This window comes from Lissotriton helveticus, chromosome 8 (genome assembly GCF_964261635.1).
Source record: "Lissotriton helveticus chromosome 8, aLisHel1.1, whole genome shotgun sequence".
In the NCBI taxonomy this organism is placed as follows: domain Eukaryota; kingdom Metazoa; phylum Chordata; class Amphibia; order Caudata; family Salamandridae; genus Lissotriton; species Lissotriton helveticus.
The window spans coordinates 1,352,467,115-1,352,611,293 of record NC_136069.1 but is presented as its reverse complement, the minus strand read 5'-3'; the positions used below and the strand labels follow the sequence as shown (position 1 = coordinate 1,352,611,293).

General features: G+C 42.8%; 1 protein-coding gene across 2 annotated transcripts; it reads right to left on the bottom strand.

Moving 5' to 3' along the window:
* Nucleotides 1-47,306: 47,306 nt before the first annotated feature.
* On the bottom strand, nucleotides 47,307-111,972 carry VGLL3 (vestigial like family member 3). Of its 2 annotated transcripts, none has more exons than XM_078656197.1 (4): nucleotides 111,624-111,972; nucleotides 77,814-78,072; nucleotides 72,764-73,267; nucleotides 47,307-48,064 (listed from the first exon to the last, which is right to left on the bottom strand). In XM_078656197.1, the coding sequence occupies exons 1-4, from the start codon at nucleotides 111,741-111,743 to the stop codon at nucleotides 48,021-48,023; spliced, it is 927 nt and encodes a 308-aa protein (XP_078512323.1). In that variant the 5' UTR covers nucleotides 111,744-111,972; the 3' UTR covers nucleotides 47,307-48,020. The 2 variants fall into 2 exon arrangements, with proteins under 2 accessions (XP_078512323.1, XP_078512324.1); XM_078656198.1 differs by lacking the exon at nucleotides 111,624-111,972 and adding an exon at nucleotides 93,910-94,144.
* Nucleotides 111,973-144,179: the final 32,207 nt, after the last annotated feature.

Genomic DNA, 144,179 nt, shown 5'->3' with positions numbered 1-144,179 from the left:
TCAGGAATGGTGGACACATAACTCTAGTCCTGCCTCTCTTTCACCGTCTCAGGAACCTTGGGAGACGGAGTCTTTCGGCTGGTGGGAGCAGCACGAGTCGCAAGGAGAAACCTACTCCTTTAACGGGGCCGGCTCTGAGACAGAGACACACCCCCCAGCAGCGTCACTGCTGTGCCTGCCAATACGAGGAGGAGGCGCGGACCTGCCCTTGGATGACGTGCACCCAATCAAGCCTCTAAGAGGGGTGGAAGACGGAAGAGCGGTGTGCATCGACACCGACGAGCAGAAGAGTGGAGAGCGAGCCGACGTGGAGGAGACCGGAGGAAGCAGACCGGACAGCGTAGCAGAGCCAGGAGGCAACGTTACCGCTCAGCGCCTAGCGACGCTCGCGGAGTAGTGTGGCTCTCCCAGGTGCGTGACCGGGTGGCAGGGTGGCTGGGGAGGCGGGACGCCTCCGTGTAGAAGCTCCATTCTCTTTCCCCATCGTCCGTTTTTCCCAACCAATCCCTTCGACCCCCCCCTCCTGTCTACCCGACCTGACCTGTCCTCACTGAATGTCCTCACTACTACATAGTAGAAAGTGTTAACTAGGCCCACTGGTGTCCTCACTCCCCGGGTCCCCATCTTGGGTTAAGACATTTTTGGAACGCCTGACTGAGAGTGTTATTTCTCTCCGCATGTGGTGCTGGACCACCGCGAGAGACGACGACCGTGCCGCCAGGGAACCGGAACGCCGGCGTGAGAGTCCAGGGCGAACCAACACCCTAGCTGACACCTTGGATCCGGCTGCCCTAGCCCGAGAAAGACTTACCCAGAGAAGAAAAAATACATTTATAAAAATAAAACCCTCTTTACCACGTTCCCGACTCAGTGTCCCTACTTCTGACCGCCACAACTGGTGTCAGAAGTGGGATCAGACCCTCCCATCCCGGTAACAGAGATGGATCAAGTCATTCAGCACATCATAAAAGGTCAGGAAAAACTAGAGTGGGCAGTGGAACGCCAGATGACGTCTGCACAGGCAGACAGGGAGGCGTTCAAGACCGCCATGGCCTCACAGTTGGAGGGACTACAAAAGGCAGTGAGAGAGACGGGAGCTGGGCCGTTTACGGAGAGAAGACCTCATGTACCCCATCCCTCCGGAGTGTCTCTGCAGAAGTATACTCAAGGGGAAGACCCGGACGCTTTCTTAACAAACTTCGAGAGGGCGGCCCGAGCTTGTGGTTGGCCAGAAGAAAAGTGGCAGTTTTTTCTCGCTCCTCTCCTGTCCGGAGAGGCCCAGGCAGCCTACCAAGTCGCCAACCCTACGGGAACCACCCCTTACCCACAAATACGGGCCCTTATACTCGATCATCTCGGAATGGACGCCGAAGCCTATAGAGTCTGTTTTCGAAAAGAGAAGGGCCTGCCGGGCGAGAACCCGAAGACACTGTAATTCCGCCTTAAGAATGCAGCTGACAAGTGGATCAAACCTGAGGGGAAGACCAAGGAAGAGATAATGGACTGCATTTATCTTGAACAGTTTATGGAGGCCCTACCATATGGGACACAAAGATGGCTGAGGCAACATGCAGGTCTTACCCCTACGCAAGCTATGGAAATGGCTTCCACTTATTCCAGGGCCCAACCCAAGACAGGCCCCTGGGAAAGCGATAAGGCCAGGCCCCAACCAACTGCGATGAAGTCCGTAAAATAAAGGAAAACCCATACCTGACCTTCCCAAGCCTCGTCCCTATAAAGTCGAGTACCCGGCACTGCGGGGTCCACAGTGTTTTGAGTGCGGGGAGTGGGGCCATATTGCCCGGTTGTGCCCCAGAAAGAAACAAGGAGAAGAACCCATGGAAGTGGGCTACGCCCCGAAAGCAGTCATGTATACGGCAGAGATGGGCCCCTCATTCTACGTAAGGGTTTTAGTCAATCATCGATGGGTCAAAGCCTTACTGGATTCAGGCTGCCGCCAGTCTGTTATTCAAAAGTCCTTGACTTTATCCCACCAACTTATTCCGGGGTCACGCGTCTTCATACGGTGTGTCCACGGAGACGTAAAACCCTATGCCTTAGCCCGAGTCACGGTACAACCCGAAGGAAAGAAACCTTGTGTAGTTCAGGTGGGGGCGGTTGAGGCCTTACCAGAAGACCTGATACTGGGGGTGGACAATCCTGATTTCTTAGCCTGTTTTATGGAGAAAGCAACCGCCCAAGGAGAGCGAACCTCTAACACCTATCCCAACCTAATAGCAGCTGAACCCTGGGTTCTAGATAGGAATTTCCGTTTTGCCCAAGCTAATGACTTCACGTTGTTTAATGCGTGGGAAGCGGCCCATGTAAACCAGGGAAACCCCCATGCCCCTTTTCCTAGGTTCATCATCGTGAACGATCTTCTATATAGGGAAGGGAAGGAAAGGGAGCCTAAACAGCTACTAGTCCCCAAAGACTTCCGAGAACAAATACTGTATTACGCTCATTCCCATTTAACAGCAGGACATACAGGAGCTGAAAAAACCTTACAGAACATTCTCAAATTGTTCTACTGGCCAGCGGTACACCAAGAAGCAACAGCTTATTGTAGAACGTGCGAGGTCTGCCAAAAAAAAAACATGCAAAGACCCCCAGCAGTCCCGCTATAGCCCATGCCCATCATAGGAAAGCCGTTTGAGCGGGTGGGTATGGACATCATTGGGCCCCTCCCACGCACATCGAAAGGGAATACATATGCGTTAGTATTAGTGGACTATGCCATCCGTTTCCCGGAGGCATTTGCCCTCAGAGCTCCCACAGCCAAGAACATAGCTGAAAGATTCCTGGAGCTCTTTTCCCAAGTGGGGTTCCCCAAAGAGGTCGTAACCGACCAAGGAACCCCCCTTGTGTCCAAATTAATGAAAGAGGTCACTCAGATGTTAAACATCCAACAAATCCGCACATCTGCCTACCATCCTCAGACAGATGGTCTGGTGGAGCGTTATAACCGCTCCCTTAAGACCACCCTTCGAAAAATGTTGTCACTAGAGAGTCAGGATTGGGACAGGCTGCTCCCGTTAGCACTGTACGTTCTGCGAGCCCAGGTCAAAAGCTCCACCGGCTACTAGGCTTTTGAGCTACTGTATGGCCGACAACCGCGTTCTTTACTGGAAATAACGCGTGATGCTTGGGAAAAAGAGGAGCAAGAGGACTCCAGGTCGCTGCTAGAATACACCCAGCAGCTGCGAAGTAAGATAGGGAAACTTAGAGACTTAGCCTACTCCAACCTAGAGCGTAGCCAACAACGTCAAAAGAAGACATACGACAAAGGTAAAAGGTGGAGATCCATGAAAGTAGGGGATTGGGCCCTAGTCCTTCTACCCACCTCGGCCCACAAATTCCAAAGGGAGTGGAAAGGCCCGTATCCGGTCATACAGGTGATAGGAAACACTACATACCGGCTCCAAATTTCCCCTGCCAGGAAACAGTGTTTCCACATCAATATGCTGAAGAAGTGGTTAGGGCCCCCACCCCGAACCACCCAGTTCGGACTCCCAACCCCCTCCGAAGCCACGACACTGGGGTCCCTACCGATAAACGCAGAGCTCAGTCCCCTCAGGAAGCAAGAACTGGAGTCCACCCTGAGGCCCTTCTCTGACATTTTTTCTGACCAACCGGGGTGTACTACCCTGATCGAACATAAGATAGAAACCGAGCCGGGAAAAACAGTCAGGTTACGGCCCTATAGGATTTTAGCAGCCAGACGGGAAGCCGTGAGAAAGGAAGTAGGGGATATGTTGAGACTAGGGGTTATCAGACCTTCCCGTAGCAGCTGGTCTTCTCCCATAGTAATGATCCCAAAACCTGATGGGTCCACCCAGTTTTGTATGGATTTCAGGGCCCTCAACTCCATCTCAACCTTTGATGCCTTCCCCATACCTCGGGTGGACGAGTTGATCGAGCGCATCGGGGAGGCTCAGTACATAACCACGCTGGACCTCACGAAGGGGTACTGGCAAGTACCCCTCCGGGAGGAAGACAGACACAAAACAGCGTTTTCCACCGATGAGGGCCTCTTTGAATTCAACGTCTTGCCTTTTGGGTTACATGGGGCTCCTGCAACATTCCAGCGTCTCATGCACCAAGTCCTCCTCCCTCATAGGGCGTTTTGTTCGGTGTACCTGGATGACATAGTCATATTCAGTAACTCCTAGGCAGAGCATCTGGGACACCTACAAACCATTTTTGGGGCCTTAAGGGAAGCGGGGTTACACATAAACGCCAAGAAGTCCCGAGCAGCTTACGGCAAGGTCAAATACCTGGGATACATGATGGGAGAAGGGGCCATAGCACCCCAGGAAGAGAAGGTAAAAGCGATCCGCAGCACTCCTTTCCCCTCCACCAAAAAGGATCTGCGGGCCTTTTTGGGCCTTATCGGGTACTACCGTAGGTTTATTCCCAATTTTCCTGAGAAAGCGGCTCCACTGACCACCTTGTTACAGAAAGGAGTAAGCCACAAAACCCTCCTACATCCCTCTGACGAAGCAAAACAAGCAGTCGAGGACTTAAAAAGGGCCATAACCACCAGTCCCGTCCTGATAGCACCCGACTTCGGGAAGACCTTTATGTTAGCCACTGACGCTTCTGATAGGGGTATAGGAGCTGTCCTTTCTCAACTGGGAAAAGACGACCTGGAGCATCCTATTCTGTATATCAGCAGGAAGCTACATGACAGGGAGAGGAAGTACCCCACAATAGAAAGAGAGTGTCTTGCCATAAGGTGGGTGGTGGAAAAGCTGAAATACTATCTGGAGGGAAAACCGTTCATTCTCTTCACTGACCATGCTCCACTACAGTGGATGTACCGTCAGAAGTCCCAGAACCAAAGGGTGTTAAGGTGGTTCCTCTTCTTGCAGCCCTTTTCCTTTTCGATACAGCATAAAAAGGGTAGAGACAGCAGTAATGCTGATTTCCTGTCCGGGTCCCACTCTCTCCCCGATCGGGAGAATCCAAGGGGGGAGGAGTGTAGCGGGGAGGCAGGGTGGGAATCAAATACTACACCGATTCAGGAATGGTGGACACATAACTCTAGTCCTGCCTCTCTTTCACCGTCTCAGGAACCTTGGGAGACGGAGTCTTTCGGCTGGTAGGAGCAGCACGAGTCGCAAGGAGAAACCTACACCTTTAACGGGGCCGGCTCTGAGACAGAGACACGCCCCCCAGCAGCGTCACTGCTGTGCCTGCCAATACGAGGAGGAGGCGCGGACCTGCCCTTGGATGACGTGCACCCAATCAAGCCTCTAAGAGGGGCGGAAGACGGAAGAGCGGTGTGCATCGACACCGACGAGCAGAAGAGTGGAGAGCGAGCCGACGTAGAGGAGACCGGAGGAAGCAGACCGGACAGCGTAGCAGAGCCAGGAGGCCAACGTTACAGCTCAGCGCCCAGCCACGCTCGCGGAGGAGTGTGGCTCTCCCAGGTGCGTGACCGGGTGGCAGGGTGGCTGGGGAGGCGGGACGCCTCCGTGTAGAAGCTCCATTCTCTTTCCCCATCGTCCGTTTTTCCCAACCAATCCCTTCGACCCCCCCCTCCTGTCTACCCGACCTGACCTGTCCTCACTGAATGTCCTCACTACTAAATAGTAGAAAGTGTTAACTAGGCGCACTGGTGTCCTCACTCCCCGGGTCCCCCTCTTGGGTTAAGACATTTTTGGAACGCCTGACTGAGAGTGTTATTTCTCTCCGCATGTGGTGCTGGAACACCGCGAGAGACGACGACCGTGCCGCCAGGGAACCGGAACGCCGGCGTGAGAGTCCAGGGCGAACCAACACCCTAGCTGACACCTTGGATCCGGCTGCCCTAGCCCGAGAAAGACTTACCCAGAGAAGAAAAAAGACATTTATAAAAATAAAACCCTCTTTACGACGTTCCCGACTCAGTGTCCCTCCTTCTGAAGCGCCACAATGATATTATCTTTTCTATTAGCTGCTTGCAGGGTTCTCCTTTTTGAGATTGAATTTTAGTTGTACATCTCTTAGTCTGCTCATTTGTCTTCTTTATCTGGTTCCTACTCTGTGGATCTTATCAATCCCATTTCCATCTGTTCCTTTCATTGGGTGGGTGTTAAGAGACCTATAACAAAATATTCTAGATCAGTTCTCTCTGCACCCTCAGTTAGACTCTTGATGCAGATATTGTCCCTTCTAGAACTGTTTTTAGGTCTTCCTATTTTACTATTTCTGCTTCCACTTGCGTTGTCAGGTCGACTATTTAGTTTTGCAGAGAAGATTGTTTGTTCTTTATGTTGTTAATCCTGGCTTCTGTGTCTAAAATCTTGCTCCTTATTGAATCAAGGTCTGCTAGCTAAATGCACAGATCTCCCTTCAGATCTGTCACCTTCTTGACCAAATATGTTTTTTTTCTTCCCTATGTTTGAATTCAAGCCCATGAAATGGAAGTAAGTCATGTTGTTGACAATCCTGTTAAACCTGGCATCCTTGGTGTGGTTTTCCCTTCAACATTTTGCCTTCAGACCTCCTATTTCTGATAACTTTGTTTTTACTGGCCTTAGGACTCTGCACACTTTACTTCTGCTAAAGTGTTTGTGCTCTTTCGTTAAAAAATGTTAGGTCGGCTTATTTAATTTACTTTTACATCCCTAGTAAAGTGGCACTACCAGTGCCCATCGTCTGTAGATTAAATGCTACTAGTGGATTAGCAGCACTGATTGTGCCACCCACTTAAGTAGCACTTTAAACATGTCTCAGGACTGACATTGCATTGTGTGGGTGTCTGTGTGTAGTTTTAAACTGCCATTTCAAACTGTCAAAGTAAACATTTTGCCAGGCTCAAACCTTCTTTGTTAATACCTATAAGTCACCCCTAGGTCAGGCCTTAGACAGCTTAGGGGCAGAGTACAATGTGTTTAAAAATTGGGACACTTACTTTTAAGTTTTACATATCCTGGTAGTTAAAAACTCTTCAATGTATTTTTTACTACTGTAAGGTCTACCTCTTGCATAGGACAACATTGGAGTTACCTTATTTGATTTTATAAATGTAATTTCCAAATGGGGACAGGTAATCAGCTTATGTTTGGTGTCTCTGAAATTATATTGAAAAATCCTAACTTCTGCTGAAGTCAGATTTTACATTACAATTTTGAAAATGCATCTATTCCTCCTAGACAGCCACACATGATGCGGAGCTTAGGTGTGACTGTATGGGCCATCACTACGAGGATGGGAGGGAGGAGCTGGGCCCAGCCCCACCTTCACCTGAATGGGATATGTCCTGTCTCCACACAAAGGGCTGCATACCCCTTGTAGCTAGTTGGGAGCCAGGGCCAGGAATCTCGGACACTAATGTCCTTCAGACGCATGCCTCTAGAAGCTTCTCCTCACTTCAACGGACCAACTGGATATACATTTTTTACTTCATCAGTGGCGGCTCCTACCCTATGGTGGAGGAGCATCGCTCCACTGCTTTTGAGCAGTGTAAGGGAAATGAAATATAAAATGATAATAACTTTTAGTTATTATCATTTTATGTTTCCTTTGCAGGTTTGCTGGTGGGCAAGGCTGCTCTGCACACGGAGTAGGGCAGGGGAGGAGTGGTTTGCCCACTCCTAAGTGTGCAATTACTGTTTGGTCAGTCCTCTCTGGCCGCCCAAATCAGCCAGGCATACTTTCCCCATACTCCAAGCTGGCTGCATTATAGCCTGCATGGAGAACAAACCCAAGCCCCCATTCCCTAGTTCAGCATCGAATTAGGATGCTTAAAACCAATCACAACGCTGCATTGCCGTGTTGTGATTGGTCTGGGGAGCCTGGGTGCTTACCAATCACAAAGCTGCATTGCAGCATAGTGATTGGTCATGGGAGCCTGGCTGTTTTTCCTGTCCCACACGGAGAGCAGGAGCAAAGAGCAGACCCAGCACCCCACGCTGGCGCCAAGATAAGTGTATAATAATATATATATTTTTTTTAATTGTTCAACCTCACCTTCCATGCCTCCCCTCACCCCTGCCCCCGCCACCTGCGAGTCATGCCGGCCGCCACTGGACTTTTGCCACTATTTCAGTACACTTATGGACCTGTGGATGATCTACCAAGAAGAAGGACGGCTGTGCTGTTGAAAGGGCTGCCACTATGCTGGACTGCTGCTCTGAAGGACTGCTGACCTGCTGTCTCTTGCCTGGGTGAGAAAGACTGGACCTGCATCTCTTGTACCCAGAACCCAGAGTGACTCCAAGGGCTTGCTGGCTGGTCTACTGATCTGAAGCTGCAGGGACTCAAAAGACATCCAACAAATGTTCACTAGGACTCTGCCATCTGTGAGTCTATCCTGCCAGGTGATGCCGCCCCCGTCCTGGACCCTTGGAAGTGGGCTTATGGTAGTCTGCCAGCCTCTGTGGATCCAGTGGAACTGACCTATCACCTCTGCTGTGTGGCGTAAGCCTGAGTAGAAATGAAGCATCCCCACTACGGCGTGAATTGGACTTGTTGCACAAACCTGCTTCACAGCCCATCTGAGCTGCTGCTGCATGACACATCATTGGTGCAGGCCCTCTCATCCCTGGTCGAATACACCCTCGATGACGACATCAGACTCTGCATTGCTGCCTCATAACTCTTTTGAAATGATGCATCGCCCGACTACATCTGCACCTCGATGCTGGACTTCTCATTGCAAGCCTCATCGATGGGATTCTCAACAATGAGGCAGGGTTTTGTCTTTCAGCCTCACCGCATCTTGGAATTGATGTATTGCTTCGATTGCATGAAGTATCTTTGATGCCGATCCTTGCAACACTCCTCAAACCAGAATTTATGGTAGTTTGTTCAGCGGGCCTAACTGGGTCCCTGTAGCCAGCCACACTCCATCATAGTCGGCCTGAATTTGTGATTTTCTCCTAGTCGTGCAAGACCAGATAATTGTCATTTTGGTCTTGTTTTATACTCTTCTAACTTGATGTGACTTCCTTTTGTGGGGTGTTTTCACTTTATTACTGTTTGAAGTGTTGCACAACTACACTGCCTCTATGTTAAGCCTTACTGCTCTGTGCCAAGCTAGAGTGTTGAGAACAGGTTAATTTAGGGTTGGCGTGTGCCTCACCCTGAAAAAGATTGTGGTTGCTGCTTCACCTGGGCTTACATCCCAATCAAACAACAACCCAATTTCTTACACATGTCATTTAAACTTTCGTTATATTTGGAAGGATACAGTCCTCCTTGCACAATTGCCACGTTTCAGAGAATTCAGTTTCAAGGATGGATCGACGTTAAAACACACACCACATTCTTGTTAGTTGTTCCATGAAAAGATTTCACTTGTCTCTCAGAAGAATAGCTTCAGTACTGCCAACTCAACTAAGCACAGACCTGCTGCTGCTGTTTGACTGTAGATTTCAGTCAAACAGCAGCTGCTCACATTCTGGTCATTCACTCTGTTCCTGTGTACTTGCACTATATTTGTGTCACGAGCAGCACAAGTATGTGGTGAAATAACGTAATTTTGAGTATTTTGCTTAACATTGGTAATTTGAAATTACTCAACATTATCCCTATGTATTGGAAATTTGGCCTAGACATAAACTTTAGTGCTAACTTAAAATTGAAATGAGGGCTTCCGCTGACAGCATCCTTTCATCTACATGTCATGTCAGTGGTTACATTTCATGTGATTTTACCAGTTACGTCATTGATGATACATTTTGTGAAGTGTGAGTTCAGTAGCAATGCATGGTGGAAGCTATTTTGTGTAGCTGAACATTGCTAGTGACTTTCTTTGATTTTCAGGTTTTGAATAATAAACTAAGAGGAATATTTACAAAGAAATGTCAGAGCGGGGAGCTGCGCTAAATTTGGCAGTGCAGTGCTCCGACATTTGTAAAATGCAGGGATGCCTATGTTGCAGGGAATTATTGTTTATGTGCATAACAATAATTCCCTGCAACATAGGCAGCCATGCATTATGGTGCAAGGGTGCCTGCGCTGACGCTAGGCAGCTAATTGTAGCACCAGCCCTAGGGAAAACACAGGGCTGCACCATATTGTTGTAAATCCGGTGCATCCCTGCATTTTGCAAATGGCGGAGCACTGCAATGCCAAATTTGGCGCGGCTCTGCACTCTGACATTTCTTTGTAAATATTCCTCTTGGTTTATAATTCAAACCTGAAAATTAATGAAAGTCACCAGGAATGTTCAGCTACTAAAAATAGCTTCCATCATGCATTGCTACTGAACTCACACATCACAAAACGTATTATCAATGACGTAACTGGTAAAATCACTTGAAATGTAACCACTAACATTGTTGGATCTGGCCCTTTTTGGCAGGTTCACCCCGAAACTTTTTTGCTTTTGCCTAGCCTGTTTTTGTAACCTGGTGTTGGTGATTTTAGGTCTCTGCGCACTTTTTCACTGTGGTACAGTGTAAAGTGCGTGAGCTCTCTGTGTATGTGTGGTGAGTGACCTGCCGTCCCATAGGAATGCATGGGGAATATGTGTGACCATGGTAGTTCCTGATGTGTGGGGAGTGCAGGGTCGAGTATGGTATGTGCGAACTCGTGAGATTGAATGCTGTGTAATGATGTATGCGGCATGAATGTGTCTAGTGTGGAAGTGCCACTTCTAGACATGGGTGTGCGTGTGTAGTGAGTCTGCTGGCACATTATTGGCTGAAGCCTGGCCCCAGGAGTGTGCCTGGGCCTGCTTGTGGATTGACTGTCTGGTTGAGGGTGACAGGGGCTGGGGAACCCCCAGGAGGTTGTCTGAGTCAGCCCTTGGTTGATTGACTGCATCTGCAACTAGAGAGGTGGGAGGAGATAGCACGTGGGAGTGAATGGGGCTGGGTTTTCCTCACACAATACGGGCTCCGCCCCCTGTGGTGCGACTGATGACCCTAGCCTGACAAGTGAATGGGAGGGGTGGCTGAGCTCATCAAGGGGGCTCCCAAATCAGCTGCGCCTGGTTTTTCCCCCACCCTGCACCTTTAGACAAAGGAATTCACTGTATAAAAAGGGGCTGTGTCCCCTTCCAAAAGGTTCTTGTTTCTGACTTGCCTCCCTGGGCCCTGCCCAGCCCCTGGATACCTGATGGGCTGCTGATATCCTGGACCTTGGAGACCTTGTCCTGGGATCCGCTGCTGGATGCTGGGACCCCTTTGCTATGGGAGTCTTGGCCCTGGGGGCTTGATGCACTCTGTCCCCTTAGCGCCTGGGAGCGCTTTATTTTTACTTGGACCTTGGTTTGTGCCTGAAGCGCTGGGGGAGCGCTTTATTGCCTATAGCGCTTGGGAGCGCTTTATGTGCTTTGGACGGGTGCCACCCCGTTTATATAATTATCTAGCGAGTGCCCACCTCGCCTCTACTTTTAGTTTTATTCTCGAGGGTGCCCACCCCACATTTTGCCCACTTTGTTTCACCGCCGCGGCCCGAGCCGTTTTTGATGATGGCCGCCGGAGAGAAGCTTTCCCGAGGCGCCGCGCTGTGATTGGGGGGCCGCAGGAGGCTCGTCCTGGAAAGCTGCGCGGTGATTGGCCCGCGGCAGGAGGCGCGACTGAAGGGCCGCGCTGCGATTGGCCAGCGCTCGGGGAGACCAGAGAAGAGGATGGCGCCTGCTGCTGTGGGGCTCCCGTGACCGAGGGGGAGCCCCGCACCCAGAGAAGAGCCCCAGAACCCGAGAGGAGCTCCGGCAGTCCAGAGAGGCAGCCAGCATCCCCCGCCAGCATTCCGGTGAGTGGAGCTGCCAGGCGGAAGGGAGGGCGCGAGAGCGAGGCACAGCGTAGGAGTCCCTTGCCATAGCGGGACTCCCACGCGCATAGGGGGCACTTGCTTCTTTAGAGCCATGAGGCTCTCGGGCACCATTTTGGTGTTAGAGCCTGCAAGGCTCACGGGTGCCGTTGGGTCATTAGAGCCTGTGAGGCTCAAAGTGTCATTGAGTGTTTCGGTGCACAGAGGGGGCAAGTCTATTTCTAGGGCCCCATGTGGCTCCCACGTTAGGGGCATTTGTTTACAGTGGGCCAGTAAGAGCCCAAGCCGCATTTTGGTGGACAGAGCCTGAGAGGTCCAACGTTTGGGGGCACCTATGATTGCTTAAGGGGCCAATGGGCTCCTGGGGTGCAGTGGATTGCCCAGAGCCTGTGTGGGCTCCAACATTTTGGCGCAGATGTCTTCTAAAGGGCCTGTGAGGGCCCTGTCGCAGTTTGACTGATTCCCAGCTGCCCAGCAATTAGTGGGCAGCTGCACCGTTTAGGCGCCAAGGAAGAGAGAGTCCCTGTGTAGGACAGAGATGGCACAGTGGTGCCAGGCCTGCTACAGCTGTGCAGCACTTAGTGCCAGCGGCAATGTTTAGGCCCTGTGATTGTTCCCAGGTGCTCAGCAAGTAGTGGGCACCTGCATTGTTTAGGTTTTGCACCGGTGGCGCACCCCTGACTGGCGCTGCGTGGCAGCGCGCCCTGACATTCTGGACACAGGGCTTTTTGAGTCCCCTTGTTGGGTGGCCAGTTGGCCAGGGGGCTGGTATGTGGGTTGGGCGCAAGGCCCTAATGTGATTTTGGGAGCAATGTGATTTTGCTATGCTTATGATAGTAATTGCCTAAGGTGATGTTTGCGCAATATGATTATGAGTTTATTTTACCTATGTGTGTTTAGACTAGTAAGAGATTGCCTACTGTAGTTTTTACTGGTTAGGCCCAAATGTGAGCTATGCGTAATATGCTGTGCAATTATGCCTGTGACACCTCTGAATGTGTTTATGCATTATGTGTTTTCCTTCCCTACACCTCTGAATGTTGTGATGCATCATGTGTAATGTGTTCTTACCTATAATTGTTCTTTTGTGCTACACTTATTCTAAGTTCTAGAAGTGCTATTTCTAAAAGTGTTTATTATGACAGTGGCCCATGTGGCCCTGTCCTGTAAATAATCCCTTATGAATATTTCCCATGCCAGTTGGCACAATGTATATTGTGCGATTACTATCTGATGTGTTTTGACAATACAAAAGTTATTTTTATATAACCTTGTGTGGAGTTCCTTTTGTGGTGTGCCTAGGATGTTGTTGCTGTTGTGTGCTTGCGCAAATGCTTTACACATTGCCTCCAGGATAAGCCTGTCTGCTCGTGCCAAGCTACCAAGGGGGTGAGCAGGGGTCTTGGCGTGTGACTCCCTTGCCCTGACTAGAATGGTGGTTTCTGCCTGGCTTTGGCGTCAGCCTTAGCCTACCAGAAATCCCAGTTCTAACAAACATGAATTGCTATTGAATGAACTATGAACATTTATGTGCAGGTAGGTGTCCCTTCCTGCACATAATTAATCCACAATGGTAATTTGTTACTTCTACGTGTGCTGCATTCTGCAGTGCACATAGAAGTAGCAAATCGTCCTTACTTAATGATTGTTTATGTGCAGGAAAGAACACCTTCATGCACATAAACAATCATTAATGGCATTTTGCTCTATCTATGTGTGCGCCAGAATGCCGCACACATAGAAAAAGCACAAATGATGAGAAATAAAAGTATTTCTCCTCGTTGCTGCATTTTAACGCCTGCTATTTCATGCATTTGGCGCCGCCTCAGATTTACACCTCCTTTTAAATCTGGGGCAGCGTCAAAAAGCAATGGGTGTTGCAGTGGAACACTCACAGCAACACCCATTGCATGCCCCTTTCATGCAGAAACTCGCGTGAAAGTCTAGCATAGTTATAAAGCGGCATTTAGCCACAAAAAGTGGTTTAACGCCACAATGTAAATATGGTGCAGGGCATGGCACTAAGGGCTTTTACAGATGCCCCCAATGTCTCTTTAATTTCATATGTTTCAGAGAATGTATTTTATTTCCTATGGTGTTTATATTTTACAAATTATAGTATCTTGCCATAATGTTCTCAAAAATATGTTTTTTTGATGCATTACCATATTTTTCTACATATCTGGTTTGAGGCTGGTTACAGGTTTGAAACATGTTGTTCAACTACTTGGTCCCAAAAGAGCATCTGATTCTAGCACACGGAGCCAGTTGGATAATTCAATCAATGTACAAGATAAAACACTTTTGAATGAATCAATGATTGGAGCCTTGTCTTAGTGTCGGGTGCTCTTTTGTGTCTATTGCGCGATAGGGATGGCATTCCTTAACACTGCAAGGGTTTTATACCTCTCGCGCCCTACTTTTGTTTCTGAATTTGGGTACTTGCCACAGAGTGTAGCCTTTCAGCCAGCCTTGATCCCAATACCCAGCCAACTGAACACACTGGGCATGGTAATTGGCTATGGCAAGCGTGTATAGCTCATATAGTGAACTCTTTTGACATACCCAGTGTGCACCTCCTTCCCAAGGACACTCTAGGAATGGATTTTGGATTTGTACTAACTGCACAAGGTGTGGACTTAAACCATGACCTACATCCAACTCTCTAACCCCAATGCCCACTGTATACAACCTTTGGCTGTGTTCTGCAGGTTGCAGCTGTAGGCATTGGCTGTAAGATTTAAACTATGCCACGTCATCTGTTAACAATTTCTACGGAGCACAATCTCCAGCTGTGTCAAATGAACACCTACTATAGGCCATGACATTTAGAATTTCCCAATTGAAAGGTAAAAAAAATAGCAAACCTGCTAGGGTGAAAGGCTGTGTAAGTATGGGTTCTTTCAGAAAATCTTTGATCCAGGGGAGATTTTTTATTTTAATCTAGTCATTGGATGTAAAATGTCCAATGCTTTAGAGTGTGTTCCTCAAAAAAAGTGGGTGTTGTTTTCTAAGTTAATGATGAATATCTTCATCATCCCTTGATTCTGATATGCAATCGAACTGGAAACTCATTAAGAATGTATTACCCATGTTGAAACAGTGAAGAATGGGAAAAAAGAGAATAAACTGAAACTTGTATTAATCATTGTATTCCATGTAGCCCAATTCATAAAGGTACAAATACCCATGTATATTTAATGCTGCAACAACTTGTAACTTTACACTTGGTTTGCTCTTCCCCATTTCTGAATATAGGGGCCGTTTACGATGGTGGGTGGACAAAGTCCGCCCGCCATCGCTGGTGGAAAAAGGACCGCCCGCCGTAGGTGCGGAGGTCCCGCAAAACGAATTAGGATGCTCCCGCCACACTGGCGGGAGCATCCTGTATGTTTACATTGTGGCGGGTGGCAGCACCCGCCACAATGTAAAAATACATGTGTTACATTTGCATGAACAACGTGGCAGGCACTGTGCAGTGCCAGCCACCTTGTACATGCAAATGTTGGTGCAGCACCCCACCCGCCACCCGCCCTGGGTGCCTGCAATGGGCCACCGAAGGCATTTTCCGCTTGTCTTGTTGCAGCGGGAACTCCGCCGCAAAAGACAGACATCATAATGCCCACAGCAGTGCCTGTACGGCACCGCCTCCATTGACCCATTGTACCTGGTCCTGCAAGGCGAACGGAAAAGGCCTGCCTTGCGGGACCACGGAGGACGGTCTTTCCCGTCCGCCGAGGTACCTTTCCCGTTCCCACCACCTTCCTAATTTGGCGGTGGGAATTCTATGGGTGATGGTGGGAATTCTGCCAACGCCGGCCCAGCGGTGGCGGAATTCCCACCATCATAATCGGCCCCTAAGATTTCCACCTATGTGAACAGTTGCATGTTTCAACCCCTTCAAATGTGGTGTGGAGCCTCCTACAACAATAATTTATTAGTGTGAAGGTACCACTAGTAACTTTTCATATGTTGGTGAAGTTCTCCTTCACCAGAGCGGATAACCCCTATGAGAAAGTATAGGTAAATGTAATACAAATATTTTAATGTGCAATATAAATGTAAAATTATTGAAAATATTGAACATTGACCTGGAAATACTACAATAAAAAATGACTGTACATTATCTCTGAAACGTGTATTAAATAGTACAATATGTAATTATAATACATGGGATTCTGTAATCCTTCTATAAACGCCTGTATCTATTTTCTTTATAAACAGCTATGTGTGATTCACCCAGTCGCAGATTATAAAGAAAAGATGCTAGAACTCTACTATTATATGGTATTACAGTTGAGTTCTGATGTTACAATGCCTGCTGCTAGCAGCTGAGGTGGAAGGCAGGCCAGGTCAGGTCATGGAGCATAATTGTGGTAGCTGTTCAAAGCAACATAAAACTGAATGCTGCTTTTCATTCTTCTTCTCTAATTTTTAGTTTACAATGACAAGCGGAGAGAACATATTTATTTTCTGCACTCCTTAGATAGTTGGAGAATAGCTAGAATCTTTCTGCACGTTTCTACACATTCTGAGTGAAGGCTGCGTCTGTTTAAAAAAGAAAAACTAACTTGTTTTGAACTGTTTCTAATATCTGTTTGCAATAACTAACTGATTTTTGATGTGTTTAACTTTGCACCAGAGGTTCTATTTTTGTTCTTCGTGTTTTCAAACATGTAGCTCTTTAATATGAAAGTGCTATGCTCCAATGTTTTAAGTGGTTTGTGGGAAAGATGATGGTACAACCATGAAATAAAGTACCCACTTCTGACATTATAAGGATATTGTAAGTCACCTTGGAGTTCCATAACCTTATAAAGGAACTCTGCCTTCAGTCTCGTTCTTCATATGGGTATGGAAATTCTTGGTGACTTCCAATATCATAATAATGTATGGCCGGGGGTACTTTATCCCTTATATATTAAGTTAATTTATAAATATTACATTTCAAATGATGATTTTTTAAAAAGATTACTCTCGCTAACGTTTTTATTTTTACTTAATATTTTTAAAAATTGTTTAAAAATTATATATTTACCAATTTTTTCCTATAAGATATTATTTTAATTCCCTGCCTCAATTGTTTTCTACGGGAGTGTTTCATACCCGGTGCTTTGCCATGACTTGTGCTTGATTTACTCCCACACTGGGCTGTGGTATATTTAAGCCTGTTTTACACATTTAAGGATGCAGTGTATTTTTAAAAATACAATTATCTTATTCTTTTTGTGTGTGTATTTGGTATTAGCAAGTCCCACCCAACCCCCACCATATATTTCCCTGAACCCCTCCCATTTAGTAGTAAAAATTCTCCATTATCCAACAACTCCTTTAGTCTCTCCATATTTATGACCAATTTGCATGCCTACATATGTGGAGAGATCATCACTACCATGGTGAAGATCTCTGCACAGAAAATATGGGTGAGGCGGAGGCAGTGGAATATGTTTGCAGTGCCCCTGACCTTACTCGGTCACTACTTTCCTGAATACATATATGTTTTTCCATGCATAGTAAGCTAGCTGAATCGGCTGCCACAAACTGGTGATTTTTTACCTTTTTAGTTCTGTCTCAATAGTTTTTTTCACAAATAGCCTATTAACACATACTTTACATTTTATCAGGTATCTCTGCCTCCCCTGTGGGGAACACTGTTCTTTGGAGCACAAGTCTGCTTGGCCTGACTGTTTCCCCATCCACTGCACACAGTGTTAGTGTTCTGGCACAGGAAGTAGAAGAGTGGGGACCTTTGTAATGTGTGCTTCTCACTCCAAACAGGGAGTGGTAGTGGCGTTCTGCAGCCGTAGCTCTTCCCAGGAGCTTTTCAAATATGTAATGTGGCAGCACTCCACAATACCCTTGGGGCAATTGAATGATTGGGGAATGGGGAGAGCTAAACAATTGGGTGTGTGTTTTACCCCTGGGGCCCAGGACCTCCCTGGGGATATCTAACCATCACAGGATGCACTTCCTAGGCCTGTCATCATGGGGAACACATCAGCAGGTACACAAATATGGGACACAAAAGCCAGTTTTGCCAGGCAATCGACCTATTTGGATGTGTGCTCCATCCACCACAAGTGTGTTATTCCAGCCTTTTATCCCACAACACGTTTCGGTATTCAGGTGGGGCTGAATTTGCCCTCCTGGTGAATAGGTAGAACTCAGGTCCTGCCCTCCTATCTTCGCACAGCCTGCTGGTCAAGTACCCTTTACAACATTCACTGCTTGCTCCTTAGTCTGGGCTCTTAATAATCTCCTTGGCCATAATTCGGTTATTTCACTGGGAAGAGTACGCACAGGCTTGTCAGGTAGTGTAATTGTATTTAGTCTATGCAGGTTCTCCGCCGTCTTCTTTCCAAGAAACAGGCAGAATCCTCCCTCAAGTGAAACAGCCTTTATTACGCAGGCTGAGCCACGCTGCCGTTTCCCCACAAGCTAAACCATTCTTGCCTTAACCACGCATATATGTGCGGTCTAGTTGTCGGGATGGGTGGGGAGACCGAGAGGACGGGTCAGAAGAGTAAGCATCGGAGCAGGTAGTTCCGGACGTGGGCAGGTAAGTAGGGCTGGGTCAGTTTTAAAGGGTAGGGGGTCAGTTGGAAAGGCTCAGGGTAATTTTTGGAAGGGTTTTAGAGCTCAGAGCGGGGGTGGGTCGAGGCAATTTTTGGAAGTGTTTCATGGCTTAGGGCTGAGGGGGTTGGGGTATTTTTTTATTAGTTTTAGGGCTCAGGGAGGGGGCAGAGGGGGTCAGGGCAATTTAAAGTGCTGGGGTGAGTTTCGGGGGGTTTGGAGGTGAGGTTAGTTTTAGATCTCAGGGTGTGGGGGGTCTGCTCATTCTTTTAAAGGGGGAAGGGCTTAAGGCCTCAGGGTGAGGTAGTAAGGTTTTAGACCTGAGGGGTGGAAGGATAGAACTTTTGGGCTTAGGGCGGGAGGGGGATTCCCAAACACTCATATTTATTTTTTAAATGTATACAGCGCATAGCTGCCCCAGTGACGAGGCGTCCCGGCTCTACCCATACAAATGGCACTGGACCACTCCAACCCAAGGAGGTAGCCTACGCGGGGAAAAGCCAGGTCTTTCGAAATGCCAAGTGGTTCTGGAGTCCTCTAATTGAGATCGGAAGGGAATTCCAGAGGTGCGCTGCCTGGACCTTACCAATCATGCATTTACCACTAAATTGCATGGTAAAGGCATGTGTGGTAAGGGAATGCGTGGTTAAGATGCATTCGTGGTTTGGGATACGTTGTAGAGGCATGCGTGGTTTAGCCATGCCTGCCTCTGTCATACAACCCTCCCTCAAATGGGCTTATTTTATGGAAGAAGGCTTTGATCTGCTTAATTAACTTAGCAGAGAAGGGTTGTTCAAAACCAGAATCTAATTTACTGCAAATGTATTGAAATATGATAAAAAATTAAAGGTATGAGAATGGCCAAATTAATATGATATTTCACTGGACCTTTATGAACCTAGGGAAGCATATGTTAAAGTGTAGCTAGGTTGAGGCATATGGAAGCATTACAAACTCATACCATAGTCAAAAAGAACAGATATTTTATTTTAGCATGCCAAATTAAATGTTAAGACCATAAGCTATTTATTAACAGCCATTTGTTAAAGGTCCCATCTGTAACCTCTGCACAGGTACTGTGAGCTGTGTTAGACACTAGTCGTATTCACTCCGTTTGCACAAACGGTGAAAACTTTATCATGTGTAATTTGTGCAGAGCTTCTATCCCAGTTGTTTTATCGTTCTTACGGAAGTTGAGGAGTGGAGTTGCAGTTCTGAAGTGTAGTTGGAGATCATTCCAGTTGTTGGCTGTGATGAACAAGAAAGCGTACCCTCTTGTTTTTCTTCTGTGGATGCGGGAGATATGTGCGAGGGAGAGAGAGGGCAGTCTCGAGGTTTTGAGTTGGAGTTGGGTTTTGAGATGAGCTGGTTCTGTGTTGTAGAGGGCTGTGTAGGTGTGGATGCGCAGCTTGACTTTGTAATGCTTCTGAATTAATAGCCAATGCAGTTCATTGAGGTAGGAATGATGTGGGAGCTTCTGTGGGTTGTCTAGGAGGAGTCTGGCAGCGGTGTTTTGGAGAATCTGGAGTCTTTGTGTCATCTTCTTGAAGATGCCAATGTGGATCACGTTGCTGCAGTTGAGTCTGCTGGTTATAAGGGCATGGGTGACCGTGCATCTTGTGTGTGTTGGAAGACATTTGACATTTTTGCAAAGCATTCTAAGGGTATGGCAGCATGTGATCACAGCATTGATATATTTGCTCATAGTGAGTTTGTTATCAAGGATTATGCTGAGGTTTAAGGTGAGGTTTGTGGGGGTGGGTGAGGGACCCAGGTTGGGTGGCCACCAGGAGGAGTCCCAGGGAAAAATCTTATTTCCCAAGATCAGGATCTCCATTTTGTCCATGTTGAGTTTAAGGCAGTTCTCATGCATCCAGTTGGCCATGCTGGACAAACAGGTGGTGAAATTGGTGTTGGTGGTGTTGTTCATGTCGGTGAGGGAGAGGATGAGCTGAGTGTCATCAGTGTATGAGGCAATGTTGATACTGTGATTTCTAATGATGCAGGTGAGAGGTGCCATGTGCACTTTGACCAGGGTTAGGCTGAGGGAGGAGCCCTCAGAGACTCCGCAGATAAGATTCTTGTGTTTGTAGGTGAAAGTGAATAGTCTGACGTATTGTGTCCTGTTGGAGAAGATGGAGCCGATCAGACTCAGGGCGGGCCTTTGGATACCTGAGTCCTGGAGTCTGGTGATGAGGATTCAATAGGAGACGGTATTGAACGCCGCAGAGGGGTTGAGCAGAATGAGAGCGGTGGTTTCATGATTGACTGGATGTCGTCTGTTGCTGCCAGTAAGGCAGCTTACATGCTGTGTTTCCTGCAGAACACTGACTGGGTGGAGTCCAGGAGGTGGTGCTGTGCAAGATAGGCAGAGAGCTACCTTTTGATCTCTTTCTCCAGGACTTTGGCCGGGTAGGTCAGAAGTGAGATGGGCTTGGGGTTGCTGAGATCTTTTGGGTTGGCTGAGGGTTTCTTCAGGAGAATTGTGACCTCTACGTGTTTCCAGCTGTCCAGGAAGATTTCACTGAGGATAGAAGAGTTGATGATGAAGGTGAATTTGGCACTGATCCCAAGTGTTACATGTGGTGTGGGCAAGTATCTGTGGGGGAACCTGATTGGATGGTCTTTGTGATCTTGGCAGCGTCTTCTGTGGTGAAGGGGCCCCAGTCTGTTAGGAGGTAGGTGCTCCTGGTGGTGGTGGAGGTTGTTTGATGATGTCCTCTACAGTGGGTTGCGGTACAACGTTAATCTAGACCTTGCGCATTTTTTTGTGGAGAAAGTCAGAAAGGTTGTTGCAGAGAGTCTTTGAGGGGATGTTGGTGTTGGATGTTGCTGTTAGGTGTATGCATTCTTTGATGATGTTAAAGACTTATTTGCCAGAGTTGGAGCAGGATATGATTCTGAACACAAGGGCCACTTTCCAGGCTACTTTGATCTGTCTGTGGTTCCTTTTAAGTGTGGATTTGTAGGAGTCTCTGGAAATGTTGTTGCAGCTGGTTCTCCATCTTCTTTCCAATTGTTTGTTATAGGGTTTGAAGTCTCTAAGGTCTTCTGTGCACAAGCATGCTTGTGCTTCAGTTCTTGTATGTCTGATCCTATTCAGGGCCAGTGGGTTGACACAATCTGCGATCCAATTGTTGAAGGTGGGTAGGTTGATCTGTGGATTGCCTGTTAGAATAGGCGGGTGGGCTCTGAGGTGGTGTGTCCAGACAGTTTCTATTTTGTTGTTCAAGTGATGGCTGAAGTTGATGGTAGGTGTTGGCATGCTGGGGTGGGGTTCGATGATGTAAAAGTGTACAATTGAGTGGTCTGTCCATGTGAACAGGGTGAGGTCACTAAAGGTAATCGTGTTGCTGGCTGTGAAGACTGGGTCAAGTCTCTGTCCAGGGAGTTCAGTTGAGCCGTGTATGAGTTGCTTAAGTCTGATGTTGTTGAGGCTCTATAGGAGGTTGGTGGGGGTGCAGTCTGTTTGGTTATCGAGATGACTGCTGAATTCATCTAGCAGGGGAAGTTGGATCTAATGACGATGGAAGTGATGAAGTTAGTGAGGAGGTTGCTGAAGGAGGTGCTGGGTTCTGGCGGTCGATAAGCAAGAGTGCCTGAGATGGTTGTGGAGTGGCTGAGACACAGTTGAAAGTGCAAGTGTTCCCTGAGCATGGTTGGTTCATCCGTTGAGGTAGTACAGGTGATGGTATCTTTGTGGATGATTGTGAGGTCTCCTCCGGGATTGTGGAGCCTGTCACAGCAGATGATCTTGTAGCCAGGGGGATGACCACTACAATGGTGTGGGTGGCGAATGGCCTGAGCCAGGTTTCAGGGGAGGAAGAGGATGTCCGGGGAGTGAGTCTTCATCAGGTCCCAAACCTCTGTGGTGTGTTTGCAGAGAGATCTTGTGTTGAAGAGCATGCAAACAATGTGGAGTGAGGTGTTTGTGGAGGGTGGCGTGGGGAGCGGTTGCAGGAAAGCGGCAGTGAGCGCATGTAATGGTTCCAGCCATGTGAGATGGCCTTTTGTGGGGACAGCAGTTGTGTTGTTGCCTGGTGTTGAAATCTAGCAAGTTAGCAGAGGTATAGTGTTGGCGGTCAGACAGACCGGGGTCTGTGGCACTGGGCGCGGTCCAGGCACATATGTGCTTGCCTTTGGCGCACCAGCGGCGTTGCTGTGCAGCGGCCACCATTAAGTTGGTCCTAGGAGGGGAGTAGCATAGTGGGCTAAGGCTAGGAAGGGGCAGGAAAACACAGCAGGAGAAGGCATGCAGGAGAAGCAGGTGAGGGGGAACCAGGAAAAGCCTGGGAGAGGGAGGTGGGGGAGCCTCCAGAAATGAGTCAAACGGACCGAATTATGGGCACAAAGAGACAAGAGAGGGCACAAAAATCAGGGACAGAGCACAGCAGACAAAATGGGCACAAAAGATTGAGCAGGGCAAACAAAATGGGCAACAGTGTACAAACAACAAACAAATACAGAAGCCAAAGCACAGAGACAAATGGACACAGAAGCCATGCACAAAAGACAGAGCACAGGTGAGTGCAGCGAGGCAGGGCCTCAAGGCAACGGCCAAGTCCAGAGGGGCCTTAGACTGGTCATAGGACCAGTCCAATTTAAGTGGAGTTGGGGCCTAGGCACCTGCTCAATGGGGTCACACAGCGACTGTCATTAAGTATGTTCTAGAAGAGGGGAGCACGAAGGGCAGGGCTAGGGAGAGACAGGAACTGCAGCATGAGAAGCAGCTAAGAAGAGGGGAAGGGTGTGGAGGGAGGTGGGAAAAGCATGAGGCAGGGAAGTCAGCAGAAATAAATCAAACAAGCACGATTATGGGCACAAAGAGAGAAAAAAGAACAGAAAAATTGGGCAAAAAGACAGGGCAGAGCATACAAAAAGGGCACAGAAAGACTGGACAGAACAAAACAAACAGGAACAAAAAGACTGAGCAGAGCAAAAAGTCAGGCACAAAATGACTGGGCAGAGCAAACAATCAAGCATAAAATTACCAGACAGAGCAAGTAAAAGAGGCAACAGAGTACAAAAGGCAAACAGATAGAGAAGCCAAAAGACAGGTTAAAACAGATAGGAGGACCACAGTCAGGCCTTGGGGCAGACGTTTGGGTCCAGAAGGGCCTTAGACTAGTCAGAGCACCAGTCCATGGTAAGTTGGAGCTGGGACCCAGGCACCTAATGTGCAGCAGTGAACCTTATTTTAATTCAAACACAAGGAGATGATGGACGTAGAGCTGAAACTTTTCAGACACTCACCTCCTTTCATAGATCTAGGTTGAATCCAGTCATCGCTGTTTAGATCACCCCAGTTCAGACAGAGCTATATGCAAATCAGTCTTGACCCTGTGCCTCGTGGTAACAGTCCAGCCCAAACCTCCAAGCCATGTCTTCCCTGGACCGGACACAAGCATCCTGGGACCGGTTTTTGGCTGACCACCCTCATCATCCAGGCTAACTTGAATCCAGTGGCAAAGTGAGCAAGGGACCCATGCCTGGGCATACCATGCCAACGTATGGCGAACAAAGCAAACACAAGGAGATGATGGACGCAGCGCTGATACTTTTCAGACACTCACCCCCAGTTACAGATATGGGTTGAATCCATCATCATTCTTTATCTGACTTCGCCCTAAGTAGGCAGGGTATAGCACTAAATTCAACAGAACATGAACAGCAGCATTCAACAGTGGCTTGCACTTGCTAAGTTTGTTGTTTCTGTGCTCCTGGTGTAAGTTTTTTGCCACAAATTACTCTTAATTACGCGAGCAGGTGTAGTCGCATACTTTTTTTAAATTTCACATCATGAGCAATGTGGAATTACTGAAATTATTTTGGCATAATTTAAATTTCACTCAGAGCTATTCAGGACCCCATTCACGACATATACAAATTCATTGATTTACTGCCCAGTGGCAGTGTGCAGAGGCCAGGCCCTCGCAGCCATAATCTAAAAAAGGCTGGGTTGGAAATAAAATGTCAGCTGAACATGGAGTGAGTGGGGAAGCGGGGGGTCCGTAGCAATACGCAGCTGCCAAGCACTCACAAAAAGTAAATTGAAAAAAAGAAAACAATGAAATAAGGGTGGAAATGTGAAAGATGTAGTAGCAACACCTGAGAGAAAGGTTGTGAGGAGAAGCATGGTAACTAGACAAAATATCGGAAAAAATATAGAATGGACAGAATATCGAATTCAAAATATAGAATGGACATAATATCGAATGGACATAATATAGTGGTTAATAATATCGAAATGCAGGTAAGTAATATCGACTGTCAAAATATCGAAGTACATAATATTGGCATTAAAATATATCGAATTTTTAATAATATTAATTTTTTTAAGTGTTTTGTATGTTAGTACATGTGTTAAAAGTGTATATTGACCATGAGGATGCAGGAGCAGCCATGCCCACTGGGGCAGGGACTTTATATTAATGAAGTGCTCACTGATGGCGTTTTGCTCAGCTGTTGAAGTCAGCCTTAGACGAAAGGCAGGAGCCCGAAACGAGTTGGCGTTTGACTTTCGAGATAAACTTTGTGCTTCTGGCAGTGCATTTGCTTTGCTGTAGTCTTCAATAAATATGCAGAAATACTCACTCGTGTGGGCTTCATCATTGGAGGCAACTCTCTTTGTGGATTATTAGTGGCAAGCTTGGCCGTGATGAGAGCCCCGCCGTTGGTGCGGACCCTGGTGATGCTGACAGTGTGGTCGCCATATTGGGAGGAGGTGCTTAGTTGAAGGCAGGTAATGGCAACAAAGCAGTTTTCATCGTACTAAAACCACCCACTAGGAAGTTTTATTTACTTTATGCACAGCGCATATGCCTACTCACATGAGGAACACTGAATTGAGTACTACGAAGACCATGAGACTGCAGGAGCAGCCACGCCCACTGGGGCAGGGACTTTATAATAATGAAGTGCTCACTGATGGCATTTTGCTCAGCTGTTGAAGTCAGCCTTAGATGAAGGGCGGGAGCCCGAAACGTGTCGGCAATTGACTTTCGAGATAAACTTTTTGCTGCTGGCGGTGCATCTACTTTGCTGCAGTCTTCAATAAATATCCAGAAATACTCACCCGTGTGGGCTTCATCATTGGAGGCAACTCTATGTGTGGATTATTAGCTGCAAGCCAAGCCACGATGAGAGCCCCGCCGTTGGTGGGGACCCTGGCGATAACGACAGTGTTGTCGCCGTTTTGGGACAAGGTGCTGCGTTGAAGGCTGGTAATGGCAACAAAGCAGTTTTCATCGTACTAAAGCCACCCACTAGGATGTTTTATTTACTTTATGCACAGCGTATACGCCTACTCACATGAGGAAAACTGAATTGAGCACCACGAAGACCATGAGGCTGCAGGAGCAGCCACGCCCACTGGGGTTAGGGACTATATAATAATTAAGTGCTCACTGATGGCGTTTTGCTCAGCTGTTGAAGTCAGCCTTAGACGAAGGGCGGGAGCTCGAAACGCATCGGCGTTCGACTTTCTAGATAAACTTTGTGCTGCTGGCGGTGCATCTACTTTGCTGCAGTCTTCAATAAATATGCAGAAATACTCACCCGTGTGGGCTTCGTCATTGGAGGCAACTCTGTGTGTGGATTATTTTTGTAATGTATGTTTAATATTTTTAAAGTAATGAATTGTATGTATTTTAATTTTTTTGTAATTTAATTCCGTAGCGGGTTGTGGGTAAATAGGGGAATAGGGTGGGAAGTAATTTACTTATAGTAAATTAAATATTAATTTTTAGGAATTATTAGTTATTTTTTATTTAATTTTGTTTTTTAGGGCTAGATGTAGGCAAACTAAAATTACCGATTCTAAAATACCGAATTTTACCGATTCGGTATTTTAGAATCGGTAAATGCTATGTAGGTAATTACTCGGTAAGTATTACCGAATCGGTGCGATTCGGTATTTACTGAATCAGTAAATACCGATTCGGTAATTACCATTCATTCCTATGGGCCTACAGGCCCATAGGAATGAATGGGAATTACCGAATCGGTATTTACCTATTCGTTAAAGGGGGGAAACATTCAAGGGTGGCATGGTGTCACTTTGACACCCTGTTGCACCCCTGAATTGTGCATGTGTGCACATGTAGCACACATACATGCCCTAAGGGCATTTATGTCTGCCACATGGCACTGTTATTAAATGCTAATTTTTAGGGTCTTTGTAATTTACCACCAACTTGTAGTTGGTGGTAAATAACGAATTCCTGCAGGTGAAAAGCACTCACTTGAGTGCTTCCTACATTTCATATTCTGTACTTTACCGAATCGGTATTTAAGAATTCGGTAATTTACCGAATTCTTAAATACTGATTCGGTAAATTACCGAATCTGAAATGTAGCCACCTACATCCCAAATGCCTAATACCGGTCGGTAACGGCCGAAATTCGGTAATTTCAGACGTTACCGACCGGTATTAGGGTTCCTACATCTGGCCCTTAGTTCTGTAGCGGGTTGTGGGTTTATAGGAGAATAGGGTGGGAAGTAATTTAATTGTAATTAAGTAATTATTTATTTAAATGTATTTGTATTGAATGCCAATTATTGATTAATTGCTAATTATTGATTAATTGGCAATTCATTTTTATTTATTGATGAATTAAAATTATGTTAATTGTATTAATTTATTATTTGGAGCGGGTTGTGGGTTTTTAGGGGAATAGCGTGGGAAGTAATTTAGTTGTAATGCATTAATTATTGAAATTATTTGTGTGTATTGATAATTAATTTATGGTTAATTAATTATTCATTGGTCATTTTATTATTACTTATTAACATTTTGGTATTGAAAATTAATTAGCTGTTCATTAATTATTATTAGGTAATTATTTCTTAATAAATAATATTTATTGATATTTATAATTAATTAATTATGAAATATTTTGTGATTGGTAATTAACTGTCATTAATTTTTTTATTGGTATTGATAAATAATGTATTCTTATTTAAATATTAAATCATTACTTTCCCTACTGTTGCACTCACTGGAGTGGGAATAGTAATTTTGAACAACGGTATGCTATCCAACGCTTTCCCTACTGTTGCACTCTCTGGAGTGGGAATAGTAATTTTTACACCTACGCTATCCAACGCTTTCCCTACTGTTGCACTCACTGGAGTGGGAATAGTAAATTGTTCCCCCTACGCTATCCAATGCTTTCCATACTGTTGCACTCTCAGGAGTGGGAATAGTAATTTTTACCCCTACGCTATCCATCGCTTTCCCTACTGTTACACTCTCTGGAGTAGGAATATTAATTTTTACCCTCCCGCTATCCAATGCTTTCCCTGCTGTTGCATTCTCTGGAGTAGGAATAGTAATTTTTACCCCTACGCTATCCATCGCTTTCCCTACTGTTACACTCTCTGGAGTAGGAATAGTAATTTTTAACCTTATCCTATCCAATGCTTTTCCTACTATTGCACTCACTGGAGTAGGAATAGTAATTTTTACCCTCCCGCTATCCAACACTTTCCCTACTGTTGCACTCACTGGAGTGGGAATAGTAATTTTTACCCTCTCGCTATCCAACACTTTCCATACTGTTTCACTCTTTGGAATGGGAATAGTAATTTTTACCTCAACACTATCCAACGCTTTCCCTACTGTTGCACTCACTGGAGTGGGAATAGTAAATTTTTACCCCTATACTATCCAACGTTTTCCGTACTGTTGCACTCACTGGAGTGGGAATAGTAAATTTTACCCTTTCGCTATCCTAAGCTAAAAATATTGAATACTTTTTATTAATATTAAGTTAATATATATATATGTATTCAAAAATAAAAATGCATGTTTATGTTTTTTTAACTTACATTAATTATTTACTCATTTTAAGGTTATTTAAGTATTTTTAAGCACGTTTTAATTAATTATATTTAGTATTTCATTAATTTTACATGACTTTTAAGACATTTAAAAAATTCGATATATTAACAAACTATATTATTTACAACAATATTTTGGATTCAATAGTTTTGTACTTACCTGTTTGTAGATAGGAATTCGATATTCTGGCTTTCTATATTTTGTCCACGATATTATGGCAGGTCGATATTTTGCTCCTCGATATTCTGTCAGTGATCCGAGCAGCATGAAGAGAGCAAACTAATACAGAGAACCAGGAAAGAAATGTTCTTTCATGGTGTGCTAAAACATTTAAAACATAGTTTGCCCATGACAGCTTTGGAAGGCTACAACTCCTTAAATTAAACATGGTAAAGAAGCTGTACTCCAGAGGCAGAGCGAAAACAAGTATAGGGAGGAAAAATATCAGATTCGATGCACTGATCTGTGATAGACAAGGAAGCGATGCAATCAAGAGCAAAGGGTTCATTCTACATATTGTATTATAGACCAAATAGCTAACACAGTCTAGAAGTAAAATCTAATTAAATTAAATGATGACTCTGGAAACTACATCTTTTGCCAGCCAGTGGCTCAGTAAATCCACCCACACCTTCCCTTGTTACATGTGTTTCATTTATATTCTTACATACTACATATTGTTTTAACTTCAAATATAAAAGGGGATCATTAGGCAGCATGATGCCATTAAACATCACACCTATTACGTAGAGGGGGTCTACAATACTTAACAGGGTGTAACTCAAACCCTTGGTTAATCAGTACTTCATTTGTACTGTTAATTGTGAGTGGGCACCATCGGCACCTATTTCTAGGTACGTGACTCTTTGCTACCTAGCCCAGGTCTGCAGCAACCTTCATTCACCGACCAGTGGGAGCCAGCAGAGTCATTCCTTCTTTTATTTTCATACGCATACATAGAAATAAAAGGACAGTCATACCATTCAGTGCATTGGCAATTCTTCTTCTTTTCTATACACCACTATAAAAATAAAAGGGCTATTGCTTACCCTCTAGGACGTGCGCATACTCCTGTTTGGCTAGGCTGGCGGTACAGCTGAGGAGCAGACAACTGTTGGAGAGGCCAGAGGATCAGGACTACAGTTGTCTGGTAATTGCTGTTGGAACCTAAGCTGGAAATCTGAAAAGTAAAGCCAGCCTCCCTGCCGATATACCCTTCTCGCTCAAAAACAGTCTGTTCTTCATAGAGCTGAGAGTCCTACAAGAGTATCAGCCCATTGGAGGAGTAGCATGCTGAGTGGGCTCTGGGTCTGCAGATAAAAAAATCTGGGTCCCTACCCTAATATTATTTACAAGTTTTCTACTGGGGTATTTGAGAATCCTGAGCAACTAAGATATTGGCCGAAGAATGCACCATCAAGAATTTTCCCAAAATGGAAAGATCCAGAGCAATGGCCTTTCACACTAACTTGGCTGAGTATCATCATCCTCTTTCATGACACAAAAAAGTGTCTTCCATCACAAAGAATATAGAATCTAAGGGCCTGATTTAGATATCGACAGATGAGTTACTCCGTCACAACGATGACGGATATCCCGTCTGCCTAAATACAAATCCCATTGGATTTAATGGGATTTATATTTCTGCGGACGGGATATCCATCACCGTTGTGATGGAGTAACCCATCCACCAAGATCGAAATCAGGCCCTAAGTTACTGATTCACAAATTAGACAGTGTAATTTGCTATTTAAAGTATCAGAACAACCGGGGTAATGAGCTTCCGAAACCCCAAGTCCATTATATCTGCCCCAAATAGTCTCCGGCTCTACCCTGCTGGTTCCAGATTAACTAAACATTAGGATGGATGATGATGCTACATAAAGGGTCACATGAGCACCTTTTGCACAAAGAGACACAAAGGACAGCGTTGATCAACTTTGATGCACATAGTTTATTTGTGCTGAATGGTGATGCAAGCACAGCACTGAAATAGCATTGGATTCTGTAATATAAAAGCCCTGATAATGTATTCAAATTGGATATAACAGGGTGGCAATCACTCAAACGCCCCTATAATTGCACGCAAGCCAGAAGTAGTGCGATCTGACTTTGTATGGAATCTAGGGACAAATTAAACCAGCCCCTTCTGAAAATAGTGTGATATCTTGACTTGGAACTCTTTCTTGTAAAGAAGTGCACTCTGATGCTAGCCAAGTGTTCCAGGCCTGGGGAGGCACCTCGTGTGGATCAGGGATTCACTCTACCAGAGGGCAGCAGGGCTCAGGCAGGTCAAATTGCAGGTCCTGTGCAGCAGGTCTGCTGGTCATTTGTAGGGAGTTCTCTGGAGCTTGTTGTGTCCCTGTAGCTCAGAACAGAAGGAGTCGCCCAGGTAATATGGGATAACCATCTCCAAAATTTGGGAAGGCCTCAAGCAGCAGGACAGTCCTTTGGGAAACAAGGCAGGCCTCAAGCAGCAGGGCAGGCCTCTGGGGAACAAGGTTAATTTTCAGATTCAGATTTTGTGTTTTTAATACTTGCAAAAATCCTGTCAGTCAGATCACTAGCTGTTCTAATTTTCTATCAAATTATAATTTTCTGACAATCAATACACTATACGGATCATTCACATAACTTAATCAAAATAGAGATGAGAAAACACGGGGTCATCTTTTTTAGAATTTTTTTTATTTTTTTGTATCATTATTTAATTCACAGGGTACATATCAACATTACTTGTTGATCACAATGCTTAACAAATGAACAAGGAGTTAGAAAAATCAACCTATATTTCATTTGCAAAAGAGTGTAATCCTGGATGAAAAAACAGGTGATATCTATTTGTATCTGGTGAAGGAAAAGGGTGCTCAGGCCAATGTGCATAAGGAGTTGGAACAGATAAGGCCACTCAAGAGAGTCAAATGCCTTGGTGGCATCCAAGAGGGTGGCCACTGCTGGGATCTGAGGGTGTAAATGGTGCATGACAGCAAATATGGTACAGAGGTTGTGGGATGTGGAGCGACCAATGATAAACATGGATTGGTCAGGCTTCACTATCTCGGGTAACAATGGGAGAAGACGGTTCGCTAAATTTTTAGCTACGATTTTATTGTCCATGTTGATCATGGACAGAGGGCGATAGGAGTTACAGAGGTATGCAGGCTTGTCTGGCTTTAGAAGCATCACTATGACCATACCTCTGAGAGATGGAGGGAGGGAGCCCTTGACAAAGAATTCCTCTAACAGGGATAAAATGTGAGGAGTCACGAGGGAAGCAAATTTGTTATAAAAAGCAGCAGTGAGGCCATCAAGACTGGGCACTTTATCACTTGGAAGACTGAGTATGACCTGTATGAGCTCCTCTGTCATATTGGACGAGTCAAGGTAAGCGCGATGGGTTCGCTCAGGCCACACAAATTGAAGGTCATCGAGATATTCATGAGTTGCAGCTTTCGGGGTGAACTATAGTGGGGGTGTATAATTTGGAATAAAAGGAGACCATCGTGCCCAGGAACTCTTTAGGTGCAGAGTAGAGGACCTGGTTGTCATCCAACAGTTCAACTACATATGTGGGGTGTCAGTCACCTTCACCATAGCAGAGAAGTTGTGCATCCCGAAGTAGGTAATTGACTTCCCAAGTGGCTTCTTTGGCGAATTCTGATTGTTTATCTCTGACTGTAGGCAGCGTGGCCGCACTCTTAGACGTGAAGTATTCCAATTCGAGGGTTTAGATGTCCTTCTCCAGACAAGCCAGTCTTCATCGTATGGCCTTCAGGACACTGGATTGTTTTGCAATACATGTGCCATGTATAACCACCTTAAAAGACTCCCAAACTATGGACGGGGATCTTACGGAGCCCTCATTATGAGTAAAATACTCCACCTGGCCAAACGCAGTCAACCCACTCCCACTGTGGTGGCCTGGATACAAGATGTCACAAACTGCCAGGAACAATTGTCCACTTTTTGTGAACAGATGCCAGTGCGCTCCCATCCCAAAGACATTTAGGTACCCCAATTACCCTTCATGTGCCAGGGGCACTCCTACGTATCCTCTCCAGACAGGATTGAGCCCGGCAGTGTTTCTGCGCCTGCTGGACCCCACTCGCCTTCATTCTTGCACTTGGAGGGACCACCAGATGTTTAAAACCCAAGCCTATGGATACACGCACTCATTCTCCTGTCATCACGATCTACCACAAAGTACGCTACATTTTACTATTATCTAGGGGCTGCACATACATGCTGACTTATCCAGTCTGGGCGCCCTGTGGCTGATATACGTCTAACTAATGTCATTCAGTCAGATGCAGTTCTTCACTCTCCCCCTCCCTATCCCTCCCAAAGACCCTTTGCTCCCTCCAGATACCCTCAGTTCCATCGAAAGATTTATTCCTGACAAAAAGGTTCCTTTTGCCATGTCCAAATTGCAGTTTAAAACTGCACTACAGGCTGTTGTGGTAAGCCCTAGACATGCTTTAAAAGGCTACTTTAGAGGGTGACACTAGGAGTGCAGCAGGCCCATTAGTAGCATTTAATTTACAAGATCTGGGTACATGTAGTACCATTTAATATGAACTTACAAGTAAATTAAATGTGCCAATTAAGTGTAAGCCAATTTGACCATGTTTTAAGGAGAGAGCACACACACTTTATCACTGGTTAGAAGTGATAAAGTGTACACAGTCCTAATGCTAATGCAACACAAGGCTAAACCCGGGGGTGACCCTACAAAAAGGGCCAGGTCGAACCTTCCTGAATTGAATTGTCCTGAATTGAAATGATAACTAAAATGTTAAGAAGATTTTAACCGTCAACGCGTTTCATCCCAAAATTAATCCTTCTGGTTCAAGTCACAAAATATGTATTGTTTCTTATGGTCCATTAACAAACTCTTTCAGAGATACAGTTTATAGAAAGTTCATCCTCCTGTATACCTTGTTTGGTATGCACTTCCATGGAAGTTTCAAGGCGGTATTGTAGCCAGTATGGAATTCCAAATGGTAAATTATGTTAGGTAGATTGCCCTCTAAAAGTAAATACGTTGTTCGAAATGACTCTACCACAGGACACTGCTTGCATTTGCACCATACTACAACGTTTTAGTGTCTCACCATAATAATTGTTTTCCTTGAGCATCACCCTCCAGATACCCTCAGTTCCATCGAAAGATTTATTCCTGACAAAAAGGTTCCTTTTGCCATGTCCAAATTGCAGTTTAAAACTGCACTACAGGCTGTTGTGGTAAGCCCTAGACATGCTTTAAAAGGCTACTTTAGAGGGTGACACTAGGAGTGCAGCAGGCCCATTAGTAGCATTTAATTTACAAGATCTGGGTACATGTAGTACCATTTAATATGAACTTACAAGTAAATTAAATGTGCCAATTAAGTGTAAGCCAATTTGACCATGTTTTAAGGAGAGAGCACACACACTTTATCACTGGTTAGAAGTGATAAAGTGTACACAGTCCTAATGCTAATGCAACACAAGGCTAAACCCGGGGGTGACCCTACAAAAAGGGCCAGGTCGAACCTTCCTGAATTGAATTGTCCTGAATTGAAATGATAACTAAAATGTTAAGAAGATTTTAACCGTCAACGCGTTTCATCCCAAAATTAATCCTTCTGGTTCAAGTCACAAAATATGTATTGTTTCTTATGGTCCATTAACAAACTCTTTCAGAGATACAGTTTATAGAAAGTTCATCCTCCTGTATACCTTGTTTGGTATGCACTTCCATGGAAGTTTCAAGGCGGTATTGTAGCCAGTATGGAATTCCAAATGGTAAATTATGTTAGGTAGATTGCCCTCTAAAAGTAAATACGTTGTTCGAAATGACTCTACCACAGGACACTGCTTGCATTTGCACCATACTACAACGTTTTAGTGTCTCACCATAATAATTGTTTTCCTTGAGCATCACCGATGACATCATCATCACATGACTCATAGTACATCTTATGCTGTGCAAACTTCTGTTAGGGCAATGCAGTGATATGCATTTTCACTCAGCATTTTGCTGCCCAATATTTACTAAGTCTGGGGCCCTGTTTGTTCTTTCTCCTCCACTTTTACATTAATTGCATTTTCAGAGTTAACATCTAGATCCTGACAACGTTCCTTTGCCTCAACACTGCACGCTGAAATACCTTACCGGCTGTGTGTGAGCAAAGGCATACCTGAAATAAGAAAAACACCACTCAAAAATGTTCCATTATTGGCCTTTTGATGGAAGAATTGAATATTTTCTACTAACATGAGAACTGATAAACTCGCGCTTCACTAGCTTGCGCTCCAGATAATAAAAACATATGAAATTATTCATAGGTTCCAAGGTCTCATTTAGTCGTAGAAATTGGAACTAAATCTGCAACGAGCTAAAGTTGATTGAACTATAGGTACCAAAGTAGATATTTGTTAATACTTGCATTCGATACGAAAAATCGCCTACAAGAAGCTGCGTCGCATTCTGCCCTAGCTCTTTCTGACAGTGCGACTGGATCATGGATGTGCTGACGTCACACAGCTGTCAGATAGAAACTAAATGCTTCCCAGATGATGTGGAAGCAGGTGTGGGGGATGTGCGCAGCCAGAAAACGTACACTGTGGGCTCCTGTTTCTCCCAACTCCCATTTCGTCCTGCATGTGTTGTGGGGAGCAGTATGGGTTCGACGGGGGCCGATTAATCGAGGTTTCCTCCGTGCATACATCAATGTGTCACTCGGCCCCGGGACAGGAAGGCGAGCCTTTCTCATACAGGAGGAAGTGAGGGGGCAGCTCGAGCTCGCAGGAAATGAAGCGCCCTCTTTTACAGTACATTAAAAACCTGGTGGGCGGGATCCGACCTGCTTTTACAGTTGCGCCCCCCATTGCTTGCAAAGCTGGAAAGGCAATCAATCACAGCGTGACGTCAGAGTTGCCTGCCATCAATAAACCTTTGTTGGGGCATTACTAAAGGGGGGGCTTCTTCCGATGGCTCGTGGAGAGACACGACGTCAACATCTGCTTTTAATATGAAGTCATTTTAAAGGATGTTACATCTAGCAACGCCAATGGCAAATACCTGGCCTGGGCAAGCACTGCTATTAATTTATTTATTTATTTATTTATGCGATTTTATATATCGCGAACTTTACCCGAAGGTGTCAGAGCGCTTTACATAAGAACCAGTTGAGAAACATAAGGACTTAGGATTACATGCGTTACATAAAGGATACAAACAGAAAAAATTGCAAATGTACAATATGTAAAGTCACACAATGAGGAGAAACAAATGGATATACTCTAAGAGTCACATAGGAATGGTAGAACAGGTTGGATTTCCATTTTTACTCACCACAACCACGGTCTGGCAGACAGATCATGACAGCTCGCGATCTTTATTTAAATACGATCCTAATCTATTGCACCAAGCCTAATTAGAAATCCTATCCTCACCATGAGTTAGGGGAAGGGGATCCCACCGAAAACGTTGGATTTAGTGAGCATTTGTAAAGCCGCTCTGGGGCATATTTACAAGCCCCTATCGCCACCACAATGTCACTTGCAGTGACGTTGTGTTAGCGATAGGGGCCTCTCCTTATTTACAAGGCAGAGTTAATGCTGCCTTGTAAATAAGGCACCATTTCACACTGTATTTTGCGTGAAAGGGGAGGTCAATGGGTGTTGTGGTGGCCGTTCCACCACAACACCCATTGATTTTAACGCTGCCCCCTAATTAGAAGGGCAGTGTAAATAGGAGGCAGTGCCAAAATCTAGACCAGTGAAAGCCAGATCTTAAACAGGCTAAACGAGGAGAAATTCTTTATTTCCCCTCAATTTTGCTGTTGCCATGTGTGCTGCCTTCTGCAGCACATATAGAAACAGCAAATTGCCTATGATTGTTTATGTGCAGGAAGGAGTCCCTTCCTGCACATAAATAATCAGTTTAAAAAAAATGCAGTTTTGCAACTTTTATGTGTGCTGCATTAATCAGTACACATAGAAATTACAAAATAGCATTTACAGAGTGTTTATGTGCAGGAAGGGGGGCCTTCCCACACATAAACAATCTTCCTCCCAAAACAAACACCTTTGCACTATGGTGCAAGGTTTCCGGCGTTGGCGCTAGGCAGCTGAACTCAGTGCCAGTGCCAGGGGAAACGCAGGGGTGTGCCACATTCTTGTGAATTCGGCACATCCCTGTGTTTTCAGAATGGAGTGGCGTGGCGTTAGCAATGTTTGCTTTACACCACGCTTCCCCATTCTGCTGTAAATACGCACCAATATTTTACTTTTGTAAATAGTTCTTGCATTCAGAAGCTCGGATATTTTTGGGAAAAAAAGCAGTGCACACAAACCAACACAACTGCAGAAATACTTTTACTCAACCCTTCTAATTAAGTGGGGCATATTTACAAGGGAAGGGCGGAGCTCCTCCATTCTGAAAACGCAGGGATAAGCCCTATGTACAAAGATACAACACATCCCTTGTAGGCAGTAAGCGTAACTGTACACTTAATGTTGGTCTTTAATAAAGGTCTTTGGAAAAAAAAGATACAACACATCCCTGCATTTTCCCTAGCGCTTGTGCTAAATTCAGCTGCCAACCCAGGCACCCTGGCACCATAGTGCAAGGGTGCCTTTGTTGAGGAAATGATTGTTTATGTGCAGAAAGGTATCCCTTCCTGCACATAAACAATCATTAAAAAAATGACCATTTGCACCACACATAGAAAAGCAAAAATGAGGAGTAATGCCAAGGTAAGACCAGGTTTTCCCTGGTCTTAATTTTGGCACGGCTCCTCTTCATGCCACCCTTGTAAATAGTGAGCAGCGTCAAAATCAATGGGTGTTGCGAAGGAAAGCCCACTGCACACCCATTACCCACCCCTTTCACGTTAAGTTTAGTGTGAAAGGGTGCCTCATTTACTAGGTGGCGTTAAGCCATGTTAAGTGGCTTAACGACTCCTTGTAAATAAGGCAAAGTCCCTATCGCCACAGGAACATCGTTAAAGTTACCTTACTGTGGCAATAGGGGCTTGTAAATATGTCCCAATGGTTCTTAACTTTTTGACTTCTGTGAATGCCCACTGATAACTGCTGAAAGCCGTGGAACCTCAAACCAATATACAAAAATACAGAAACAAGTACAAATCAAACAAACACAGAAAATATGAAATATTTAAATATATTCACTTACAATTATATGAAACTCAGATTTTTAATCTTAATGGTAAGGTTAAAGCTTTTCAAACTTTAATGTAATTTTTAAAATATGAAGTATTAAGCTGGATAAATTCTGCTCACTGTACCTGCGCTGCTCCCACAAATCAAGATAAGGGTATCAATTTTTAGCTCCAAATTTCAAATGCATTTACATTTACAGAGCGTTTTAACAGTTTCAACTTTCAATCTTGCTTTTTTAGTATGTATACTTTACTAATCTGTGAATAATATTTAACAGTCGCAGCCCTCCCCCCCAGGTATGCGTGGTGGACCCCTGTGATCCTCAGACCACAGGTGAAGAACTGCTGTTCTAACACACACACACACACCTGTGCATACAGACCAGCAACCACAGGCGCAGCAATGAACATAAACCAGGAGTTAAACATAATCGTGTGTTGCAGAAGAAATAGGTTGATATGCATCAGTCAGGCACAGTATGATGTGTATCAGCGGGTACCTTGTAATGTAATTAGCATGTGACAGGGTGATTTCTATCAGAGGAGTGCACTTTGGTTACATAAGGAGAGCACTAAGAGTGCACCTCTGAGGACTTTGTGGTTCCCCTCAGAGGAACACTGGCTGCAGTGCATCACAGTACAATTGTGTGATGTGCATCACAAAAACACTGAAGGCGATTTCCTAAAATCGTGTCATGCAACGCAAGTAGCAGCCCAAGTTGCTACATGCATTGCATGAGAGGTTGAGAACTCTACTAAAATATGGTGGTGGTGTTCTCTTCCTAATGTGCTGGTGTGCTTTCTGGCTGCCTTGCGCCAGGCACAGCCTTTTGCATCATAGTGTAAAGGTGTCTATGTGAGTTTAGCATAGAATGTTTGCTAGAAAGTTACCCTCCCAGTACAAAATACCACTCATAAACTTACTTTAAAACTTTTCCCACTTTTTGTGTGTGTAGTACACTGTTGCAAATATGCAGAGTAGAAACATTTGAAAAAAGAAGAAATCTTTTTCCCCTTCTTTGTGCCTGCTTCTAGGAGGTACATGTTTTTGGTGCGAAGTCCTGTCTACAAATGTTAATTAATGGGGCTTTGCATCAGAACAATGTGTGGTTGCAGGAAAATGACCACGTCCCACCCAGCCACCCCCAGGTGCAGAGTGCTGCTTTGTGTTACATTTAGGCATCTTTCCAGCGCAAAACAAGTCTTGAGCTATAAAGTTTATCCCAAATCAGCACATTGCACTTTCTATTACTTTGCACATGTGCAGATTGTTGATAAATCTACTTCTGTGTGTTGTGAATTAAGTGGTCATTAGGTGTTAAGCCCAAGGAGAACACTGAATAATACTCATTGTGGGAAAACATGGCTGTGTACATTGTGGAAGCACTGAATGAACTACATCAGGGACCACACGGTGAAATACCTTTGGGGCACATGGATATGTGCAACGGGGCACATCTTGTTGTGTAGTATGAGGACACAGGTTGATTTCAAAGAGATCTTAGCTTCTTCCATGAAAGGCTGAGCAGCTCTTCCAATCTTAGATCTAGTTTTCGTTTGTATTCTGGCACTTATGTTTCCGATTATAAATCTATAATTATATGTATGAGAATGCAAAGAGAATTAATGGAAAACAGAAAATGCTTCTCACATCTAACAATCTGGAGAAAATGGGCACTGTTAGCATGTTTTTAATGCTTTTGATTAATCTGTTTACTTTTGCTGGGAGCTACTTGTTATTGAAGCCTATACTTTAACCAGTGTTATCAATAGATCACCAGATAGAAAGATGTCACAAATGTACAAACGGGCCAACATGAATAACTCATAACCAAGTGCAGCTGCCTTGCTGCTATTGGGCACACATTCTATCAGTTCTGTGACTTTAAAAACTGGAAATTGTCATGCTGGATTTTTAGACTGTGTTCTTATATTTCTAAAAGCAAAATTACAACTTCCAGAGTCAAATTTATTTGGTTAAAAAGTTAGACCTGGGTAATTGTTTTACACTACATAGGCAACGTGGTAGCTTACCATATGGCTAGGTGAGTGGAAATTGTAAAAAAAAAAAAAGTCTCATCTTTATGAAGTATGACAATTGTATTGTTTTTTGATTTGCAGCCCTAAAGTCTCAGAGCCTTATTTATGAGGCCTTACACCGTCGTTGCATCACTTTCTTGTGATGCTGCTGTGGCGTAAACAATGCGCCGCACTGCGCTATATTTATAAAGTCACGCATCTAGGCAGATGCATCACTTTGCAAACCTCTGTGCTAAATTATACCTGCGTCTGGAATAATGTATGCAGGCAGTGTGGAAGTGGCGCACTTGCTTCACAGCAGGCCGTAGGGCTGACGCAGGTCCTTTTACATTGGACTAGCCCATGTGTAATGACAGATTGCTGGAGTTTCATCTGTTTTGTGACACACTCCAGCAATTCGTCACTACTGCGCCACCAGGTACATCAGGATTCCTGAAGTATCTGAACAATCCTTGCGACATGGAGCGCCGTACTGTAAATACGGGGCATCCAAAGTGTCGCAAGGAGGGCGCACTGAAAAGTGTTGCATCAATGTTTTCAACCAGCGATGCAACACTTTTCATAAATGAGGCCCTCTGTATTTTTCAGCATCAGCATGCTGGGCAATTAGTTTTATGTACACTGCCCCTCAAACATAATATTTTTCTTGCCAGTGTCTATTTTCAACCATCTCAATCCAATAAATCATTGCAGGGAAAGCCATGAAAGACCACCCATATGCAAACCTTAATTTTAACAATTTCTGTGGAGAAAAAACGTACTTTCCACTGGCGCAGGACCAGTGATGACAACCTATCTTATTGAAAGAACGTTGTAAAAAGCCATGCACTGTTTGTGTAATATGACGCTGGTACCTCAACCAATAGTAAGGCCAGCAGCTTTAGATTTTCGATTTTATATTGGAAAATTATTATTTTAAAGCAACAAAAGCTCTATATATCTTTTAAAGATCTTAGAGCTGCATTTTACCTTTCTCGCGTGTAAAGTTATGGCATGTTCTATTAAACTTAGGAGTTCCCTGTAATCTTGTACAACTCCTAAGTAAATTGCATGTGAATAACTTTGCACAGGTCCGCTGGGGACCGAATGGTGAACTAACGGAACGTATCCCGATCGAAAGATCAGGGGAGAGGAGTTGGCCTAAAGGCTAGGGCGGTCGACCTCAAATCTGGGGAACCGGGTTAGAGTCCCAGCAAAAACGCTGAACATCCTGTGATTCTGGGCAAATCACTTAATCTCCCCTGCCTAACAAAAATGAATGTGTCCACATGTAATGCAACTGGTGCTATGTAAAGCGCTCTGATACTCAATACCTTAGGGTCAAGTTCGCGCTATATAAAACTCCGTAAAAAAAAAGAAGTAAGTGGAGTTCGCCATGGCTGCGTTCTTGCACCCATGCTGTTCTACTTGTACATAAATGATGTTGTTGAAGTCCTAGAAAAATAGGTAAACGATTCCCCAACCCTAAACAATAGGAAGGTACCGATTTTACTATTTGCTGATGACTCCCTCCTCATCTCAAATACACTCATGGGCCTGCAGATCTTGGTTAATAGATTCTTGTTCTTCTGCAAGTCTAGGGGTCTTAAATTAAACGTCAACAAGACCAAATTTATAGTGCTGGGTAAGGGGTAAGGAAGTAAAAAGCCATCATGCGGGTGGAGAATGACGTACTTGATAGGGTAGACAGCTTTGACTATTTAGGGGTGCGATTCATAGAGAGCTTCAAGTGGTTGGGCCAGATTACCAAGAGCAGACTTTTAATCAAGCACAGGTCTAATGCCATCATTAGGACACAAAAGAGAATGGTGTCACATGTAGTATCGCCAGTTTTGGAAATATATTGTGCTAAGGCATCAGGGGCTGCACTTTATGGGGTCGAAATATGGGGCTATGTGGACGTCCAGCCCCTGGCAATCGCAGAATTTTATTTTGCTAGAAAACCAGTTTGTCTCCTATCCAGTTCACCCCTTATCCCGTTGCACATTGAATTGGGGTTAAAATAGAGTAACTGATGTGGTCATATTAAGAATATTAATCTATTGGGTCTGCCTCTGGAGTACACCGGAGGTAGCCGATTATAGGAATTCGCTCGATGAAGTACTAAAGTTGCCTGGTGCTAGGTCTCTACCCGGGGTTAAAATCGTGTACACTTGGATCGGGAAGTTAGGACTGCATAGTTTTTGGGCTGATCCCACCAGATTAACCAAAGCAGATAAAAATGTACTGAAAGCTCCTTACTGGGCATATATTAATGAAGAGCTTGTAAATAGAATCCCTGTGGGATCCTTTACTAATGTGTTTCTTGATTATACATTTTTACCATCCTTTGAACAATATCGGGATTTCATACCCTCCTCTTTACCCAAGAGCCTGTTCTTACGATTCCGCTTTGGGACACTTCTCTTGGGATAATTTACCCATAAATGGAGTAAAGAACAGGTATCCATGGTTTGCCTTATATGCAAGCAGGGTGATGAGAACAAATCACACATACTTTTTTTTGCTCAACGTATTTTACCTCTTGTCTCAAAAGGATTATTCCCATATGTCGTGAATTGGGGGTCTCTCAATACCAGGTAGCACTTAGAATTTTTAAAAACTGATACATCTTTTAAAATTGTTCTAGCTGTTAGTACATTTTTAGAGGCAGCTTGGTACAAACAAAAAGTAATTAAAAAATGTATGTGTAAATGAACTATGGACTTTCTCTTTTCTTACACCACCAATTAATTATAAGTATATCATTTTCAGTAGAATTTGATCCTAGTGTTAGGATTTTTATTGTGCTCTTGCTCTGTATAATTTTTTGTGGACGTCTATTGCTGCTCTTATCTTGCACTATGATTGAAGCACAGATCACTTTAGTTCTTGAAAAGATTCTACCAGCTGGGTTTTGCCTTACAGTTTTGGGGGTGCTTAATGTTGGAACCGTTGCTCTGTTTTTTTTCTTAACTCTATGACTCAATTATCTTGTTACTATGTAACCTACACTTTTTTAGATAATCGATCTGGGATACGATTTTAATACTTAATTGCCCTGTGCAGAAGGGCTCTCATCATCTGTATTGTATTAATCTGCCTGTACTGCAGTTCCTATCCGCTCTGTGGCTATGTTATGCTTTTTACACAAGTATCTTGATGTATGTTTTGTGTATTTACTGTTTTTAATCGATGTAGTTTTTATGCTGGGATGTACATTTTGATGGTTGTAATAATATAATAAAGTAAATACATATATAAAGCCAGCAGTTCCCTTTGTCACACACCCCATATTTTCTCCGTTCGGCTGAATGATGCTTTGCAATAATCGAAAGCCAAAACTGAAAAGGAAACCAAACAATTCCTTTCACAGCACAAGTTCATAAATATCACGAATAACATTTCAAACGTTTAACAGGCATTTATGAAGAGGAACTCCAAACATCTACCATTACTCGGGCACATTATTTCTCTGGAGCAGTACCTGCGCCTTTAAGAAACCAGTGTGCCTCGTTCTCATGGTTACTGTGATGGTGTAATGGTTCAAGGATACCTCAGCCTATCTGGTCCTGAAAACACCCTACCAAGGGTTTGCTATGTGTTCTGTATGGCTAGGCCAGCCCTGAACAGAAGATCCTGAATGTTAAATGCTTCACCACACCTTTGTTATTGTAAGAACTGAAAACAATCTCGAAATAATTCTAGATCAAATGGATATGCCTACTTCTCTGTACTTAAATATGCATTGCATCACATACCTCTAAGAATGCACACCTAAAAGAAGGGATCTTGACCATCCAATGACAGCATGTTAGCAAAAGCTGCATATCACTGTTAAAAACCTCTGCATAAAAAAATTGAAGAAAGGGAATAATACTCCTGAAAAACAACAACACATCGATTTGATTAAGGAGCTCTGGACATTTATAAAATAAAATCAAACTCTGCTCAGAGTGAAATTTAATAATTCCAGAAGCAAATATTCGTGACTAGAAACTTCCACGGGTATTTGCTTTAGTGCATGTTAAAGCAAATCTTTATTTTACATATGACAATTGTAAAACGTGTTATTTAGTGTGGTAGTATAAAGTGTCCTCCAAATTACACCTCCCACCCCGTCTACATAAGAGATCGCATTTTATCATGGCAGGTTGCCATAGGTACCAATATGCATGTTTTCACGTTTCTTTGATTATATATGTAGTATGTGCTCCCTACAGAAACGTCTCTTGACTCGATTTTGAGTGTAGGCATTTTATTCTGTATGTGGCTTTTACCCACACTTCCATCTCAACACCCACACCCAGGTGCAGCCACGCAAAATAGGATAACTTTCAAAACATGAAAATCATATTGGGAAAACTCACATAAAATCCGTAATTCAATCATCCTACAATCTGCCTGCCATTTTAGATTGCATCCCCTCAGCTGCCTGCCTCACTGTGGTGCTGTTTACAATTCCACTGGATTAATGCACTTATTGTCCTCAGTTTACATAGTAAATATGCCTGCATGACTTCTGTACACTTATCAGTACATATCCCAACTCGTTGACTAGACCTTGAGTGATCCATGCTCGGTCATGATGGGTGGCAAAATACCTTGGAAAGCAAACATTAGGTAAGCCAGTAGATCTGGCTAGCATTAGGATTCTTAATATTAAAATTAAAATTGCCTGTCATGAAAACCCCCCACAAAAAAATTCAATGATTGCTTTCTATATACAACTATGAGTTAAAGAATTTAATATGATTCAGTGTAATACCAGATGTAAAATAATCCCTCATGCAATGCAAGCACTCTATCGGCAGTGGTTGTATACAATAAGTGGCCAATAGCAAGGGGGGAGAGAGAAACCTCCAAGCTGGAGCTAAACTTCCCTGTACGTATATTTTGAAATACTTTATAGCAATAAATTGTGTAGACAACTGTGCTGTCAAGCCAGACCTGAAAATAAGATGACACAATATTTCTTGTGGTAACAACACAATATTTATTGTTGCAATATTGGACTCGAAGGCACCTTTAAGATTCATCAGAAAAATTTAAACAGACACATTTGAAATGAGCAAGGCCTGGAATTATGGGCATTTTAGCATTAAGAAAGGCAGCTAAAAGGTGCAAACAATCATCATGTCACCATATATTTGAGATTTCCCAGCAGCAAATATTACAAAAAACATAGAGAATGCAGCAATGACTGGAAATAGTCAAATAAACTTTAGAGACAGAGGGAAACAATAGCTAAAGTTCTCCTTTTGAACCTGCTCTTTTGTATAAATACTATGGGAAAATGTTTATTGAACCATTTCTATGAATCAGATGGGCTATTGGTCCAACTAGTGAAGGAATTGTAAAGAATCGTTCTATATTTGAAATGGTGATTGCACAAAAGTTATCAACCTCCACCAATGGGCATCCAATTTCCCGCTCGCCCCTGAGCATGCGTGCCTGTGATGACTTTGCAGTCAAGGAGCCTATCGTCCATCCCAATGCACTAAAGGGTGTACAATGCCCCCATTGTGACGACTGAGAATGTGAAGAGAACATATACTCTGTCCACAGTCAACGGATTGCATTGATGTTATTGCAGGACTGCTCAGATCTGTGAAACATGGCAACACCATCAGCCTTAAACTTCAGTAGAGACCATGTTCTCACAATGTGGAGAAGATGGTTATAAGAATAGGGATGTATGTACTTTTTGAAGACTCATATATTGCTTCATTTACCTCTTAAAACTGTCTGCTTCTTGATACTGAATGTTTTTTTATCAAATGTAATCCTTACTGTTTGCTGGGTGTAATTTCTACTCTCTTTGTTTAACAGCGCATGATGTTCTTATCATTGTTATAAGATCGGCGCTCATGACTTTTCTTTAAATTTGAACATAGTGGAACTACGTCCTCTCACCTTGCTAGTCTGATATTTAATCCCATGATAACAATCTAGTGCTGTGAGCCTCTCGTTATGGTGGAGACCAAGAACACCAAGAGAGGATCAGAAAACAAAACAATACAGGTTTCTGAATCAGGCAAAAAACAAGTGCATCAAGATGGCTGCCTCTCTTGGCTTGTGTGCATGGCACTAGGGAAAGGACTGAAGAAGCTGCCCCTGGAACACTTTTTTTGTAGTCGATGCAGCTCCTTCCTGAATGTATGGTTTTGCTAACAATAGGCAAAGGAACAGTAGAGACTATTGATTGAGAAGTGCTATGCATGTGTGTAATATTAGCAGTAAACAGACAATTCTGTAATTTTCATAGACGTGTAGTACTGCTTTGTTTAAATAAAAAAATAAACATGTTGTCACTACAGGAGTAGCCAAACTTTCCTACATGACTCGTATTGCATCCAAACAACAGCTTAGTGCAGGATTAGGACTCAGCTCTCAGCCCCCATCATTTGTAGGTGCTCCCTTCTATCTGACATGCTGTTCTAGGGCATGCAAAAATGTGAATTAATCGCAAAAAAGGAGTAAAAAAAACGCACTTAGATGATAGTTTCAAAGTATATTTATTTCAATGGGCTTCTCGAAAAGTTAATATACGACCAATATAATAGTGACCCATGCTTTGAGAGACACACTGCAAAAAATACACTTTGAATGCTTGACTCAGGGCTCCGCCAACCAATTTTTCAAATTCATATATGGCTGCTGTGTTTGCATAGGTGCTATTGCTACTCCTCAGTTATTAACGGACAATGTTCTCTATGGGAATTTGTATGGGCCTAGCGTATTCAACCAGTGGAAAAGTACCACTTGTCCGAAGCCCCGTTAAGTATGTAATGGCTGAGTGAAGCCCTCTCTCCCATAGATTTCGTACCTTTCATAGGCTGGATCTTGGATCTCCTTAAATTCCTGGCATCATTCACTTGTATAAAATGTAGGATCAGGTCAATTTTAAATTATGCTGTCATCATTGTCTAATTTTGGGAATTTTGCATTATGCTTGTTATAGGAAATTCCTGAAATTATGCAATTATGCCAGTCATGTAATTACACTGCTGTTTGATAGCACAAGAGTCCAGGAACAACGCACACAACCAGAACTCGAGAGGCTTTTTTTGCGGCGATTGTGTATTTTTCACTTTTGTTTAGTGCAAAATGTGCCCTCGTGTCAAAAATTGATGCTAGGATGCATTTCACACTAACATATAGTGCAAAATCACGGACTGTTATTTCACAAAATTCTCTGTCATTTTGAAAATTTTCCCAAAATTTTGCATAATGACACACAAAAATTATGCGAATTTTGCACAACCCTAGCTAAAGTGTGGCACTTCCATGCAGTGCAAGTACGAAATATATCGACAGAGGCAATACAATCTGCAAAACCATAGCTATTCTGATCCTGTAATTACAGGACATTCTCTATATTTCAAGCTGTCCTTCAGGTTGATACTTTCATGATTCATTTTACAAAGCAATAAAAATCACTCAGATTTTCAAATGAAATAACAACGGATAGAGAGACATTTTAAGGTGTATGCCAATGTGTTGTATCTGACCTTTGCTCTCGCACCAAAAGCCCAAACTGTAATACTTATAAGTGTTGGAATGGTGTCACACCAATTAATTATAAAACATATTTCACCAGCACGACATCTTTAACATGAATACTGTTTCTTTCGACTAAAGTAAATCCCATGTTTTTTAAAGACGTAATATAACAATAAGTGGGGGTTTCATGTGTATTTTGGCACACTAACTCAATATCAGGGTTCTAGAGATACTTTTTAAAAAAAACTCTGTCTTCAGGTTTTTTGTTTCATCATCATGTTTCCAAAGCCTTGCGCTGGGATTTAAATACACAGTCAACTCTTAGGTCTCCTTTGCATATTTTGCGTTCAGGGCCTTTATGCTGCCAACTTGTTCACTGCACAATGAAAAGATCCCTGAAATAAGTGTAGAGATGCCAATATTTTCCCACACAGATTCTGTGGGCCCTTCGATTTTCTTCAAAAGAAAAGATTATATAAAAACATCCACAGGTTGATTTATTAACAGAACACAAATATGCTGGCAGGCTGCAAAATTTGGTTTTAGCTTAAAAAAAAGTATAAAACCTTCATTTCTAGGCAAAATAAAAATAAAATGGAACATATTTTCACCCTTTAAAAACATTTACGCACTTGAGGTAACAGGAAAAAGTAAAAAAATACAGAAAACTTCACGTGACCGATAACTAAAAAAAAAGCACTTCTTCATTTTAAAAAAATCAATTTTTTTATAACCAGTGCTTGTCTGAGAGTAAGTTCTTTAAACAGAACTTTAGAATTTTACAAACGTTTAAACAAAAAAAAGTCCTTTTGAAAGAGCCCGCCACTCCTGAACTAAACTTTCTGCATTTCTACTGAAGAAAAGATGCACAAAGGGTGGCAATACTTCATTGCAATTCCTTTTATGAAAGAAACAGAATGGGGGCCTTGGAGCGCTCCAAAAGCAGCTGTCAAGCTGAGGATAGTCAGAATGCACTGGTAAGGCAGGCTCAGGTGAGAAAAGGTAAGTTCCCTTCCATGTTCCACTGACCACAAATGGCCTCTTGAAGAAAGCATACAACAGTTTCAAAGCCTGCTGATCCACCTCCATGCTATGGCACGGCCTTAACAGCAAGCGCAGATCACGATCACAGCAACATCTCCTGTCTCGCCATGTTTATGATGTGTCAGACCACTTTGTAGGACATTCCCATGCTTCAAAACCAAGGGGAATCCTTGCTCTTGTCTTGCTGTTGTAGACCTAATAAAACATTAGAAACTTTTTTTAGGGAACAATACAACACATACTGCATACACTATTCAACAAACCGCATCAAGAAACACAAACCATAGTTGATGTCTTATTATGGTTTTGCATTTCTACTCAATTGTGACTTCATCATATTTTCTGCCACTGTCCCTGATTAACGAAACACATTACCAGTTTAGTATCAAGTGATGTTGTTGCTCTTACATTATAGTTACAATGGAGTGGTGTGGAAAGGTTAAACTTCAAACACATCCCAGTGGTGGTAAATAGGGTGCAAGCTTCCTCAAGTCACTAAGTTGTATTTTCCTTTTCCACAGTCAGTAAATAGGTCAAACTCCTTAGTTTGTCTCTGTCTGAATGGCACTATACAAATAGAAGCATTGGACAAAGCCAATAGGTCTCGCTTATGCGAGACCTATTTGCCCTGTCAATGTTTTTAAGACATGTTGCACAGAGTGTGCTACTGTGCAACATGGCTTAGTCATGAAAAAAGTGCTGTAACGTGGCCAGTGCTGACCCCCTCATACATTTGTTTTTACAGCCGTCTCTGCTGTGCAATATGTTAAAAAAAAAGAGCAGGGGGGAGCAACATGAGGGAGAGGGAGCAGCAATAACTGACAGAGGGGGGGTATAGGGAAAACAAAATGAAGGAGGCGGAGGGAGTACCAGATGAGGGCAAGGGGAGTGGAGGGGAGAAGAAATAGTACCTCTATCATGTCAGGAGCAGTGGAGAGGCAGTGATCAAGTTGAATCAATCTGAACTTGGTCCCTGCTCCACAGAAAGGAACGGAAGTGATGCTTGGCCTGCACTTGCCAATTAGGAAGCTGCAAGGAAGAGAGACACTAAAGCCAACAATTGTAAGCAATTGGCAGGCTCATGGCCCTTTTTGTAAACATTAGTGTCTTGCAAGCGAGAGCACATGTAGCACATGTGCTGTCGCAGACCTGACCTAACTAGACAAATAAATGAAAAAAACTATGCAGTGCCTGACTGGCCATTAACCCATCCGGCTAATGCATTTCCCTGTTCATTCATGGCATCTTTTTTGCAGGTGCTCAAATTTCTGTTGGCATATCTGCAGGTGTGATGGTTGCTGCCCATTTATACACCGCAGAAGTCTAGGACATCATCGGAACTGCCAGTTTTTCACAAATCTGAGCTCAACACGTCTGTCTTCTCACATTGCCCTGGAAGAGGAGCAAAGGGTGAGATATGCTTTTCTCACTACTTGGCAGTGACACACGGCAGACTCCTGAAATGCAGGACAATCCTGCTAAAATCGAGAAAGTTATCCACCCTAGCAGCCTCCTCAGCAATAAAAGTCCTAGAGTTTGATATCACGCAGAGGGAAAATAATTTTACTAGGTACTCCCTGCCCAAATGGAAAAAAAAACATTTGCTCAGAGTGACAGGGGACGTGGGGGCCCTCATTCCCCTGGCCACATTAATCCCATAAATACTGCCCATAGAAATGATAATACTGCAGTATTTGTTCTTTTACAAGCACAATACTGGACCACATTCTGAGTTTTGCCGATTGGAATAGGGGACAACCTTCAATACCACATTCTTCCCCCATCTTGACGACCGAAACCTAGAAATTTAAAGAATTTGCCTGCCCAAATGTATTCAGAATTTACCTGGCAAAATTTGGCGAAGAAGAACTACAGGGTCTGTGCGATCAGTTTTTTCTATAACACATTTTGGAACTTTTTGTGCCAGACATACATAACAGTGTTACAACGGTAAAGTAGGAAAATACCAGTAGCCCAACATGCTCAGCGCATAGTAAAAAAATCACTTATTTTTTCATATTTTCTTAGGTGAGAAACTCCATGAACCTGCTTTGAGGAAGGCTTACTTGCTCACTTTGCTTGGGCGGCCTCCTAAGAAAGGCTTTGGGCGCCTTCACTTATGTTTCCTTTTTGTTTGTTTTTTTAATAAATTGAGCACTGAGAAGTACTGTCATTTGGTCTCTCTGCTGGTCCCATCCACATTTTCTTAACAAAATGTTAACTTGTTTTACAAGAGTGCGAGTATTTAAGGTTGATTTTACTCCGGCATAAATCCCCAGTCCATGTAGAGAACAAGAGTTTCTGGGAGCAAATGTTGCTTTTGTGAACCACTCCCTGTCTGTTTGCCCCACAAACTTTTTCTCCTGCACTATGCTCCATACAGACCCCTCTCTTTTCCACACCTCTAAGTTGACAGGTTGACATTTCAGTTTTGACCTCTCTGCGAGCCTCGTGGGTTTGAGGGTTGCAGAGCTGATTGACTGAACGGAACAGTTGGGGGCCCCCCCTTCATACAGGATTTCGAGCGCCGTGAAATGTCACAGCAAGGGCTGTGGGAGCTCAGGGCCCGGCTGCCGAGTTGTCCCAGAGAGCTGACATCTGCAACAGATGTTCTAGCTCCCTGAGCCAGTTGGAAGCGCCTGCGTCCCTCGCCCTTCCCCGTCTCACTTTCTTACACTTGTAATTGTGTCCGCAGTTACCACTGCGTTCCCCATTGTTTTCTAAAATATTTTGACACTCCTGAGGAAACCCATCATCGTGCCGTTCTCAACAGCTGTTTTTGCAATAATTAAGGAGCGAGCTGGAAGCTGCGTGGCTGTTCCGCAGAAACGCGAGGTTCAGCCGGAAGGACGTGGTGAACCACCGCGCACTAGTGAGACCTACGCACGTGTCTTGTCGGCCTCAACGTGCAACTTAAAACCTGGGAAAATTAGAAGGACCGTTGATACCCACGCCTGGGCCTACTTTACAGTTCTCACGACGATCACACCAAACTTTGAAACATGTGTTGTCACAAGTGAGGCAGAACGTACTGATTAGTATGCAGGTATTCATAGTAGTGGTACTAATGAACTTCCGTTCTACAAGCTTTGTCTCTGTCCCACAACAGCAAAGAAAAACTAAATCTATCTGAAAATAACACTTATTGGATAAAGGAAACCTTTCTGGCTACAGCTTTGGCAGAGTGAGTTTTGTTGCCGTATTTTGAAGAGGGGGCCGCATAATTGCATGACGTGCACTGTTGAGCTGTCCATTTCACAAAAACTGTGCCCGTAGTACATTTTGAGCGAGTCTTAGTCAAATTACCAGGCATGGGAAGCGAGCCTCTTTCACAGGTGCCTGGCATGGTGCACACAGCACACACTGAGATGAATTTGTAATGGAACATGTAGGAAGCACTGCTTTAATGCCTAGGATCGACTATTTTGCTAAAAAATCCAAGTCCCCTCCTATGTTCATAATATTTAGCAGTGTAAAATCGCGAGTCTTATGGGCCCACAATCCTACTCAAGTTCAAGGACAAGGTTATATCTGAATCAGGATTGTAACTTGTCAAAACTGACCACACAGCAGGGGGAGGGAAGTTTACAATCCTAGAAATTTCCAAGCATGCAAAGAGATGCATCCTGCTCTTATTACAGGAGATATTTTTTCTAGCACCCTCATAATATGGGTGTAAAAGCTGGGGCTCGAGTGATGCAACAGACAGGTAACAGGCCAAGTGCGCTGGCAGGCCATCAGCCCTGTAACAAGGATAGGTGGGTATTTGCCTAGGCCTTCTGACGGATCTTACTCTGAGGGCTCACTCTGCCCTGGTGTCAGTCTGCCAGGGGCAGTGCTTAATTTGAGATGTCAGTCTGCCAGGGACAGTGCTTAATTTGAGCGGGTGGTTTCCAGGGCTCAGTACCTGTGCTTAATTGTTAGCTCCAGCTCTAGTGACAGTGCACCACATGGTGGCACTGAATGTCTAATTTTTAGATGAGCACAAGTGAGTTTAATAAGTCAACATACATTAAAAAAGAATAATACCTGCTGCTCACGCCATTAATATACCTTTGAGTGGTCTGCAATAGTCTGAATTCTCATACTGTCGGAGTGCAATGGTTAGTAGTTGTGTTGATACTGTCATTGGCAACGCTGGCAGGGCAATGGGTGGTGCATGCTGCAGTGGCCATCCGAGAAGGGTCCTGGTACTTACATATTTTTTACAAATTTAGTACTGGGCAGGGACTATTATGGAGTCAGTCTAGAACCTCTGCCGCCTCGCCTGCCTTGAAGAAAAAAGCCTACTACACAGCAGGTTACAGTGGCATGTAGGTGACCATGACGTCACCACTAAGTGCCACCCCATACAACGTGCAAAGAAATGCCTGGACAAAACTCAAACCTGGTTACACGCAGCACAGACAGGCATTTGACCCTGTGGCTGCCCAGTATGTTTTCGATTGAGCTGAGTGGACTTTGGTGCTGAGCAGTGTAAATGCCACACGCAGAAGGGATGAAATAAGTCACCAAAATGATGGCACCCAAAAGCACAAATTTCGATTTGGCTGTAAACGCTTCTTTGCAGCTGAATAGCAGTGGCATAACAAACCTTGACGGTGCCCCCCTGCAAAGTACATGGACAGCCCCCCCCCCCCCTAGACTCACTCAGGAGCTCTCAGGCCAGGGTACTGTGCTGAGGCCCCTCCCCTGCACTGCGGGGCCAACAGGGAGCTTTGTTAAGCCACCGCAGAATGGATTCTGAGTTCTGCGTGAATATCTCAATTGAGAGTTCCTTTCACCGCACACAATTTGCCAGGACAAATATGGCTCAGTATGTATGAAAAACTCACAGCTGTGCGGGTGTAAACACCAGTTCCTGCTGTAGTTCCCCATTACTGATTGAAAAACTCAGATTGACACAGTAATTCTTCACCTCGGAAGTACTGTCCCCTGCAGTGTCAAGGGCTCAGGGTACAGGATTACTATGAGGGCTACAGTAGAACAGTCCATAGACACAACACATCGATAAATGTGTCCTTGACTTTCTTAGTAATAATATTGTACTACTGATTCACTCTGCTGTTCTTCAGTTTTAAATTGACACGTTGATGACATTTGACGATTTTTAAAAATGATTTTCCTTAAAGAGTAATCATTCTTCCACAAAAAAAACACGCTTTTTTGAGACTTCGGGAAAATATACTTTTTTTCATTCTCCACTTGGCCGCATTTGTGTAAGTTTGTAGGAAGTGCTTTCGACAGGGCATGTGGATTGAAAGTGTCTGTTTCTATAAGTAATTTACCGGCTCATGTACATTTGACAGCATGTGTGATTGGTACAGGAAACGCAAAGACATTTTTATTAATTAAAGAAATTAAGTAAATGAAGCATATCTGCAGGTGTAAATAACTGTGTCCACATGGGCCAAGGGCCCACATGTGAAGGCATCAAAGTCCAGTCACTGGGCCCAGTAGATATTTATGGAAATGACTCTGAGAGAGAGCCTTATATCTTGATGTGACTCCTTGCTCATGAATGAGTACCGATTAAATGCGCCTGTTAGTTTTTAACTGCACGTATTTACTCAACCACAATCCTTAATGAAAAATTGTTAATAACTACTTATAATGAGTGGTAAAGAATGTGCGCCTGCATTGGCTTTCATGGTTTTTCCTTAAGGTGCCGAAGTACTTTGAAAGTGGATAGTAGACTGACAAGAAATACTCATCCACATTTAGACTGCAGACTACCTTTCGTTTGGATAAAAAGTGACCTCACTGTCTTTATGTTATTTGAGGTATGGATAACAGCTAGCACCATACAACAAAATGCAGATGTCGAGATCAGGCCATAAGAAGCCTGGTGCTGACAGCTACACAGGGCCGATTGGAGGCAACATGGAAGCAGGTTGACTTAAAGTGGCTCGTACAGCCTGGACACCACTTACACTATTTGAAGTCACCTAAGGAGAAGAGCCAGTCAGGTGAAACAAAGTGACTGATCACCCTTCAGAAGCTACCAATTTAAGCTTCAGTCAAGTTGCTGTGGCCACAGCGGGCAGTTTCTGATACCACCCGGCATGCCTGCATTTAAGAGAGACAGCTTGTCATATTGTTAAACTTGGGGCTTGGGGAGACAAAGGCCAAGATTATATGGAATTTAGGATTATGCTAATATAATGAAAGGATGAAGCTGACAAGATCTGGTAATAGGCCAAATCAACCATTCAGCAATGACCCATCAGAATCAAATTGACAACCCCTTTAAGAAAGTAATGTAAGGAGTCGCCCCATTTGTTTGGAGATACTGTTTGTACTCAGGGACGAGGGCGTTGCATTTCCATAGTGCTTAATCCATGGTGAGGTTTGAATTGAGTCTTCCATTGTCTTGAGTAAAGGCAGATGACAAAGGCTATATTTTACTGACTTGAGGTGCCGGGGAAAGAGTTGGGTTGGGGTAAAGAACAATTCATGGGACGTGTTCATCTATGTGGCAGTATTTCTAATCCAATAAAATGTGAAAGTTGATACTTCTACTTCACCAGAAAGCAAGATTGAAAGGAATATAAATGGTGTGTTTTTAATAACTTTCTCAACTTTTTTAAATGGCTATCTTCAATATGAGTTTGTTAGGATTGTTTGCTAAACGTGTATAGACACAAACTATTTCATCTTCTAAAAAAGTGGGATTGGTTATTGAAAAAGTTAGACAAGTAATTTATATGCTTGAAAAAGCAGAAAGAGCTATAAGCGTTTTCCAAAAGTTTTAAAAATATTGTCGTAAATTGTTCAAATATTTGTTAAAAATTATAATTGGATTTAAAAAGTAACAGTAAGACGGTTTTCTAAAATGTTTACTGCAATGTTCTAAATTTCGAAAGAAAAGGGGAATTGTTTAAAAACTAGTTTAATCACAAAAAGTTTGTATGATTGTTAAAAAGAAATTAAAGAAATTCATAACATTTTAAAAATCAAGTTCTCAGTTTTCAAAGCTACAAAATGTAGGTAAGGTTGTCTTACCAATAATTCTCTGCATTTTTAAATCTCCTATTTAACGCTAATATTGTATTGCTCTGAGAGAAAACTCCTACAGAAATTATTTATTCTTCTGTGTGGTGATTGACTATGCCAACTTTTTTCAGATGTGGTTACTGCCTTAAGTGTAAGAAACGTATTTTGTTTAAGAGATTTGCTAAATGACTGATATTTAGAATCTGACTGTACCTGTGGAAATGAGTACCTGTGGTAAGTAGTCAGCATCGTGAGCTTGTTCCCGCGATACAAAAAGAAGAGTTTATACCATAGTACAAGCATAGTACAAGCAAAGTTTTATGCCTAGCTTAATCTAAGATTTAGTATATAGTCTAATAACCATGCTTAACTATTTTTGTAAAATCTACGTGCGACACGTTTCCCAGCAGCATGGTAATACTGTCTTCTTCAACCCCAGTAAAAATCCAGCTCAGAAGCATGCATAGCAATCCTACAGAGAATAATGGTCTGTAGTATGTGTGAACTGGACATGTGTTGGATGTAACATTGAGATGAAATTGGGAGGAAGGCCATCTACGAATACTTTAAATTTTCTGAGCAATGGGTGGGCACACAATTATGCAAATGTCCTTCACCCCTCTAGCATTTTATTCTTCACCTTTCATCGGTGGGATAAAACCGTAGAGCCGGCCCAGCTTTGTTGTTGTAAGAGACAGCCACTTCTCTAAACAATATGTTTTTCCAATGTCCCCACACTCTCTTCCACTACATGAAGTCTTAAGAATGTCACAGCAATCTGATAGCTGAATACAGTCACTTCCAAGTGTGTATAATCTGAGAGAGGTCAGCTGATATTGTTGTCTGATGAGACACCACGTGTAGTGGACAAGGTTGTGGTTCAATCTAACCTTTTCCATGCGTCAGCCGGTCGCCGGCCATCCAAACGGGGCACACGTAATTTATTTCCTCACCACGGCGGAATGTCCTCCGCAGCAAAGAGGTTAAGAAAATGACTGGTGGTAGTACAACAAATATTATCATTACATTCAAGATAGAACACTGAAAGGAACCATCAACCATCAACCATTGAAGGGGCAGTCAAGCTGGTTTCTTTCACAATCAAACATGTTTAAGAAGCTGCTGTGAAGAATAGCATCAGATATTCCCTTGCCACACTAGAGTGCCTCAATCCAGCAACACCCATTGTATTTGAAGCTGCCCCTTATATACAATGGTGGCGTACATAGGAGGCAGGTCTTAAGCTGGTGAAATGATGGAGCGAGATAGAAAATAAAATTTTGTTTAAACTCGCGAAGTCACACTTTCATAAAATAAATTAATAATATTAATGATTTGTGATGTGTTATTCTAACCTAACCTAGATTAAACTTTTTACACGGGGACATTAATATGTGTGCTCATAAACGTGCATTATTGTTGCATCTTTTGTTTGTGTAAAAATAATAAATTAATTTGTCATTTTCATTTTTTGTCATTACTAATTGCTGCAGATTTAAAACTGGCATGTGCTTATTTTACTTTCCTTGTCTATGTGATGTCATTTCTACTATTATAGGTGCATATAAGATTTCATGGATTCTTGAAGACTGGTAGATATAAAATGCTGCTTTAATTGTTTGCTTCTTGCTAGGTAACACTAGACTAATAGGGTGGGTTAATGAATTAGTAAACGAAGGGTGGAAACAGAATAAAATAAGATTTCTTACATTAATACTTTTCTTGTGTTTGTTTTATACTAGAAAAATAAGTGGCCTGCTTTTGGGCCTAGTTTGCTCGAGTTTGCTAAAAGATGAATTCAATTTCTGCCTGAAGCACGATGTCCACCATAAAGTTTCCATGAAAGATACATTCACTAAACAAAGAAGAAGCGCTGTCATTATTTTTTGTCGGACGTGGCCAAGGTCAGAGACCGGCAGAAAGAAAGTTTGATAACTTGGCATCCGAGGAAGTAAAATGAAGTCAGTGAGAACTCTTGTTCAAATTGTTGCAAACTAAGGAAGCTTTGGAACACGTACAATAAAGACAATGGTCTCAAAGAATATGACAGAATGGAAGTTTTGAAATATGGGGTGACATGTCACTTGTCACTTTCGGACCAATGGGACATCGACTTTTGCAGAAAATTTTCCTTTACTTAGATTAGCTAGCTTAGAAAGGTATAAAAAACCCTTGCCCTATGGTTAGGGCTGGCTGCTGCTTTTCAACTTTCGGATGAGGGTGTCATGCCGACAGACTTTGCGTGGAGCACGTAAGAACCCTTAGAGACTTTACTTTATTTCCATTTATTAAGCTTAGCTAGGGACTTAGGATTTTAGAAATGCTAAAAAATTATAATTTCATGCTAAAACTGTAATTTTCTATACTGTTTTCAAACATGCTTACTATGATTCTAATAAAATTACATTTATAAAATTATATTCAAAACAATCTATAATTAGTTAATAAAATCTTACTTATGAAAACAAGCTGGTCTTGGTTATTCAGAAGTGTGGGTTACTATTAGCTAGATGCCATCGCCATGGTGGTCATATAAATAGTTAGGTTTGTTTAAAATGATGATTTCTTTTACCGCGGTTGTATATAAATTGTAAATAAGTTGTATATAAGTTTAATTTTGGCCACCTGATTCAGTAGGTCAAAATGTGTCATATTTGATTAATGGGTCCATGAGTTAGAATAGTGTTTAATGATATAGGTAATTGAGTTAGGTAGCGTTACTTATGACATATTTCCTATAGGCCGCTGGATCAGAAACGAGGAGAAATGCATTATTTCTCCTTGTTTTTGCTCTTTCCATATGAACTGTCTTGTGCATATGCCATGGTTTGTTTATTTACAGGATGGTGTCCCTTCATGTACATAAATTAACCTTTTTAAAAATGCCATTTTGTAACTTACATGTGTGCTGCATGGAGCAGCACACATACAAGTTACAAAATGGCATTTTAGGATTGTTTATGTGCAGGAAGGGGCACCTTCCTGTACATAAACAAACCTCCCCTGCACACAGACACCCTTGCACTCTGGTGCAAGGGTGCCTGCATTGGCGCTCAGTTGTGAAACTTAGCGCCATCGCAGGGGGAAACAGAAAGGCTGCACCACATTCTAGTAAATATGGTACAGCCTTGTGTTTCAGAAGTGGCGGAGCATGTCGTTAAGCCCAGGAGGCTAACAACACGCTCCGCCACTTTGTCGTACATATGGCCCAAAGTGTCTTGTATCCAACGAACAAGCTGGAAACTTGAAGTACCTCAACTCTGGTGGATTAAGAAAGGAAAAAGTGCTTTGGCGTGCTTCACGCCTCCCAACAATGCTACCGTCCTTGTACTTCTATATAAGGACAAGGTATCTGCAAATGTTATTCCTAGAGCAAAGTCAAAGTCATATCCCAGTTAGTTGCCTCCCTGTAGCTCGAGTAGTTTCCCACTTTGACTGCATCTACACCCCGGAGTAGATTTTTTGCTGCAAACTGGTAATATTTTCGCTTGACTGTTACTTAGTACTGAAACTGGATGTGCCGCCGTCTTGTAAGTTAACTTTAAAATTGTTTCTCTCAGGACTTCAAAACTGGATAGATATTTGTAATCTTCATTGTTTTCTGGCTACTCAAAAACACCTGAAAATCCTGGTTTTAGCATGAAAAGGCACATTCAGAAAACGTTGCAACCACTAGATAGTAATCCTAGTAGTTGTGAGCATTTGGGGAAATTTGTGAACGAGAAACTGCAACTCCGAACACCCCAATAAGAACTGCCCCCACATCCCCACCCCCATCCCTACACCCCTGTGTAAACAGAATAGTGGATTACACTGCAGGTGACACAATTTACCATCTCAGCAGCCTAACCAATCTCATTTACAGAAAAAAAGGCCTGCAACTAACATCTGCGAATTGAGCAATCCATGAGGTTTTTCCTTTGTAAAAACATCTCTGCTATTGTTGTGTGACTCAGTTTTTCCACATTTGCAGAATCTTGCCATTCTGCGAAATGCCAGTTCTGCAACTTATTACCGCAGTAGTGGTCAGCTGTTCTGGGGAAATGGGAAATGAGCATGCTGGGGTCCTAGTAGGATGAAGAGCCTGCACGCGAACTGCTTTTTCCATTGGAACATATGGGAGCAGATGGAAGCAGTGTGATGCATGCTGCAAATATGTGATCCTTTGCTCTGAGTAAGTCACAGAAATCCCTCTGCGACAGTCAATGTGCAATGAAAGCACACTTTCTTCTCCAAAGGTTGACATGTACTGTCTTTCAGAAACTCACCCACATGTTAAATAGGCAAGTTGGAAAATACTATTTTATGCCGGAAGATGCTATCAGATTAATTTCACTATTGCAAATGCAGAATCACACTTGCAAAGTCTCCTGATTTTTCAACAATGTGAATTAGGGGTTTGTTCATCAAATTACAATTAGCAAATTCCATTTTTTCACAAGTTGGTGAATTAAAGAAACGGGTTGTATTTTCTCCAGAGTACTTTTTGTCATTAGTGCCTTGTTTTTTGAAGATGTTTTTGTTGTTGCAGAAATGGGTGCTTTTTCACAATTCGCTGATTTCAATTTTGAATTCCAAATCTGCTGCATTCACATTCCAGTGAACTTTCTCATACCTGCTATGTCTAGCAAGGTACTGCCAATACCAAAAACAATGCAAGATATTCTATTTAGCGCATGCTGTGCTCAGCTTCACCAAAGATTGATAGTCTGCCCAGAACTAGAGAAGAAAGGATCATGGAAAAAATCTGCTTCAGTGAGATGCATGACTGGTGGTACTTGAGCTAACGGTTGTGTGTAACTGTAACCAAAATGGTGCATGCATTACTCGAGATATAGTTTCACTTATTTCAGAAATAAACTTTATGGTTTATAAAATCTTCCCCTCTATCTACGATCTGCTTTTCACCCAAATCCTCCTTCCTACCTATGAACTCCTTATCACCCATGGTAGTGCACTGATACAATTTAATTTTCTGAACCACTGAGAGAAATTTGGCATATATTAAACTGTGTACTCCAGCTGTTGAATATTCAGCTAACTAAGTGCTGTAAGCCAAGTTGGTAAAATGGTAAAGTGCTTCTCAGGGTCAGACTGGCCTTTAGGGAAATCAGGCAGTGGCTGGAGATCTGGTCTGAAGGACAGTGTGTGGGCTGTTTTTATCTCTTTGTGGGCCTGTTTTATGGTCTGGAGGGCTGGTTGTTACTGTCGATTTCCCTGATATTACCACAAACATTGCCTGCAGCAAGCATAAATGCATTCAGTCTCCCATACCTTTCAGAACACCTATACAGCGGGTCTGTACAAGTTGATAATTGCCCCAATTTGGAAATGTGTTCCACTATATTAGCTAGCACATTTGCTTATGGGGGCTGCTATGGGGCTGACTCTTCCCCCTCCTCCTCTCCTTTACTCATCTCAAACCTCCTCCCATTGCTATGAAATTCTCCCCAAAAAATAATACCTTTCTAGACCCTTCCCTCTTCTATCTGTCCACTATTCATTTTCAATCCAGTTAAAAGACTAACATGCCCATCACTCAAATTAATTTAATGTTTTCCTATACTAATTCCCCACTAATCCTGTTTGGGTTCCGAAGTAGCCTGCTGCCTACCGAAAAGCGCCTCAAAACCTTATCAGAGGTAACAACAGCTATATAAATGCAAACCCTTCACTCCTATATCCCTCTACTATTATTTTTTCAATCCAAATAACAGACTAACATGTCCACTGCTCAATTAATTTCATATTTACCTATACTAATTTATCACTAATCCCTTCTTGGCTTCAAGAGTAGCGTGCTACTCACCGAACAGCGCTTCAACACCTCATCAAGGTTTGCAAGCACTATATAAATGCAAAACTTTCTTTCTTCTATCCCTCCACTATCCTTTTCAAACCAAATAACAGACTAACACGTCTACCGCTCAAATTTATTTAATTTCTCACTATACTAATTAACCGCTAATCCTTTTTGGGTTCCGGAGTAGCATGCTACTCACTGAAAAAAGAGCTTTGCTGCCTTGTAAGTGCTATATAAAGGCAATCACAATTCACTTTGGGCCTGGAGCCTATTTAATGTTTCCGTTCTACCCAGGTAGCCCGACGTGGGACAAAGCATACATTATGTATCTACAGTGACGGCTTAACTGCTGAGTGACCTAAATTATCAATTGCAAATCATGAACAGCTTGCCAGCATAACATGGCTACATACAAAGAAAGATTCACCAAGCACATTCGATTCCTCATTCAATGTTTCATTTGAAGGAATAAACTAGTACAATACACAGCAGTAAATCAACATGCAGTGCAAACATGTCCAAGTGATATCCAGAAATCTACGTGCACTTGTTGATTGCTGTGGTCCCATTGTATCTTCTGGTCACATGATTAACCTGGAAGTAGCCATGTATATTAAAAATCACTACATATGTAGAGGACACCACAAATTGAATAGTCGCAGGGGTTTAAATATCAGATGTTATTAATACCCCGACTAAGATGCTCTTTTCATTACCACAGGGAAATGAAACAGTGAGTTAGCTCTGCTAATACCAGCGTGCTATATTTCCTTCTATTCTTTTATATATGTTTTAGGACTTGCTATTAAAACATGGAGGAGATCCAATACACTATAAGAAGAAAAACCTATACTAGCTGATATTGTCAAATCTGTTGTGAATCATATAAACTCATCACGCTTGGCTTATATGTATGTTGCTTCTGCTGAATCTTCAACTCTAGGCAAAGCCGGACCGACTCTGGATTTGTTCTTTACTGGCATTTCCTACTGCTTTTTTCCCTATCTTTTAGGAATTCCACTTACATCCCAGCCCAATTACCTTTACATGGATTGCAAGGCTCTGTCACAGGTCTGTTTCATTTATCTCTTTAAACTGCCTCCTTTGGTGGTATTACCTAATTATTTTGGTTCTCCAACCACCCTTAAATGGATGATACTCACATATTTTTCTCATTTACAACCTTCCACCGCACCATCAAATGTGTATCTTTAACGTGTCGTCTGTCAAGGGATTTCTCTTTGGTCCATTATACAAATTCTCATAAAACTGAAATGTTATTTCTTAGCTACTGCTGCTCCCATCTCCTTCCCTGAAATCTCATCCCGCTCAAACTCTTGCTTGCGTCTTGAGTCATTCTTCTCCAGCAGTACAACGAATACCATGTTCCAGCTGTTAAAATATGAGAAATCTGTCCTATCTCTGCTACCTCCACATTACTAAAGCCTCAATCAATGCAAATTGAATTTGTAAATTAATCACTACACATACTTTTAGTTGGTCTTCAGCTTTACTCACCCACCTCATTACTAAAGAAAGTTATAAATGTAGGCCTCAGCACCCTATTTAGTTTCCCAAGGCACAAGCAGTCCTCTTCTTACTGTTGACAGTTTGGCTGGACATCTATAAAAATATATTGCTCTGTTTAAGCTTCTGCCCCAAGGCTTCAAGAAACTCATAGGAACCTCTCCCAGACACCTCTCCCACACACTCAGCTGATATGTCTTTATAATAAAGCCAATCTACCCATCCTTGTTGTCCTCAAGCCTCCAAGTGCTACTTCAAAAATCCGGTCCTTCAACATCCTGGAACACTTCTTCAGGAGCCCAGTTCCAACTTACCTGCATTTAGTTATTTGCTAGTTTTATTTTAAAAGCAACTCGCCTGGTAGATGGAGTGAAACTTTACTCAATAATCATGCTACTTTAAATATTTTATTTGTTTATTTATGTATTTTAGAGTTTTATATAGCGCAAGCAAGACCCTTTTGGGTGACAAAGCATTTTGCAAGAATAGCAATGGAAGGTATGTTACAAAAGGATAGGCAGTATACAAAAGCACAGTATAAGTCACCTAAGCAAATGGTGAGAAAACAAAGGCAGATATTGGCATGGGCAGAGCCCTACAGGAGATAGAACGGTGTATAGATGGCTGGGAAGCACAGGAGAAGCAACTTGGATCACAGTGGTGTGGACAAGGGTGCGGCAAAAAGCTACAACACACAAACAGAAAAGAGTCATTTATGAGGAGAGAGAGGATTGTTCTCAGTGTGAGGGGTATTTGTTCGCTAGTAGAGTTTTTACTTCTTTCCTGAAGATGGAAGTTGATCGGTTGCATCTGTTCTCGGAGGGAGAGAGTTCCAATTTTTGGGGGAAATTCCTTTGTTATAGGCTTTCTTTTTGTTAACTTTTTGTGGTTTAAGAAGTAGGGAGCTTGTGCTTCTGGAAGGTCTGTTTCCACCTAACAGGGTCAGTGTCTGGGCCAGGTAAGAGGGGGGATTGTGGTGCAGCGATTTTGTGAGTCAGACATGCAATTTTGAGATGAATCCTGGCATCATAGGGTAGCCATTTCAGTGACTGGAGGTCAGGGGTGATATGATCACTTTTTTCAGATCCAATGATGAGGTCTGCCAAGGGGAGGAAAGGTTTTAGTTTTCTTGGTGCTGGCAGTTGAAGGTTGGCTCCTCAGGTACAGTCACTGATGTGCTTTTGCATGGATAGAGCATTGTCCAAGGTAATACCTAAGTATTTTGCAAAGTCAGTGATGAATGGGGTACAGTTCAAGGCAGTGAGATGTGGGAGGCAGTCTTTGATACTATGGGCGATGGTGGGCAGTGAGATCAATAGGAATTCTGTTTTGAGGGCATTGAGTTTGAGGTGGTAAAGAGTCAACTAATGTGTTTTTTTTAGGATGTTGAGGATATTGAAGGTGTCTGGTGAGGCAATTTTCATGTATAGCTGGGTGTCAGCCACATGCATGTGGTCGGAGATGTGTGAATGTTTGAGGATTACGGTTTAGGTCCTCCATGTATAGATTAAACAAGGTCGGGAACAGAATAGAACCTTGGGGTACACCCAGGGACACTAGCGACTTATCAGCAAAGAGCTTGGTTGATTAGAATGCACTGAAATCTATTGTGAAGGGAAGAGGAGAACCATTTTAGCACGGTATCAAAGAGGCCCCTCCTGTGTTCTAAAAGTTTTAACTGGGTATCATGATTGACCGTGTCAAACACTGCTGACAGGTCAAGTAAGATTAGTAGGCAAGATATGTTCAAGTCGAGTGAGCGTAGGGCATCACCAACAATGTGGATCAGGGCCATTACGGTGCTTTGACTCGGTTAGAAGCCAGATTGACATCGGTCGAGGAGTTGGGCCTAAACTGGAAACTTCTGCTAGACTCTCTTAAGCAGCAACATTAGAAATCTCTTGTACTAATTTGCAGTATAATGAAACCATAAAACTGAAAATAGGGTTGGTTTGCAAAAGAGGTGAAACTCTCATATTTATATCTAGTCTGTGCTTTTCCAGCCACAATAACATCCAAAATCAACTGATTAATAAGTGGCGCCAAAGCCTAAGGCACTCATTAGAAGTCGCCTGGTTAATTCCAGGCCCAGTCTTGTAGCAACTACTGCATCTCCCACAGTTTTTCCAGCGGCAAAGCCTAAGGAATAACTTCTCATTACATTTCTAGGCATGTGGATTTGGTGAAAAGAGCATTAATTTTACATCTCATTCAAAATTATCAGTACTGATACTTGAATTAGAGATAATTATCACACCCAGTAAATTTTTAACCCAGGGCTATCGAATTTCACCTGGTGAGATGGGTCACTGGAAAAGAAGTCCTAAAGTGTTTACCAGCATAGATCTAATAGTCAAATTGATAAATATTTTACCACTAAAAGAAAGAAATTACTAAAACATGTTTTTTTATTGCACTTTCTACTGCATTGTGCCACCTCAAAGGGATGGGAACAACATATTAAAAGTATCTAATTTAATTAACTCCATTTATGAATTGAAGAGGAATGGCACACTTCGTGGCTTTGCTGGGATTCGAACTTGCAATCTGCATGTGACCCCAGTAGACTGCACAAAGCACTTATCAATCTCAGTAACGTTGCCACCAAACTATCTATTTAGAACATCTCTTAGATGTGACCTTCACCCATCATTACTTATTGAAAGAGTATAGAATAGCGGATCCTAAAATGTGGAGACGATGTGGTACAATGGCCAGAGCTGCTGACTTTGGAACTAGGGACCCGAGTCGGCTCTTGGTCCCAGCTCAAAATAATGTGATTCTAGGCAAATGTTAATGTTATAGGTAATGAAGCTTATAGAGCGCACTATTACCCTGGGGTGTCCTGGCAGTAGCTCCCTGATCTGGGTCTACTAGGTGCCTACTAAAAACAGTGGTGCCTAATTACAGAAAACCTGTTTTCTAAAGCCTTTCTGAGGGCCAGCTGGTTTGGGGCAGCATGGATTGTCAGAGTTAGTTCATCCCAGGCCATAATCATGCCTGGGAAGAAGCTTCTGCCTCCCCAGGTCGTTTTTTATACCTAGATACCAACAAAGATTTGACACTAGCTAATCTGAATGTCCTATTGGGTACATGGCATTTGAACTTCTGAGTTAAGTAAGAAATTCCTATATTATGAAGTGCCTTGTATGCAATGCAGAGTGATTTAAATGTTACCCCATCCCTCACTGGCAGCCAGTGGAGTTTTTGAAAGACATTTCTCACAGAACCAAATTTGGGAATGCAAGGCAGAAGTCTTGCAGCAGCATTTTTCAGCACCTGTAGCTTCTTCAAGTTTTGTTGCTGTAAATTCATGTATAGACTGTTGCAATAATCTAACCTGGCCAAAATCAAGGTCGATATTACAGTTCTTTGAGAGTTTGGGAGAATAAAATCTAGAATCCTTTTAATCTTTATAAGAATGAAGAAGGTTGATGAAGTTAAGGCATCCACCTGACTGGCAAAGGAGAGCTTATTATCTACAATCACTCCCACATTTTTGGCTTTGTCGACTGGCCTAGGTAGGCAACCCAACTCCTCCAGCCAGAAGGAGAGGTTATTTCCAAATAGCACTACCTCCATTTTATTTGAGTTAAGTTTTAGGCAGTTACTACTCATCCATGGGCTAACAGCTAACACGAAATCATGACATTTTTTGCCAATGGTACTATACTGTTTCATGACCGCAATACCGATCTGAGTATCATCGGCATACGAAGTCAGAGCAAAACCGAAGATGATTTTGATGCTGGCCGCAGGGCTGCCTCATATTCATTGAAAAGGGTAGGACTAATGGAACGAGCCCTGTGGCATTCCACACTGAGGTTTAAAGGGTTCAGACTTATAAAGAATCTAAGGATACAAATTGCTTCTATCTGCTACAAAGGATCGCAAGAGATTAAGGGCTTACCCTGGGACGCCTCTAGCTGCTAGCCCCTCCACCAAGATATCATGGTGGATGGTATCAAAGGTCGCCGAGAGATCCAACAGGATCAGTGCGGCCTTACCCCCCTATCTAGCGCCACTGATTTCTTCACCAGATTTAATCAGCGCTAATTCCGTGCTATGACCGCCTCTAAATCCGTGTTGTGTGTAATCCAGTAAGCTATGCTCCGTGATGAAAGCAGAGAGTTGGTGATTCATGGCTTTCTCTAAAATTATTCCAGGCAGTGGAAGACGAAAAATAGGACGGAAATTGTTTGGGTCATTAGGCTTGTGGTTAGGTTTCCTTAGGATAGGTAGAATGGCGGCAACTATCCAAAACGTGTTGAAACGGCCTGAGCCGAATGCAGTATTAAACACTGTTGTAAGATTATCTGCGATGACATCCGGTGCCAGTTTTAAAACTGCCACTAGGCATGGATCCAGAGGGGATCCTGATTTTGCATTAACAATGAGCTCTCCCACCTGCCTGACGTCAAGGTCAGCAAATCTAGAAAACAGAGGCAGATCTGAGTTGACCGTAGATTCTCAACTGAATTGAATCGCAGAGCCCTCCAGCCATATCCAAGGTTAATACAAATCATTAAAGATATCTTCTAGTTTACTCTGAAAATGCATACCAATATTGTCTCACAATTGCTGTGTGCAAGCAATGTCAGGTGTGAGCGGGGATGTAAGAGTCATAACTGTCTTAAACAGCTCGGTAGGAATTGTTTGCACTCTCGATTTTCTGGGTGTAGTACTTTGTTTTTTCCTGAACTAGAAGGGATCAGTACGTGTTGAGACGCAATTTATACTTGTCTTTCTCGTTACTGTCATACTCTGAAATCCATATGCAATCTTGTTTTTTACAGGTTAATTTTTTTTTAACACTTCCGAGTACCAGGGGGCAGAAGGTAATCTCCGTCTTACCTTTCTGGGGTGACTGAGGTTACTGCCGCATCCAACCATTTGTGTTCCTGCCTACCTCTTCAGTGTAGGCTGGTTGAGAGGTGGTAAGAAGGTCCTGAAGTCACTGTGGGATCATTTTTTTCCAACCACACGTTTTCCTTGGGTTGTTTTTTGTCTTTAGCATGGCAGTACCACCCAAGATGGCGATGTTAAACAAAACTGGAGAGTGGTCGGACCAGGACAAAGGCAAAATGTCCTCAAATAAAAGACAAGGATGGTTTAAAAAAGTGCTGCCCAGCATATGGCGGCGACATGCGTGGGTCCTAACACAAGTTGAGGTGAGCCAAAACCATTCATGACGTCAATAAATCATGCTGACACTACATCAGAGCCCACTTCCAACTGGAAGTTAAAATCTCCCAGCGTGGTCAATTTGGGGGAAGCTAGTACGTCTTCTAAAATGCTGCTATCAATGAAGGATGCTTTGGGGCCAGGATCTGATATACTAGAAATACTTTGAAGTTATATTGTGCTGTGGGTTGGATGCTAAACGTAAGTGTTTCACACTCCTGTGACGGTACTGCTAAAAATTCATTGAGCCTGTCTCTTTATATATGTTGGCGAAGCCCCCTCCCCTCCTGCCTGATCTATCCAAGGTGTACATTTCGAAACCCGGGGGTGGCTTCTAATAAACTGGGCTGCATCTGTCCAGGTATAGGTCACAAACACTATGGCCATCTGATGTTTTTCTATGAACTCAGCACATTCTAGACTATGCTTTTGCGTGGAATTTGCATTTAAAAGGGCAAAGCGAAGGGGCTTGTCTCTCTCCCTCTCAGCTTTGTTTGAAAAGGTGGCCGAATTGGTATGCCCCTCAAAGTCAATTTGGGAAATGTGGCCTGGCAAGAGGAGCACGACCTGGGTGGAGATTTAATATAAAAAACAATCATTGGGCAAGCACAGACTGTCCTGCCTACCTTATTTAGTGCCATTACTTCTCTCTTAGATTACCGTATCCATTTGTTGTCATCTGGGAGGAAATTAGCAATCAATTAATCTCCCCGTACCTAACAAAAAACAAAAAAAATGAATGTGTCTTTGTGTGATGTACCTGGTACTCATGTAAAGCGACCCAATACTTTAAGGTACAGTTTGCGCTATATAAAAAAAACACTTTTAGGAAAAGGACACTGCATGATGAGCTTTCTTGTGTTTGGATAATCTTTCACCCCATGTAACTGGTCTCATTAAATAGATTATCTTCGAACTCAGCCTCAAATCTGGTACCCTGTTAGCTTTAAAGGTGATAAAAAAAAGAGATAATTTCATGTGTCTGTAAACAAAGCCATCATGTATAAGTTAAGTTTATTTAACCCTTTCACTGCGGCGCCTATTCCGCCGCAGTGCTAAGGGGCGGGGGGCCGCGCAGGGCTCCCGCGCTTGTGACAGAACAGCTCTGTCACGGCCCTCGGGTGAGCTGTGCTTGTGACGGAACGGTTCCTTCACGGCCCCGCCCGCTCAATAGAACGCTCAGCGTAGGCGCGGAATTCGCGCCACGCAGGCGCGGCGAGCGGGCCGTTACGGAACCGTTCCGTCACCAGCACAGCCCACCCGAGGGGTGTGACGGAACGGTTCCGTCACAAGCGTGGGAGGGGTTAAAGCACTTTGCAAAATTTGAATTTGAGATGGAACCCAAAAAGAACGCCAGGAATTCCAACAGTGCAGCAAAGGCGAAGGGGGTCTCCAGTACTCCCGGATTGTTGATTTGATTTACAACCCTCCACGTATACCGCTTTTCTTGTTCATAGGCAGACTGTGAATGTAGCATACAAGACCAAGGAGATGTAGCTGAAGACCATTCAATGTCTTTGATGTTGGGCAGGGGTGATTTTGACTGTCTACCTGGGATTGAGCAACAATGACCTATAGTATTCTGCTGTTGGTGAATGGATCATTTAATAAGTCTCGACTTCAGGTTACTACCCTATTAACTAAGTCAATGATTTAATCAAGTACAGACACAGAAAACATAATATGCACATATAACCTAGAATACCACTATAATACATGTGTTATATCACGTAACAATAACATTGCATCTGCTACATTGACCCCCACAACTACATCTCATGGTAAGTATAGCCAAGCAAATGTGCAGTTAAGAATAGTATTTATATACTTAGCTTGACCAGTGCTCGATAGGGAAATATAGAAGAGCACATGCTCGCTATGTCATTGTACCTGCTTGCGTCTGAGATGTGTCAGTGCACACTCATTATGGAAAATACCCTTTATAATGATGCCTTTACCATACAACACCTTTACCACGCAGGTATTATGTGTGCCTTTATGAAGCATTCCTTTACCATGGTGGGTGGGTAGAGGCAAAAGGGTGGTAAGGTTAGTTTTAGGGTTTAGGTGTGGGTAGTGGTAAATGGTGTTAAGGGTAATTTTAGGGTTTATGAGTGGGTTTTTGTAAAGGAAGGTAAGGGTAATTTGGGGGTTTATGGTTGGGTAGAGTTAAAAGTTGGTAAGGGTAATTATAGGGTTTGGGGCTGGGTCGAAGTAAGGGTAATTTTAGGGTTTAGGAATGGGTAGTGGTAAAGGAAGTTTACAAGTAAATTTAAAAGGGGCTGGTTGGAGTCTGTCGCAAAAAGGAAAGAAATTAATTATAAAATAAATTATATATTAAGTTTAGGGGTGGGTAGTAATAAAGGGAGGTATGGATACCTTTAGGGATGGGGATACATGGTAAAGGCCTCCATTTTAAAAGCATTGTGCAAATACCAAGAGGTACTGGTACTCTGCCTTTCAAATTAAAGAAGTGTAGATACTCAGTACCTGGCACTACCTGCCCATTTAAAGAGCAGACCATGCCAATGAAGCGGTGGACAATAGACTGTATGCAATTGCACTATAGGTTGACATTATCAACCTCAATATAATGTTGTATAACCAAACAAAGAGGCTCAAAATTGTAAAACAAGGACAGATCATATGTTTTATTTGAAACCTAATAAATATGTTTGCTCAGCGAAAGGTTTTGGACAGTGAGGTCTCCTGCATATTCTTTCATAGAAATCTGTCACACAGTGTGTTAAATATGCCATCTAGTCACCTATGACACTTGCTCCCAGCTGATCTCAGTGACTTTTAAGTATACTCCACGGGATGGTTGGTTGCCCTGGGAATAGGATTTTATTGGGCTGTATGTGTGTGCTCCCACTAAAAAGTATGATTGAATTGCGCGTTTTGGCTGGTGGAAGAGTTTATACTCAATATCTCAGAACTGAGTTGGTTATTATGGCAAGCCCGTAATCTTGGGTAATCATGGCTATAGGCCTGATGTGTTTATTTTGAAATGTTAGGATAAAGACACTAGACCAGAAATATTTATTGTGAAAACCATAAACTAAAGTTGATAGGCATTTCAGTGTAGATTATCAGTACCCTATATTATGACACTTGCTCAATATTGAATTTGAATATCATTTAGGTATTACTCCACAAGATGGGTCCACTAAAATTTAAGTATATGCATTCCTGAGAAGTAAGAATGTTTAACCCACTGTATAGCACATCATAGTTTATCTATCCATTGTCAGTGAGAAACTGCAAAGTTTATTTCATAGAATGTGGTACAGGAATGTTGGAAATAGGCAATGACCATAAAATGTGTCTTAATTCGTTTAAGATGTTTTTTTGGGAGGCAACATACAGATGTAACAGGTTCTCCCTTATTTAAAAGGTAATCTACGATGAAGAGCGTAAAAAGGGCTGGAATTAACTCTGATCGGACATTGCTCAGAGCCCTTGCAAATGGGTTCATGTCCATTTAGAGCAGCATTGATCTGCATCCTATATGAATATTATAGCAGTGTGCTGATTGATTGGCACCAGTGTGTGCACATCCAAAAGTAGTGATGCTATGATGAACATGTATTAAATCTGATTTTTTTAAATATATTTTTCCATTGCTGACTCCAAATCATTTGCTCGCCTATAACAGCAGTCTAGCTCATTGATTATCTGAAGAAACCTGTCAGATAGACTGCAACAGTTTCATCTATTTCCAAAGTTATGGTTCTGTGATATCCTTGATAGATGGGGCTCCTTTATCAGGGGCAGTGATAATTATTTCCCATCAATTTAGTTTGGGAGAGATAGAGAAGCATCATTTTAGCTTCCTCAAATACTACTGATTACGTATGTTATGACTGAGTATTCATGCATGACTCTAGTGCGGAATACTCAATATATATGATTCAACATATTATGGTGGAGCATTATTTTTTCAAAAGTCAATCTCCACCAATAAATTATGTACTATCTGAATAAACAAATTAACTTTATTAGAAAATAAACTACCTACTTGCTAGTCTTTAACATCCACCAATCCTAGAAATACCATCATGCTAACAACAAGAGTTGCAGGTACTAATCTTTGAGAATGCATGTCTGACAGGTTGCTCTTCAAGAAATGCCGGAAAACACAATTAATACAAACTGTGTATTCCTATTATTGCTTAGAGTTTATTTGGAGAGATGTTGTCTGTCCATTTACCACTTCACTGACTTTGTCAAAGCCAGTTGTATCCATTGACTATCGACAGTGTGAATATGGAACCGGACGTTGGTTTAATATGGATGCCTAGACCTTCAGCTCTGTGTCTGTTCTCCAGAATTTAGCAAGATATTCTGAAACGAGTACCACTTTATGAAATATAGTTACTTCCCTATTAATGTAAAACATTGTTGCATTTTTAAAAAGAGAATATTTACAGCAAAACATCTTGCCTTGTGGTTTCTAGCACAATATATTTTCTTACCAAACTGCGTAATGGAGATGGCCTACCTAGTTTAAACAGAACTGTTTCAATTTGAATCAAAACTAAACACAATAACAGCAGAATTTGAGTACCATTTTTGACTAGGGCAGTGGGTGCTCGGCCTTCCACTTACAAATCATGTCCACAAAATGCTTGTATTAAAGAGTAACCTTTGTGGTACACCATTTGACAGTAGCCTTCCTATAGAGTCTCAGATCCTGATGGTTGTTGTGATCAGCCCTTAGTTATGTGAGTTGTAAAGACTTTTGTTGCTCCTGATCCTAAATCAATGGCCTTTGCCTTTTCATGGTAATAATCTCGGACAGTGGGATAATATGAAATGCACATCTTCCTTTGTAGATTGGTGCAAGATTTAAACTTCATTCATAGTGTTGCAACTTATCTGTTAGCACAAACCCCACTTCAAGCACTTTATATATTTGTCAAAGCTCCAATTCTAATTTAACATACTTGCCTTTAAAGTTCTTCATAAGTCAGATCTAGAGTGTCTTGCAGAGAATGTTCACTAGTAATGCAACACCAAGACATGGCCTTAAATCAGCCAAGATAGGCAGGCTTTTCTCTCCATGTGCATAACAATCTATATTAAGATAAAAGCCTTCCGAGAGTGACACATAGAGTATTGCTAACTGCCCCAGTGCCCTTAGGTACTGCTAAATCCCTAGACTACTTTAAGACGTTGAAACAAATGTTTTGCTCAGCATCACAAATTCACCACTCCAATCTTTAAAACTGAGTGTTTGGTATTTCCAAAGTGTTATGAATTTTACAGTGTCAAGGGGACCTACATGAAAAGATTATTGATGAGGTTTGGATATACATGATTACATCACAAGCAACATGCGGCAGGCTACATAGGAAATAAATGCAACTCTAGAGACTCACCTGTGTCAAAGCTAAAATTGGGAACAATGTCCACTGTGCCATGAAATGCTCCAGCCCAGGTGGAGGTAGCAGTGGTAGCACTAGTAGGGTCAGTCTTTGCAATGTCGCTTTGTGGAGCAGGAATCCTGGCTGCTCGTACAGAAGGCATCAATAAGGATCCATATCGTGGGTCAAGGTGTGAGCTGGGATGGTGATGATGGTGCATATGTGGGTGAGAGTGGTGATGATGCATGTACACGTCATGCATGTGAGCATACGAAGGGCTTGCCTGAGATGTCAATGGATAATGCCATGTTTCAGACACAGCAGGAGGATGGGATGGTGCAGTCTGATGAAGGCTGTGTCCAGGCCAGCTGCTAAGATCTGCTGATGAGAAAGTACATCCTACAGTCACTGGTAAGTCAGGGTGTACTGCACCCAAACACGGTGGTGGTGGAGGCTGGTAGGAACTGGTCCAAAATGATGAAGGAAAATTGCTACGTTGACTTGAAAAGGTTGAGCTCTCTGATAAACAGATAAAAGAAAACAAAGATTATTCCAGATATAGGTATGTTTTACAATTAGATCAGCTTTTAGCATTATTTGAATTGCTCAAGTCACTCCACAATAACAAATAAAGCACTACATCACATTTCATTCAATAGCCACAGTTGAAACCATTTTTATTCACTGAGGTTAAAGGGAGGAGAGGGTTGCTGTTGTATTCCAAGATTCTAGAAGATTCTGACTGTCACCAGCATGTTTGGCATCCGCACTTGAAGGCATGTAAAACATGACATTGGCGTAGATAATCAAGGGATGTTGGGATAAGAAATTAAAATAAAATTGCATGCAGTGGCTTAGTTTGGCACACACACCTCAAGAAAGACATATTTCTGGGTAGAAATAGTGTATTTAGAGAACTGAGTCTATATTAACTGCAAAAGAATTTCATTAGTAAAATGAGTGAAAGAGTTTGTTGTGTGGTTAAGAAAAACCCATTGCAAAAGTAAACATAAAACAAAAACAATAACCTCAACAGTAAAACTAAGTGGTAAATAGCATCAATGATGTCTGAAGAAAGTTAAAACAAAGGCTCTTTTTTAACTCTTATGTTTCACTTTTCACTTAATATGTTGGCATGAGCCAATATTCTTGGCACTTCAGCTGTTTGTGTGATTGAAGTACTTACCCACCCTCAATAACATCATAAGGAGTGGACATATCACTCAGATGTCCACTGCTGGAACAGTAGTATGGACACTGGCAGCAAGAAAATTGGATTTTAAGAGACAAGGTTCTCATAAAGTAATTGAGGACACACGCATAAATACTTGGCAGAAACAGAATGAGTAGACAGACTGGATCTTGTAAGAATGAACAAACCCACAGGTTGAGCTGTAACAGTTTGCTTGAAGACAAGACAAGTGTGCTATCATAACAAATCTTTAAAAAGATTTAAAGGTGACAGAAACTCAGGCAGGTGATTACTCCGGGGTCAAGAACAGGAAGCTACAGAGTTTCCCTGCATCATACCCCAGACCAATGCTTTAATACACTGAGCAGGGGCAGATCTTGCACTGTGGTAGTACTTTACAAAGCTTCATATCGCTGCAAGTGTTTGCGTGATCAGAACAAATTCTAGTCTAATCCGACGTTGCCTCATGGAGGAAGGGAGAGCAAATAGGCACCCAAATAAAGCAGATTGTATTAAGTCCAACCATTTGGCAAATCTGCCCAGAAAGCCTTAAATTGCTAAAGTAAGAGCATGGAAGGAATTTTGCCTCAATGATTTTATGAATACTATCAGAGGGATGAATTAGAAGCAGAGAGCATACTCTGTGCATTGTGAAATTCAAAGTTAAAACTCTGTGTTTCAACTGATTTTTGAATGGAGTTGAAATGTCGGGCTGCTGTCATGGTCTTTCAAGACTCTAAGAAAATTAAACATGTAATACCCTTGTCACCTAGAAACCATGAGTAGCTTTTTAAAGTCCTTTCAGAGAAGACCATTAACTTCCAGTCTGTAGACCTATTGCCAGTACAACTATCAATTGACATCATGGCCCTTTGAAGCGTTATTGCAATAAGACAAAATTAGACCATGTTGTCCAAATACTGCAGAAATGTGAAGCATGCTGTGTGATTTTGTGGGATATTTATTTAAATGTAATTGACAAAGTCAGTTAAATATAGGCTAAATATCGTGGAGCGAACCCTGAGTTAAGCAGAGATTGATGGCTATCTGTGGTGTTACATGATAGTATGCATGATCTAAATTTAATTTGCGACCAGTGTTCTTGCAAAGGCCCATGACTTACTTATCTGGCTTAGAACAAATAAGGATCCTGCAGACACCATCAAAATTGTCCATAAAATAGATAAATCAGGCAATAAATTGAACCGGTTTACAATTGATATACCAGTGGACTAGCATGTTCAAATCAACTATATGTCTAAAATCAAAAGTCACAGAAGAAAAGAAAAACCAGTCTGAAGTAGTGGAACTAAATGTCTGTCTGATCAATCCTGGATCTTCTTCAGCAACAGCATAGCATAAACGTTTGCCTGGACGTTCAAAAGAGCGAAGTTAGTAACATAGATTATCCCTAGATGAAATAAAATAAGGCAATTGCTTGACATAATGTGTTATGTAAGTCAATCGAGGTTTAAAATGCAGAGAAGAAAAGGATAACCTCTCAATAGAATGATGTTTGCAGACCTTATTATATCAGCCTTCATAAAAGGTAGCCCAATACTGCTCAGTGATGCAAAGATAGGTGTTAGCTTTCCTTTGTGGAGAGCCGTACCAGGTCTTCACGATTTCGCCCTAGAGGGTAGTAAGGTCTCACAATGCCACACACCTAAAGACTGACAGATCTAAATTTAGTTCAATGGTTTATGTGCCATACTGCATTGTCTCAAGTTTAGTGGAAAAATGTGGGAATCAAAAAAGGCTGATCCTCCTTGATGTAATGTTAAGTCACTTATGCAGAGTACCCTAAATTCAATCCTACTTTGAATTGTCACCCATGCAGATTTTCCAGATCATCTAGAATTATATGGTCAAAAAACCTGAGATCGAAGACATTTTAGCTGCGTTATTTTGAATGTCATTTAGACAGCAAACAAGATATGCCTTAAGGATGAGTAACACTTCAAACATAGTCAGCTCTGGAAGTTCAAACACTGGCATTTTCTGTGCATTAAAATGTTAATAAATAAATAAACGGTGTCCATGAAAATGAGGTCTGCACAAAGCCTATGTTGCTTACCACTTAAAATGGAACAAAGACATTTACCAGTGCTTGTCTCTAGATCTCTCCGTGATTAGGGCGGGCTGGGCTCCTTGTTTTTGGGGCCTCATGCCACTGTGCTTGTTGATCGCTACACCACTAGGTATGGCTTCTACCATCAACGTGTTTGTGTTACCAAATGCCAGCCAGTGTTTTGAAAGGCGCAATAAACAGTCTGCAGGAGGTATAATGTCAAGCGATGATTTACAGAGCCTATTCAACACACCCACAAATTAAAAAGAATTGTTCCGTGAATCAATCTACTGCCCTCACCTGATAACTTTAGTTTTCCAATTCATTGCTAAAATAATGTGGAAGGTTTTGCATTTTATGTCTGTGACAGGGATTTCACACTCATTCACCATTAATGATCACCAGAGCTATTTATGTGGTTTGAATTGAATTCTGCTGTCAGGAGATCTCAAATAATCCAACGTGAAGAATTCCCTAAGGACATATCTGGTGGCCTACCACAGATCAGAGTGCCCCTTTAAAGTTAATAAAGTATTTGTGGCAAGATGAGCTGTAATTTAATATAACTACTTGGGCTGACCCCTCGAACATACCAATGAGACAACATGCCAGGGTAATGTTGCCATTGACATACAACGGTACACAACTATTCATCTAAATAACTTGTAAAAACATTTGTCAATGTCTTTCACTGTATGCCTTTTAAGGCATCCGAGAAAAGAGACAGAAGGAAACATGCCCATATTCGCAGAGTCTTCTCTGATACATGTAAACCAACGTTTGTTGAGATTCGTTTTTGTTCTTGTTTACAAGAATTATGACACATCGTTATCCTGTATATAAATACAGCATAACCGCAGTTTATTTTAGAAATGATCTGCCATGGGCTGGGCATTTGATGTCAGTAACATCCTGGCAGCCCCGAAAAGCCGCCAAGTGGCAATGTGGTGGGTCTACATGTTTCACTCTCCTTTCATATCTAGATAATGGAAAGGCAAATATGCAAAGAATGTACATATCTGCATTTAGGGCTCCTCAAAGTTCAAGGCCAGCGTTTTGAGGAATAGGCAACCAATTATTTATTTGTGTGGGTGGCGGGAACCACCACTAATTGTCTGGGTCTGGGGCTTATTTTTCATCATCACACTTTAAGAAAAAACAAGATTGAGAAAAGTGAAGAGGAAGACATGAAATAGTGACAAAGCGAAGGAACAGGAATAAAAACGAACCCTCCAAGAATGAGTGTAAAAGACAGAAAGTGTTGTGTGGTGGAAGGAAGAGGCATTAGGTGGACTCAAGACTAGGCAGCCTCGGGAATCTCTAACCCTGGTAATTGGCAGTGCCCACACAGCAGCCTTAAAAAATGTTTAAAGACTACATTTTTTTCTCCAAAATTAAGTACTGCGGGCAGGTGGCAAATAAAACAGTGGAGTACTTATTTCAAGACTCAATAATAATCATTCGAACAATCTGGCTATGCTTTGACTCACTTCCGTGGGTATATTTGAACTCTGAAGGATTGCCGAAACAACCAGTTTACGACTCTCTAAAATTCTGCTTCTTCATAGCCTCCGGCAATAATATTTGGCGCAACCTCCGTTAACTAAATTATGCAGTCACTCACTGCCCATTCGTCACAAGCTCTGTGCAAGACCAATACTGCTACACTGGTCATACAGATGGAATAATTGCTAGCTATTTCTCCAGATCATTAACTTCCAATTAAACTCCATTGCCCCTACTTATCTCACTCTGCTTCTATGCATGTGAATGGTACTTTTAGCAACAATGCAATAGCTGACCTCTCCACAGTGGGCTGGTCCCCATCTTGGTCTTCGAACCGGCAACTTCTGGGTTGAAACTGCTGGCTTGGCTCAAGGCCCTTGAGAAGTGTTCATCCACCACCGACCCAATGTCTCCCTGGAAATAGGTGAACAGGACACAGCGGGAGTTTAGGTACTCCATCTCTGCCGGCTGCTCCTTCTCATCCTCTTCTTGCTTGGTGGTGGCAAGTGTTGCTTCCAGAGCTTCTTGCATCTTGGTGTGCGCAGCTAGCTTCTTCTGAAAGGAGAAGGTAAGTACAGTATCACTTGTGAGCAGCCTGAAAAGTGGTGTATGCTGCCATGATGCATCCTTAATAAGCCTGGGTGAAATGTGGGTGATTTCTGCATGTTGTGCACAAGGATGCATTTTGCATTTTAAAAAATCACTAGGGGCCATATGTATCAAGGCCAAATGGGTTCGCAAACGCTGAAATTCGCAGAATTTCGGCGTTTGCGAACCCATTTTCGCAAAATGGTATGTATGAAAGTATTTGGGTGCAAAATAAGGAATCGCAAAATTTGCCATTCCTTATTTTGCGATTGCAGTTAAGGAATCGCAAAGTTTGCGATTCCTTAAATGCAATATATGATGAAAAAAATAATTCCAAAATGCCCTTAAGGAATCGCAAATTACCACCAACTTGTAGTTGGTGGTAATTTGCGATTTCTTTTACAAATGCACTTTATGCAATTTGTAAAGGTGCCATGTGACGCTCATACATGCCCTTAGGGCATGTATGTGCGCCATATGCGCACACATGTCATTTTCAGGGGTGCAGCAGGGTGTTCTTGAGACACCCCTGCACCCTTGAAATTATTCTCAATTTGCGATTAGCAAATTGTGAATCACAAATTGAGATTAATTTCACATTCATTCCTATGGGCCTCCTGGCCCATAGAAATGAATGGGAAATTATTCCTGAATTGCGATTAGCAATTTGCTAATCGCAATTAAGGAATTTTAAGGAATCGCTAAAAAAAAGCGATTTTCTACATACATACCATTTTGCGATTTCTAAATAGTGATTCCTTAATATTCGCTATTAAGAAATCGCAAAAGGGTATGTTGATACATATGGCCCAAAATCGCGTATGATGTGAACAACAGCCGCTTGTGGTCGGTTCATTCGTTTCTTTACTCGTGCTCCTGCGATAGGATTTTTACCCGAACAAAATATCAATTACATGATGTAATCTCAGGCATTTTGTGTAAAAATCACATCATGAAATTCCAGAAATGAAGCAAATTACGCCTGCGTAAATTAAATCTCGTCGCAGTTCAGTCCTCATTCACATGAGCCTAGAGGTTTCAAGCAATCCCCCATTTACACACTCACATCATATAATTGCATGCATCTGGTTGGCTGTTTGCCTGGTTCCAACGCTACAGGAGATCGTAGATGCGTGTATTCAGCAGCAACATACTGCCATGGTTTGTTAGTACTAATAACCATGCAGTCTTACACCCAACCCACTTCTCCTCACTGTAGACTTAAAGACGAATGATCTCATTCTGAACCAGTCGAAATGTAAACCTATGATTTTCCCTTCCCAGAAAGAATGAGTTATCTTTTAAGACACACACAAAATAATAGACCAGCCCACGGTGTTGGTCTTTTTTTTCTGTTTGTGACGTCACTAGGAGTAATAGCTCTCAAATGTTGAATATTGAAGGTACAATGTTGTGCTAAGGCAAGCAATTGAGCAAGCTAACCACTGAAGAACAGAAGCAAGAAGTCAATTTAACAAAATCTCTGTTTTTCTGCCCATGCTTGCAAATCACAACAGGCAGAGATAAAAAAAAAATGTTACAGGGAAAACATATAACATTTGGAGATGAAGAATGTGGTGGAATTCATGCACTATAATTTTAGAAATTTAAACCCAAACTTTTCATATTGAAAATCACACGCAAATACTTACACTGGAGTTTTCCAAATTCATCAATGGCATGATTGTAAACATTTCACAGAAGCCTAAAGTGTATTTTGATTCGTGAAAATAAGAGCGCCTTAGTCATTACTTAAAGCATTACACGTAGTTATTCTCTGTACGTTTGTTTATATGATTGTTGTTTTCAATTTTAGAATTGTTACTTTAGATATCAAATAACAACACGAGTGGACAAGAACCCTGATGGAGCCCTAAGAGGCAAGCCTGTTGTTATCTCAAAGCCTGGTTCATTGACATCGTGAAAACATTTTTAAATGTATACATCATACATCACAGACTTATGCCAAAAGTTCACATAGATTTATGCATATTAGAGAATTTACAAATTATAAACAGGATTTTACACCAGGAAATCGAGGCACGTTGTCGTTATCCCATCTTACTCCTACTCTCTTTTACTTACTCCACTGGGTTATCCGCAGCATGGACAGTAGTATAAATGTGCATCAGCAACTTTTCTTTTTTTTCTATTTTATTCAACATGAAGAAAATGCACATGTAGATAAAAGCCACCCTGAAGAAATAAGTGTGCTTGGATTATTTTCATATCCAATTTATATACCAATAGCCTGATTATAAGTGGTCCTTTAAATTGTAATCCTTGTCCACACAACAGTTTGTACAGGTATTACAATTTCAAGTGGCGTGATATTTAATGCACTTGGTAATTGCCTAGTGTGATAAAGATACCACTCTTCGTTAACTCTGGGCAGGTTAAACCTGACAGAATTGAACATGGCAAGGGAAAAGAGCTAGTATTTATGGGAACATGCTGATTTTGGTGCAGAGAGCACCAACATATGGATATTATTCTCCAGAATTTCAGAATATGTGCTAATTATTTCACCCTATAAATTCCGAATATCTCAGTGTCAGATTTTTATCGGAAACAATTATTACCATTTCCAACAGAGCCTACTAGTAATTAGTGGTGGGCAGACCTCACAGACTTTCGCTCTGCGGAGTTACATCAAAACTCTACAATATTCCACAGACATCGACCAATGAATGGAATATGCAAGTAAAGCTGCTCACATTGAGATTTAGTGCAAGTGGTGTGTTCTACCTTGAAAAGTTAGCGCAAACTGCACTACGCAGTGTGCAAAAACATGTGGCTAGTTGAGTTGATATTGCGGCTGCTCGAGTAGATGAAATGAAAAGGAAATTTATAAAGCGCAACTGTCATTCCTAAAGGAGTCTCCTGGCGCTAACTACAACCGGTCAGATGGATGACTGAAACCTAAATAAGCTTTTGGCAGCATTCCACGAATAGCCCATAAATTCATGTTTTTAACTGTTTTCTAAACTGCCCCTCTTGTTTAAAGGCCCTCAGTTCATTGGGCACGCTATTCCAAGCTTTGGCTCCCAGAACAGTCGCTGTCCTTCCGCCTCTGGTGATTAGCTTAAACGTTGGGATGCTAAGCAGGTTAGCCGTGGTTGACCTTAGTGTTCTTGTCGTGATATATGGCTTAAATCTTACTGAAAGATATCCCGGACCTAGCTTGTGGAAGGCTCTAAATGTTATCAATGAAATCTACCTGAGAAGCACGCCTCTGACCGTGCACGCTAGCGACTGCTCACATTAGAAAATCTCGCTGGAAGTCCTCCTCGTGACTGGAAATTGTGCTAAGGGGTGCCAAATCTCACTCAGCTAACCAGCTCACATTTCTGGTGCCCCGTGGGAGAAAAAGAATCAGCTACACAGTGATTAGGGAACTATGCCAGAACTCCATGTTACCAGAGTTGCTTAAATTCCGCCTATTCCCCGAGAAAAATTAAATTTCCCACCCAGGCCTACTAGTGAGACCCTTACTTATGCATTTTGAGCACTAAACCTAAACATGCATTTTGGGAGTAAGCAGGCAAGCTATGAGTATCTATGCATACTGTTATGGTAGAGCCATGTGTTTTGACCACATTCACAGTGGTCAGTACCCCACCTATGAAAACACAAGTCATCTCACCTAAATGTAAAATATGGCCCGGGGAAATCTTCAATGCTGGTGTATTTTTTTCTGCATCATGATTTTTCTCAGGATGGTCTACAAATCCTGATTCATGTTTTTGGAATTCAGACATTAAATCCTACTTTTTGGGAGAATAAGTTAAATGTTTTATGACGCCGGCTATTTGCCATTGTGGAAAGATGTTACAGTATGACTATGAAGCCTGTTAATCATTGTTTGATGGAAGTGAACATTATGGGCATGTGAGTTAAAGATTGAGAAGAAGTGAGAACATGGAATGGCCTAATATGAGAGTAGAAGAATATGCTAACTCTGCATTGATTAGAGACAAGATTTCAGTATTCACTAACCACTTTAGATACTAATCTGCATTTCTAAGCTAAACCCCTATAATGAATCCTTCTGTTTGGTTATCAGGTTATCACAGAATGCTCACTGTGTCTCTGGATTCAAGCTATCCTGGCTGATGAGGGGTGAAACCCCGAAACCGGTCCTAGGATGCCTGTTTCCGGTCCAGGGAGGACCTGGCTTGGCAGTTCAAGTTGGACTGTTCCCATGAGGCACAGGATCAAGACTGCTTTGCATATGGCCAGGTCTACACTGGGGGGCATGGTGAGCAAAATAATTATGGATTTAAACCAGATCTCTTGACTGTGGGTGAATGTTTGTATTTGTTCTGCATTACGTCCATCAATTGTGTGTCTTTTGATATATGTTCTCTCAGCATCTTTGACTAATAAACAGAAGCACTGGCATAAAGAGATAAGCAGAATCAAATCATGTAAGAAACAGACTGGAAGTTCACAAGAGACTTGCATAAAATATTGAGTCACCAGACTGAGTGCATTGGCCATACAGCATAGGCCATACTGCCTACCTTCATGGTTGCTTTGGGCCATAAGGAGCAGCACAGACCACATACCATGGCTTTGAAAAGCAGCACATGTCACACTAATCTTGAAAACAGCTAATGCAGATCCAAGTGACCCAGTTAACTATCGCCCCATATCTCGCCTCCTTATGTTGGGTAAAGTTCTGGAGACTTACGTCAACAAACAACCCTCCTCTTATTTGGAGACCCCCAGTTTGTTGGATGCCTCTCAATTGAGCTTCAGACCTTCCCACAGTACGGAGATTTCCCTTCTTGCAGTAGGAGAATACACCAGGCTATCTCTTGATGCTGTAAATCCCACAATGCTGGTTCTGCTCAGTCTGTCGGCGGCATTTGATACAATTTCTCATTACATTTTGATACAATGTCTTCAATAGATAGGCATCCCGGGCGCTGCCCTTGACTGGTTCAAGGATTTTCTAATAGACAGGATTCAGACTGTATATTGGCACCTAACACTCATAAACCATCCTTTTGGACAAGGGGTTACTGCAGGGCTCCTCCTTGAGCCCCACACTTGTCAACATCTATGTGGCCCCCCAACCCAATTGGTCAAGTCCTGTGGGTTTGAAATACTTTCCTATGCTGACGACATCCAACCGGGTATCTTACGTGGGCATGACAATGAGAAAGTCAAACAGCGATTTGTTGCATGCTTGAAGAAAATTGCCATTCGGATGTCCCACAGTTGTCTTCAAATGAACGGGGGCAAAAAAGAGATTCTTCTGTTTGGTAAAGCCCAACTATATTTTTCGAATGACTGGTAGTCAGCTGTGTGCCCAGCAGAACAGCAAGGAATCTGGGTATACTTTTGGGTGACACTCTGTCCATGAACGACCAGATCCTTTCCACCTGCTGCGCTTGGTTTGGCATATTGCACCTTCTTAGGAAAGTCTTTCAGTAGCTTCCTTTGTGTTCTCGGAAGTCACGTATCCAGTGACTAATCATCAGCCGCTTGGATTACAGCAATGCACTGTTACTCACCATAAATGAATCCCTTGTAGCCGAAATGCAGGTAGTTCAAAACCACGCCTCCCACATGGTTGACAACCTGCCTCTGCTGACACCATCAGCTCCCACACTCTGAGCCCTCCTCTTGCTCTGCATTAAAAAGAGAGCACTGTTTAAACTCTTTTGCCTCACTTACAAATCTTTATCAGGCTTAGGTCCAAAATACCACCAGGACCGTACCTCCCTGATAGATCTAAAAATCAACTCCTGCAACATCTACAGCGCATTTGTATGTCAAAATATGGCGGCTGGGCATTTTCCTCTCTCACCCGGCATCACTGGAATAGGGTCTCTCTGTCTATTCATGCATGTCCCAGTTTCTTTGGCTTAAAAAAAAATCTCAAAATGTGGCTATTCTAATTAGCTGCCTCTCTCATCTCCTGCCTGCCAGAGCGCCAAGATGTCCCTTCGGGGTCGAGTTGCATGCTATACTAAGAGCCATTTGACATACTCACTTCTAGTGTGAAAAGAAAATGGCTTTATTGAAGACATACATTTTACCCGAGGCATTGCCTCCCAAAACTAGACCTCACTGTACATTACTTCACCTAATTCCCCATATCCACCACCCCTAAATGTACTGCTCCCGTTTAACATCCGTATCTTGCAACTGTAACTCCTACCCTGGCATTGAACTGTCAACCTTTATTTATTTATTTATTTGTTTGATATTTTATAAAGCGCTTGGTTACACCAGCAAGTGTGTCCCCGCGCTATTTCCTGCTGTTGTTTCCTTTTAGCGTGTGATTCTAATTGTGGAGAGAGGAGCCTATTTGGAACATTGAGGTTTGGGGAACAGGATTGTTTTAAGTTCTTTACAGAATATAAGCTCCGAATTTTCCAAGCGCAGCTTTTCTGGCAGCTTGTTCCACAGCCTAGCAGTCAAAGCTCTAAAGGATTTTCCACCCATTCTTACAATGATAAACAAATTGACCTACATCTATTATCATCTAAGTATCCTAACTCTTAACTTTTTCTTCCTTCAGGTTTAACTTTATGATGCCCCTCTCCATTTTCTGGCTTGCCCTATAATAACAACCATCATTTTAATGAATAACCAAGTCAATTGCATTGCCTAGCGCCTGCTTCAAGCGAAAACAACAACAAAAAAAACAACCATCAATTTTTTAAAGTCAAAAGGCACCCTTCTTTTAATATAACCATAATCCCAAACTCCTCCCTCTAGGAAAGGGTGGGTGGGGCAATTTTTCTTACAGCTACTGACGGCCACCGTGTCACCACAAAATAGTGTCAGGTAATATAAAATGGCTGTTTTTATATCATGATATACATCCCAACGCAGCACAGCCCAAAAGAAGCCTGATGCAGCCTGGGCTGCACCATTTCCCAAAATCCCTGCGGGGCAACACCTTCCTTCGGTCGGCTGCCCTCCAAAGCCTAATGACACGAAGAAAATGTGAAGGCTATGTAAAGCCTGTTCTCCGAGATAAACGAGTCATACTTTGCTATGTCATACTTCCATGCAGGGAATCAATCTTTGATAATCTCTCATCTCGGCATGTATGCTCGCTGGTAAAACAACTTCATCATCACTTGACGTGACTGATTTCTTGCCTGTTTAATGGACAATACCTCAGGCACTTTGAATTCACTGTTTATTAGGTTGAGCCTGGCAGCGCATGTGCTGCTCTGCGAGGCATGCTTCATTGAGGTAGGTACTTGAAGCTTTACCCACTCTCCTCCCACATTTTTCATTGGCTTGTGTCATTGTCCACTGTAAACTGTGGCTGTTCATTGGTCAAAAGGCTTAGTAGTCCCTCCTTAGCACCGCCTTGTCTCATTTTGTAACCTCCCATGGTGACCACCAGCGTAGCTAGGGGGGTGCGGGGGGGGCGGACCGCCCCAGGCGGCACCCATTAGGAGGCGGCGGTCCTGCGGTAGCGGTGGCCCATTGCTCGGCCTTTGTAATTTATTTGGGGACACTGACTGACAGACACTACTGTCAGTCAGTGTCCCCAAATAAATTATAAAGGCCGAGCAAGCAAGCCTCGTCTAATTAAATAAATAGTGCGCACTGCACGCCCGGCATTTTCATGAATTAAATGGACAGTGCGCTGCTGCGCATGTCCACTAGACCCACGGCAGGCCTCTCTGAGCCAGGCTCTTATTAATTATGGCGCGCCGCGCACGCAGATGTCTTCGAGAGTACGTGTGGGGGTGCGTGTCATGCGCAGAAGGCTAAGCGCAATTAAAAGTGCCAGTGAGCCTCCTTCGCCGCCGAGTGAGGCGAGGTGGGGCAAGGCATCCCACCAAGAGTGAGTACTACCTTAGAAAGAGACCGTCACCGTGCGGCGCCCCCGGCCCGCCGGCCCGCCGGCCATAATTATTCATAGCCCTGCTGCCTGGGCTAGCCAGCCTTGCCCTGCTTTCGGCTGCCTGATTGTGCCTGCCTCTGAAGCTGCAGGTCGTCTCCCGGGCCTCAGGTGAGTCTGTTCTTTGTCATCACCTGTTTATTCCTGTCAGGATTGTGTTATTTATTATTCAGGGATCCGCGTGCGTTGACGGGCCCTCTAAGGTGAGTTTCGGTGTGTAAAGGTTACAACTGATCGCGATGGAGTGTATGTTGTATACAGGGACAAGGTCCGATCCAATGGAAAGTTTAGCTTCTGATTTAGTCATTTTTTTGGAGGAAGTCATCGTCAAAAAGGTTTTTTGATATTTGGGTGCCAGCTAGTTCCGAAGAGAAGTTTGTCAATGGTGGGTGGCTGAAGTGCAGGATCTTGGTAGGAGCCTTTGCTCTGGCAGGCAGTTCGAGACTCTTGATGTCGGGAAAAACTCCAAGCAGGTGATGTCCGAAGTCTCAGCCAAGGAAGGTATCGTAAACGATGGGGTGCTGTAGGGCGTTGAACGACTACTGAACTTGTAACAGAATGTACACATGAATGAAATATGGAAAGGAATCGAAGAAACAATTGAGAGAAAAACAGCATTTTAAAAATTAGTAATGCTTAAACACCTTTTTGAATGAGCAACTCAATGAATGTACTATAAACTAAGAGTGTAATGCTTACTTCACAAAATATAGCAATTAAATATCCATATAGTCTTCCCAACATTGAGTGAACAGATTAAAAGGAAGGATGGAGCACTAGAGTATGTGGAGTTGGCCTAACGGCTAGGGCGCTTGACCTCGGATGTGGGGATCTGGGTTTGACTCTCGGTAATGACGCCAAACATCCTGTGACTCTGGGAAAATCACGTAATCTCCCCGTGCCTAACATAAATGAATGTGTGTCCTCATGTAACGTAACTGGTGCTATGAAAAGCGCTCTGATACCTGATTCGGTTTGGGTCACGTTTGTGCTATATAAAACCATGCCAAAAAAAAACTTTTGCTATTTAAATTGCAACCTTGCCAGGATAGGAGGCAGGGACTTACTCATTCAGGTGACCTACCCGTGGACATGAAGGGGCTTTCTTCTTTGCAAGAAGGCTCGGTGACTTCAGTTCTTTGTGCCTGTGTGTTGACCGGCCTTCATTTAACCAGAGCTTCCTTTTTGTTTTAATTTTTGCAAAGGCGTATTGAAAACTTAGCAACTTTCTGTCAAGATTTAAACCTTTTTCAGGACGAGTCAAAAAAGTTCTGTGTCAGACGCACTCTTTACAAAGTCGTGTTCTTTTCCTGAATAAATACATTATTGTCCATAGAAAGAAATCCTCAGCAAAGGGTGAACTTGCAGGCAGGAATGCCGCATGCCTTTCCTAGCTTGGCAGGCAGTTAGGCAGTTATCACACAAATTGCGTTTAAAATTATTTTGGAATTTACAAATAACTTTGCTCGGGCAAAAGCTAATAGGGAAACTTTACAAAGCAACAACTTTGATAAAGTTCACCAGTATAAAGCAAACTTTCCTTACCTCTACATAGACCCCCATTTAATTTCAACCACACAGCCCTGCACAGGACATAGGCTCATAAACCGGGTCTGGTGGCTTAGTGGACTAATGCATCCACTCTAGGGGCCTGTGTTTGACCTCCTAGTCACAGGTTCAAATCCCGGCAGGTCCACTCAGCCTTTCATCCTTCTGAGGTTGATAAAATTAGTATTATTTAGTTGGATAACAACAAACATCTGTTATTCAGCGCCAATATGCCCGTGTGGGTGAACGTCTGCTTTACAAATAAACATGCTATGTTTTATGAAGCGACTGGCACTGCACCCTAAGAACTTCTCTTCTGAGCTTCGCTGCCACTACCTGTCTTGAGCTAAGGCGGGTTTGCTGAAAAGTGCTGGTCCTGTTCAGATAAATGTTATGTTATATACTGAGTTGTATTATGTACAACACATATCCAATGATGTTTATACAGGGTTTGCCTTCCAGATATTGGCCTCTTGACACCAGGTTTTATTCTATCTCCTGAATTTGAGATGGTCCATGGTTGCCCGATTGGTGTGGACCAAAGAGTTACACAGTTTCGAGGAACGGTTGCCTAAGTGCGTATTCACAATAGGCAACAGATTTCATATAAATACCAATCAATAGCAGTATATTAATGTGCATCTGCGCTTGTGATGTGTACATATCTGTGTATAAGAAAAGAGAAAGGGCATTTAAGTATATATCTATGGGCATCTATGTTAGCGGAACAATATATAGATCTATGCTATGACAGTGAAAATTAATGTGGCTAAATTAAATATGCTAATAGAGAGAATGTATACTAATACATGTATGCCCTCCCCACACTTCCATTTTATACCACAGAACGAATGTCAGATTTTATGTTATTGCCATAGAGCAACCCATCTAATGTGGAAAAAACACCCTTCTTCCTCACAGATTATTTGCTGCTCTGTCTTTAGAGTATACTATCTCTGCTGATGCTTGCAAGGCCTATTCAGTGTGTCTGTATCTCACTGTACGGATTTAATCCACTATCGCCTCTTACATTTTTATTATATATAAATGTATTTCTTTATAACTACTAAACAAGTCATACAGAAAGTATGCAAAGGGTAACGTGTTATGTACTACCAATTTTGAGTTAGGGAATAGTCCTCATGACAAACTTGAGGCTTTGCTTCTTGTAAATCACTACCCCTCCCATCCAGAACATTGCTGACAACTAATAGATTACACTTTGCCCATAGATCGATCGATAGTTAGATAGATAGATAGATATAGATAGATATATTGTGTTTACTCGTTATTTTCATTCATGCAATTGAAAAGCTTTCTATTAGCTAATAGATACGGAAACTAAAATTAAGCCATTTAATTGGGGGGACCATGATATTTGGTAATTTAATGTCAGCTGTAGATGATGGATCCCCAAACAGTGTCATGTATGTGCATGTTTGTATTGTGCTGAGGGGATTACCAGGTATTCGTTCACGCAGCTCTCTGATGGATGTCACATGCGTTCTTTTGAGTCCAGAGATAGACCATGCAGTCTGAATTTTCTCCTTTGTTCTGCCGGTCACCAGTCTATTCAACTGTGTAGCCTTGGACCGTGTCATGCATATGCATGTAACTTGCATGATCGAGGTAACTATTAGCAGCGATACTACTTGTCTCTTGGACCTCTTTCAAGTGCTCGCCGTCCTTTTTCCCAGCCCCCGCCCCAGGGGCGGCAATCTGAGGGATAGCCCCGGGCGCCACAAGCTCTAGCTACGCCCCTGATGGTGACACTCCCTGTTTTACGTGTGTTGTTGCTCAGTAGGCTTTAATTACGACCTCCGAGCACTATTTTGTCAAATAGCATCGCCCTGCCTGCTGTTGCAAGCAGGACACACTCCCTCCTAACATTTTTTATTTATTTTTATAGCACGCATTTGCAGTGCAATAGTACTTGCATTTGCGAGAGTTTAAGTTATTGGCATTGTAATGACAAAGCCTTTTATTTACCTGTTTTAAAAACAACACATAAATAAAAGGCATTGTCATTTGCAATGCCTATAGCTCAAACTCTCATATATGTGAGGCCTATTGCATTGCAAATGCTTGTTCTCTGAGCTACTCCGAGCGTTCTAGTAGCCTTAATCACAGGACAGATGGTGGCTTGGTAGCAATAAAACATCCTCACTAATTGAGGTTCCTTCTCTTGCTTTCCCAAGCACATATTCATTCTATCTCTCTCGCTTTCTCTGTATGCATATATATATGTACATGTATACATATATAATACACTTTTCCAATTACTGATTTATGAGAGGTGAATGGGCAGGAAAGCAAATCATTTTCAACACTTTTCCCACAAAGGTGTAAATATTCTGTAGGTTTATCTAAATAGTTTGTTTAACAAATCTGTAGAGCTCCAGTTATTTTTAATTGCTCATTAAAAATGTAATTTCGCATCTAATATTATCTATTACCTTTTTAGAGCGCATTTGAAATACTTTCACCGTGCCACAAGAAAGCATAATTTTCAACTTACCCTGCTGTTAAAGTAGACAAGGTCATTGGCGCTTCAACTGCAGTAAATGTCTCTTGTTAAGTGAGTTAAAGACTGGCGCTTGTCTAGGATGCACTCTGGCCATGGAATAATAAAGTCAATCACTGGGCTCTCTTGAAAAATCAAGAAATGCCAACACGCGAAGGGGTTTTTGGCAGAACTCTCTGGATGAATCGCCCCAATTCCATTCCTTCGAATCAAACCGGAACGCTGGAACGAGATGCACTTTTCACGGAAGATATTTTTCAGATGTTACACTTTGGGCCCTCTCAGGGCGGAAGAAAGCGCATCACACATGGAAGAAAACTGCATGAACTTGCAATGGCGAATTCACAAACGTTTCTTACACACTTGAGCAGCTGGTGTGCTAACACACACTTGTCAAACGAGGCCTTTGTAACTCTCTGGACGATTTATTTACTGAAATAGGTGCTTGTCTCCAAATATGTGGTGGGATTTCCATCCTCGATTTGTGTCTTCCACTCTGAAAGAAGAGTGCGGAAGTCCTTGTAACTTTCACGATGGATGACTTATGGTTGTGTGCTCGTGGTGTGATGTGGTTAGGCGTTGAGATGCAAGGGATTACGAGCGTATAAGTAGGTTTAGGACAGATTTTAAATTTTGCTTAAGAGGCCAATGCCAGACTTCATCTCATAAAGAATGACATGGACAAGTCCTCGTATTAAAAGAAGCAGTGGCCTCCTGCACTAGGCCATGGCAGAAGAAGGGCAGTGACACTTTGAATCAAATGATCTAAACGCTCACACACTTTGAGTAATCTGATTATGAATTTTTGGGCTGGAGATATGGTACTATGAATTGAATTTCATATGGCCCTCAACCTTTAAGCGATGCCTAATCCTCATGGAGTCCTGAAGGTGTTCCCCACTTCCTTAAACCATGAATTAATTGAACTGTAGAATTCTAGGTTATCCGCAGAATGTAGACATTATTTTGTAGCCCTATGTGCAATAGTTCAAACCTGAGTTTTATCAGAGACCCCTCCCATGAGTCGTGTCAGTTGAGCAGAAATAAGTAGGAAATACCCTTTGGACAACATTATTGAAATACTATTTGATGGGTTTGTGAATTGTGAGCGGAACCACTTATCACAAAATGGCTGAACAATTTACAATTTAGCAGGCCACTCATTGGCAGCATTGCTCATACACATATGTTTATTGCATATGTACTATTGTGCTAACATACCTACTTGGGACCACTTCATTGAAACGCTGTAGATATGAAAGGCCTCAAAACCAAAGCTCTTCGAAAATAGACCGAGGCAGCTAAACCTGAGGTAACGATATATGAGTGCGCTCCAAAGGGCGCAACCAGAGGTGCCGCTACTCTAAGGTAGTACTAGGAAGTCACCAGTGCAGGCTTGACTCCTGATTGGTTCACCAAATAAGGCTCTAGGGGATGGGGGCAACTGATATCACTTCCTTTAGGATACCATAGATCCTGGCACTGTCCTTTGCAGCAACCGCACTACCTTAATCACAACAGCTGTGATGCACACAGAACGAAGGCTCCCTGGCCCATCTAGTCGGACATTTTCCTCTCTATTGAGGGGCATGTACAGGTTACTTTAACGCTAAATTCAACCATTCAACAATACTTCAAATTTCACAATGAAATTGGCTCATGAGTCAACTTTTTTAGCCACTATTCCTCCATGGTGGAAAATTCAGATGTTAAATAGTCTCTAGTCAATAAAGTCACTGCCATGTGACATCAATTCAATCTTAAGACTGGTTATTGGTATCTAGCTGTGTGTGTGTTTTTTTCCAAATTCCAAAATGCATTAAAAAAGCAATAGAGTTTTCCTTGTTTTTTTCCCTAATGTCATATGCAGGTTAATGTCCAAAAACGTGTAAACTGCAACCAGGTTCATGAGAAACTATTTGTAAATGGTCAAGTAGAACTTTTCCCAAGGCGATCTTCATCCTCTCAGGTGTTTGCACTTCTCTCACTACTTGTTGCCAGCTCCAAGGTGAGGCGGCTTTCCAAATGTTTCATCACCAATCTTGGCGATCGCATGGGCCTCCTAGCTGCACAACGTGCAAGAATTGGGTGTGTTGCCCTCTTGGATGGAAACTGATCAGTAATCGGCCATTATTTTACAATAAATAGATTTAATACAATAAATAATACGTTTTGTGAATGTGCTCATTAAAATATCTTGGTTTTATCTGAATCTTTGCAAATTGTGGCTTTGTTTTGCCGTTTTTATTGGTCCTCTAGGAAATGATCTTGCCATACTCACAATGCTGCACACAGCCTCACTAACATGCACAATTTCGAATACAGTTCATGTTCCTATGGTGCAAACTGCTGGCAGAAATATGTAGTACAGCCTCATACATCAAGTTCACTTACACCGACGTCCATTTTGGACTTCAGCTGGCAACTCAGGTTAGTTTCTGTGGCCCTTCATTTTGCACTCCTCTATTACCATCCACCGTAAATCACTATTATTATTGTTACCAAGTTGAATGGTACTTAATTTGCTAACCTCAAAAAGATAGAAGGCTGTGACGACCCTCCTGCTGATCAATGTATGTTAAAGTGGTGAGCATTCAGCTAACTGAGCTATGCTGACAGTTTGATTTTAAGTCTTATGATATGAAATTTCTTAAAGAATCGGTGCCCATGCAATAAAGAGTTATGTCATTGCATCTACCTAGCCCATCCTGCTAGAGTTCTACATATAGTAGATTATTATATGGCACTGTATGGCATCAAGATTGTGGAGCAGGCACCCAATGTTTATCACTATTCTCCTTTAAATGATAAAACATATTCATCAAGATTGTTATAATTGATCCTTACTGCTGAAATGTATGTTTCGATTGACAGCTGAGGCCATAAGGCGGCTCTGTGAGTAAAAGACCCATTGCTGATATCTGCTGTGACTTGCAGGTCACCAGTTCAAATTACATACAGCCTGACTCACTCAAAATCCATCCTTTCGAGGTCGGACTGAATACTATTAAACTGTGTAATAGAGCATTGTATTTTCAGTACTTTTCAACCATAAACATTGTGCTATTTAAAAATAGGAAATCAAAACTAAGCAATCAAAAACAATGTTGTACCTCTGTTGTGTACCGCCCTTTCGAGCCTCACGCTGAGATTTTTTTTTCTAAAACCGAATAGTTTTATCATATGTGTCATCGACAGGCACCATATGGCCTGGTTTTAAAAAAGGGATGCCTACTCCAGTTTGTGAGTATTAATAAGCACAATGAGCATTACTTAAGTACTTTTTGAGCCTTTTAAAAATATACATAGACATCTTACCCATAGAAGTATTAAAAATTAGCCATGTTTCTATTTGAAAACGCCTTGCGTAAATTATGCTATTTAATCTGTAAAATCATGGTTCCGCTTTCTAAGCATAAAACTCCAGGCCTCAGATTGAAATTCATATGAAATGTCGGAAAGCTTTAATAAACTCATGGTAAAACGAACACCATTAAAACAATACGACAAGATACACTGTAAAGTAACATGTGAGAAGGAGGCTCCTATTTTATTTAATAAAAGGATTCCAATTTCCATGAACCTTGGTACTGGAGAGTACTGAGTCAGAAAGCTTTGCCTAGTTTAGGATCCGTCCAGCTGAACCTCTCTCTCTCTACCACGGTATGTCGGACCGATGAACCATTGTGGAAGCACATGCTTTCCTTGTCCTACCCGAATAGATTTTTTAAACTTCTTTAAGCCCCTATGCAACTCCAGTCTGTCCCACACAATTTTTAAAGCACCATCAGAGTGCATGAATTTTTTATTCCACCTCATACAAAAAAATTATCATTGTCGTACTTACGCTTTTCCAGAACATGGGATCGGTCGTCCAGACAACAAGAGTGTTTCTTCACTGCAGACCTTCAGCGGTGCATGCTAAGCGCATACAGTCATGTGCAGGCTGTGGGTGCACTTGCCCTACAAGTGCCCGACACATAGCCGCTCTCCTGAGTTCATTCTCAGAGCCGGCATCCCTGGGTGATTCTGCAGCGCACTGAAGACACAAGGCAGGCGCTACACCCCGCAGAACCTTCCCAGAAGCGTCTCCGCGCTGGAATGCTCTCCCGTCCAGCCCGAGTGAAAGTGATTCATTTTCCAGCTCAGCCCTTCCCACCGGAGAAAGGAGTTATCATTTCACGTTACAAGGCTCCCCCGGCAGATGTTGGACCCGCTGACAGTCGTTGTGTAATCGCAAGGCCAGCGCGCGCTGATACAGTGCGTTCCTCTCCGCGGAGCACCCACGTGTCCGGCGGCGAGGCTCCGGTGCGCACAATGTCCCTCGAGCACCACTTTTATGAAAGCTTCTTTCAAAAGCATGACGCGGCTATGAGAGCTTTGGTTTTGTGCGTTTTTCGAGCTCTCTTTGCAGATGGCAAAGTAGCGTTTGAAGGTTGTGTCCTTTACCAGTCGTCATCAGCTTGCAAGTTTAATGCGCGTGGCCCTCTTCACATGAATAAAGATCTATGAGAGGAAGAAAAGCGCGTGGGCAACGGCACAGCCTTGGTTACTGATGAAGGTATTCACAGCACAGGCCTCAGGAGGTGAAGAAGGGACAGACATGGACCTGGTGGATTCTAAGACGACCAGTTGTGATTAGAAGGACATAGATAAGTTTGGAAATGTACCTATGTCTGCGCCGTCTTATGAGGGGGGAATATTACACAGATGTATCACCTTTTTGGTAAAGGTAAATGAAATTAAAATAGCATAGTTTAGTTTGCGCTTCTTAAAACGCCCTGGATAGAGTCAAATATTTCCACTCCAGCACTTATTTAAGTTTTGCACAGGCAATCCCATCATGCAATGCGACATACGCTATGGCATGATATTACATTGCGTTGCGTGAGGGACGCACAAACACCAGTGAAGAAGGCCTCTGTCTTTTATACAAAAACCTGGGAAACCTATCAAGGGAGATGAGGTAACTTGATGTTTTTAATAGGGTCTCTAAAATCTTGAGACTGCGTCATAACTTGTAGGTGGATCATTATCTGACATTAATCTCCAGCTGGTTTTAGAGACATGTGACTGATATACCGGATGTGGTCATACGCTCTTGGAGGGATTGGGCTATTTACACTCTTTTTGAATGACTCTAAAAAAACTTGTCTCGTGGCTAATTGACTACTCCTTAGATATGCTAGGTAAGAAACATGATGACCACACATTTAAAAAAACATAAGCACAACTGCTCCTAGGACCATTGTATCCCAGACAAGCCCCAATATATTGTTTAATTAGGATAGTGAGCTTCACTAGTAAAATGTACTCTAACCAAGCATCATAATAACTATGTAAGCGAATTTCACCACACTACACAAAACTCACACCCCACATACCCACACTTCATCAAACGGCTATATTAAAAAGATCTCCAGCAAAGAGCCCCTTTGTGGGTGCCCGTCGGGCAATGCAGCACCGGCCCGATTAGGGGCATGCCCAGATGATGAAGCATGACACTTTCTGGGGGTGAGAGGGCACTTGCTCCTATTTGGGTGTATTCACTTACTTGACTCACCAGTGACACACTGTTTGTGTCAAAGAAACTGCACAGTTTTATATTTCTAAGTTACTGTGATAAGGAGCGTGTGTGCTGGACCTACTGAAAAAAAAGCTCCTTATTCCTTATACTTAAATTCCTATAATGGACTACTCCACCAGGGACACAGTTATTTTTTGCGAAATTGCTAATATTTCACGTCAATGAACTGGCAATATTCTCCATCCTAGAGTCCATTTTTTAAGCAAGGTTGGGCAAGTCCATGTTGAAGTTTTAATACACATTAAAAGTCATTGACTTCACAAAGCTGTTTCATACAGATAAGGGTTTAAAAGAAGTGTACAGGGGTCCTCGGGTGTTTTCTAAGTGAGAAATTGGCGCCTACCAAATATACGCTAATGTCTCCTGGACTTATTGTTGCGGTGCAGAGGTGAGGGAGACTAACACCCTAACCCCTCAATTGGGGACCCAAGACGAGGTCCACTACAAACAAAAAGAAAATGAATTTCCTAAGGTGATAATCACTCAGAACAGCTTTACACTTAAAAATTGAGGCAGACTGTTCTTTCTGCTGCCTTGTGAAACTTGACTAGGACATTTCCCAATCTGATCCTTTTGTGATTCTGGCTTTCTTGAAGATATGTTAGTGATTTTTTGTAAAAATCATCCGTAGCAACATACACAAAAGATACTGAACACTGTCAGTAAAAAAATAATCAAATATTGAAATGCTAGCACCTGAATCACAGCTATGATGTCACTTCATTTTCATCCAATCAACATTCAGACTCCGACAATATGGCTATATGATGAGTTTCGGTTCATAGTTTTTCCTGTTTCTTTCACATGTCTTTAGTAAGCAGCAAACAATGCAATGACAGCAGGTATCCTTGATTATAGTGTATAGGATGCACCTCGGGATCAACTAAATATACCATCACATACATAATTTGGAATTGCAGTGAGTGACCAAGGCTTTAGGGCCCCTGTAACTCACTAGTATAAAAAGTAAACTGATTGACACCAAAATCATATAAGTAGCACAATCAAGGCCTATGGTCTCCTGTTCCATAGATAAGTATCTATTCAGATTTCAGTGATGCTTGTGTTTTAGTAACAATAGGGACCATACTAAAACATAACGCTTTTGCTGATAATTCTTTTTTTACTCATTGCAATAGAAATCAAGTCAGGTTTTACTCGCCCACAGTACACTGCATTGCTTCAACAAGTAGAAAAACAAATAAAAATTACAAAATAGGATGTGACCTAACGACTAGGGCGGTCAACCTCAAATCTAAGGAACGGGTTCAAGTCTCGGCAAGGACGCGCAACATCCTATAATTCTGGGCAAATCGCTTAATCTCCCCCTGCCTAACAAAAATGAAGATGTCCTCTTGTAACACTACTGCTGCTCTTATAAAGGGCTCTGATACCTTATACCTTTGGTCAAGTTTGCGCTATAAAAAACTCTGTAAAAAAACGTACAAAAATAAAGTGGAAAATAATACTGGAAATAGACAGCTTGTGAAAGGCCTTCCAATGCAGCATTCACAACCCAGAAATGGATATTAATATGTTTTCTTGATCTTAGGGAGCCTGTGTCAACTATCTTCATTGCCTTATTCCTCATGCCATATTGTTTCCTATTCGGTGTCTCAGAAGAAACCTCTAGTGTGCCTAAATGTATGCTGTTACTCCTCTGCCCTTTAACAGGGACTTTGACAATTTTTAAAGAAGAACCTTAACTAGAATAATCATTGTAACACAAAAATGTGATATCCCAGGTAAAAAGAGGCGCAAATTACATTTGTATAGTACTTGGCATTCTTTGAACGCGAGGGTAGGTTCTGCGTACTAATAATTGTCTTCACTGTTAGCACAGTCATCAGGAGGCGAATTCCAGAACATTAATATGCAAATTTATAAACTTGCGGATTTCATCAGTTTTACGCCATCCTCAGTTAATGTTGAAATTCAAAATTGTATTTATTGTGGTGACGTCTATGAGTGTCTCTCTATTAACATGCTAGTAATGCTTAACTACACCAAGAGCTACCAAAAGAATACCTACATTTTTACTGCTATGAAAGGCCATATGATTTTAGATACTGAAAATAGCAAGCCGAAGGGAATGTAATTATCTCAGAGACAGAATGTAGAGTCCTTCTGCACTTGTAAACCCACGGGCCAGTCAGCAGCGTGCCATAAGATGAGCTTAACTAATAGCCAATAACTAAATAATCCAATTTGGACCACATCAGTAAAAAAACGATGCCAAACATGCAGTGTCTTAACCCTAATATGGCCGGCCACAAACGCCAATGCCAAAGTGATAGGTGTCTTATATAAATTATTCTCACCAGGCATGCTACTGCATTTTGGTCCATTGTTGTGGCCAGTGAATAATAGAGCTTTTTATCCCAAGCTAAAACCTGTTTGCCACAGTAAATCATTAAGAGAGTATAGTGATAGTTCCATAATTTCATAGAAACCATCACCAAGAAAATTAGGTATTGTCTTTAAGATCTTTAGGTGAACAAAGTGGGAAGTAGTCAATGTGTTTATTTCAAGGAATACAAGGAATTCCACATATTTAACCACCAAATATGGTCAGAGTCAAAACAATCAATATGGTCCTTCTTTAGTTCAAACTATTGAGCAAAAGATCCTCACACCAGTATAGTAAACTGGATCATCAACTTCACAGGTCATATGTTATTGCTGCACTGACTTGGCATTAATATTTATGACAATTGGCCTTCATATACAGGGGTTAATACTAACCATCCTATAATTTGACCAAGGGAATTAGGCTAGGACTACCTAAATAGTCCTGCAATCATTTTTGTTTAATAGACTACAATGAGTGTTAAAATGGTATATCCCCTATATTTGCAATTTAAATACCTTAGATAAATCACGGACACAATGTTTGAACAATTAATAACCTAGAAAATCAGGGTTTCATGTGGATCATTATGGAGGAAATACCCAGTTTAGTTTATGATCCTACAGGTTCAAATCTGGAGCCAACAATGTAACAGTTCAGCTAACATGCCACACAAGGACAGTCTATGCTTTATTTCAATTGATGATCACCTGATGTATTTCACAAAATCTACTTGATCTCTATAGAAACCATTAGCTGTTAATTCCAGTGGGGTGCAGCAGTTCTATGTCATCTACATAAAGGAGTACATGAATGAGTTTTCTCCAACATAGAACAAATGGTTTTGCATTTGACAGTATCATAAACTAATCTAGAATCTTTAATTTAAATAGAAGAGGAGGGTGAACACACTTGTTTTACTCTACTTGGATCTGATACTGACATATTCAATTGAAGAGTGCCATGTTTAAAACGTGGATAGCAAAGTAAAAAACTTTCACCATGCAGAAGGTTGTTTTTCCACAAGCAGTCCCTTTTACATGGCCATCTGCTGTGGAAAAGCCAATAAAGTACTATGAAATTATGCTGACAATTTCTGTTTAGCACTTTTAGCAACCGTTAGCACTATTAAGGGATTATGTATTGTTAATAATTTTTCATTAACTCGTTATCCTACAAGTTACCCGTTAGCTAACAGAAGAGAGAAGTTTTCAGTGGTGTATGAAGTTTGAGAGCAGTGGAATGTTGAGCGCTCCATTGAAGACAATGGAGTGCTTCAGGCTTATAATGGCTGGTAGAAGCCCAGAGCATCAATATTCCAATGTTTGTTCACAACTATTGCTGTAAACAAAGGCCTCACGGAGACCGAGGAGATTTTACCCCCTCATGCTCCGTGAGGACTTTGTTTTACAAATTAGAGCATTCTGTCCTCTAGAGAAGGACTGTTCTAATAGCCTTGCAGCCCTCAAGAACGGGCTCTACTACTCATTAAAGGCCTGCTTCATTGATAAAGGCCCGAGTCTGGAAGGGGCCTCTAATGGCCAGTAGAGTCCGCTACATCGGACTCTAAGACTATATGAGAGCACTGGAACATTGAGAGTTCCATTGATTGAAGACAATGGAGAGGAAGTGGGCTATAAACACTGGTATAAGCCTGAAACCACCAATATTCTGTAGTAAGGTGACTTTTCCTCCTCTTTCTGTGCTCCCTCTTTCCCCTTGTTGTTCAGCCCGAGTATGTGCGGAATGTTGATTAGGTCATGAAATGTTGGGTGTCTGATGTGAGTCAGTTGGTGTCAGCAGGCTCAGCAGCTAGGAGGCTGCTCCTGGTGGGGTGTACATACAGGCCTACTTACCATCTTGGCTACAACTTAAAGCTTCTGTAACTTGTACCTGAATAAAGTTACTACTTGGAACTACAACGTGGTCTTTTTCTTATTTCCGTTACTTGTTTGCATTGAGATCCTGTACGCTTGTTTTTTTTGTGATTTGCAGGATTTGCGTTGTGTGCTCTTTCTGTGGCATAGCTTTACTTTTGCTGTCTTTTCCTTGTGAGAATAGGGGATGGGTGTGGTTCTCTTCATTTTATTGTTATGTGTTGTTCTTATTTAGCACCTGCTTCCTTCATGTTATATTTCTACTGGGTGCATGTGTATATTTTTTACCGTTGTTCTTATGTCTTTCCTGCCTATTTTATGATATTGTTCCATTGTTATTTGGCATTCTGTATTAATTTTCATGTTATCTCTTATTGCACATATTTGCTCAAATGATGTATTTACATTGTTGCACATCTTCTTACTTTGTTTTGTTTTGAGTGTAAAGAAAGTGGATATGTAGTAAGGTTACTTTTCCTCTTCATTCTGTGCTCCCTCTTTCCCCTTGTTGTTCAGCCTAAGTATGTGTGGAATGTTGATTAGGTCATGGAATGTTGGGTGTCTGATGTGAGTCAGTTGGTGTCAGCAGGCTGAGCAGCTAGGAGGCTGCTCCTGGTGGGGAGTACATACAGGCCTACTTACCATCTTGGCTACAACTTAAAGCTTCTGCAACTTGTACCTGAATAAAGTTACTACTTGGAACTACAACGTGGTCTTTTTCTTATTTCCGTTACTTGTTTGCATTGAGATCCTGTACGCTTGGTTTTTTGTGATTTGCAGGATTTGCGTTGTGTGCTCTTTCTGTGGCATAGCTTTACTTTTGCTGTCTTTTCCTTGTGAGAATAGGGGATGCGTGTGGTTCTCTTCATTTTATTGTTATGTTTTGTTCTTATTTAGCACCTGCTTCCTTCATGTTATATTTCTACTGGGTGCATGTGTATATTTTTTACCGTTGTTCTTATGTCTTTCCTGCCTATTTTATGATATTGTTCCATTGTTATTTGGCATTCTGTATTAATTTTCATGTTATCTCTTATTGCACATATTTGCTCAAATGATGTATTTACATTGTTGCACATCTTCTTACTTTGTTTTGTTTTGAGTGTAAAGAAAGTGGATATGTAGTAAGGTTACTTTTCCTCTTCATTCTGTGCTCCCTCTTTCCCCTTGTTGTTCAGCCTGAGTATGTGTGGAATGTTGATTAGGTCATGGAATGTTGGGTGTCTGATGTGAGTCAGTTGGTGTCAGCAGGCTGAGCAGCTAGGAGGCTGCTCCTGGTGGGGAGTACATACAGGCCTACTTACCATATTGGCTACAACTTAAAGCTTCTGTAATGTTTACCTGAATAAAGTTACTACTTGGAACTACAACTTGGTATCCTGTGGAATTTCATACTACAACACATTCCAATCAAATAATCAGCATTCTTTGTCTCTCCATAGCCTCACAATGCCTAATTGTGAAGTGCAGTATGGGAGGCAGAAGCTGAGGGCAACAGAAAGGAACAGAGGCCTGCATGTACATTCCGATTATGGTTCCCACTGTTAATTAATTAGATAATGAGCCATGGAAAGAGAGAGAGGAAACCTCCATCGTCCTAGTCTCTCCTTCTGCAGTACCAAACTAAACAAAGCCTTTTGTCAGAGCCAAAGGAGTGGTTCCATTTCTTTAAGTTACTCCTGAGGCTGTGCATGTGGCAGTAACCTACAAGCATGGATAATAGGAGTTTTAAAAGAGGAGAGCACTAGAGAATTGCTGGGGAGTCTAAAAATCCTTGTGTATGCTATTAGTATTTTTCCTTTAATTAAAGTATTCGATTCCAATAGGGCACAATGTTCTGATTACATTATATATCACCACAATGGGCTATAGAGACAACTCAAGTTGCAATCCCTTATTTTTTGCTGATGCCTTTGGCATACGGACCATCAACACTGTCACTTTTAAAGTCTGGTATAGGATGCAACAATGGAAAAAAAAGGTTTACCATCACACGTGTATGAGGAGAAGTGTACATTGATCCAGAGTGGTGTTCAGTAGCTCTGGATAACCACAGGTTTCTCACTGTGATTGGCGATGGTTTCAATTCATAGGCTTGAAATGAACATCCACACATCACATCATCCAGCTTAAGTTGACATGTCTTCTTAGATCTACAGCAATTGTGTTTGGACTATTGAGGGACATGATGCATGGTCAGCAAAAGCCCTCTATTTTACGCAATGAAAATCATATTTTGGATATTTCCATCAGCCATGTATTACAGCCTAGGTTGAACTGTGTAATGAAATGATGCATTCTTTTGCACTTTTTTTTTATTTTCCATTTCACAATACTGAAATTCTTGCCAGAGGCAATGACTGTTGGATTTCTTGATTCTATATTTTGATGAGTTTAGAGAGAGTTGTGAACACGAATATAGTTTTTACATGAAAAGGTAATCTTCCATGTGACATGTCACTGCAAACTCTCAATTAGAAAATAGCAAACCAAAAAAAACAAGTTATTTTGAATTCTAAATATGTGTTAAACAAAGGGTCCTATTCATGAAAAAAGAAGCAAATCTGCACCTGTAGATTCCCTTCTACAGGGGTGTGCAGCTTTACTACTTATTCCTATTCACAAACCTCCCTAGTACTATGTCTGGATAGCTGCACCACACACTCGTGGGAAGGTCAAATAACTTTAAAAAAAGAGGCTCATACTCCTTCAATAGGAAGTTCCCTATAACTGACTAACATATCACCCACTCAAATCACTTTCATATTTCACTTTACTAATTCACCACTAATCATTTATGGGTTCCTGAGTAGTGTGCTACTCCCCACAAACGCGCTACGATATCTCGTCAGGGGTTGTAAGTGCTATTTAAATGCAATTACAATAAAATAGCAGAAAACTCTATGCAGGGGGAATAGGATCCCCTGTGCAAACGCACATTGTTTTTGTGACCGTCGGCAAAGGTGCATAATTGTGGGCATTCACCAACTTCCAGCACTAACCACACCTTGAAACACCCACTTTCAACCCCTTTGAATGGAGTATAAATGTGCACTTGTGGCAGACATCTCCACATGTAAATGGGCCTATGATGACAGTACGAAATCCCTTTGCAAATTTGTGGCAGATTAGAAAAAGATAAACTGGGTTATAAAACTGTTGACAAATGTATCTTTGTCAGTAGGGCTCCTAGTATTTCCCAGCTGAAATTGAGACAATAATGCTAATGGCAATTGTAATTATTCATATCAATAACCATGAGCAGCTGTACTGTTTTTCGGGGAAAACTGTGGAAATGTAGTGTTGAAAACAGTTTAAAGTTGCTGTTAAAATAGGCTCTTGATATCAATAATACTGAGATAGCAAAAGTGTATGAAATATTTTAAGCCCAATATATCTTTTCATGCTGAGATCTGATTGTCTGCAACCACATCACCAGGAAGTTACGGAAGCCATCTTAGGCCTTGGGACTTGGTCCTGACTCCTAAAAAAACACACAAAAGACATAAGGGTATGGTAGGGATACCCTGGCTTGCCGGCTACGAAGAGGGGTGAACTCCCAGAGGGACCCTGCTTACGGCCAAAAATGTTTTTTCTGTACATTGCTATACATTTATGGGAGATCTGTGAATCTGCAGTAAAAGTTTTCAAAAAAGTGGGGGCTCCAGTCCATTTATTTAAAACTCCCTGTGTGGTTCCGGGCCCGGGGCTCAGTGCAGCATATATGTTAGGAGTAGCAGGGCTCATGGTCCCCCTCCCCAAACCTCAAAGAGGTCCCGGGGGTCATGAATTAAAATAAATAGGAGGGGGGCCATGAGGCCCCCCTCCTGAGTCATATACTGACTCCAGGGACCCCATTCCCCCAGGTCCGGCTCAGTGATGGTGTCCATGGGGCATCTATTTCACTGCCCGTGGGCAGGAAAATAGCAACTGTTCTCCCACAGGTCGAGAGCACAAAGCTGTTCCGCCTGGTGGGAGAACAAAACAGTTTCCTGCCCTCACTCTCGGCCAGGGAAATGCATTTAATTGCTCCCACCCCGCAGGAGCAAAAGAACACTGCTCCCGCAGGGTAGGAGCAATGCCGGCTCCTACTACACCCACAATGGGTGCAATCAGGGAATCCTGGGACTCTCTCTGAGACCCCAATATGGGACTAACTGTGGCAGGCCCCGGAAGGGAACTAGAGCACACAACATAAAATATATGTATATTAATGCCAGCTCCTGCAAGAGGAGGGAGCCAGCAGGGCTGCAGGAGGGCTGAGAGTGTCCTCACGGCCCCCTAAAGAATAATGGCTTGAGGTGCCCTGGTTGGGCCCTGAGGCACCCCAAATCTTTTTTTTTAAAGGAAACGTCGGCTTCTGCAGTGCCCCATAAGGCCACTTGCAGGAAGCGGTTAACACTGCAAGGCCCAGGGGCTGCCTCCATGGCCATCTACAGAAAAAACCAGTGGGTGTCCCGAGTGGGACTGGTATACCTAGAAATATAATTTTAAAAAGTTAAAAAGTGAATCAATAAGTGAGTGGCCACATCCGCTCCTTTATTTTTCACTGCTCCTTCAAAGAGCACTCCCTACTGTCCTAGGAGGGCTTTTTACATATATTTTGTGTTTTGTAATGTCACTGGAAGAGGCTGGGACATCACCAAAAAAATAGTTTTAATGTTGTAGGGGAGCTACAGGGAGTCCTGCACCCCCTCACCCCAGCAACACTAGAAAAACAACTTAAGTCTCCTAGCAGTTCTACCTATGAGCTGTTTGTAAGGTTGCATTTATATGGCCTGAAGGCCTGTACTGTATATGGTTATTTTTATGATTCCATTTTTTGGGGTGTAAAATGTTTCAAGGTAGACTCATTTTTGTTTTATTCTTTTTCCTAAAGAAGAAACAATATATCTCTCACTATTTGTGTTGACAATATCACTCCCAAAATGTAATAAAAAAAACGATGTTAAAAAAAGTCACATAAATAGAATATGGTTTAATAAAACTTTATAAAATATTTTTCAGGTATTCAATAAACATTGTTGTGTGCATTATTGAAATATACATTTGAATAAAGTTATTGGTAATTTTGGAAGGGAGGAAGGGGGAGTGGGGAAGTATTGGTGGGTGTTTTGACTGCATGTGGGGGAGGGGTTTGGCCTACGGACAGCCTCTGTGGCCACTCCGTGCTACGCATGGCCTAAGGCCGTGTGCAGCAAGGGCTTGACGCGATGCATGGTAATAAAATATTACTTCAAATATATATATTTTTTTTAAATGTACTGAAAAAAACAAAGGTTAAAGTAATGTTAGAATTAGGTGAAATATTCAGTATCAATGTAACATTTTAAACTCTAAAACCCATAGAAATTTACCAGTTATAGTTATCTCAAGTAACTATAACTCGCGCCCTAAGGTGACCATAACTCTTGCCATACACTGCTAATTACCTCATATTTTACATCGCTCATGACATCTTCTATGCCATCATTGATGAGAAAACTGTGTATTGCAGAGGCACAAGTTATAGTTACCTTAGGGCACAAGTTATAGTTACTTGAGATAACTTTAACTATAACTAGTGAATTTCTATGGTGTTTAGAGTTTAAAACGTTACGTTGTTGCTGAACTTTTCACCTAACTATAACGTTATTTTAACTTCTGGTATTTTTCAGTATATATATATATATATATATATATATATATATATATATATATATATATATATATATATATATATGGCAGCTCCAATCGTTGTCTCCTACTCACAAACGATAACGCACTCACGGGGGTAAATGCGGTGGATACTTTAATCAGCCACGGACAAACAAAAACTTTTCACCTAACTATAACGTTATTTTAACTTCTGGTATTTTTCAGTATATATATATATATATATATATATATATATATATATATATATATATATATATATATATATATATATATATATATATATATATTTATATTTATTTCTTTATATATATATACACACACTTAGAGGGGCTTTCAGTCAGCCCTTTTCATCAAATTGTCTGTTGTTGTCTCATTCTATTTTTCTCCTGCCAACTACACCATGGGCCAAAGGGTTGGAGCCCACTCAGCCATCGTCTACCTTCACTGGGATTGATGGCACTCTGCTCTTTCACTAGGAGCATATCTGTACACAAAGTAGTTTCCTTCCATGCCAATGACTACTGTGACAATGTGTGCTTTTTCAGAAGAAAACAAATATGTTTGCTTTTAGTCGAAGTTTTTGTTTTTTATAATGGTAAGGCTCCATCAGCTCTTCCAACAATAATTTTACAAAAAACATGACATAGCAAAACAAGCATTGACAAAGCCAAAAGAATGGCACCCAACACCAGACCTTTTGGCTTTGCCAATGTGTATTTACTCTTTCTAATGGGAATTTTACTGGAAGGATGTAACCTTGAAGCCTCATCCAGATGTTGACTAGTCTTCACAAAACTTTTTTAAGTCGCTGAACTTTGTCAAACATCTCCTTAGTTATAAAGAATAGAAAACTATTTTCTTAAGGATTAACTTTAATTAGCTGAATGCGTAACAGCCAGATGCTTAAATTGACAGGAAACAGCTGCGATACATCCGAACATTTGTTTTTCCTGCATTTTGATTTCCCAGCAGGTGCAATGTCTCTCCCTTGAAAACGGTGGATTTTCACCACAGTTTGTTTCTAATTTGTCAGCGAGCTGAGAATTCTGGATTCATGTGGGTGGCAGGAAGTTAATGGGGTGGAATGGAAATGCAAACTGAAACCAGTAATGGCGTGGGCTCCTATAATGACTGGTGCATATATATTTTTCTAAATTTCAATGGAACTGAAACTCTCCCCTCAGGATGTTGTAAATGATGTTGCAGATGTACCATCTCGCAAAGAGTTAGAGGTTCTCTCCGGTTTAACACTGAATTAAATTAAAATAGTACTTATCACTAGATACCCTTTATACAATAATGTTGTGGTAATAATAGTAAGTCAGTTAAACGAGGAGGCTTTGTTATTATTATTGATTGCATACGTAGTTTTGGCTGCATAATGTGTGCATTGGTGTTAATAACTTAGTTAAAAACATTGAAAGCTCTATATCAGCTCATGCACGTGTCTACAAAAGATGAGTTCAGGGTATTATTAGACAGACTTGACGCCCCTTATGTAACCTATCTCTCTTGTTTTGCCCTGAGGGCCCGATTTAGAGTTGGATGGTAGCTGGAAATTCTGTGATATTTAGGGGAAGTGCTAAGTCACACAGGAATTCCACCTGTATAGAAATAGTAGCATTGAGGAAATTCCAATGATGGATTATTTTCCATATTTAGCTCTTACTGGAGTAATCGCTGAACTTTTCGTCGCCACTCAAATCTTAGTTAGATCCTTAGTGAAAGAACTATCTTTAGCTAGGAAAAGGGGTGATAAAGCACTTATGAAAATAGACAAAATATGGGGATGTCTTTTTACTTGCTCAAATATGAATTGATTTAAGGATTTTGCCTACCTTGATATCTTATTATTTGTCTCTTAGCTGATATATGAATTTGCTTTGATTACTTGATGTTTTATTTCTCTTCTCTTTTTATGTATTACTCTCTGTATTTATTACTAAGAAGTTCAAGACACAGTATTAACTGATCAAATGCATTTTTGTCTATACTTTCCTTTTTGTTTTTCTCTTCCATTAACTATCAGCCGCTTGTGTTATCAATAAAAAAATTTAAAAAAGATCCTTAGTGAAAGGTGGACATTGATCTACGTCATCGAACTGGCTGTGGGGTAAGCATAGTTTTTCTCAGTGTTGCAGTGCTAAATTTGAGCCAGTGGTTTCTGGTGCTTGGTACTGGCACTTAATTGTTGGCACTGGCACTTAATTGTCGACACTGGCACTTATGACAGCTGCCACATGGTGGCTGGCATTGTGGCTATAATTTAGAGATGAGCAGCACTGAATTTGTTTAATTCAGTAATCATTAAATATAACTATATACCTGCCGCCCAAGCTATTTTAATAGCTATAGGGGCCTGGAATAGGCTGAATTGTCACACTTGTAGGAGTGTGAAGGTTATTAGTTGTGTAGGTTATGTCATTGGAAACGCTGGCAGCGGCAATGGGTGGTGCAAGCTTCAGAGGCCTCCTGACTAGAGCCCTGGCACTTATTTATTTACAAATTAAGCACTGCAGGGGCTGGTTCCATTTTACAGCACCATAACAAAGTATGTATCCAAACCACTACCATGTTGTCTAAATTCAATCAGAGATTGATGTGGAAACATATGTTTTGAAAATCAACGATTTTGAATGTATTCCTTATTTATTGATGGAGTTAGCAGATGGGTTACAAAGCTATTCTTATTGCTAACTAATTAATAATATAGGTTTTTCCAGAAGCGATATATGGCTGCCACTATTGAGGTGTGTAATATATGTACGAGTTCCCTTAATTAGAACAGTATCGTGATGGAAATGCCTCTGGTAGATTTTGCTCCAAATGTACTATTGCCCCCATAAGCTGAAGGATTTCATTTACCACCAATACAGGTCCTAGAAGTCCTCATTTTCGAAGCCTGTGCCAGCAGAGACTTCAACATGTATGATTCCTTCCACATCCTTCTAGCAGACAGGGAGAGGCCTGTTGCATGTACTGCCGCCCAGCAAGCAGGGTTTACAACTTGAAAGCAGGAGTGGTATTCTAAAGGTGGACCAATTTACAAATTTTACCCTGCGCTGAACATGCGCTAATTGTCATGAGAATTATAAGTGGTATGCACTTTTGCTTGCGTGGTCATCGGGGGTGATTCTGCACGAGAAATGCCTTTGTGTAATAAATGGTACCAGATAAATATATCGTTATGCGGTTCCGAAGTCCTGGGTGAACGTGTTTTAGTTATGGTTCACATCACGTTTCACAGTTGCTGCAAGACATTTTCTTTTCAAACCATTCCTCCTGCAAGCGCAAATGATGTCACCAGTAAAACAAAAACAAAAATTGGACAAAATACAAGAAACCCAGTAATCCACGTTTACTGGAGAAAATAACAGTTATTGACGATGAGTAATACCATTTTGCAAAGCCCTAGAGGACAGTCCCAAATACTTAAAAAAAATAATGGCGTCGAGGCTCAGAAATTGTGCATATTTACTTTAGCAGGATAGTTTATATAATTGTGCTGTTGTGTCAGTACCACCAGTGTTAACAGGAATTGTAACCTTTCAGGAATGCATCTGAAGTTGTTGATTACATTGTTTGAGAGGCAGCTGGTATGTGACAACTTTGTGGCTCAGAGTAAAAAAATGCAACATTAAAACAAAAACATCTGTACTGTGAGCGCGCCCGGGTGTCTGTATACAAATACCAAGCAGAGTAGTTTGAATTAACTGCTTAGGGGAAAGAAAGGGGCTCCTGACAACTTCATATTCACATCCCCTCGCCTATGTGACTTTTTCGCTATTCAATAATACAGTTATTGTATGCATGAAGCCGAAGGGTTGGCAGTTGCGCCTCTAATGTCCCCTTTTCCTGCTTATGCCGTCTTGTATACTGTTACTCTTTCATCGCACTTTTAATTGTCGGGAACCGCAACATACCACTGAGGAGATGCGCGAGTTAAACAAAGCGTTGCGCTACGAGGGACATCTTGCACTTGGAATAGTGCAGTGGAAATTTGCAAAATATGTGAGCGTCATGGCCAAAACATCTCGGATCCCGGAGAGCCGGAGGCGCTCCAGCCCTCACCGCAGAAAGGGTGACAAGGCAGAAACGAGCGCACGAAAGTGCAGTGTAACTAAGAGCATTCAATCTCGGAGGAATGTGTCTGCGAGGGGCTGGGAGCAGCGTGTGTGAGCGCCGGCCAAGGGCCGGGAATGCGTCCGCCCACACGCATACTTAGCATACGTGAGCGCGGCCTCGGGGGAGCCGGGACTCGCTTCCAGCTCTCGCTGCGGACTCTCCGCGCAGTCCCTAGTGGCGCGTTTACTATGGCTTTCTCCTTAGACAACATACACCTAGCAGTGTTTGCTGGGCTAACTTCACACAGCAGCCTTTACAATAATATAGGGACGAGTTTTCCGGTGTGAAGGTCTGTGCTGAGGTGAATTGGGTGGTTGAGCTAAAGCGTGTACACTGTACAGTAAAATTACTTTACCTGTATTTTCTGGCTAAATATTTTTTCCCGCCATCCTTTAAACTGTAAGACGGGAAAATAGACACTCATAGTTCTCACGATCTCTCTTTTGCCAGTTTCTATGTGCCATGCTGACACTAATGCTGTTAACAGGCCGATCACTACAGAACCATCAGTTTATGTTAATTAATTAATCCCCCCTGCACTTTTATTTTTATATCAAAATGCTCACAGTCCACTGAGAATATAGTTACTTGCCCAAGAACACACAGCAGAATAAAGTGAGCCGACAACGGAGGGCTGCCAGGTGCCACGAGCATTGCAGGTGCACTCAATCCGGCCAACGTGCCTGTGAATTTCGAGCAGGAAACTCTGCCCCCTTCCTCCAGAGAGAGGCGGTTATTTGGGGCTGCCTCCCATGTATGGTGAAACCGGTCTTCATAGAGAATTATGATAAAACCGCATGGAATGCAGCCGCCACAGGAAGCCTTCATCCTTGGCTGTAAACGGCGAGGCCATGTCTGCCTCGCTTCACCCCTCCAAACACAACTCCCCAAAATGGCACCGAGCCCATAGCACTTCTCAGAATCTTTCATAAGTTCAGTGGAGGCACACACAATCACATACATGTTTCTGCTAAGGACCGTAGATTACATATGTTAACGTTTTCAGTAGCTCTATATTCTGACAAAATGTTTGCATGTTTAAAACTTTAATTCCAATATTTCCAAATAATTTAGCTCCATTTCCAATCAGGTACCTCTGTATATAACTGCTTCAGACTATCCATATATGCAGTTTTAACCAACCTATGGAACTTGTGGGGTGGCGGCGACAGGAGGTCTCCAGAAATGCTCACACACAATGATGGGCAAAAAACAGGCGACCTGGTGTAATCACACTACTTTAATGTCACCACACACAAGGCGCGCGCTTGGAAGTCCAGCGATGGTGATGGTGCTACAATACTAACACATGCACACTTTTTTTGCTTTATGGTTCACACACACACACACAGAGCCTTACATAGAGTAGTCCTTCAGATAACGGATTTGAAAGCAGACATATTATTTAAAGCGCTACGAAACAGCTAGAATGCTAGGACAGTGACTTCATTGAAGGACAATTTATAATCATTAAACTCCCTTGTCATCACACACCCCTTCCCCCGCCCCTATAATGCATTCTCTCATTAAGTCATTCTGCAGACTTCTTTAAAATAGGCTCATTGGGCAGAGGCATTTTAATGCACGGGCAGAGTGGGTACTTCCCAGGGCTCCCACCTTGGGAAAGTGAACGCTCTATTTCTACATTACAACTTCTCCCCTCTCTGACTACCTCAGACTCCGTCTCTCTTTAGCCATTGCCATCTCAAGGATGTCTATGGTCCCAGAAATACATTTTTCATGTTTTTTGCGTGACCCCATTTCTGAAAGACTGCTTGGCATAATTCCATCTTAAATTAGCAGAAAATGCACACACACCCAAAAAAAAAAGCAGGAGCCTCTAAAATATATGTTGCACGGCGCCCCATGAACCCAAGAAGACAACACTGCCGTTAGGCACTTGTAGCATCCCACCTTCCTCCCCCGCCCCTTCCGCCCGCGCGCGCTCAGTGACAGGCTCTCACCTGCTGGCTCTGGTGCGGCTGATGACAGTACGCGGCGGAACACGCTGACGCTGACGTCGGGGCAGGCAGGTACTGGCGCACTCCATAAGTTTGGTGGTACATAACATCCAGACAACTCATGGCAGGTCCTGAGACTCCCGAGCATAAACTTTCCCCGTCCTTCTTTCTGTCCTGCGTTCTAATGCTCGGAGCAAGCTTCCACTTTGAGCAAACGGGCCAGCTAGCGGGGTTCCGCCTCCTTTCACCTCCTCTTCCACTTGTTGTTCCCCGTCCCCCGTCTCCCCCTCTTATATAGGGAGCCTTTGAGAGGCTCGCTCTTGACAGCTCCCGCTGCACATGGAGCGGCCGCAGAGACAGAGGCAAAGGGCTGCAGCTAGTGCTATTTACATACGGACAATGGGAGCGCCCGTCCTGGCCAATGGCAGCTCCGCCCCTGTAGAACCACAGAGCAGACTGGTCCAATCACCGCCGATCATGGGCACACCCCTGAGGCGATGGAACGAGCCCTGATTAGAGTGCCCTCATCTCCAGCACTCTGAGCATCCTCGAGACTTCGCAGGCTAGAGGTCTCACCTCCGCTAACCACCCTCCGAATATGCCCCCTACCACTTGCCAAGATTTTTGTTCCTTTAGCACTTTTTCGGCACTGAGTGCACTACCCGAATCCTGTTTTTGCGACTTTTCCATTACATTAACTCCCACATAGCTGCCAACCATGTATATTTCCCGTATGAATGTTTCCTCACCCTTAGGCAGGGTTTTAAGTAGGTCGGGTCCTGCCGGTACCGAGCACCGACAGTTCCAAAAAGCAGGTGCTGAGAGGGGTCGCTATCGGGCTCTCCGTTTTTGTCCTCACCTTCGGTGGAAAAAATAAACGTTAACTCTGGATCGATGCCACCCATCACTGCTTGTGATGTAACTTCAAAGAGACTCGTTATAGTTCTTTCACAGTGTCACCATTTCAGAACGGAAGCATTTTCAATATTTTATACAAAGAAGCCATAGTTGTTGCTTATTCATCTTACGCAACTAACAACCATTGACAAAGCCAATAGCCTGGCTTGTTGTAGGTGTAATATTGCTTGTTCTAACATATATCTCGATGCAGTGGACAGAAGCAGCAAAATACCAGCAGGCAGCACACCATGCTAAGCACAGATTTTAAGTTTACCTGTTTTTAAGCCTGGCCCTTAATTACATTGACCACGCCCCTTTGAGAGACCGCCCCAGTTTTTTCATTCCCCTTAAATCCCTGCCCTTAGGGGTAAGCCGCCCTCTGTGTCTCCCCGAGGGCCACTCACACTAATATCTCCCTTTCCCCAGGATTCACAGGTCGCACAGCCGCTGTCAGTTTCCTGAATTTGTGAGTGTGACATTTACTCCTCAGAGGTAGACGTCTCACTACCTGAAACCCCAATATTAGTCGTGCTTCATCTGAGTACCTCCCTCGTGGCCTGCCCCAGCTAGATGTCTCTGGCACATTACTTCCCCGTAATACTTATGCCTTCTTCTCCCTTACGCGGAAGCCCAAAATAATCTAATAACATCCGCGGTACATCTTCACAGTCCTGTTCAACTTCTACCGAGGTGTCTCATCCTGCTTCGTATGTGCATTGCATGTACCCTTTGCTTTCACCTTGATATTCACTCATCCTCACTGAGTAAGTATAATGATTACCATAACTACTTTTATCAGCATTTCTGTCCCATGACGCTCTAATAGATTCCTCCCACCTCGTGGTGCACTTTAAAACTAAAAGGATGAAAGGCTGTGTTGTCCCTGATGAGATTCAAGCCTGTGATGTATCGATCAGACATAGAGCTTCAATGGATGAGCTGACTTACCCTTGTGTGTTCCCTGCTGCCAGGAAGTTTCCCCACGGTTTAAGTGGGCTAACAATTACGTGGGTCTCCAGATGGGCTCTGTCTGAATACCCTTTACAACAGGTATGACCTCTAACTAAAAGACTGCACTAGATGTGATAGAATCACTGAGAGGCTGCTAGTTGAGCGCTCAGTCATTGTTTTAGCCTGTTGAAAACTGCTATTGAATTTTCCTTTGTGTCCGATCCCCCCCCTGCATTTGCACGACATTTAGGATTTAAGATACCGAACTTTTAAAATCTATTTTAGAATCTTTTAGAAATTTGCCACTGAACGCTCCTACCCTCGTTTGGGCTGAGAATTCATTTTGGCATTTCCCCCGGTCCCCGATCCCTGAGTGTTGTATTCGACTAGGTCCCGGGCTCGATCCGGTTTTGGTGGCCATCTTAGGTGAGATCACATTCGCCGAGCGGTCTAGTCGCCCTATAAAAGGAGGGCCTAGCGACCAGACCGGGAGATAGAATCACTGAGAGGCTGCTAGTTGAGCGCTCAGTCATTGTTTTAGCCTGTTGAAAACTGCTATTGAATTTTCCTTTGTGTCCGATCCCCCCCCTGCATTTGCACGACATTTAGGATTTAAGATACCGAACTTTTAAAATCTATTTTAGAATCTTTTAGAAATTTGCCACTGAACGCTCCTACCCTCGTTTGGGCTGAGAATTCATTTTGGCATCTCCGCCGGTCCCCGATCCCTGGGTGTTGTATTCGACTAGGTCCCGGGCTCGATCCGGTTTTGGCGGCCATCTTAGCTTGGATCACATTCGCCGAGCGGTCTAGTCGCCCTATAAAAGGAGGGCCTAGCGACCAGACCGGGAGATAGAATCACTGAGAGGCTGCTAGTTGAGCGCTCAGTCATTGTTTTAGCCTGTTGAAAACTGCTATTGAATTTTCCTTTGTGTCCGATTCCCCCCCCCTGCATTTGCACGACATTTAGGATTTAAGATACCGAACTTTTAAAATCTATTTTAGAATCTTTTAGAAATTTGCCACTGAACGCTCCTACCCTCGTTTGGGCTGAGAATTCATTTTGGCATTTCCCCCGGTCCCCGATCCCTGGGTGTTGTATTCGACTAGGTCCCGGGCTCGATCCGGTTTTGGCGGCCATCTTAGGTGGGATCACATTCGCCGAGCGGTCTAGTCGCCCTATAAAAGGAGGGCCTAGCGACCAGACCGGGAGATAGAATCACTGAGAGGCTGCTAGTTGAGCGCTCAGTCATTGTTTTAGCCTGTTGAAAACTGCTATTGAATTTTCCTTTGTGTCCGATCCCCCCCCTGCATTTGCACGACATTTAGGATTTAAGATACCGAACTTTTAAAATCTATTTTAGAATCTTTTAGAAATTTGCCACTGAACGCTCCTACCCTCGTTTGGGCTGAGAATTCATTTTGGCATTTCCCCCGGTCCCCGATCCCTGGGTGTTGTATTCGACTAGGTCCCGGGCTCGATCCAGTTTTGGCGGCCATCTTAGGTGGGATCACATTCGCCGAGCGGTCTAGTCGCCCTATAAAAGGAGGGCCTAGCGACCAGACCGGGAGATAGAATCACTGAGAGGCTGCTAGTTGAGCGCTCAGTCATTGTTTTAGCCTGTTGAAAACTGCTATTGAATTTTCCTTTGTGTCCGATCCCCCCCCTGCATTTGCACGACATTTAGGATTTAAGATACCGAACTTTTAAAATCTATTTTAGAATCTTTTAGAAATTTGCCACTGAACGCTCCTACCCTCGTTTGGGCTGAGAATTCATTTTGGCATTTCCCCCGGTCCCCGATCCCTGGGTGTTGTATTCGACTAGGTCCCGGGCTCGATCCGGTTTTGGCGGCCCTCTTAGGTGGGATGACATTCGCCGAGTGGTCTAGTCGCCCTATTAAAACAGTCCCTTATGGCTCCGCGCAGCGGACGCGTGCAGCGGACGCGCCGGACAAGCGCCGGAGTTTCGCCAGAGTTAAGCCCGTCTGGGCCCGTCCGGGCCCAGACGGGACCAGGGCCAGTTGCTATGCCCGATGCGAGCCCCCTACAAGCCATTAGGATCAGGTACACGAAGGATGATCTTTTATCTTATAGAATACCGAAATATGACAGCTGCTGCTATACTGCCAAAGATGGAAAGCGCTTTAGGGGATGTAGAGTTTGCCAACCAGATTTAGGAGAAGCCACCCCCACTTCCTTGCGCCAGCTCGCCCTGCTTAATTGCAGGTCTCTCCCTTGCCACGCTACAGAGATTAACTCCCTACTACTGGACCACAAGGTTGATGCCTTGTTCCTTACTGAGACTTGGCTATCTGACACCTCGGGTCCGGACGTAGTGACAGCGTTGGCACCGGGATATCTGATCTACCATCTTGACAGAGGCGTAGGGAGAGGGGGGGGACTGGCCATTATATATAGGGAGTCACTGGGTTGTAAGGCAAGTGAGGCAGGGGTCAAAGACTGTGAGAGCTGCCAATTCTCGCTTCAATTCTCCCCTACCTGCACGCTGACAGGCCTTTTGGTCTACCGGCCCCCTGGGAGTGTGGGTGATTTTACATCATCACTAATGGAAACTACCACCCTCCTGGCTGCGGTCTCGTCCAATTTCATTCTGCTGGGAGATCTCAATTGCCATTTTGATGAAACAACTGACCCAATGGGAACTAACTTGATGAGCGAGTTAAGCGCCCTGCAGATGACATTGATAAATACTGGGGCCACACATGTTAAAGGTCATCTCCTGGACCCCTTTTTTACGAACATGACGGGTATATCCGCTATGCCTCCCCTCGCTCTTCCCTGGTCCGACCACTCCTTGATTAGGGCTAACTGGGAAGTTAAGTGCGATGGCACCCTCCCTCTCAGGAAATTTAGAATAGACAGGGCATGGTCAAGGCTCCCTGTAGAGGCCTGGAACGCCCGTCTTGAGGGCACCCAGCCGGAGAAGGGTTATGATCCGGTAACCGCAGACGCTACAGTGAGGAACTGGTTGACCAACGCAGTGGACCATGTGCTTCCACCTAAGAAGATGCTTATTAGGGACAAGAGAATGGGGTCTGCCTTATGGTACACCCCTGAGCTCAGAACCCTGAGACAGAACTGTAAACGCGCGGAGAGACTATGGAGGAGGAGCCCGGAGACAGATAACAGGGAAAAATATCGTATGGAATTAAGAACATACAAACGTGCTATACGTACTGCTAAGGCCTCCTTCTATGGGGAGAGAGTAAATCATGCTGTGTCCTCATCCAGGGAAGCCTTCCTTGTAATGAAGGAGCTTCTTAAACCGCCTGAGCCCACTCCTGTCTATGACAGACCACAGGAAAAATGTCTGGAATTAGCCACTTACTTTAAGAACAAAATTGATATCATCACTAGTTCTCTCCCTTTGGTGATGGGAACAGCGGCCCCTTCTGAGGACTTCAGCATGTCGGAAAATCTACTGACGTCTTTTGGCCCTGTATCTTCAGGCGAAGTACTGAAGGTCCTCGGGAGCCTGAAAAGTGGCTCACCGCGGGACCCAGTCCCAATGCGGTACTTAAAGCAGGCCGCTTTGGCGATAGGAGAGCCCTTGACCGATCTAGTCAATCTCTCGTTCTCTCATGGGACTGTGCCGCCTGAGTGGAAAAGTGCGGTTGTCAAAGCGCTTCTGAAGAAGCCTGGCTTGGACCCGCAGAACCTGGCCAATTTCAGGCCCATCTCCTTGTTACCAGGAGTTAGTAAGATCGCCGAGAGGTTGGCGAACCATCGGTTATCCAACTTCCATGAGGAGAATGGCCGGTTGAGGGACTCCCAGACGGGATTTCGACCGGGCCATGGAACTGACACAGCTCTGCTAGCAGTGGTAGAGGAGGCCAGGAGCACTTTGGATGCAGGGGGGTCAGTGGCAGTGATCCTCCTGGACCTTAGTGCGGCCTTCGATACCGTCAACCATGGGGTGTTGGTACAACGTCTAGCTGAGTCGGGTGTCACTGGAGTGGCCCTGGAATGGTTGGCCTCCTTTCTGGAGGGGCGTACCTTCGAGGTCTGGGAAGGAAACACAAAATCCCCTCCCCTCCCACTTCATTGCGGGGTGCCCCAGGGCTCATCCCTGAGCCCCACGTTATTTAACGTGTACATGGCACCCCTGGAGGGTGTGGTGTCTCCGTTTGGCTTTAAGACCATAAGCTATGCGGATGACACCCAGCTTGTGGTGAGTTTGACACAGCTGGAGAAACAGCCTGAGATGCTCCATTCTTGCTTGAGAGAGGTGTTTGACTGGATGTCCAGGTCATCGCTCAAACTGAACGGATCAAAAACAGAGCTGATGATCTTGGGCCAGTCAAGTTTTGCCCTCTCGGCGAGCAGCTGTCCCAACTGTATGGGCACCCCGCCCGACCCAAAGAAGGAGATTAAGAGCCTGGGGGTCTGGCTGGAGCCGGATTTGTCCTTTAGGGCACACGCCAAGAAGACCGCTGGCGTGTGTTATGCAATGCTCCGGTCGGCCCGCAAGGTTCTCCCCCTGCTGCCAGAACTCTCCCGGAAGCTGTTAGTCCAAGGCTTAATCATCTCACGCCTGGACTACAGTAATGCACTCTTTCTCGGAGCGCCAGAGTCAACGTTTAAGATCCTGCAACAAGTGCAGAACGCAGCAGCAAGGCTGCTGCGGAACGTTCCGGCCAGGCAGTCAGCCAGGCCCGCTTTAAGAGCACTCCATTGGCTCCCTGTCAGAGAGAGAGTTACATTTAAAGCCCTTAAGAGCATACAGGGGCAAGGACCAGCTATTTTGAAGGACATGATCTGGCCCTATAAGCCCACAAGAGCTTTACGCTCCGACAACAAATATCTCCTTCAGATAAAGAGAATTAGGAGAGCCCGTTCAGGGGGCAGGAGTTTTTCTATCCATACAGCGCGCGCCTGGAACTCCCTCCCACTCGCACTGCGCTCCGAACCAAATCTTCTCAGATTCCGAAAACATCTGAAAACGCATCTCTTTCCAGAATAACTGCAGCTTCTTTGCCTTCCATTAGTAGCTTGCTCTTGGTTTCTATAAGCGCTGGGATGCCCCTGGGTAACCGTGCACGGTACAAAATTCAATAATAATAATAATAATAATGTGGTCCTCTGACCCCAGAGGTGCTGGACCTCCAGATGTGGTCCTCTAACTCCAGAGGCGCTGGACCTCCAGATGTGGTCCTCTGGCTCTGGGGTGCTGGACCTCCAGATGTGCTACTCTGTGGCGTTGAGCCTCCAGATGTGGTACTCTGACTCCTGAGGTGCTGGATCTCCAGATGTGGTCCTCTGGGGCGCTGGGCCTCCAGATGTGGTCCTATGGCTCTGGGGTGCTGGAGCTCCAGTTGTGCTGGACCTCCAGATGTGGCCACCTGGCCCTGTGGCGGAGGACCTCCAGATGTGCCTGTAGTAATCTGGCTGTTGAAATGATGGCCAACACATGGGATCCTGTTGCTTCCCAACAGCTAGCACTTCAGAAGTTACTCTCTTGCTCACTGGGTGTTATCTCTCCAGATATGGTCCTTAGGTTCTGGAAATCCTGGCCCTCCAAATATGGTCGCCTGACGTGTGTTGTACCAGTTGTCCAGAATTGATCCGCTAGCTCCTGTGTCACTCATGCTTCAAATGTGGCCATTGCTCTCTGCGTCCTGAGATGCTGCCGCTTCAGATGGTCCCGTCTGGCTCTGAAGGTGTTGGAGTCACATCAGCGGGTGGCCTACTGTTCTCTCCCTTATCATCTTATGCATGGCCATAGTACATGGCCTCCCTCTGCAAAGGAGTCCTGCAGTGACCATTGTCTTTGGTTGTGACCCCAGCCATGAACTGCTTTCAGTTTCTCACTTCCGTCCTTCTTTTCGTCAGTGTCAGGCTCATGATGGCAACATGCCTTCTGCCTGCCTGGATCTGGCAAAGTGTAAACCTGGGCATACCATCACTGGAGGAAGGGACGAGCCACGCCAGGGGACGTGCAGATCACAGCTCAGAGGTTCTCATGCACCTGACGACCTCAAAAAGCTGCAACGTCCGATACAGGCTGTATAAGTAACATGTCCCCACATGGCTGGCGCTAGGCATGGGGAGAGATGGGACGATGCCCATGGCACCCACATTCAGTCAACCAACATGCGTCCTGGACCAGTGCAGCAGCCAGGCGGTGGCACACTGGTTGTCTTGTGATCCATACCCATCCAATTAGACAGAAGTGTCTCACTGCAATTATGCCCATGGGAGGGGCCTACTCCTCCCCTGGGCATCACAGCCCTTCCCTCCGCCTGGCCTCCCAGCCATGGTGTAAGGTGAGACCTTGCCGAACAGGGGCCTTCCTTTGGTCCCACTTTCAAGGAGACACATTCTGCAGGTTTTTCATGCAATCAGGACCACGAAGAGGCACCAGGGATGCCCATTATCCTGCAGTTTAGTTCTCCAGCTTGTAATTTATTTTCTTTTGGTATCACAAAATCAATCCATGATGTCCAACATGCTTAGCCCTGCATACACAGCACCCACATTGTGTTTTATTTTAGTTTTTTTTTATTTCGCTGTTCCAAGATGGTGAGGATTCATCTTGGAAAAGGTAAGCTTTGGTGAAGCTCATAGATTGCACTGGACGACCCAATGGCTTTGCAATTGTTTATTTTCTTCTTGCAAGTGCTAGGAACTGACATGACCAAGCCCCCAGCACTGTGTTAACCCACGTATATGTCCCAAAGAGGTCTTTTCTTAATGCTAAATATGTTTAAGTTGCATAAGATAAGGGGGTAGGGGTTCTCTTACTGAACAACATGCTCATCCTAGTACTTCCCAGTGCATTCTAAAAAGTGGTAATTTCAACGTTTAAATTAAGCCAGTGGTGTGGACTTTGATATTTGTTCCCTTCTCCCAAGTTCTCCGATGTGCAGTGACTCTGGGGCTCAATTCGCAAAGGTAAACTTAGACCAAATTTCTAATTTTAGACCTAAGGTCTAACTTTACTAATAGTAAAGTTAGACTTTTGGTCTAAGCTTAGACCAAAAGTCTAATTTAGGCTAAAATTCTTACTTTACTTCTAGTAAATCGTTAGACCAGAAGTCTAAGTTTAGACCTAAAGTCAAACTTATTCCAACTTGTCTAAATTATTCTAACTTTACTACTAGTAAAGTTAGACTTTTGGTCTAAACTTAGATCAAAAGTCTAACTTTACTATTAGTAAAGTTAGACTTTAGATTTAAACTTAGACTTCAGGTCTAAAATTTGGCTTTTGGTCTAAGTTTACCTTTGTAAATCAGACCCTGGGATGGTAAGATTTTTTTTTTTTAATTTCTTTATTGCTTTTATGATATAAGAAACATGAACATTACATTCTCTCATCATTTACCTACAGATGTACGGTACAGTCTCAGAAATGACATCCACCTGGAAGAAAAAGACATCAGCAGGTCTGCAATAATATATGAAGTGCAATATATCAGGGAGGTAATACGTGAGTCCGGAAGTGGTCAATCACAATACATTATAAGAAGAAAGAAAAAGCAATGAGCAGGGATTAAGGAAACAATACTATTATGCAAAAAAAAAAAAACCTTTGGGTGATGAGCCTAATACAAGTAAAAACTATATATGCATCCCCTCCTCAATGTCATCAGGTTCTGCAGTTTCTTGTCCCCCTGCACATATTTGAAGATAAACCTGTAACGGGCCCCAAATATCTTTAGGCCTACTACGAACAGGTTGTAGCTCAGCATAGACAGCATTCTGATCTTGACAGTACATAACATCCTTCAGCCAGTCTTTAAATTTTGGAGCCCTCCCCCTCCCCCATCGACATGCAACCCTTAGCAATAAAGCAATATCAAGAAATTTTCTAGTGGGCAGGGGAGTCTGCAAAGTGTAACCCAGGAGCATGATGAGGGGGTCCCTATCCAAGTGTCTCTCCAGCATGATTTGCAGTGCAGCGTGTACCTGGGTCCAATACTCACATACCACTGGACACTCCCAGACCAAGTGAAGGAAACCCGCTCCCTCTGCGTGGCATCTGTCGCACCGGTCATTATCTGAAAGTTGGAATCATAGTTTCCTAACAGGCGTGTAATAGAACCTCTGCAACTAGATGAGATGTTGGCAGTAATGCCACAACAGTAGGTCCACTGCTCGTCAGAAATTTCACTACCCAAATCAGCGCTCCATAACTGGCAAGCATTGTTCTCAAACCTATGTTGTTGCAGTCTGATAGCATTGTATAGTCTAGAAACTAGATGACTACCGCCCGACGGCGTTAGCATAGTATGAAGTGGCATCACTATTTCCGGCTCATCCGGATAGTGCGGCAATACCTCTTTCAGTGCTTGCCTCAATCGTATGTAATAAAAGACCTCTAAAGGCGTGGGGTGCATCTACTGAAAAAATTGCTCTTGTGTGCGAAATAATGCCCATTAAGAAACAGGTCTCCCCACGTGGCAATCTTGAGGCATCTACACATCAAGTGGAAGCCTGTTTCCTGTAAAAGTGCTATCCGGGGGTGATAGGCGAGTGGCATGCGTGGTGAATACAACAGGATAACGTTTAATACCCTTGCCACCCTCCTCCAGGCATCTATAGTGCAAGTCACCGTTGTGGACGGAGTCTCCAGTATATCCACAGAGCCATGAATCAGGCCATTGAGCGGGAGAGGCTTTGCTATCCAGTCCTCAACCGCTAACTGCGGCATGAACGGCGTCGGATTGATCCAGTGATAGGCGTACTGTGCTTGTGCACTCATATAATATATCTCAAAATCGGGGACATCAAACCCTCCTTTTTCATAAGGCTGCGTAATGACGGACCACTTCAAACGTGGCTGTTTGCCGCCCCAGAACAAACAAAGGAGTTCCGTTCGTAATCTTTAAAAAAAATATGCACCTGGAAAATAAGGAATGTTCTGAAACAAATATAAAAAATGCGGCAGTATGACCATCTTGATGAGGGATGCTCTACCTGCCATAGACAGTGGCATCGTCATCCAACGTGTAACATTATCTGCCAATTTGGTAATAGCAGTGCCATAATTCAACCAAAGAGTCTCCTCCCGGTCCGCAGACACCATGATACCCAGATAGCGCAGGTCTGAGCCACACCACTCAATCGGATAATCCGGCAATCGTGTAACCGCTGGTGTGAGTGGAAAGAACAAAGACTTGTTCCAATTGATATGTATACCCGAGAGGCGCCCAAATACCAAAAATTCCCTCAAGATAGGGTTAAGATTGGTTCGTGAGTTCACGACATACAGGGTCACATCATCCGCATATAACGACACTCCTATTTGCCGTTGAAGACATCTAAAGGCACTCTCTTTATGTAATTGTCGAATACGACACGCCAAAGGCTCGATCGCTATCGCGAAAAGCAACGGGGATAGAGGGCATCCCTGCCTAGTGCCTCTTGTGATGGGCATCTGCTCAGATAAACCTCTGTTAACAGCCACCCTCTCCACAGGGTCAGTATAAAGCAATTTAACCCGCGCTATAAACATTTGAGGGAATCCCATCCTATGTATTATGGCGAAGAGGTAGTTCCATTCTACTGAGTCAAACGCTTTAGTAGCGTCGAGGAAGATTGCAGCCACCGGTAACTCTGGAGCTATAGTGTGGAGTAGGGAGAAGAGAGTGCGTAGATTATGGTTGGTGGACCTACCAGGGACAAAGCCGGCTTGATCCGGTAGAACAATTTTCTGCATTATAAGGGTTAAGCGCGTCGCAAGGACTTTTGCCAGTATTTTAGCATCACAATTAATAAGCGAGAGGGGCCGATAGGAATCACACTCCGCTGGGTCCTTGCCAGGTTTCAAAAGCGATGTTATCACCACCTCCCGCATTGAGCAAGGTAACACACCTATCTCTAATGATTCTTCAAATACTTCCTTCAATACTGGTGCCATGGTGTCAATGTAGCATTTGTAGAACTCGACAGGAAGACCGTCGAGGCTGGTTGCTTTACCATTACTTAAGGACATGATCGGGTCCCTTATCTCATCCACTTCAAGTGGAGCACTGAGGAATGATCTGTGGTGATCACTCAGCCAGCACAATGCTATGTCATCTAAGAAACCCCCGTAGCTCTCCTCTCCTATTTGTTGAGTGGTGTACAAGTGACCATAATGCGCCAGAAAAAGCTCCTGTATCCCTTTAGTATCCTGACACCTCCCACCGTCAGCGGTGTGTATCTCCAAAATGTGTGTATTACATCGTGGGTGCCTCGTGAGTGTCGCTAACACCTTGCCCGGCCTTCCCCCCTCACAATACTTCCTCGCAGTCCAGTTCTTCCCCCTAAACGTTGCTTCCCTGGCAGCCTCCTCTTCATAACGTGACAGTTTATCTCTGAATATACCATGTAACCCTGCATCAGCGCTGTGCGCCATCTGTAGTTCCAGCCCTTTCAAGTCCAGCTCCAATTTTCTGATAGTAGTCTGTATGTCTCTCAGTACTCCAAAACTCTTAGATATACAGTAACCCCTCACCATGACCTTAAATGCCTCCCAGATCGTTTCCACACTATCAAACTGAACCCTTGTTTCGGGGAAAGAATGCCTCAATTTCCTCACCGAGCTCAGTCCTAAAAACCTGATCCAGCGTGCCGTAGGGAGAAGCCGCCACTGGGGTTGTGTTCTGCCAAATCCAGGGACAGCAACCTGTACCAAAACCGGTCAGTGATCCGAATACGTTCTAGCCAGATGTGCAACTTTACCCAAATCCGCAACCAAGCCTCGAGACAGTAGACAGTAATCAAGACGAGCCCAGGTATTGGTGTATGATGTAAAATGTGTGCCTTCAGTATGCGTGGGGCGCGCAAACCGCCAGACATCTATTAGTCCACCCTCGTCTACAATGCCATTCAACACCTCCCTGACTTTCCTGTTATATTGCGCACTTCCATCCGATCTGTCCATACCCGGCTTCAATGCCACATTAAAGTCACCCCCCAGATGACATGCTGCGAGCCAATGCTGATAACCCTCCCCCACAATGCAGTGAAAAAATCAGGTGTATCTACATTTGGAGCATAGCAATTTACAATAGTAATCGTATCAGTTCCAAGTCTGCCCCACAGCACCACATAACGACCATCAGGATCCAACATGTCCCCAAGGACCTGGAAATGGACAGAGTTCTTAATTACCACAACCGTACCCCTGGCATATGAAGAGTATGAGGAAAATCTCCTAACCGAGGCCCATCTAGTTGTGAAAGTGTGATTGGAGCGTGAGTGTAAATGCATCTCCTCTAGCATGGAGATGTGAACACCATGTCTATCCAGATATGCCAACACATTTCTGCATTTTCAAGTGTCGTTCAAGCCCCGCACATTCCAGGACATCACCGATACCCTCCCCACAACTTCATCAGTCATTATCGTTAGTGAGCACATCAAAGTAAAATAATCGTCTAAGACCTAGCACATAGTCGCTTCCAACATCAAAGAGCTGCATAGAGAGGTGTACTCGCATTTTCATCCACTCAACTTCATAACTGCCAACCCCGTCCCCACCCTCCTCCCACTGACAATCCCCAACCATGTCAGATCGCCCCCCTGTGCCCACATCCCATCCCCAAACATCCCCGTCTCAGTCCCATTCAGCAATCAGCAAAGACCACAACTCAGCGGAAATTCACCATACTATAAGCTCTCCCGCTCCCTTCCCCCCCCACTCAGACAACCCCAACTGTCCAAGATTCTGCATCCCTCCCCAGTCCACAACTTCATAAACAATTTCAGCAACTTACAGTCAATTGTTCGTAGTAAGGGGGAACACCCATTGGGGGACAGAACAAGCAGACAACACATCCACTTCCCCTCTCCAAGCCCTACGACCCGAGACACCACCGGGCTCCATAAGAGATGGGGAGGTGGAGGCCTGGTTTACATTACCACCGGCACAATTTGAGTCTGCAAGCCGGAATGGTCTCCCGATCATCCGAGTCTCAACAGCATAACCATATCTTCGCCGGACAGCGGCAGGCAGCCCCCCAGGGGGGGCCTCCCCCCGGCAGTCAGCAGGATATCAAGATTCTTCATCATCCTCGGGGGAATGTGCCTGTCCTGCTGCACCTCCACCCGTCGGCCCACGTTTTGGCAGTTTCAGGGAGCGCAGATAATCCTCCACCTGTTGAGGATTATTGAAAAATCTCTGTTTCCCTTGATGGGTAATCCTTAGCTTGGCAGGGTACAATAAAGCATAGTCTATTTGTGCAGTCCTTAACTTTCTCTTCACCTCTAGGAATTTGCGCCGTTCTTCCTGGACCAGCGGAGTGAAGTCCGGGTATATAGAAAAAGATACTCCATCATAATGCAGTGTTTGTTTAGTGTGGGCCGCACGCAGGGCTGCATCTCGATCTCTATAGTTCAGTAGGCGTGCAATAATCGGCCGAGGCGGCGCGCCAGGTTTCGGCACCGGGCCGAGAGAGCGGTGGGCTCGCTCCACTATAAATTGAGTAGATAAAGCATCAGCACCAATCGCGGACATCAGTAGTTTCTCCACATAGTCTTTCATACGCCCAGTATTTGTGGACTCCGGAACACCAGTTATGCGTATATTATTACGTCTACTGCGGGCCTCCAAATCCTCGTTCTTCGCCGCGATGACCCGCAGTAGGTTCTCCATCCGCTGTAGCTGCGCAGTGTGTCCCGTGGTGACATCAGTGTTATCAGATATCCGACGTTCCGTCTCAACAATGCGTTCTTCATGCTGGTCCATTTTATGGACTATGGCGTCCATTCGGGAGGACATTCTGTCCACTTTGTCCACCACCGTGGCAAAGCCTTGCCTGATTTCATGTAATAGTTGCTGGTTATTCATCTCCGCAGTTGAGGACCCATCTGATGTCTGGTCACCCCTCTGTGTTTCTGCATTGTCCTGACTAGAAGTGGTACCTTTTTTAGAGTTATCAAATGTGAGTTTAGGTTGTCTAGAGTCTGGGCGTCCCATGTCTGCAACCTGACACGTGGTATCACCACAATGGGTTCAGTGCGCAAGCAGCAATGTCCGTCGCACCACAGCCACCAGAGGACCTCTACTGGAAAGCGGGCAGGCCGGCACAGAGCCCTACCTGCGGTATCCCAATGCCAGGGCCAGCAACACAAACTGATAGGGAGGAATAACGATGAAAGAGCGACGCCGCTGTTAATCCTGGTGTCCCAATATGAGTACTGTCCTGTGTATCGTGACACAGTTCGAATTTGCCAACCAGGGTATAAATGCACGACGAGTAGCGTGCACCCGTACAGTAATCAATCAAGCAGGCAAACCTGCACAGTGACCGTGTCAAGGCTCAGTCTGGTAGGCCGTGACCAATGCACACCCGCGCACGAACTCCTCCAATATCCAGTGCAGTACAGTCAGGTCAGCACCTCCACTGCCACGCCACACTCGTGGGGGCACAAATACCGAATCCTTTGCCCTCCACGCTCCGCGAGTGCGCTGAAAGCAGGCCAGCCCCACAGCAGTGCAGAACTTGCACAGGATCAATGCTCCGGCCAACGCGCCACATCCGCTAGTATATCGCCACTGCAGTCAGTCTCTACATGCGCCACCAGCACCTCTCTGCTACAGAAGCTGCCTTACCAGGATCTCCACAGTGTCTACGGTTGAGTGTCCATTCAGTGGGACGAAGTCCCGTCGCCGTGCACGGCCGCGCACCACCGCGCACCACCGTGATATGAGACAAGATGGCGCCCCCGTGTCCAGCGCAGCAGTCTTGGCGCGTATCCTCACCGGCAGCAATCCTGTCCTTCACACAGCGCAAACAGCCCACCAGCTCCGGGTAGGTGCAACGCTCAGAGCTCCCCTCTGTTTCGCGTCTCAGCCTTCACTCTCCGCAGAGCTCCGTCTGTCACAGGGTGTCCGCAGTGTAGTGCGGCCCGCAGCCCGCATGCGCAGCCTCGGTGTTTCCTAGCCACAGTCCCCGGCTGTGGCTACTCACGGACCTCCAGCGCCAGTCCCGAGTAATCCTCAAGAGCTTCGATAGGATAGTTCCCGCTGTCCGATTGTCGTGAAACTTCCACCGAGGGCAGGTTATGTCATGACTCACACTCGTACACAATTTCAGCAGGCTCGGACACCGGCTAGAGAGGATAGATGTCGGATTATGAACCAGGCTATAGGAGCCTCAACCTTAGGCGGCCATTCTGCAGTGCGCCCTCTAGCGCCCCGACCCTGGGATGGTAAGATGGGTATGATTTGAAGCTTCAGTTTTCTACGTTAATTGCGAGCTAGCTGGCTCCCCAAGTGCAGGGTACTACCTTCAGGAACCAGTCACAATATTCCCTAATAAGCAGGAGTTCATATAGGAGGGGTCTACATTGGGTAATATCACTGCCCCTATCCACCAGTGCATACTGTAAATGTAGTACACCGTAGTCCTTACAGAAAGTAGTGGTCACTTGAATGTTTTGAATATAGTCAATGCTGTGGCCATTGATGCATGAGTTCTGTGCTCCTGTGTTCACCAGAAAGTCAGAGAGGGAGAGAGAGAGAGAGAGAGAGAGAGAGAGAATGAGAGAAAGAAAAAAGAAAGAGAGAGAGAATGTGTGTGTGGCACAAGACCTGTCACTACAGTATCATCAGTTGAGGGCTAGATGTTCCAGAAACTAGTCAGCAGCACACCAGCTCCTCTAATGAGCAGTAACTTATATAAACTTGAGAGAGCTGCAAGGGTTGCGCACAGAATTGCTGGTAGTGTCCGAGCTGCTTGGAAAGTGAAAGCGTGCATACCGTGCTGAATGTTGCAGGACAATGAATGTATGTGGAGATAGCACTCAGTACTTTTTAGGTTAATGCAACTATTATGGTATGTGTGCTATGTCGGATTAATGCCTGCTAGCATTTATGTATAACCTTGTAAGTGGCCTAGCCCCTGTGTGGCTGCTAGGACTCCAACATGCAACAACATGAAGTGGTATTCCTTTCACAACATTTTAATTCATGTATTTCAGGAATTCAAACAATGAAATTCATAAACCATTTTCTTTACATAACATTTCACGTTACATCAGCGATGCGAATATTATACATATAACCAATTACATTACAATTATTTCTTAGATAACCCAATGCATTTCAGGACTGTATTGTCCCTTCGTCAGGGGTTCTGTTAGAAAAAAGAGAAGGAAAGGAAACGTATTAAAACAATGCTGTTGTGTTTTAATCCTTTACATTATCTTACTGCATATCTTGATGCTTTTTTGATGGACATTGACTATTTAATGATGATTATAGTGCTGAAAATATCAATCAAAAGATACTCTAAAACGACTTGCTATTTTTATGGTGCCTAGGTGTTATTAGAGTTCTTATCTTAATAGCCTAATGGGTTTCTAGACATTTCAATGAAATTGTCTTACCTAATTAGAAGAGTTTGATTCTCATGGACATGCGAAATGCCATGCAACTGACGCGACAGTGATTATTGAATCTGTATCCGAAAAAATAAATATATAATTGTAGCGTTTTTGGCACAGAATTCAATGTGTGTTCTCATGTTATTTTGTAAATGTATTAGAGCTTACCTATCCAGACAATAATTTGAACAGCGGGATTGCAGTAGCAACCTGGGGGTTTAAATGACAAATGTTCAAATGCCTGGTCATCGATATCATTAGTTAACATTAGTGTGAGTTGCCAGCAGTAAAACGTTATGCATCTCTCACCTGCGTGTGGTTTAATACTGTTCGTTTCTCTCGAGGCGTGATAGCTATGACGCAGTAGCTGAGGATAAAAAACATGACCGGTTTTAGCTTTAAAGAGTGTCGGATGCCAGTATTTATCTACACGGAATGATGTTCGCTGAGCAAAATAATGCTGAAAAGCTTACCGGCGGGTGCGAAAGTCCCCGGTGAAAGTATTTCCCTTTCATGTGAAGACTCGTTAGTGAAGTCCTATCTCCTTGCCTATTTTTCACGTTTGGTGTCAGTAGACACTGTGGAAGGACTCTCTCGTTTTGCAACGATAGCGGACATGGTGGTAGTCACTGAACAGAGACTATAATATCAGTAAACATTATGAACGGACTTTCTCTTCTAACGAGAGGGACTAGATTAGATGTAGTCACTAAAAAATGGACTACGGTGTTAGTTTTCGTTTTGCTGCAAATTGGAACTTTAAGTTTATTATTCACATTTTGTTTGTGATTTTTTATGTGCGATATTAATGACGGTTCTTCAAGTGGTTGCCATTTTATTTAGACTTAAGCTATTTGCTTGTATATAAGTTGATATTTAGATATTTGAGAGAGTTTTTTTGACAGCTTAGGTCGTTTAAAGAGCAGATCGTGACAGTGATATTCATACAACCAACATGATTTTGACTGTACTTCATAAACAGACATATAGGTCAATGACATTTCACATTATAATTATACAAAATGTGTGGAGTATCTTAATATGGTGAAAAGTTGTGTGTGTTAGGCTATTAGTGTGTGATGTTAAATCTGATGTCTGGTTGCAGGCACTTGTTTTTTAAAACTAATGAGTTGGAGGCTGCGTGTTTGGTATTCTGTGCTTCTCAGGCTTCTGAAGTTCATGTTTTTTTAAAGAAAGCAAGCCATTTCTAGTTTGTCATTAAGTCCAAATGGTATTAAGGTTTGCAATTCTTTCATCCAGAAGACTTCTCTTTGGAGGGGGATTTTAGAATTATCCATCCCTGGTCTTTGTGGTACCAATTCGATTATTTGAAATTTCAGTTGCGCGATTGAATGGCGGTGTTCTGTCCAGTGCATTGCCAATGGTGATGTGGTATTTTTGTTTCGAATCCTACTTTTGTGTTCTGATAGTCTTATTTTCATTTTCCTCTCGGTCTTGCCCACGTATAAAAGTCTGCAAGGGCATTTTATCATGTATATGAAATGCTCTGAATCACAATTTGTCGTATGTCTTAACTGAATGTTTTCTCCGGTTCTTGGGTGCAAAAGAATATTTCCAGTTATTGCATTGTTGCAATTCTTGCAATTCCAGCATTTAGTTGTGCCTTTGTAAGTGATTTGATTTGCGTAATCTGGTTGCTTAGTACGCTTAGTGAGTAACTCTTTGAGATTTTGTGCCCGTTTATAGGCATAAAGTGGTTTGTCCTTAAATAAAGACCCAAAGTCGTTTTCTGCTTCTAGTATTTCCCATCTGTTTAAGATAATTTTCTTTATGTCTTGTGATGCAGATGAGAACTTTGAGACGAACACCATTCTTTTGCTAGATTTTTTTGGTTTCTTCTCTAAGAGTTTTGATCTTGGCATTGCATTGACTTTTGCTATTTGTGTATCGAGTTGTTCTTGAGGGTATCCTTCTGCTATGTACTTTTGTTTTTGTTCTTCTAATGCTTTATTGCATGTAGTTTGTTCTGAGGAGATTCGTTTTATTCTCATAAACTGAGAAACTGGTAGGTCATGGGGTGGAAACTTTTATGCAGTAGTGCAGTGTTCTTGTCTGTGGGTTTCTTATATACACTGGTGTGAATATGGTTTTCTTTTATTTCGACCATGACTTCCAGAAATGGTAAAGCGTATTTATCAATGTGATGGGTAAATTGAATTCTGGGGTCAACCAGGTTTAGGCTCTGGATATTTTTGGTTAATGATGTTTGTGTGTTCTTCCAGATTAAAAATATATCTTCGATATATCTTTTGTAGTATATCAAGCCTTCTCGCCATGTTTGATCTGCCATGATGTAGTCGTTTTCAAATTTAGCCATGAATGTGTTGGCATATACACAAGCTCCCGGAAAGCCCATTGCGGTGCCATTGAGTTGAAGGTAGAATTCATCTTGCCACTTGAAGTAGCTGTTTTCTAAACAGAATTCGAGAAGTTGGATAATGAAGCATTTTAAGTTTCTGGTTTGTCTTCTTTCAACAAGGCCCACTCAATTGCTTCCAATCCTAAAGCATGAGGAATCGATGTGTATAGTGCTACAACCTCTATAGAACATAAAATCCAGTTCTCAGTTGAGTCTATGTTGATGGTCATCAAACTTCTTAGGAAGTCAGATGTGTCCTCTATGTAACTTGGCCATCGCTGAATGAATGATTCTTCCTGGATTTTCGACGATTGAATCACATCCTGATACTATCGGCCTGAAGTGAGGATTGTTTAGATTTTTGTGTATTTTAGGTAAAAAATACATTTTTGGTCTCCTTGGGAAAGTTTGCCATAGATATCGTTTGGTGTTAGTGTTGATCCATTTCAGTTTCTCTGCTTGGTCAAGAATTGTGCTTAGTGTGTTGGCTATATCTGTAGTTGGATCTTTGTTCAGTTTGGCATGCGTATTTTGATCCATTACATGTTCTGTGCCTTTAGTTAGGTAAAAACCCGTATCCATCAATACTAGTCCTCCTCCTTTGTCCACCCTCTGGATTATGATTGCATCGTTCTTAGCCAATGATTGTAGGGCACTGTATTCTGCTCGTGACAGATTCTTGAGGTTTCTTTCATATCGTATTTTGCTCAAGTCTGCTTTAACTAGGGTTTCGAAAGTATCAAGACTTTTGTGTGATATTGGAGCCAGGAATGTGCTCTTCGGTTTGAATTTTGTGATGGGATCATCATCAGATTCTATAGGATTAATAAATGTGAAAAAGTTCTTTAGGTGAAGGACTCTCATGAATTTGAAGAACGATACCTCTGTTTCCAGTTCTGTGGTATGATAGGTACTTACAAATGAAGTACCCTTGTTCAATAGGTGTTCTTCAAATTTAGTTAGGTGTTGTTTAGAGATGTTTACTATGAGATTTTCCCTTGACTCCTCAGACCTTTCTTCCTTTCTTTTTCTGTTTCTTTTTCCTTTTCCTCGTCTTGTCTTTGTTCGGGTTGTTTGGAGGAGGCTTGATCCGGTGGTCTGCTTTGTGCTCCTCCCTTCTCTACAAAAGAAGATGATAAGGATGCTGTATTATTTGCTTCTTGTCCAGATGTTGCTGGTTCTGCTGATTTGTCTGAAGGTTTGTGACTCAACAGATGACTAGCTGGTTGTCTTGAGATGTTTGTATCGGTATCGGAAATTACACTCTCTTCTGAAGAGGCTGGTTGTGTTTTTTTACCACTGTATCGTCGTTGTGCATAGACCTCTGCCCATGTATAAGCTTCATTCAGCTTATAATCGATGGTGTCCCTCTTGAATTTTCGTAGCTTAGTTTCCTGTAATTCCTTACCATACTTATCTAGACGAGTGTTTAAATCCTCTAGAAATTTTCCCCATGGTTCTTCTTCCATTCTAGCAGATAAATCTTTATTTATGTTGTATATTTCTTCCTCTAATTCTCTTATTGTTTTTGAGAGTTCTTCTATTAAGAGTAGATTCAAGTCCAGTGAACATTTGTTAAGAATACAGAACAATTTTTCCATGAATTGTTGGTTGTTATTGAGCCTGAATAACATTGGCCGAATTGCTAGCCTGAGACCACGTGGGATCCTCTTCACGCGGTGGTATTGTATTAGAGTAGAAGCGTGTAGACGTTGATTTAATTCTCGTCTTGTAAGATATTCAAGTTGACCTAGTTGTTGAGTAGTTGATCCACTCTGGGCATCGAATGTTTTAGTTTCCTTTATCAAGTTGTAGATTTCTGTTGCTTCATCAGCTGTATAGACTTTTGTAGACGCGCGATTGTCTGTTATGTTTGCTATTGATTCAAAAGACATTTTTCAGTTGGTGGTGCTAGTTACCAGTTTGGCAGGAACAATAAATCAATGAATGTATGTGGAGATAGCACTCAATACTTTTTAGGTTAGTGCAACTATTATGGTATGTGTGCTATGTAGGATTAATGCCTGCTAGCATTTATGTATAACCTTGTAAGTGGCCTAGCCCCTGTGTGGCTGCTAGGACTCCAACATGCAACAACATGAAGTGGTATTCCTTTCAAATCATTTTCTTTACATAACATTTCACGTTACATCAGCGATGCGAATATTATACATATAACCAATTACATTACAATTATTTCTTAGATAACCCAATGCATTTCGGGACTATATTGTCCCTTCGTCAGGGGTTCTGTTAGAAAAAAGAGAAGGAAAGGAAACGTATTAAAACGATGCTGTTGTGTTTTAATCCTTTACATTATCTTACTGCATATCTCGATGCTTTTTTGATGGACATTGACTATTTACTGATGATTATAGTGCTGAAAAGATCAATCAAAAGATACTCTAAACCGACTTGCTATTTTTTATGGTGCCTAGCTGTTATTAGAGTTCTTATCTTAATAGCCTAATGGGTTTCTAGACATTTCAATGAAATTGTCTTACCTAATTAGAAGAGTTTGATTCTCATGGACATGTGAAATGCCATGCAACTGACCCGACAGTGATTATTGAATCTGTATCCAAAAAAATAAATAAATAAATGTAGCGCTTTTGGCACAGAATTCAATGTGTGTTCTCATGTTATTTTGTAAATGTATTAGAGCTTACCTATCCAGACAATAATTTCAACAGCGGGATTGCAGTTGCAACCTGGGGGTTTAAATGACAAATGTTCAAATGCCTGGTCATCGATATCACTAGTTAACATTAGCGTGAGTTGCCAGCAGTAAAACGTTATGCATCTCTCACCTGCGTGTGGTTTAATACTGTTAGTTTCTCTTGAGGCGTGATAGCTACGACGCAGTAGCTGAGGATAAAAAACATGACCGGTTTTAGCTTTAAAGAGTGTCGGATGCCAGTATTTATCTACACGGAACGATGTTCGCTGAGCAAAATAATGCTGAAAAGCTTACCGGCGGGTGCGAAAGTCCCCGGTGAAAGTATTTCCCTTTCGTGTGAAGACTCGTTAGTGAAGTCCTATCTCCTTGCCTATTTTTCACGTTTGGTGTCAGTAGACACTGTGAAAGGACTCTCTTGTTTAGCGGACATGGTTGTAGTCACTGAACAGAGACTACAATATCAGTAAACATTATGAACTGACTTTCTCTTCTAACGAGAGGGACTAGATTAGATGTAGTCACTAAAAAAAGGACTACGGTGTTAGTTTTCGTTTTGCTGCGAATTGGAACTTTAACTCTATTATTCACATTTTGTTTGTGATTTTTTTATGTGCGATATTAATGACACTGAATGTTGCAGGACAGCATATCGTGCCTGCAGTAGGAAAAAATTCATGAAAGAAAATAGTGTTTACAGACTAAATAAGACTTACCATCTAACAACCGAAGTAAAAGGTCCAGTCCTCATTGGGAGGTTACAAATGAAGTCAAGGCAGTACTAAGGAGGGGCTAACACGCCTATTAATGAATCAGAAGCCAGCATTTACAAAGGACAATGACACAAGCCAATGAAAAATATGGGCGCAGAGTGAGTGAAGCTTTTAAGTTCATACTCAAATTCATCATGCCGCAGAGCAGCGATGCACAGCCCAGGCTCGACCTAAATAGGCTGAACAGTGTTGGCTCACACTTTGGATAACATGTAGCTTGGTTGCCCGAGCCAAAGGGTTGCACACGGGAGCTGTGACTATATCAACCAGAATGCACTGGAGGGGTTTGGAAAATTCAACAACCAATTACAATTGCATATTCAGTGACAATTTGGGACATAAGAGAGAGTCCAAGGTAGGTTAGAGATAATGTAAGAACTGAAGGTGTGGAGATGATAGACAACAACTACTAATTTTAGGACGTCAGTCCTGTTTAGTGTGGCAGGGGGTGTATTGCAGTAGAAAAATAATAGCTGTAGTTTGGTCAGAATTTCACTAAAATTAAAACACTGAATGTCCTTAGGATGCAGGAAGGATGCTTGGAAGGCACACAGAACACAATGATAATCATAGCTGAGTCATGCCATAAAAAGTTTGCCCTCCGACTCTCAATACTGATAATTTTGTTATAATTTGGATGTATGTTGCTTTTTTGAACAATACAATGCCAAGCTGTGTCATTAGTTGCATCTGTAGGGAGTTGCAGACAGTGGCTTCTGGTGTGAAGGATTGTTTTAATACTTGGGTAGTTTGAAACTTGGACATTTTCAGGAGTAAAACGTCTGGCCTGCTGCTCCCTGAACGGTCATTTCAGTGGCTGAGTAACTTAGGGATCTGATTTGGAGTTCGGAAGCTGGGTTACTCCATCACAAATGTAATGGATATCTCTTCTGCCGTATTAGAAGTGCCATTGGAACTAATGGCCTTGTAATACAGCAGATGGTGTGATGGTGGATCCCATCCACCAAAGTCAGAATCATGCCCTATGTATTTCTGAAATGGGCATAGACATGGAGTTTAGGATAATAAAGGTTCTACCATTCTATGCTTGCATAAGTCATCTGATAGAAATGGTACCTCACTTGTGAGGGTAGACTTGGTGCCTGCGACAGGAAATGGGCAGAAACACAACATGAACGCATCACATTTTCCAATGAAAACTGACCCTTTTTTCCCGATGTGAGTGGCTCTAGATTTTGGACTCTAGGTCAGCCACACATAAGGAAACCTAGCAAATCTCTGCATTTTTGAAAACTAGACACCTAGGAGTATCCAGGCTGTGGTGACTTGCATGGCTCTCATCAGCTTTTTTTTTACCCAGACTCCCATGTAAACCTCAAGCATTCACTAAAAAAACATTTTCCTCACATTTCTGTGAAGGAAAGGTCTGGATTCTGCAAGGAGCCTCAAACTTCCATCCACTTGGCATTCCCCCACGACTATTTGGTAGGCCTAACATTCTGAGCAGTCAATTAATAGTGAACCTTCAAGAGAAAAGTGAGGTTTAAGACATCTTGGGAGAATGATTAGTGATTAGGCTCCTTTGAATGAGTCTGTTGTAAGGTACAGTCAAAGTAGGCCTCTTTCTGCACATCTGATGTTTCTTTCTGCACTTCTCTTGCTTCTTTCTGTACCTTTCTTCTTCTTTCTGATGTTCTGTTGCCTCTTTCTGCACTTCTCTTGCTTCGTTCTGCGCCTTTCTTCCTCTTTCTGCAAATGTCCTACCTATGGAGGCATATTTAGAAGTTAGCATTTAAAAAAACATAGAAATTCACTGAAAAAAAAAAGGTTTCAGGGGCATTATAGTTAGGAACTGGCATTTAAACAACCTTAGAAATTCACTGAAAAAACCACAGGTTTCAGGGACAAAACGAGAGAAATTAGTCCGTTATAGTTAGTTGAGCTAACTATAACTTGTGCCCCTCAATGTACTGCTGATTATGTCACATATTACATCACTCATGATATCTCAATAAGTATATATTACTTACTGTTGGTCACCAGTAGGTAGTTATAGTTAGGACCTAGTTTTCATAGGAAAACCGTGAAATGCTGTACAACCTTAGATTAACTAGAATCAACTGCACAGTTTGCACTGAGAAAGCTGTTTCTTTAATGGCTAGCTCAATAGAATGCAGCACCTTGATTGGTTGTTGTCAACCAGTGTTAAGGATTGTTTCACAATATTGAAAGTGTGTTGGTATGACTAAGGGATACGAAATGAGAGGTCGGGATGATGGATGAGAAGTATGGATGATATATGAGAAGTAAGGATAATTATTGATGGATGAGTGGAGGGATAACGGATAATGAATGAGAAGTACGAATGAGTACTAGGTATGATGGGTGAGAAGAAGCTGGTGATGTATGATGGATGAGAAGTAGGGATGATGTCCGAGAACTAGGGGATATGGATGAAAAGTAGAAATGAAGTAGGGATGAGAAATAGGGGTGAAGGATGAGAAGTAGGGATAATAGATGAGAAGTAGGGGTGATAGATGAGAAGTAGGGATGAGAAGTCAGGATGATGGATGAGTAGTAAGGGTGATGAATGAGAAGGTGGGATGAAAGCAGGGATGAGAGATGGGAAGTAGGGATAGTGATGAAAAGTAGGAATGATGGATGAAAACTAGGAAGAGTAGTAGGGGTGATGAATGAGTAGAGATGATGGATGAGAAATATGGATACCAATGAGAAGTAGGAATGCGAGGGTAGAAATGAGGATGTCCTAAAATGGATGCTGTATGCCCCCATTCATTTACCCCTGGCTTCAAGTGTATTATCTTCTTGGAAATGACAAAAACACTCAGTTAAAATGCTTAAAAATCTTCCTTTTGAAAAGTATGAGTGTTTGTATGTACGTGAAACATCTATAATGCAAACCTAGCCAAAATGCAATGGCGACATATGCAGGGTCAAAGACAAACATAAAGTTAATGACTTATAGGAGCTGTAGTGGTTTCTGAACTGTTTTTGCATCGTGATGGAGTGTCCTTTAAAAAGGTACATCTTCAACTCTTTCCTAAATTGGAACAGTGTAGAGATGTCCTGAAAGATATGGGGATAATGTTCCAAATATTGGAGGCATTGATGGAAAAGGTCTTTGGCTTTATTTTTGTTGTTTTAAACTTCGTAGCCTGCAGTCTGATGGTCCTGGCTGGGGGTGTGTTGAGAACCACCAGAGATGGTATCCTTGTCTGCAAGATAAGCAGGGGCACTGATCATGATTGCTTTGTGAAGGATTCAGCTTGTTGTGAAGATGGTGCGGGCTGCAAGGGGAGGTAATGGAGTCCCATCAGGATTTTTTCAGCCCCTGGACGAGGCTTGCTGCCCATGTATGATGCCGTTAGAAGGTGTCAGTGTGAAGTCATCACAGTCCAGGTTTGAGAGTACGAGGGATTGAACAGCAGTTCTGCCAAATAAAACACACCACTACAGGGAAGCTAAAAGTCGGACATGAATTTAATACAGAAATAGCAATAAGCAAGCAAAGCAATTGCAATGATGGTCATTTCAAAATACCAGAGCTTAAACCTAACCCCCAGTTAGAAAATGTAAATGTATAATACATACATTTAAAAAATATTCATATATTTTTCTCTCAGTATAAGTCAATGAAAATGTGAACACATAATACGAACTGTTACTAACCAATGAGCAGGAGGATCAATCTTTTCATGAGACAGAATGCAAAAAGTCCTTCGAAAAAGATATAGATACATAAAGAAGCACAGACTCAAGATGTTTTTAAAATGTATGCTTCATGTTGCCTGTTCTCAGAACGCTTACTACATGGTACAAGAACATGTGCAGTTTTACATACCAAATAAAAAGGACTCTGGATCTCAGGGATTCATGAAACTTGGCAGACGTTGCAGCTAATGTTTACTTAGTTTTAACTAGTATGAGAACGACCTTTCAATTCAATAAATAAATGTATCTATGTACATTAAGATGTATTTCTCAAGCAACAGCATGTAGGAGTAGAAAGGGCAGCAGCTTCACTTAAAAAACGGTTTCATTATAGTTATGGCTTTTGATAATATCTATTTCACAGCAACAAAGTATTTCATAACCAACCAGATGCTGACAGCAGCATCAGAGATAGCTTGTCAGATTCACAAAGGGATGCATTATGCTGCAGAAGGATTCTTACCTCTGACGTAGGTGATAAAGATGAGAGGATATGGGTGCATCATTGCACGGCTTTGGTGAGGCATACAAAGGAGGTGGGCACGAGCGGCATGGTCCACTAACCAGAATTGGAGCAGCAACAGGGATGTTTATGACAGAGGACCCGGGCCAGGGCTTGAGGCAGAAGAGGGTGTGCTGTTGTGGTAGAGCAGCTTGCTTGCACAGGTAGGTGTGTGCCCAAGTCACCAGACCTTGACATTTAACAGCTGTGTTGATGATTAGTAGGATTTCATATGGGCCACATCAGCAAGGTTGCTCAGTGGTCTTTATCTGATGTATCTACATGTAGACCCAATCGCCAAGCTGGAAACAGTAAGGTAGGTAAACTAAGGTAGCTTGGACCCGAAAATGGAAACTGAAAAGATTGCATATAAGCTTTCTGCAAAAGAAAAAAAAAAAACGGCATCAACATTCAGTTGTAACTCTAACCTTGCAGCTGAGGCTGAAGGATTTAAGAAATGTGGGCCCGATTCACAAACGTAGTCTGAGACAAAATCATAACTTTACGACTTTCGGTATTCAGAAAGGGCAATTAGGAGTAGTAAAGTTAGGATTTTGTTTCAGTTAAACTTAAGTTTAGGTATTAAATAAAACTTAAGACAAACTTAAGTTTAACTGAGACAAAATCCTTACTTTACGACTTTATGTATTCACAAATGGCATTTAGGAGTAGTAAAGTTAGGATTTTGTCTCAGTTAAACTTACATTTTGGTCATAAGTTAAACTTAAGACAAACTTAAGTTTAACTGAGACAAAATCCTAACTTCACTATTGCCCGTTGTGAATACTGAAAGTCGTAAAGTTAGGATGTTGTCTCAGATTACTTTTGTGAATCGGGCCCAACATCATGGGCGGCCCCATGACAATCTCATAGGATCTCAACATAGTTTTTAGCGTGAGTACTTCTATAAAGAACCATAATGAGTACTTCTATAAAGAACCATAATGCTAAGGGTAGGGAAATAAACCATTTCAATTGTGTCTATGAACATATCTTTGCTATCTTATTCCTGAGGGTGCCATTGTTCCTTTCCTATTGGTTCTGGGTGGTATGCTCAGTGGAAGTGCCTATCTATCACTGAAGATTTACAAACCTCCTGCACACTGCAGTCACCAAAACATATGAAAAGATGCGTACCATGGAACCTTCTACAACCACCCTATGGAACCCTTGTTGGAGTATGAGTAGTGGGTGGGGGTCTTGAGCCTTTTCCAGCATTATGGGACTGGCAGGTAGCACAGGAATGACAATGATTTTGGTCCATAGAAGAAAAGAAAGGTGCCTATCATTGTGTTGCTGTCAACACATAATATGCCATCTTTACTGACTTTGGCTGCTCCATGACCATGATACAACTTTGCGAGGTTAATCAGTAGAATTTGTGGTGTGTCCACACTCCTAATGATCTCTCTACACACCCACTCAGGGTCTGTTTAACATATCTGTTTGATCCAATATAGTTTTTCACATTTGGAGACTTGTTCCTGCATATAAGACAGGTCTTTCGGAGATGGTGCATGGAATTAGTTGATTTTTACAACATACATGGCAACAGTTGCATTTTCAGATTAATCCGCATTCTTATTAACTGAATTTGCCAGGGCCTATTTTTTAGAATCCTCGCCATGGAGATGTTGGTGTGCCACACTCTTGATCGTTGCCATGTTTTCCTGCAGTGAGAAGATTTTGAACATATTGTCAATTCTTGATGGGGGGGTTCCAGCAGATAATAAGAACCCTCTGTTGCACCCAAAGGAGCCCAAATTCACACATGACTCAAAACGCATATTTTGAGTCAATGTACACAATCACATTTTTTTCATTGGCTTGAATGAACGCTTGGTTGAGAGAGACAATCTCACATTTGACAAGCAACAGCTCTCCATCACATGGTGTACAGTACATACAGGATAAATTGCCACCAGGACGCCATCAGTATTGCTGAGACAAGACCTATTAACCATTTACATTAGCTTACAATGGTTTTTTGGTATACTTCATTCAAATCAACTCAGAGCTTAGTACATGAGCAGTGACAATTAAGCAATCGTGGGGCTCTCCTTCCTCAAAGGTAGGCATCAGAGAGGTTTTGGTTCAGGTTGGGGCAATGGGTGAGGATGATGTGAGAAGCTTACAAGAGGATCTCATATGGGGACAGCTGGGCTATAGACAGGTGCTGAGCCTTGGTGGTAATAAGGAGAGAACACAAGCATGTGTAACTGCAATAATCAAAGGGGAACTAAATACAATATTTTCAGACGCTTGAACTAGATTTGCAACAGCCGCCACAAAGTGCAACAATGGAGGGAACCCTGCTTCGACTGGGTCCAGCATGGAGGAAAAGCAGGCTACATGCCTTTTCTGAACTTCATGGCTCTGAACCAACACCCCAAGAGTAAAACCCCTGCATTCATGACAGTACAAGATAAAAGGTTTAGTAAAACAAATACCTAAGTGGGTGCAAAATTCAATGCTTGCTTGATTTTAACAAAAGCAGCTGTGGCTTCTCTAAATCATGTCTAAGTTTAGTAGTGTTGATTCTGATGTAATCTTGTAATGGCTTTCCTATTCTGGTCAGAAGATAAGTGGTGCTTGCCAGAGGATATTCCATGAACAAGGTACAATGCTCAAGAAAGCCAAAACTGTAAACTCTCATTTGAAGCTGTATGCCCCTTATTTGACACATTTTGGTGAGGAAGTAGATGGTCTCCTTCTTGCAGTGATCTAGAGTAGCAGATTTCAGCACTATATCATCAACATACTGAACCAAAGAGGAAACCTGGGAGGAGATTAACTAGTCAGGATCTTTCTTTAAAGGTTGGCAAAAGATTGACAGGTACTCGGTAGATACTTAAAAGTTGAGTTCCTGGAAATTAGAATGTAAATAGAAACTGACTCTCTTTCATCCATAGAGATAGAAAAGCGGTCAACAATGGTGAACCACTGGACATTCACAGAGATGCAGAAAAAGTCATGGCAGAGTTGGGAACCAGAGTGACGCCTGGGATAACCACATATTAATCACCCTAAAATCATAGACAAATGTGTACACGTTGGCTTTACCCGATTTGCTTAGTGGGAAATCAGAGTGTTACATTGGCTAACAATTTTTACTAGGAGTCCCGTTTGATCAAATCAGCTATTGCAGAATGGATCATTTTTTCCACCTCAGGTTTTAACGGATAGTGAAGTATCATGGGTAGCTTTTTCTGAGGGTCGATCTTGATTTTTACTGGTTTCAGTAATTATATAAACCACCCATCATTTGCCCCTGTGGACCATAATGTTGGTGGTGCTTTGGAAAGTAACTCATTAAATCTGAAGACAAAAGAGTTCTATTCTTTCTAGAGTGGCAATTTATATTCTTCCAAAGGAAAGTAAGAGCTTTGGGGCACATGCATCAAGCCCGCATCTTGCGATTTCTAAATAGCGAATTTTCACAATCTCAAAATGCGATGCATGAAGGATTTACAAAAAAAATGCTATTCCTTAAAATTCCTTAATTGCGACTCGCAAATAAGGAGTTGATTCCCATTGATTCCTATGGGCCTAGAGGCCTGCGCAATTTGCGATTTCTCCATTGGTACTCGCAAATTGCGCATGCAATTTCAAGGGTGCCTGGGTGCCAAAAGGACACCCTGTTGCACCCCGGAAATTGTTATGTACATCCATGTTGTGCACACACCTGCCCCAATGTCATGTGTGTGTGTAACATGTAACACAAAGAAAGAAAGATGCGCTTTTGTGTATTTTTCAAAGTTTTCGCAAATTACCATCAACTTAAAGTTGATGGTAATTTGCATTTCTTAATAGCAAAATCGCTAATTTTATTTTTTTGTTGCATTGCATTTAAGGAATCTCAAATTGCCATTCCTTAACTGCAATTGCAATTTAAGAAATCGCAATAAATCGCAATTTCTTAAATTGCGAGTGCCTAACCCTTTTATGCATCGCAAAAGGCCTTTTTGCGGGCGCAAAACGGCCGATTTTGGTGAATCGCACCACTTGCTCTCGCAAAAACCTTTGATACATGTGCCCCCTTGTTCCTACATTGTTGGGGTATGTTTAAACAGATACCATTTGCGGCGCAAAACACTGTGCAACTCAGCTTATACAATATATCCCAAACAAACACATTTCTGGGAGAGTTTTGGCTGAGTAAAAAGGAATGTTTATCATAAATAGGTCCCAAAGAGATAGAGATTGGATTAGAAATCTGGTGAAAAGAATTCTCAGCGCAAAGATATCAGTAAACAATCAACACAATCTAAGTAAGGTAGCCTCTTATGAATTAAGGCATCAGAAACTCAAAGAGTGAGTTTCCTATCAAAGAATAGGGGGCCAAATCCTACTCTTCTCTAAAAATATGCACCAATATAAACACAAAGGGCCTTGGGTCAGATGTACGATGGATTTTAGCGTGCGCAAACGGATCTTAGACCCATTTGCACATGCTAAAAACCATGGGCCCATGCACAATCAGTATTTTGTGACTCACAAATAAAATGAGACTTGCAAAATACTGTTTTGCAACTCAGTATATGGAAGGGGCGTTCCCTTCCAAATAGCGACTTCATAGCCATGTACGAATTTTTTGCGACTGCAATTGCAGTAGCAAAACACTTGCAAATTACCACCTACTAGGGGACACCTGCCCCTTTGCAAATGCATGCAAAATAATTTTTTAAAGGCAGACAGTGGTCCCAGGGCCCACTGCCTGCCCTAAAAAAAATGCATCGTGTTTTCCTTTTAAGAAAGCTGCTTTATTTAACAGCAGTCCCAGATATGGTGGTCTGCTGAGCCCAGGAGGCCACCGTCCCTGGGAGGGCCAGCCATTCCAAATGGGGTCGCAAAATGCGAGTGGCTCATTAATATTCACAAGCCTCGCATTATGTCACCCCATTGGGAATTGCCAACAGCCTTGAAAACATTGTTGTACATGCCAAATAGCGAGTCGCAAATTGCGAGTCACAAAAGCGACACAATTTACAAGTCACTATTTAGCAAGTTGTACATCTGGCCCCTGATTCACAAAGGGCTTCTGCACTCATGTCAGAGGCCCTGCAGTCATTGGGGGGTCTGTGCATTCAAGTCGGAATCGCCACAATGAGAATTCTCACTGTGGAGATTGTACCCTGAGTGCAGAGACTCCCTCACAACTGTAGGGCCTCCACCACGAGTGCAGAGGCCCTTTGTGAATCAGGCCCACACATTTCTATGCTGCAAAATGATTTTCTTTTACCCCCTGAGTACTCTAATAGAAATTCAGCAAACTCATGAGAATAAGCAAACTCCACATTTTCACATCCTGGCACGATAGACTTTCGGACATTAGACCTTG

Excerpts from the sequence above, each read along its gene's own strand:
- VGLL3 (XM_078656197.1), bottom strand. The coding sequence starts at position 111,743 with ATGAGTTGTCTGGATGTTATGTACCACCAAACTTATGGAGTGCGCCAG. Across the intron at positions 78,073-111,623 it reads AGCCGCACCAGAGCCAGCAG|AAGAAGCTAGCTGCGCACAC; the intron begins GTGAGAGCCTGT and ends TTCTCCTTTCAG. Across the intron at positions 73,268-77,813 it reads GACCAGCCCACTGTGGAGAG|AGAGCTCAACCTTTTCAAGT; the intron begins GTCAGCTATTGC and ends TCTGTTTATCAG.